General features: G+C 45.8%; 2 protein-coding genes across 5 annotated transcripts; both read right to left on the bottom strand.

Annotated features, from left to right (window-relative positions):
* Positions 1–15,816: 15,816 nt before the first annotated feature.
* Positions 15,817–39,150, bottom strand: CUNHXorf38 (chromosome unknown CXorf38 homolog). 2 transcript variants are annotated; one of them, XM_056131313.1, is made up of 7 exons: positions 38,912–39,150; positions 38,618–38,752; positions 28,132–28,251; positions 24,798–24,947; positions 23,151–23,330; positions 17,065–17,215; positions 15,836–16,048 (listed from the first exon to the last, which is right to left on the bottom strand). In XM_056131313.1, exons 1-7 carry the CDS (start codon positions 39,125–39,127, stop codon positions 15,942–15,944), a joined length of 1,059 nt encoding a protein of 352 aa, XP_055987288.1. In that variant the 5' UTR covers positions 39,128–39,150; the 3' UTR covers positions 15,836–15,941. The 2 variants fall into 2 exon arrangements, with proteins under 2 accessions (XP_055987289.1, XP_055987288.1); XM_056131314.1 differs by lacking the exon at positions 28,132–28,251 and having other exon boundaries at positions 15,817–16,048.
* A 2,575-nt stretch (positions 39,151–41,725) lies between these two features.
* Positions 41,726–112,504, bottom strand: MED14 (mediator complex subunit 14). 3 transcript variants are annotated; one of them, XM_056131310.1, is made up of 31 exons: positions 111,969–112,502; positions 106,072–106,098; positions 103,541–103,646; positions 100,014–100,187; positions 99,283–99,412; positions 98,032–98,160; positions 97,193–97,300; positions 96,188–96,320; positions 94,101–94,251; positions 93,654–93,765; positions 84,075–84,200; positions 83,412–83,490; positions 79,052–79,211; positions 74,352–74,546; positions 73,643–73,777; positions 71,730–71,806; positions 65,739–65,899; positions 65,509–65,655; positions 63,665–63,756; positions 62,145–62,297; positions 61,569–61,838; positions 60,012–60,149; positions 57,651–57,762; positions 55,161–55,292; positions 53,239–53,421; positions 51,463–51,698; positions 49,070–49,249; positions 48,870–48,977; positions 47,103–47,228; positions 46,335–46,527; positions 41,726–43,815 (listed from the first exon to the last, which is right to left on the bottom strand). In XM_056131310.1, the coding sequence occupies exons 1-31, from the start codon at positions 112,181–112,183 to the stop codon at positions 43,742–43,744; spliced, it is 4,362 nt and encodes a 1,453-aa protein (XP_055987285.1). In that variant the 5' UTR covers positions 112,184–112,502; the 3' UTR covers positions 41,726–43,741. The 3 variants fall into 3 exon arrangements, with proteins under 3 accessions (XP_055987285.1, XP_055987287.1, XP_055987286.1); XM_056131312.1 differs by lacking the exon at positions 61,569–61,838 and having other exon boundaries at positions 111,969–112,504; XM_056131311.1 differs by lacking the exon at positions 55,161–55,292.
* Positions 112,505–119,460: the final 6,956 nt, after the last annotated feature.

The raw sequence follows: 119,460 nt of genomic DNA, 5'->3' as shown, positions 1-119,460 counted from the left end.
ACAAATATGGTGCTGGAAATTGATCCAGGGTCAACTGCATGCAAAGCAAGTGCTTATCCCTATATTCTCTCTCCAGCCCTGATTCAGTTTTTAATCTAACGGGGAATGGTAATGCTCCAATTTCATGAAAATTGGCATTCAGTAGGCTCAGCTCCTTGTCCATTTATTCTATCTACTATCGGTAATTGGGGTTTACTTGATAATGGCTCCTGGTGAAAGTCAGGTTATACATTTGGGGAAAGAAGACCACAGAGGTGGCCTGTCCTGTTAACACATCTCTATCGGAAGACAGCTGAGTTTTAACTCATTACAGTAATCTTAAGACATCTCACTATTTTTTTGGCTTTGGGGTCACATCATTGGTGCTCAGCCTTTCCTCATGGTTTTGCATTCAGGAATCACTCCTGGCGGGGTTTGAGGGTGTGAGGCATTGGATATCAGAGATTGAAGCCAGATTGGCCGTGTGCACAGCAAATACCCTACCCAGTGTAGTATCTGTGGTCCCAATATGTCTCACTTTTGGTGACCTTAATTCCTGGTAGGAACTGTCTGCTACGTTTCTCCCCTATACAAGTTACTATTTTTTCCTTTAGACACTTTAAGACTCCCATTTTCCGTCTACTTCCACTCATTCATTTTAGTATCCATTGATAATTCTTGACTGAAATAGTTACTAATGTTGGTGGTTGTCAAATGATGGTCTTTTATTTACATCGTGCATTGTTTCAGTAATTAGAATTCTATAAAGAAAAGCTCTCACTCCACTGTTATATCTGTATGAGCTCATGGATATTTTAGTCTCTATGTGGTAATCCGTTGCTCACATTGATTTTCTTCCATTATCCAAGAGTTGGCCATTGGTGATGCCTTTAGTTGGCTCCTGTGTCCTTGAGACACGTCCCTATCATGTTTTGAACACTCGCTGCCTTGCAAGACCACATGCTGTTTATGGACTATAAAATGTCAAGTTAAACACCAACAAGATTCGGGAGAAAGATCAACCAGAGCAGACTGGAGCAATGCAAGAAAAGGCAGTTTGTTGGTGGAAAGACCCCAACAGAACAAAAGGAGGAAGGGAATTTGGGGTAGATGTGTCCGCGGCTTCTAAAGATGAGGTTAGAGTTGGGGCTTGTGGCCTTGTTGGACTACTGTGCTCCTTTACCTTAAGCTAGTGCCAAAAAACGAAGGAATCTTCCAGTCACTGCCCCGGGGACCAAGCGGGCTGCTTAAAGTGGTCCCTGGTCCAGTGCCAGTCTGTGGGCTGTTCCCAGTGCATTATGGGAGACATACAAAAACTGAGATCACTGCGGACCTTTTTTATAGCAGCTTGACATTCTGGGAGAGCCAGACACGTGCTCAGTCGGGCACATCTCGCTGAGCCCGTGTGGCTGCTGTCGAGCCTGAAGGGTGAGTCAGTCCCAGCTCGAGCAGGCTGCGTCTGTCTGAGACATGGCAGGAGATATTTTTAGGTTGACCAACTGTTACCCAAAAGTATACAAAACTTAGAATTTTTATTTAACTCAACTTTTACATCATAAATGACTGGAACTGGGGTCACAGAGATAGTGCAGCGGGTAAAGCGTTTGCCTTGCACGTGGCCAACCTGGGTTCGATCCTCAGCATCCCACATGGTCCCCCAGCACCGCCAGGAGAGATTCCTGAGTGCATAGCCAGGTGTAACCCCTGAGCATCACCAGGTATGATCCCAAATCAAAAACAAATTGTTATTTATTTCAGGAGATTTGGGGCCACAGCTGGCAGTGTTCAGTGGCTATTCCTGATTCTGGGCTTGGGGCTCACTGTTGGCGGGGCTCAGGACCATACAGCACCAGGAATCAAACCCTGGTTTCCTTCAGGCAAAGCTAGCGCCCATTGAGCTCTCTCCTTGTCCCTAGTTCTAGACTTTCAAGACAGAAACTCTTCAGGGTTACCAGGTGAAGTTTCATGAATGCCATTTGTCTGGCAGCCGACTTCTCAAGGCTAATCCATGGTGTTGCTGGAATGGAAGTGCAGTTTCAAGAACTCCAAGGGTGGGGGGCGCTGGAGTGATAGCACAGTGGGTAGGGCATTTGCCTTGCCCGTGGCCAACCCGGGTTCGATTCCCAGCATCCCATATGGTCCCCTGAGCACCTCCAAGAGTGATTCCTGAGTGCAGAGCCAGTTATAACCCCTGAGAATCACCGGGTGTGACCCCCCCAAAAAAAAGGGAAATCCAAAGGTAGGGGTCCAGGATGATAGCACAGCGGGTAGGACACTTGTCTTGCACGTGGCTGACCTGGGTTCGATCCCTGGCATCCCATAGGTTTCCCCAAGCACCGCCGGGAATAATTCCTGAGTTCAGAGCCTCAGGAATAACCCCAGAGCATTGTCAGGTGTGACCTAAAAACAAAAAGATGAAATTCAAAGGCCAGAGAAGCCAAGAATTTTCTATCTAGTCTGGCTGCCTTTTAAGAAGTATATATATCCAGAAAATGAGTTTTCATTGTAACATACTAAAAGACATTTTTAAAAAATTCAACTTCACAAATTAGAAGACTATTTTTTAGTAGGAGAATGTGTGTGCATCAGTGACTGAATATGCACAAGAAAGAGATGGCTTAAGGAATTGGCTCATGACTGTGGAGGCAGGCTGAGAAGTCAGACAGTGTTTATTTCTTCTTGGAAGAACAATAGCCACAGGGCTGAAGACTCGCCACTACCGCATCATCCTAATGACATCTGCAGTCATGCGCTTCCCAAATCGGGTCATATCCCGCTACACTGGGGTTCAAACATCAGTGGAACTTTTTGGTGGATAGAAGTTACTATACCACAGTGACATTAGCAAAATGTCACTTCTCGCTAATGAGCAAACTAAAGGTGACCCCCGTCAAAAGAAAAGTGCATTTGTGGAGCTAAATTAGTTGATTTTAAAGTGTATAGCTGGAAAATGAAGAAGAGTCGGAAAAGGAAAAATTGCAAGAAATAGCCCTAGCAGATAGGAAAACAAAAAGCCTCCCTTGGGGCCGGAGTGATAGAACAGCGGGTACAGTGATGGTCTTGCGTGAGGCCAACCCAGGTTCTGTCCCTGACACCTTATATGATCCCTTACCAGGTGTGATCCCTGAATGCAGAGCCAGGAGTAAGCCCTGAGAACTGCTGGTGTGGACCCCCCAAAAAACAAAAATAAATGGGTCATGGGGGCATTTGTCTTGCACGCGGCCAACCTAGGTTCAATCCCTGACATTCATTATAGTCAGGAGGAATTCCTGAGTGCAGAGCCAGAAGTAACCCCTGAGCATAGCCAGGTGTGAGAAAAGGGTGAGAGACATAGAGAGAAGGACTGAGCTCAGGTAGGAGGCGCAGGTTCCATCCCTGACACCAAAGGGAGGCGGGCACTGGGAAAATAGTTTAGCAGGTAGGGTGTTTGCCAACCTGGGTTTGATCTCTGGGATCCTATATGGTCTGCTAAGCACCACCATGAGTAATTGCTGAGCTTAGAGTCAGGAGTAATCCCTGAACACTGCTGGATGTGACCCTAAAAGGAAAACAAAAGTTATGTGTATTTGGATCTCCATTATCTACAAGCATTATTCTAAATATATTACTGAGGGACAGACATAGAAAGACTGCACTCATTTGTGGAGTATAAAACAACATAACATGAGGCTGACACCTAAGGATAGTAGATACACGGGACAGACAGTTTGATCCATAGCTGGAAGTCTGCCTCATGAGCAAAGGGGAGAAGGCAGCTGGAATAGAGAAGGGATCACTAAGAAAATGATGGCTGGAGGAATCGGTCGGGATAGGAGATGTGTGCAGAAAGTAGATAAAGGACCAAACATGATGACCTCTCAGTGTCTGTATTGCAAACCATAATGCCCAAAAGTAGAGAGAGATTATGGGGAATCATGTCTGCCATGGAGGCAGGGGGAGGTTGGGAAATGGGGGGTATACCGGGGATATCGGTGGTGGGGAATGTGCACTGGTGGAGGGATGGGTGTTTGATCATTGTGTGATTGTAACCCAAACATGAAAACTTGTAACTATCTCACGGTGATTCAGTAAAATTCAAATAAATAAATAAATTACTAATGACAGCATAGAGATATATCCATCACATCCATACAGGCGCACACATTCACTTACATATCTATAAAAAGTGATAAAACACACGTGGGCAAGTTTCAAATTGTTCACAGAGTTTTGCATTGGTCAGCCTAGGGCAGCTTGCCCATAGGATTCCACCAGGCTAGAGGTTCTTGGACATGAGAGATTTGGCATCTGCAAACCAAAGCTGACCCCAGCGCTGGAGCACTAGGCTGGGGAGACAGCTCAGGGATCAGGGCAAGTGCTTGCCTTGGACACGCGAGAAACCAAGTTTGATCCCCTGTACCACATGGTCCTGGAGCCCTACCAGGGATGACCCTGTAGCCTCCAACACTACCAGATTGCACTCTGCTGGTCTCTGGTGCCAGTGGGTTGTGGATGGGCAGGGAAGAGGGGAAATGTGCCTTGAGTCCTCCAGAAAGGCAAGAGCGAAGAGTGCTGCGGGTGGGAGCGAGGCATTATGTAAGCGTAGAGCCAGGAAATGGTGCCACTGCTGCCGGGTGGCTTCGTAAAGGTGCCCCAGCAGTGTTCCGGTGTGGGTAGGCAGCACTTCCTCCCTCAACCCCAAAGTAGCAACATGTTCTGAGAACGCCATGCACCTGCGTTCAGCCAGTCTGCACAGCTGCACTACAAGTAGTATTTTGGGTTTGGGGTCACACCCACTGGTGCTCACGGTTTACTCCTGAGGGGCTCGGGGGATCATATGGGATGCCGGGGATCGAACCCGGGTTGGTCACATGCAAGGCAAGCACTTTACCCACTAGACTATCCCTCTGGCTACACTGCAAGTTGTATCTTGGAGCCCATGACATCTGGCTTGGTTGACCAAGTCACCAGCAGTGGCCCAGGGCCCCCTTTGACAAGGCCCACTCCCCTGGAATAAGAAAATGCAGCAGAGCACAGATAGAGAAGTGCTGGCAGGTTCTAGTGACTTCTTTCTGGTCCCAGCCAGATTCCTGATGGTTGGGCTTCTGGACCCAAAACCACCCTCATGCCTGGCCCTTAGCCGCCACCTTTGCCAGCCCCTCTCATGTGAATCCTTTTTTTTCCTTTTTGGGTCACACCCGGTGATGCACAGGGGTTACTTTTGGCTCATGCACTCAGGAATTACTCCTGGTGGTGCTCGGGGACCATGTGGGATGCTGGGAATCGAACCTGGGTCAGCCGTGTGCAAGGCAAATGCCCTACCCGCTGTGCTATCGCTCCAGCCCCACTTCATGTGAATCCTAACCCGCCACTTGACTACACTTGGGGCCTGGACAAGACTGCAACACAAGGGATGTTTTTGTTTGTGCTACATCGGCAATGCATGGGGGAGCGTGTGGTGCCAGGGAGCAGACCCAGAGCTCCTCCATGCAAATCTGCACTCACTGCACTTAGCCCATTGAACTCTCTCAGGTCCCTACAAGGGGCATTTTAATTAAGGTGTGCTGTGCACGTGTGCCTCTGTGTGTGTGTGTGTGTGTGTGTGTGTGTGTGTGTGTGTGTGTGGTGCCTGGGCCCTGGGCCCTCAGGTCTTTCTTATTGTGGCATATCCTTTATCCTGTTTTATTTTGGACGGTTCTTGAGGATTGAACCCAGGTCACTATGCATACAAGGTGACTTGTCTATAGCCAAGGTGGCTACCCTCGAAAAACTGAAGCACAATACACTTCAGCTGATGTTTTTGCAGCTCCTGAAAGACCGTGGGAAATTAGATAGACATGTGAGAAAACGAGTAAAATCACAGAGAAACCGAAACTAGCACAAGAAGCCAGAGATGTGGCTCAAGCAATAAAGGACAAGGGGGAGAACCTGAGTTCAGTCCCCGCCACTGCAAGGCTCCCAAGCACCAGTAGATGTGACCACTAGATAAACAAAGAAAGGAGGGGCTGGAGAGAGAACAGCAGGGAGGGTGCTTGCCTTGCATGTGGCTGACCTGGGTTCCATCCCCCGGCATCCCATATGATCCCCAAGCAATGTCAGGAGTGATACTTGAGTGCAGAGTCAGAAGTAAGCCCTGAGTATCGCTGGGTGTGCCATCCCCCCAAAAAAAGAGGCTGGAAAGAAAGTACAGGGGTTAAGGTGCTTACGTTGCATGTGGTGTACTCTGGTTCAAATCTGTCACTGTAGGTGATTCCCCAAGTACCACCAAGAGTGCTTCCCGAGCACGGAGCCAGGAGTAAGCCCTGAACACAGCTGGGTGCAGCCCAAAACAACAAAACAAAACAAAAAACCCAAAAGAGAACCAGAGAGCTAGTACAGTAGAGAATGCAGGTACCTTGCACTCTGCCAACCTGCATTGCATCCAGGCTGGCCCATGCCATCTCAGGTGGTGCCCTGAGCACCTAGGTGCAGACCCAGGAGTAACCCCTGAGAATCTCCGGATCTCAAAGAGGTGCCAGAACGGACTGAGTGCAGGCTTGGCATCCTGGAGACGGAAACTCAATCCCTGGGTCCTCAGACATAGTCAGGTACAATCCCTGAGCACCATCAGGTGTGGCCCAAACACCAACAAACAAGAGAAAGAAAAGAAGAAAACAGCCGAGGAATGCAAAAGATGCCAATCAGAACCCCAGATGGCTTTAAAATTACTTTCGGTAGTTACTGAAAAGAGCTGAGCCATGTATCTGTCGCCTGTTTTATTCATCTCGCTTCTCTTGAGGCACTATGCTATTTATTCTCTTTGGTAGAAGTTATGAACAATATTCCAAGGACACCAGCAGAAGATATGGCATGAAATACCCCCATCTTGAATGTTCAGCTTGCATAGGCCAAGTCAGGAACAGACATGTTTTGTAAATGCTAGCCCACATTCTGGGACAACTTCAGTGACAGAGATTTTTGATTTTTTTATATATATATTTTGGTTTTGTTTTCTTTGGGGGCTAAATGGTTGAATTTAGGGCTTATTTTTGGCTCTGCACTCAGAGATCACTCAGGGGACCATACAGGGTGCTGAGGATCGAACCTGGGTTGGTTGCATATAAGACAAGCACTTTACCTGTTGTCCTATAGCTCAGCCTCTTGCTTTTTTGTTTGAAACCATGAAACAGAAAATCCTTTGACAAATAAGATGTTGCCATCATCAGAGTAATACTCGATCTAGACAAGACTCACCCACGGATGCTAAGACTTGCAGGTAAAATATGTGATGACATGGGATATTTTGAGTGTCTCAAACTTTCTCCCCACAAATGACCAAGGGAGAGTTCTTACTTCCCAGAGGAGAAATTGAGTGAACATGCCTTTGATACCACAAATCGGCAGACAGGCAGAAATCAAGGAGGTTCCAAATGTGATGTCTCATTTCTATGGGGTTTCTGGTCAAAATGGCCTCCCTAAAGGCAGTCATAAAGAAATAGCAAATGGCGGGCAGAGAGATAGGATGCCAAGTAGGGCTCTTGCCTTGCAAGTGGCCGGCCTGGGCTCCATACCAGGCACTCCAGATGGTTCCCTAAGCCCTGCCAGGAGTGATCCCTGAGTGCAGAGCCAGGAGTAAGCCCTGAGCACAGGAAGATATGGCACAAAACAAAACCAAAAACAACAACCAAAAAAATAGCAAATGAATTCAAATTGAGGGACATTCTATTAAATAGCTGTTCACTTCTTTTGAAGTCACATGAGCCATGGGAATTCGGGTCGAACAATCAGACACAGGAAATCTGAGATTGAAACATTAGGGAGTGTTTATTTTGGGGGGGGCCACACCTGGCAGTGCTCAGTGCTTCTCCTGGTCTTGTGCTCATGGACCACAAGTATCTTAAGCTCTGTACTATCTCTCCAGCCTACATTACTGCTGAAGTACGTGTGAGACCTAGTTTATAGATAAACCATGAGATCCTTTCACCTCTAATGGTTTTTGGGGGGTATGCACATCCAGTATTGCTCAGGGCTTACTCCTGGTTCTGTGCTCAAGGATTACTCCTGACAGTGCCCAGGGGACCCTATGGGATGCCAGGGATCAAACCTTAGATGTCCATGTGTAAGACCCTGTCCACTGGACTATCTCTCTGGCCCCTCTATTCCCATTTCTATAGTTTAGTGACCATGTCATAGACATGGTATTTTCCAAAGGTGGCCAAGGTATTTCCCATCTCACATGCTTTCAAACTGTGGCTTTGACATCCCTGCCTTTTTGTTCAAGCCTATCCCACAGGAAGATGCTAGATAATTTATTTTGTATTGCTTGTTATGAATAGTCTAAGAAGTCTCTAAGGGTCTATCTCACAGTGATTCAACAAAAAAGCGAAAATAAAAAAATAGTATGAGATATCACACGGCCACTTGCGTGGCTGCACACTCCTGGAATTCTAAAAATTAAAATTATTGGGGTCTCTCGGGGGCTGGAGCGATAGCAGAGCAGGTAGGGCGTTTGCCTTGCACGCGGCTGACCCGGGTTCGAATTCCAGCATCCCATATGGTCCCCTGAGCACCGCCAGGAGTAATTCCTGAGTGCAGAACCAGGAGTAACCCCTGAGCATCACCAGGAGTGACCCAAAAAGAAAAAAAATTGGGGTCCAGCAGCAGTGAGTTCTGAGATTCATCTGTGAGTCTCTGGAACATGGCCTTTAAGGTGCTTAAGTGGTACCCAGAGGCAGTTTGTGGGTGTGACAGCCAGAACCCATAGGGGTGGGGAAATGTGAAGGAGCAGCCAGTCCCTAATCCCTTGAGGCCTGGAGTTCGCATTTGCTGGTCCCGAGTACCTGGGTTTTTTTATTGGCTTCTGGAAGTTTGCCGCCACCACATTTCTGCCCTTGAGAGGTGGGCCTGTGTCCTTTCATTCCTGTGGGTGAATTTGTACCTGGCAAAAGAAATATCTGGTGTCCTTGGGTGATATCAGAAAGGCCAAATAGACCACTATTACTTTTTCTGGCTACGCGACACCCCAACCAAAGCAGAGGCTTGAGGTTGGGAGCCCAGATTCTGGGCCAAGTGTGGCTGGAGTCTTTGCTTGGGGTTTTGAAGTCGTTGTGATGTAGGGCTGGAGCAATAGCACAGCGGTAGGGCATTTGCCTTGCACACGGTCGGCCCAGCCAACCCGGGTTCTATTCCTCTGCCTCTCTCTCAGAGAGCCCGGCAAGCTACCGAGAGTATCTTGCCCGCACGGCAAAGCCTGCAAAGCCTGGTAAGCTCCCCGTAAGCTCCCCGTAAGCTCCCCATAAGCTCCCCGTGACGTATATTCGATATGCCAAACACAGTCTCACAATGGAGACGTTACTGGGCCCTCTCGAGCAAACAGTGCTACAGTGTGATGTAGGCAGGTAGACAGGGAAGGCCCCCTCCCAAGGCAATGACAAAAGCCAGCCTTGCCGAAAACAGGAATTAAGGCCTGATAAGACCTTCACCTTATCTACAGCAACAGACCCAGAGAAGCTCCTGCGGAGGCAAAAGGCCAGGAAAGGAATTTCAAAGAAGACCATCACCACTCCCTGGTAACATACTTAGCAACGGACTTTTACCTAGGTAGAAGCACACATAGGGGCAGGTTGGAGAAACGCTACATGTGTCACTCGCATCTCCCCTCTTGAGATGTGTACTTTTATACTTAAGTGTCTAATGCTGGGATGTGTGTAGAGGCTCTCTCCGCCCTTGGAGAAGCCCGTGTTCTCTCTTGAATGCATTACTCTCTCTGTGTCTTTCACTCCACCTCCCCCATTTCTTCCACTCCACACCTTCAAAAACCTCCAAATAAAATCTCTTTTACTTCACTGCTTGTCTACTTCTGAAATTCCTTTCTGAGAGCGAGACAAGAACCCAGTAACCCTGGGTCCCGGGTGGCAGAGGTGGATGGGGAGAAAGTGACTGTCTTTCTCCTCCCCACTTCACATGAGCCACCGTGGGGTCCACCGACATCAGTTGAGCCCCCATGGGTGGCTTATGTGAGGTGGGGAGGACAGAGAGATAGTCACTTTCTACCCATCTGCCTCTGCCACCCTGGGACCCAGGGTTTGGGGGTTCTTGTCTCGCCTCGCAGAAAAGAATTTCAGGAGTAGATGAGCAGTGGAGTAAAAAGCAGATTTTATTTGGTGGTTCTTAGGAAAAGGAAGGAGGGAAAGTGAGAGAGAGAACGAGAGAGCGAGCGAGCGTGCGAGAGAGAGAGAGAGAGAGAGAGAGAGAGAGAGAGAGAGAGAGAATAACGCCTCAAGAGAGAAAACGGGCTTCTTCAAAGGCGGAGAGAGCCCTTACACACACACCAGCGTTAGCTATGGAAACATGAAAGTATACTTCTCAAGAGGGGAGATGAGGGCGACACATGTGCTCGGGCACCACATGTATGTGGCCGCATGGGCACAAGCAAAACATGGGCTCGGGCAACATATGCGTGCTTTTTCTTTGTTGTATAGGGTTTTCCCAAGCTGCCCCACACGGGGCTTTCTGGCCAGGTAAAAGTTCATTGCTAGGGTTGTTGTTAAGAGTTGGGAGTGGTCTCCTTTGAAACTCCTTTTCTTGACCTTTGTTCCGGCTGGATCTTCTCTCAGAGGGTGGGTCCAGCCTTCTCTGGTCTGGGCTAGTTGAGGGTTAATCAGATTAAAGGAAGGAATTGAGGGTTCTCGAGTAATTTCCTTCAGGCCCTTTCTGTAGGGAGGGGTTGAGTCTCCTCAGGGTCGGCTGCTGGAGAAGGTCTTATCAGGTCTTGCTTTCTGTATCCCCAAGGTGGTCAGATTTACGATTGGTGGCTTTATTACTTCCCAGAAATTTCATTGCCATGATGTGATGATGTGTGCGTGTGTTGTGTGTGTGTGTGTGTGGGGGGGGATTCCTTCCCTAATCTACTTGCCTACATCACAACTACCATTGTCACAGTGGTCCCATTTCTATCCTATCTTTTCTAAGAGGGCAAGGGTTTGGCTCAGGCAGCAGTGTTCAGGGATTACTCTTGGCTCTGTGCTCAAACTTGGGTTAACTGCATGCCAATCAAACTGCATGCCTTACTCTTTTTCCCCTTAAGTTCTGAAATGAATCATTGTCTTCTATGAAGATTTCTATGAAAACATCGAGGGAGATTTGCCTTCACTATGATTACATGAGTAGAAATGACAATTTTAGACTGGTGTTTGAACATTTTCTTTGCTGTATTTCAGTGAAAGGTGACAAGACACAGCATTGCAGAGCCAGTAGGCTTCTAAATGAACCTGGTAAAGAAATATTTCTTGGAGATTTCTCATCGTTCTAGTGTATTTCAGAGGGCAAAATGATTAGAGAAAATATGGTCACACTGGCCAACTTAGAGATCTTTCCTTGTATACCCACCCCTATATGAAAGCTGACCCTTTGTTGCCTAGGATACCAATGTTTAAAGTCATTTTAGTGATGAATACTTTAATAAAACGAACCTTTCAAATTATGAGGATAACAATCATTTCATAATCTTCCCAAACTCTCAAATGTAATCCTGCTGGCCTGGACAATTTCAACAGTGCGCAGCTCTGCTACTGCTTTATGAAGCCAATAACATTTTCTGAATCATCAGAGCTCTTTTTTTTCCCAGAAGTTTCTTGTACTCACCCACTTTTCTTATTTCCCAGAATTTGTGTTTTATGGTGAGGGTAATGAGTGATGCTTCCTCCAGGAGCTTCTCTGGGCTTCCCAGAAAAGCATAGGCTATAATCTAAGGAAGTACAAATATCTTTGCAACTATATGGCTAAATCCATTTATCTTTTCTTTTTGGTTTTGGGCCATACCCGGTGATCAGCAACTCCTTTGTTTTGTTTTTTTGTTACTTTGGGCCACAGCTCGGGGGTTACTTCTGTCTCTTGCTCAGGGATCCCTCTGGATGGGCTCAGTGGCCCCTACGAGGTGCTGGAGATCAAACCCTGTTCATGCCATTGCAAATGTGCAAGACAAGTGGCTGCCTTACCCACTGTACTGGCTCTCCAGCCTCAGGGGGAGTAACATGAACCTTCTGCATGGAAAGAATGAGCCTCAGCACCTCAGCCTTTTCTTTTTTCTTTTTGGGTCACACCTGGTGATGCACAGGGGTTATTCCTAGCTCTGCACTCAGGAATTACTCCTGGCAGTGCTCAGAAGACAATATGGGATGCTGGGAATCGAACCCAGGTTGGCTGCGCACAGGCAAACACCCTACCCGCTGTGCTATCGCTCCAGCCTTTTGAGCTATCTCCGAGGAAGGTCCATTTTCCTTCTCTAATTCTTTCAAAACAGCGAGTCGCATACTGTGTGAAGGTTGCCAATCCGGGTTCCACTCCTGAACCCATCAGGGATGATTCCTGATTGCAGAGCCCAAAGTGTTATGTATGAAGACCAAATGCTGTGTGGGCTCACCAGCAGACAGGAGTGAAGTCACTTTTAGTTGTTTTGGTGTGGGGGGGAGGGCACACCCAGTGGTGCTCCTGGCTTTGCACTCAGGAATCATTCCTGGCACACCGGGAGGGGGGGGGCGGAAGCAGAATGTGGAGGGTAGTACTCAGGTCTGCTCCGTGCAATGCAAGCGCCCTACCCACTTCACTACTCCAGCCCCTGGAAAGTCACTTTGGTGGTGGGATTAGTGTTCGGAACACTGAAAGCCCATAACAACTGAAAGCCCATGAACAACTTTGCAAACCCCTTTTCTTTCTTTCTTTCTTTCTTTCTTTCTTTCTTTCTTTCTTTCTTTCCTTCCTTCTCTCTCTCTCTCTCTTTCTTTCTTTTTGCTTTCTGGGTCACACCCGGCGATGCACAGGGGTTACTCCTGGCTCATGCACTCAAGAATTACTCCTGGTGGTGCTCAGGGGGCCATATGGGTTGCTGGGAATCGAACCCGGGTGGGTCGCATGCAAGGCAAACAAATGCCCTACCCGCTGTGCTATCACTCCAGCCCCTGGTGTTTATTTTTTTTAAAAGAAAGTAAAAATCATCTTACAGTATATTCAGTGGTTATTTTTGTGTGTCAAGGTGCTGGGATGGAACCCAGAGCCTCAGACTTTTGACGCAGGCACTTTCCAGCTGAGCTCTGTTCAACATTCTGCTAGGTTTTTTTTTGTGTGTGTTTGCTGGGCTGGGCCACAACTTGCAGTGCTCAGGGGCTATTTCAAGTTCTGTGCTCAGATGTGACCTCTGGTGGTATTTGGGTGACCATTCACAAATCTGCATTCAAGGCTATGCCCAGTACTCTCTCTCCAGCCCCATCTTCTTCGTTGGTAGGTTTGAGTTCACTTCCTATTGGCTTCCTCACTCAGGGGCATAGCCTGGTGACTCAGCAGCGGGAGCAGTACGGCCTATTTGGGAGTACTGGGGCCTTCTACAGCGATGTTGAGGGGGGAGGTGACTGGGTGTTCTTTCTTCTCTCACTTTCTTTGTTTGAGGTTACACCCAGCAGTGCTTGGGGCTACTCCTAGTGTGGTGCTTGTCCCTGGAGGGGACCATATGGTGCTGGGGATTGAACCCAGGATCCTGCATGCATGCCATGTGCTCAGTCCCTAGAGCCACCACCCCGGCCCTTATGTTTGATTGAAAGTCCTTTCTCTCTTTCAATTTTGATGTGATTAAGTGTTGCCAGCTTAATGTTTTCTGAACACCAGCCTTCATTTATCAATGTAGATACCAAATAAATCCGGTAAGATGACAGCTCATCTACCATCATCCATACCTTACAAATCCTCATATTTCAGTCCCTGGCACATGGCTGACACTTGATAAATGCTGGTAGGGGTGATAAGGAAAAACTAACTAGATACAAGAGGTACAAAATGAAAATGTTCATTATTCAAACTTCCCGGAGAAACCAGGTCTCACCGTGGTTCGTGAATCAAGATTTAATTTGATCCCAAGTTTCATATGTGATATCTAGAAGCTATCCAATATTAAATTTCTTAGTTGTGGGGAGGGTTTCAAGATGAGTGGGTATTTTCTTTTTTGTTTATTTTGTCTTGGGGCCACAGCTGGTGGTACTCAAGGCTCAATCTTGGCTCTGCCCTAAGGGATCAGTTCTGGCAGGCATGGGGGAGGGGTGGCGGAGGGAAGGGGGGCAGCAGGGACCTTACGTGGTGCTGGGGATGAAACACAGGCCAGCCATGTGCAAGGCAAACACCCTACCCACTGTACTATCTCACCAGGCCCACAAATGAAAATTCTTTAGTACTGGGGTCTTCTCAAGAAATTCCATGGAAAGAAGGGAGGAGCGGGAGACGCACAGATGAGTCTCGGACCCGGGTGGCCTGCTGCGGGGGTAGCTCTGAACTTTGCAATAGGCCATTTCACCGGGCCACTCCAGACAGGAACAGGTTTCATCCTTTTGCCTGCCCTCTAGGATTCCCGGTGGCCCCATCTTCTAGAACTCAGCAAAAAGCTCCAGGTATGAGTGACGGTGGCGGGAAACGTCAGGCCTCACAGGACGGGGAGGAGTAAGTCCTTCCCCCCACCCCGATGGGACTCTGGGAGTGCACCCACACAGCCACCATCTACTTGAGCTCCCACATGGCCATGGTCCAGAGACACACAAAAGAGTCTCGGGCCTGAGCAACTTGCTGCAGCGATCTCTCCAGACCCTAATTATTAGAGTTTTGGAATTCCTGGCATGCGTGGCTGCTCTTGCAGCCTTGCAACATTATATTGTATCCATAGTAAGCAAAACAAAACACATTGTTGGCCTAAGGATAGTAGATACATGGGGCAGGAAGATTGCTCCATAGCTGGAAGCCTGCCTCATGAGCAAAGGGGAGAAGGCAGCTGGAACAGAGAAGGGATCACTAAGAAAATGATGGCTGGAGGAATCGGTCGGGAGGGAGATGTGTGCAGAAAGTAGATAAAGGACCAAACATGATGACCTCTCAGTGTCTGTATTGCAAACCATAACGCCCAAAAGGAGAGAGAGAGAGAGAGTGAGAGAGAGAGAGAGAGAGAGAGAGAGAGAGAGAGAGAGAGAGAGAGAGAATGGAGAATATTGTCTGCCATGGAAGCCGGGGGAGGTTTGGAAAGGGGGGTATACCGGGATATTGGTGATGGGGAATGTGCACTGGTGGAGGGATGGGTGTTTGATCATTGTGTGATTGTAACCCAAACATGAAAGCTTGTAACTATCGCACACCGATTCAATAAAATTAAAAAAAAATTGTCAGAGGAGCGGCGGGGGAAGATAAATTAGGAGGCAAGAGTAAATGTCCAGCTGGATCTGGATGGTCTCCCTTGCACTGCTGGGCCCCAGCAGAGCCCCACTGGGATGCTCGGATCCCACTGGGTCAGCAGCATGCAAGGCCAGTGCCTCACAAACTGGCCTCTGGTGCTGCAAATCACCTTTTTCTAGCCTTGTTATCCAACAGGAAGGATTTCCGTCTCAAGTGACATCATAGGCCACACTAGGGCATGGCTGGGGAAGGCTGGTCCATTCGGGGACCATGTACTTGGGACTGTGGGAGCTGCAGCGTTCAGGGCTGAGGCTGAGGACAGGAAAGAGGCTCCTTTCAGATGATGGTGACAAGCAAATTTTGTTTTTTCTTTTGGGGTCACACCCAGCGATACTCAGAGGTTACCCCTGGCTCTGCCCTCAGGAATTACTCCTGGTGGTGCTTGGGGAACCACATGAGATGCTGGAGATTGAACCCGGATCGGCTGCGTGAAGGCAAATGCCCTACCCGCTGTACTATCGCTCAGGCCCTGTGAGAGCAAGTTTGGGTACGAGTATCAAATTGTCCTGTGGCCACAGAGATCACACAGCACCAAGGTTACGATTATATTTAAAAAATAGACCCAAAGGATCCGAGGAAAGGGAGGGTTTAGGAAAATTCAAGAAAAACTCCGCTGTATTTTTGGTTTGGGTTCAGGGCCAGACCCAGTGGTGCCGGAGGGGGTAGGAAATGCTGAGGTGGTGCAGGTGCCTGGGGCAAAGTCTGCACTTCCAGCCCTTGGAGCCATCACCCAAATTCCTGTTTGCTCAAGTGAGGTACTCTGGCGAGTTTTTCACGGAGCGCAGAAAAGGAGGGCTGAGGTGGTGGGGTGTGGAGTCCTCAGATCCAGGCCTGGCTGCTGCCAAAGGACTCCCTGAAAGAAACAATTTCATGTTCTTTATCAGAGGAAAAACAATTGAACTGGAGGCCGTGACGTATTTGAACAAGTGTATCTGGGTACTTAACAATCTGGTCATGATGACCCATTGAGAGCTGGGTGGGGTGCCACTTTAATCCTCAAATGGCCTTCACCTTTCTTGGCAGGGGTCCTTACTGTGCTTGGGGTCCAGTGGAACTGGGGGTGTGGTGGGCTATGGCACGGGGGCTCAGACTCAAGGCCTGGCACATGCGCGACCTGTATTCTACCATTTGAACTCTCTCGCCAGTCCTAAAACATTTTTCTTTTTCTTTGGGGGTTTGGGGCCATACCCAGTGATGCTCAGGGTTTACTCCTGGCTCTGCCCTCAGGGCCCAGTCCTGGCAGTGCTCAGGGAACCACAGGGGATGCTGGGGATTGAACCCAGGTTGGTTGCATGCAAGGCAAACGTCCTACCCACTGTACTATCGCTCTGGCCTGTTTTTTGTTCTTTTTGGGTCACACCCAGCGATGCACAGGGTTTAACTCCTGGCTCTGCACTCTGGAATTACACCTGGCGGTGCTTGAGGGACCATATGGAATGCTGGGAATCAAACCCGGGTTGGCCACGTGCAAGGCAAACACCCTACCTGCTGTGCTATTGCTCCAGCCCCTGTTTTTTTGTCTTTTTGAAGCTTGGGGGTTGCTCGTGGCAGTGCCCGGGGAGCTAACCAGGGTTGGATGCATGCCAGGCAAGCACCTCTCCTCCCCTGCCCCACTCCCACTCCCAACCCTTGGGCTGTCCCTCTGGCTAAAATGTATTTGCTTGTGGTATCAAGTGGATTCACTCAGCATGAGTTCAGTGGCGGTGGTTTAAGTAAACCTGACTGACAGGAAGGAATCTTTTGATGGGGAGACGTGATGAGGAAAGAGCACGGAGCTGCGGGGTGGGGGTGGGTGGGCAGGGGGCTTTGGTCCAACAGGAAGGTCGCATGCACTTGGCTGAGCGCTGGGGGCTCTAGGCTGCAACTCACCGCAAACTTTCTCCTCATGCGGGGCACCCTGAGGGGCCTCTGAGGCAGGCCCGCACAAGTCAACCAGCTTCTGCAGGTCTTCCTCAAGACCCTGGCTCAGATCCTTGTTGTTTCTCAGAAATTCTCTCACTCCTTCCAGGCGGTGTAAGATCTGGAAAAAGACAGCATAGCGTGTAGAGCTGAGACCCTCTCTGAGCGAATGTGGGAATTCCCAGGGAAAAAAGGAGTGGCAGACGCCTGCTCTTCTGTCCATATCAGGGGGCGTGTGGTTCGCTTGTCCCCTCAGATGAACAATGTCATTGCAGGACAGCTCCTTACACATTGTATGACAGAGCGAATGCTCTAACCTACATGTGTGTATCTATCTGCCCAAACAGTAACCAAGGCATGTGAAACGGAAGTGTGGATTCACATACACACCATATATGTCTCTAGATCTTTTTTTTTTTTTTTTTTTGCTTTTTGGGTCATACCTGGCGATGCACAGGGGTTACTCCTGGCTCTGCACTCAGGAATCACTCCTAGCGGTGCTCAGGGAACCATATGGGATGCTGGGAATTGAACCCGGGTCGGCCGCATGCAAAGCAAATGCCCTACCTGCTGTGCTATCACTCCAGCCCCTCTAGATCTTTCTTTCTTTCTTTCTTTCTTTCTTTCTTTCTTTCTTTCTTTCTTTCTTTCTTCCTCTCTCTCTCTCTCTCTCTCTCTTCTTTTTCTATTTTTTTTTGTTTGTTTTTGGGCCATACCCAGTAGTGCTCAGGACTTACTCCTGGCTCTATGCTCAGGGATCACCTATGGCAGTGCTTTGAGAACCATGTGGGGTGGAGGGGATTGAACCCAGGTTAGCCATGTGCAAGACAAGCGCCCTATCCATTGTACTATCTCTCAGGTCACTGTATTCACATTTATGCAAAGAATACGCATCCTTGAGGCTTGTCCAGTGGACAGAGGAGCATGGAGAGGACCATCTCTCTGCTGCACATGTGTTCCCTGGCACACCCCTACCCTCCAGGACACAATCCACTAAAAGACTCCCATTGGTCATTTTTTTCTCAACTGGACTTTTTCTTTTTTGGGGGGGTCACACTCGGCAATGCACAGGGGTTACTCCTGGCTCTGCACTCAGGAATTACTCTGATGCTGGGATTCTGGGATTCGAACCCAGGTTGGCCGCGTGCAAGGCAAGGCAAATGCCCTACCTGCTGTGCTGTCGCTCCAGCCCCTCAACTGGACTTTTGAAGTGTGTCCACACTATTATCATTGAACACCCTCCCAGCGCCGTTATTCAGTGACTAAAGCATCCTGGGGTCGTAATGGAATGGCACCGGTTCTTGATTCTGGACACACACAGCATTTAACCATCTCCCGTGAGTATCCTCCCACTGAGCATGTTGTTTTATTTGGAGGAACCTCAAGGGGTGCTGAGGATTAAACCCAGGTGGGCCACGTGCAAGGCAAATGCCCGACCCACCGTACTATGGTACCGTCCCTACACTGATAGCGCCTTAAGGCCAACTGCTCTGTGTTGCTTCCGAGAAGCACCTGGCTTCCAGCTGAAGGCATTTTCAATGCGGTCTCCACAATCTGGCATCTCTGATGCTCTGACAGTGGGGAGAGGACCAACCTCAGCAACGACCGAGCACCTGAAGCGCTGCTGAACTTTCCAAGGAGCCCGAGAGGCCCAGCGCCAGGTGCGGAGAAAAGCCCACCTTCATGCACCACAACCTTTACCCTCAGATCCACACAGCCGCAGTGCAGAAACGTTACAGTCCACCGAACAGATGGCAGTGCCAAAAGGAGGATTTATCAAGTCTCTCTAAAAGACTCTGGGACCCAGAGGACAAGCCAATTAACCCCGATTTCCTTTCTATAAAGCAGAGGATAATGAGGGCACACGATTTACCCCGGCAAACTCTTTGGGCCTACAAGATGCACAGTGTGGCATGCGAAGGCACAGGGTTGGGAGCGAGAACCTTTCAGGGCTCATCCTGACACCCCATTGTGACCTCACTTGCTCCTGGCAGAGGGGGTTTGTCTGTGTGGTGGGAGCAAGGAGAGTCCTGCCTTGCATGTAATTGGGGGATGGGGGGGGGGGAGACATGACAGATGACTGCCAGGGTGTCCCTCAGCTTGGGCCTTGAGAGTAGAGCCACAGATACATTTTCCTCTGGGGTACACAAACAGGCAAAGAACCACGGCTCCCCCACGAAGACACAGCTCCTGGTACCTTGAGGACAGGGAGTGCCAGGCCCTGGCTGTCTCCTCTGCTTCCACCAGCTTCTAAAAAGCCACAGTGGCAAGCAAGCTGGGCTGAGCTCTCATAACATTATTTATTATTTATTTATTTTTCTTTTTGGGTCACCCTGGCGATGCACAGGGGTTACTCCTGGCTCTGCACTCAGGAATTACTCCTGGCAGTGCTCGGAGGACCATATTGGATACTGGGAATAGAACCCGGGTCGGCCATGTGCAAGGCAAATGCCCTAACCACTGTGCTATTGCTCCAGCCCCTCTCATGATATTTTCTTTTTTTTTTATTTGGCTTTTTGGGTCACACCCGGTGATGCATAGGGATTACTCCTGGCTCTGCACTCAGGAATTACTCCTGGCGGTGCTCGGAGGACCATATTGGATGCTGGGAATCAAACCCGGGTTGGCCGCGTGCAAGGCAAACGCACTACCCGCTGTGCTATCACTTCAGCCCCTCTCATGATATTTTCTAATACAGCAAGAGATGCAGGGACACTGTGTACCCCAAGCCCACAGAACAGATTTTACACCCAAGCTAAAGAGCTTCCCCAAACTGCAGAGGTGCCCCAATGGGGATCGAATGAAACACACACTCTTCCTTGTGCAATGAGACCACCGGCAAAATGACTCCTTGGACAAGGTGGGTCATGAAGGTGAAATGATTTGCCAAAGATCTCTGAATGACTTGGGATTTTTTTCCTTTTCTTTATTACTTTTGGTTTGGGGACCACACCCAGTGATGTTCAGGGCTCCCTCCTGGCTCTGTGCTCAGAGGTCACTCCTGGTGGTGCTGGGGAGGGTACTTGTGCAGTGCACAGGATAGCACTGGGGTGAGTGGGATGCAAGGCAAGTGCCTTACCCCCATTACTATTTCTTCAGTCCATGCCTTAGAATTCTAAGCTAGCGAGGGCCACAGTGCCTTGCATGTGACTGACTCGGGTTTGACCCCTGGCATCCCATATGGATCGCCGAGAAATGTTAGGAGCTCTGGCTGAATGTAGAGCCAGGAGTAACCCCTGAGCATCACCGAGTGTGACCTAAAGAGAAAAAAAAATTCTAAGCCAGCCAGTCCTGGAAAGGGCTTCTGGTGCCCAGCTAGTTCCTTTGATCCCTGGCATGATGAACACAGGGGACTTGCTTCTCCTGGACTCCCTGTCAGGACTGGAGGACACCATTGGGCCCCAGTGTCCCTGTAGAGGGAATCAGATTGTGGCCCCTGAGCAAATCACTTCAGGTACTGGTACTGGCTTATTCATCATTTGTACCAATGTTGTAAGAACCAGATCGGGCCAGGTTATGAGAAGAGAAACTGAGATGTAAACTGGCTGTAAACCCTGTAACAAGGGCTGGAGTGATATAGTACAGCAGGAAGGGCATTTGCCTTGTACAAGGCCAACCTGGGTTCGATTCCCAGCACCCTATATGGTTCCCCAAGCCTGGCAGGATCCCTGAGCACAGAGCCAGGGCCAGGTGTAAGCCCTGAGCACCACCAGGTGTGGGACAAAACCAACCAACTAACCAACCAAACAAACAAAAACCAACATGGTATTGTCATACAGGGGCTGGAGCGATAGCACAGCGGGTAGGACATTTGCCTTGCACGTGAATGACCTGGGTTCAATGCCCAGCATCCTATATGGTTCCCCCCAAGCACCACCAGGAGTAATTCCTGAGTGTAGAGCCAGGAGTAATCCCTGAGCATCACTGGGTGTGACCCCAAAAGAAAAAGAAAATGTAGTACAGCAGGTAGGGCACTTGCCTTAAATGCAGTTCGACCCCAGAATTCCTTTTGGTCCACCAACCCCACCAGTAGTAACTCCTGAGTGCAGAGCTAGGAATAACCCTTGAGCACCTCTGGGTCTGGCCCCCCAAAACCAAACCTAACCCCAAACCCTGTAACAGACTGTTCCAACCTCAGACTGCCTTAATTGTAGGAACCATCAAGCCAAGAGCACATATATAAACTTGTATGCTCTGGGCTTGACTCTTGAGGACTAGCCCACCTGTGTCAGTAGACGGGGGTGAGGGGTGGGGTGGGGAGTGCCTCCCTCAGCCTTCTGAGTGCCATGTGTTTCTTTTTTGCTTTTTGGGTCACACGTGGCAATGCTCTGGGGTTCCTCCTGGCTCTGTACTCAGGAATCACTCCTGGTGGAGCTCAGGGAACCATATGGGATGTCGGGAATCGAACCCGGGTCGGCCAAGTGCAAGGCCTCCCTGCTGAACTATTGCTCCAGCCCTCCATCTGTTTCTTGGTCAGAGTTCTCAACATCATCAGCTACAAGCCACGCCACTCCTTTAAGCTCGTCCTTCCCTGTTTTCTTCCGGCTCCACACTCGCTTCACTCTAGACTCCACCCAAGCAAAGCCGGGGCCTGCTCCCTTCCACACACCTGGCCAGGCCAGAGCTCACAGCCCCAAAGGCCCAGGTGATCCTAGCGCTCATTCAAGCACACGGACATCGGCGGTGAGTTAAGCTCCACAGCCCTTGGTGTGGCACAGAAAAAACTTCCAAAATGTGGCTGCGACCTGCCGCCGGGCCTGCCCTCACATCTGCCCCTGCTCCCTGGCTGTCTCCTGGCCTTGATGATTCCTTCAGCCTTGTTGCTGCTGGGCTTTCTTCCGAGCACCTGGTTTCTCTAGCTAACTGGCCCGACTCGAAGTTGCTTCTGTTAGTCTCACCAAAGCCTTTTCCATAACCCTCCCCGCCCGTCCCCCACCATACTTCTGGCCTGCACAGAACCCCTGTGCAGCATTTGTGGCTTCCCTGACACTGCCGTGGTGCTTTGCAGCACAGACCAGATGCACAAATATGTGTCAATTCCACATGTTTAAAGGCAGTGGTGAGGCTGGAGGATGCCTTGCATCCTGCCAATCCCAGCACTTATATGGTCCCCTGAGCACAGCCAGAAACAGTTTCTGATCACTGTTGGGTGTGATAATACCGTCTCACAAAAATAAAGAGTAAATAATGGTAATCTGTGCCCAACATATATTCATTTCTTTTCTCCCCCACATACTTTATTTTTGGTTTAAAGCCCACTCCTGGTGGTACTCAGGGGCTATTCCTGACTCTGTGTTTGGGGAACAGAGCTTGGAAAGTGGGTGATATGTGGTGCTGGGGATCAAGCCCAGGGTGTTCTGTGTGCAAAGTCTGTGCTCGGGGCCACTGAGCTATCTCTCTAGCCCCAGACATTCATTTTTGTTGTTGCTTTGGGGCCACAGCTGTGGGTGCTCAGGGCTGGCTTCTAGCTCTGTGCTCAGGGATTCACTCCTGGTGGACTCAGGGCACCATATGGGGTGTCTGGGACTGAACCCAGTCAAACATGTGGAAGGCAAGCACTGTACTACCCACCGTACTGTTCTGGCCCCCTGCATCTCTTTCTCTTTCTTTGTCTTGGTTTTGGGGCCACATCTGTAGATGCTCAAGGGTGACTCCTGGCTCTGCACTCAGGAATCACTCCTGGTGGAGACTGGTAACTGCCTTACTGCTGTTCTATCTCCCTGGCCCCACGGAACATTCATTTCTTAATGCCCTCTCTCACAAGTTTGCTGTAAGTAGTTAAGAAACCAACAGCACTTGTCATGTACAAATTACTTAATAAACATTAATTCCTTCATTAAAAAATATTCATTTCTGAAGGTTATTTGACTTGTAGATTAGAAATGTAACCAGCAACCTGTTCAATCGTGTTCCGCTTCCTCTAGGCAGGTCTCTGCTTATTGACAGAGGAGGCAGAATGCTGTGTGTGTGTGTGTGTGTGTGTGTGTGTGTGTGTGTTGTGTGTGCACGCCTGTGTGCAGGCGCATGCGTCTGTCTCTGTGCATATCTGTTTTTACCTCTTCCGGCAACACCTCTTGTTCTTTGGCTTGAAGATACAGCTCTTGGAGTTTTTCCTGCAGTAATTCCATTTCTATTTCATTCACTTGGCTTGCACTCAGGCAAATTCCAGTTTCACTGGCACACCCATCTCGCTGATCCTCCCCCGGTACGAAAACAGCCCAGTCAGATGTCAACAACTGTTGAACAGCAAACAAGGATGAGAGCGGAATGAAAGGGATAGATAGTCTAAGGGATCACTCAAAAAAAACTTATAATTCAATAGAAAATAAATTATCTAGCATCTGCCTATGGCAGACAGGCTTGAGTCGTGGTGCGAAAATCCAAACTAATGGTGGTGGGAAGGTGTAATGGTGGTGGGATTGGTGTTGAAATGTTAATTGATTAATTAATGATTAATCAATTATTTTAAATAAATAATTGATTAATGTGAACAACCTTATGAAAATGAAATTTAAAAATAAAAAAGACGTATAAACAGTAGTAACTTCCTCTACTAGTGGGGAGGGGGGTGCAGGCAGTACACCCATGGTGTCTTAGGGGCTACTCCTGGTTTGGTGCCAGGGAAACACGAAATGCTGAGCTCAACTGTGGGGCACCTGCATGCAAAGCATCGGCCACCTCCTCAGACCACCAGGCTGTCCCACTCTCCTATTGCCCCGCTGATCTTGTGATGATTGGCATACACACACACACACACACACACACACACACACACACACACACACACTTGGCTGGGGTGATGGCCAGGGATTACATATGTTGATTGCGGTGCTCATGGAGGCTGCCCTCGACCCTCGGCCCAGGTGGGCAGCCTCCAGGACCCAACGCACAGTCTTAAACTGGCCAAGTTGATGCTTTTGTGCCGAGCAAACCATAGGTCCCCTGGGGCTTATTACTGATTGGTTGATTTTGGTTTGGGGCCACCCACACACAGCAGTGCTCAGGGGTTCCTACTAGCTCTGCACTCAGGGATTCTCCTGGCAGTGCTCTGGGGAACATATAAGGTGCCAGAGATTGAATCTGGGTCAGCCACATGCAAGACAAGTGCCTTACCGGCTATACTATTGCCCCGGCTCTCTCAGGACTCATTTAAACACCATCCTGTGAAAACAGAAAAGCCAGGAAACCCAGTACAATTCCTGATTTCCAATTAGCTTTTTAAATTTATTTTTGGTTTTGGGGCCACACCTGGCAGTGTTCAAAGGCTAATCCCAGCCCGGTGCTTGAGTGTCAATCCTGGCACTGCTTAGGGGACTAGGAGTTGTTGGGGATTAAACCCAGGGCTCTGACATGCAATGTGTTCACTCAGTCCTTTGAGCAACCTCCCCGGCCCAATTCCTGATCTTACCCCTCCCACTAATATTCTAAAATTTAGTTTAAGCCCTAGAAATGTTAAATTGTTTTTTTATTTTTGGACCACACCCAGGCTTACTCCTGGTTTTGCACTCAGGGATTACTCCTGGTGGGCTCGGGGACCCTCTGGGATTTTGGGTATTGAACACAGTTGGCTGTGTACCGGTTACCCACTGCACTATTGCTGCAGCCCCAAGAAATGTCAAAAACTAAATGAGTGGCACATTTTTTCCCCCTCCTTAGTTCTTTACAGGAGGTGTTAGCTAGTATTGGGAGGTATGTTTTCCAACCTGTTCGATTCTGGAATATACTGCCACAATCTCTGGGATATTCTTAAATTCATTAAGAAAATTTTGGATCTTCATCTGAAATTCTCGAAGCCACGCAGATGATACTTTCATTTCTGAAGAGTGCATGATCTCATTACGACACCTAATTACCTACAGAAAGACGAGATAAATAAATGAGAGGCTCAAAAAACCAAACATGATGGGCTAAAGTGGTTTTTTGTCATTCCAAAGGAAACTTGCAGAAAGCCTTTGTTAATTATAAAATTCAAGTGTGGCTTGTTAAATTAGCAAGGTTTCAGGGAATACTCAATGCCTGCCAAATGAATAATAAATTAATGGGGCAAGAAATATAAAAGAGAGAGATGCCTCTAGACCCTGCTCCAGGCTGAGTCTCACTGGGGCACTCCAGAGAGGGGTGGGTGAGCCCTCCACCTGCCCAAACAGAGTCTCAGCAGCCAAAAACCTCCAGAACCCAGTCACTGCCGTGCTCACGGCCGATCTCCACAGGCTCAGGATGAGCCTCATCCATGAGTGAATCTGGTCAAAGACTCAGGTATGTGGATTTTGTGACCAAAATCTCCAGTTTCTAATGGAGTCGGGAAAGGGTGACCTCCCCCCATGTTCCCGTTCTTCCAGGAGCCTGGTAGTCATGCCCACGAACTGCTCATATAAGCTCAATAAGGGCCATGATCCAGAGACTCACAAATAAATCTCAGAAGAGATCAACAAGCTTCAGAGATGCCTCTAGACCCCAAAGTCAGCATCCAGTTAAAAGTTTAATTCCAGCTATATTACCCTATTTAAAATTTTAGAATTCCTGGAGCGTGCATCCATGACATCTCATACTCTATACTACTGATGTACCAGGAGTAGCACGCCACATTGGATCGGGTGTAAAGTAGAAGGCAACCAATGTGGATAAAAAAATATTAGCACACAAGGCTTAACCTGTAACAACATGTTAGTAATGTCTTATACAGGGGCTTAATGGCTCCAGGGTGAGATACAATAATCTTCACACACTTTCTTCTAAGGAAACTGTTTTGAATGATATTTAGCAAACTATTCATAACAAACAATACAAAATAAATTATTTAGGGCCTGCTGCTGGGGCAGGCTTGAGTGGTGGTTTGGAAAATTCAAAATAATGGTGATGGGAAGGTGTAATGGTGGTGGGATTGGTGTTAGAATATTGAATGCAATAACTTGTTGTGAACAACTTTATAAAAATAAAACAAAATTTAAAAAATAGTTTTTTTTACAAAAAAGAAATATAAAAGAGAGAGGGGAGATATTGCAAAGGACTGGGGCACAAGCTTTGCATGCAGGAGGTCTAGGTTCTATCTCTGGCACTGCTCTGAGCATCGCTATGTGTGACCCCCAAATCCATTTATCTCTGTATACACAAATATGTACACATTTATAGATACATAAGACTATAACTAAGTTTTGCTTTATTTTCAGGTCACACCTGCAGTGCTTAGGGCTCACTCCTGGCTAGCTCTGCACTCAGGAATTACTCCTGATGGTATTCAGGGGACCAAATGTGGGGCTAAGGATTGGACCTATGTTGACTGTATTCAAAGCAAGTACCCTACCCTCTGTACTATCTCTCCATTCACTGAGCCTAGAACTATTGTTAGCCCTCATGATCTTGCAACTTGGGTCACATCTGGAGCTCAGGGGATTCTCCCACTTGGTGTCCAGGGGATCCTATGGGGCTAGGGATGGAACCCGGGGCTCCTGCATGCAAAGTGCACAGTCCAGCTTATTGAGGCATCTTCCTGACCCCATGCTGTGATGGTGTTTGCTTGATGTCATAAAGGATTCTCAGTCCTTTCAGCTTGGTAGCAAAATATATGTGTGCCAGAGTGTTGTCTAGTGAAACTGAGCAAAATCTCAGCCTATCCGCCAGTCTGCTAAGCACCGAGCTTTCTTCTCATACTGTTCACCCTCTAGGGCCTAGGCTGCCTTCAGGACTCTGGAATCGGGTCTTGGAACTGTTTAGCCAATAAGACTCAGACGGGCACGTTCCATGCTGGTATATGAGGAAAAGAGTGCTAAGTTCTGGGGTGTTTCTTTTTTCTTTTTTCAGTGAAGGTTGGGGTGCACCTGCTGAGCTTGGGTGCTCTTCCTGGCTCTGTGCTCAGATGTGACTCCTAGCAGAGCACTGGGGACTGTACATGGTGGCAAGGCATTGAACCAGGGGCATTGTGACACACGGCATGTACCTTACCCCCGTACTGTCTCTCTGGCCCCTGTGCTTCTCATAGATGCCACACTAGCAGTGCTCAGCGTCCTGGGGTCATTCCCAGCAGAGCTCAGCCACTGAGGCCAGTGGTGCGTGGAGGCCCCCAGGGCCATAGTTTGACTGTACTTGGGGAAGTGGGGGGTGCACTAGGGCCACAACCAGGGGTGCTGGGTGGGTCTGTGGTGTCAGGGATTCAAGTCAATAGTCCTACCCATGCTAGGCAGGGGCTATACCATTTGAGGTAGTTATCTACCTAGTCTACCTGGTCCCTTTTTTGGGTCACACCTGGGGATGCTCAGGGTCTACTCCTGGCTTTGCACTCAGGAATCAATCCTGGCAGGGCTTGGGGGGCCATATGAAGTGCTGGGGGTCGAGCCCAGGTCAGCCGCGTGCAAGGTAAGTGCCCTCCTTGCTGTACCATTGCTCCAGACACTCCATGTTCTTAAATTTTAGACATTTTTTTCTCTAGGGCTGGAGAGATAGCGCAGAGGTTATGGCTATTGATCCATTTATGTCCTGTCCTATTTCCCTATGTATCTGCCATGGCAGGCTCACACGTTGCTTGCAAGGCACATCCCCAGCTGTACTTTGTTTTTTTTTCCTTGCTTTTTGGGTCTGACCTAGCAATGCACAGGGGTTACTCCTGGCCCATGCACTCAGGAATCACTCTTGGCGGTGCTCGAGGAACCATATGGGATGCTGGAAATCAAACCCGGGTTGGCCGCGTGCAAGGCAAATGCCCTACCTGCTGTGCTATCGCTCTAACCCGTGCTTTGCTTTGACTGTGGGAAATCACCTTTGCTGCTGTTTATGGCAGAAGAGGGCTGAGAAATATGTAGTTCATCTACTCTAACAGCAAGCAGCACATTTTGAGCAGCTGAGAAGCTGCCTTTGGGGGTAAACCAAAGAGCCAGTCGGGGCCGTGCTCATAAGTGGCTACAGGACATCCCAGGAGGTGCACGGGAGATGCCCCACTCTGAGTGGAACAGTCCCCCCCTTGCATACCCTGTCTGGGGCAGAGACCGGTGCAGGCTGCTTCACTCATGGTGAGGGGTGTATGGTTTTAGGTTGGGGTACTCTTACCTCGGTGACTTTCTTTCGATCAACCACGAAGTGATCACAGGAGTTGATGAGACTTAAGAGAGCCACCGCGTCACACTCCTCGGGCCCTGTTTTGTCTGTCAGTCCTCGGGGCATGAAGGCCTAGAAGGGGGGTGGGGTGGCAGGAGGGACACCTGAGTCTCCCCAGGGCGAGGAACTGACAGGGCAAATGTTTTGGCCTATTTCCACAACGAGGGCTGGGCCTTCAAGCCAGATGCTCGAAATCCCAATGTGAGGTGGGAAATAGTGGTGAGAGCCAAGGACTCCATGTCTGTCCCACTGCCATTAGAAACACACACACACACACACAGACATACACACACGGGATGGAACTGGTTTTCTGTCTTCTCTGAAGGGTGCATAAGCAGGAAGTGTGGGTAGAAAGCACTTGTTTTCTTTTTCTAACCAAAGCTTCAGAGCTTCGATTGTTAAAGAGAATTTTTAAATAATAGTAGCTCTAACAGGAATACCTTTTGGGGGGGAGGGGGAGTAGAGCGGTTCTGGCTGTGCTCAGGTCTTAACCCTGGCTCTGTGTTCAGGGATCACACCAGGTGGTGCTCATGGGATCACAGGGGGTGCCAGAGATTGAACCCAGGTCAGCTGCGTACAACACAAGTGCCCTACCCAATGAAAAATGGCTCCAACCCCACAAGAAAAATTAAAAACAAGTGTTTTTAATTGAATCGCCATGAGATAGACCCTTACAAAGCTGTTTATGATTGGGTTTCAGTCATAGGGTGTTCCAACACCCATCCCTCCACCAGTGCACACTTCCCACCACCAATGTCCGCAGACTGCCTCTATGGTGGGTGCTTCGCTTCTCTCTCTCCCCCCTCCCCTCCTTTTGGTTATTGTGGTTTGCAATACAGATACTGAAAGGTTATCATGTATGTTCCTTTATGCCCTTTCAAGTGACTTGGGAAAGTGAATCAGGAGTGCTCTCCTCTTTGAGCTCTGGAGAAGCTCAGAGGAGCGTGCAGGACTAAGAATGTGCTTTGCATCCTGGAGGTCCAGGCTTGATCTCTGGCATGGCAGGGTCCTCTGAGCACCACCAGGAGTGACCCCTGAGTACCTCCAGGTGAGGGCTCCAAATTTCAAATCAACCAAGCCATCATAGAATCTCAGTGCTGCATTTGGACAGGACTGGGTTCAAGGGTTCAAATCCCAGCTCTCTGCCACTTGTCAACAGACTTTGGGCAAATAACTTATTCCCTGGGCTGGAGCGATAGCACAGTGGGTAGGGCGTTTGCCTTGCAAACGGCCAACATGGCCGACCTGAGTTCAATTACTCCGCCCCTCTCGGAGAGCCCAGCAAGCTACCGAGAGTATCTTGCCCGCACGGCAAAGCCTGGCAAGCTCCCCGTGACATATTTGATATGCCATACACAGTAACAACTGTCACAATGGGAGACATTACTGGGTCTGCTCGAGCAAATCGATGAACAACGGGAGGACAGTGTGACAGGACAGTGACAACTTATTCCCAGGGTCCTCATCAGTAAACGGTGCGTGTGTGTGTGTGTGTGTGTGTGTGTGTGTGTGTGTGTGTGTGTGTGTGTGTAGAACTCCTTGCCTACCTCCCCTGGAGGGCCACATGTGCATCAGATGATTAATGCAGGCCAAGCCTGTGCGAGGTGCCGGATGTTAATGGGCCGTTGCTGGTGGCAATTACTAAGTTGACGGTGCAAGGTGAGCAGCCAGCAATCACGGGCCCAATCCCGGGGCTGTGATGCCATGATATGCCAGACGCGTCCTGCTCTGGCACCATCTCGCCTTCTGTAGGATTTTAGGGATGACTCGCCCAAAGCATGTTAGAGGAAGATTGGGGCATGCTTTTTTGTGTTTTCCCCTTGAAATATTTTCAAATTTACATCTGAATGCAACAACTTTCCTGAGAGGCTAATGACTACCTTCCTGCCAAGAAAAGATGACATGAAAAATTACTTGCACTGGGCTGCGGAGATAGCTCTAACAGGCTGAAGCGCATCTCTGCGCTTGGAAGCCCCTGCTTGGGTCCTTGGCACTGCAGGGTCTTCTGAACGCTACTGGGAGTGACTCCCCGGAGCCAGGAGTGGCCCCAGCACTGCTGGACATGCAGTCCCTTCCCAAAGAAGAAAAACTATTTGCCTTTGCACTCTAAATAAATAAGGGGCTGGAGATGTGGGTGAGTGCCTGTTTTATCAGTGGGAAGCCCTGCGTTCGATCCCTAGCACTGCCCCCTCCAAAATCCTAACCATAGCAGCTCACAATGCTGCCCGCATGTACTGCTTGTAATGGTGTCCCATGGAGAGTGAGCTTATGTGTCTGATGTGGTGGCTCACACATCTGCACCTTACATAATCAAGAAGAATTCTGTGGGCTAGAGAAGTATAGTACTGGGATTCAGGCACTTGCCTTGCATGTGGCTGACCCCGGCCCAAGTCTCAGCACCATTAATATGGTCCCCTAGCATTGCCAAGAGTGACCTCAAGCAGAGCCAGGAGTAAGCCCTGAGCATGACTAGGTGTGGGCTCCAAACCAAAACATAAATAAAATTAAAGAGAATTTTGTATGCACTCAAAGGTCCCTATTTAAAGAGACACCAGGGGGTGGGGGAGGGCTGGAGCGATAGCACAGCGGGTAGGGCATTTGCCTTGCGTGCGGCCGACCCGGTTTGATTCCCAGCATCCCATATGGTTCCTCAAGCACCGCCAGGAGTAATTCCTCAGTGCATGAGCCAGGAGTAATCGTTGTGTATCGCTGGGTGTGACCCAAAAAGAAAAAAAAAAAGATACACTGGGAACATGGAGAGTAGCATGCTGAGTGGAGTGGGTCAGAGAGAGAGGGTCAGGCATTGAATGATCACACTCATTTGGGGATATTAAAAAATAGCATGAGAATATGACAGAAATGAAGGTCAGGAAGACGGGTTCATGGTAGTAAGCTTGGCACGAGTCAGAGGTGGGGGTGGTGGTGGAGGGCAGTTAGGACAGAGAAGGGACTACGATGACAGTAATAGTTGGAAATGACAAATGGACAAGAACTGACTGCTAAAAGTAGGTAACCTTTCAGTAACAGTATTGCAAACCACAGTGCCCAAAAAGAGAGGGGTGGGGGGAGTGCCAGTCTGGGGGGTTGTATCAGGTGAGAAACAGGTTGTATCAGGACTTTGGTGGTGGGCAAGCACTCCAGTGAAGGGCCAGGTTTGAAACATTGTATGACTACACTCCATCAAGAACAACTTTGTAACTGTGTATCTCAGTGATTCAAAGTTTCAAAAAGAAAAAGATACAACACAGGGAGGCTGGAGAGAGTACAGTTGCATACAGTGACCCTGATTTGACTCCCAGCATTGCTAGGCCCCCTGAGTTGCACAGGGTGAGGTCCTAAGCTGCCCTCCCCCATTAAAATGAAATAAAAGATACAGTGTAACTTTCCATCAGTGTCTGTTACCTAGCTGATGCTCAGCCCGCTAGTGTAGTTGCTACAAATGTTAAAAGAAATTGATTAAATGTATCACAGGCAAACTACTGTAAGGAAGGAAAGAAACTTGAGTTGCTGTAGAGAGAAAGCACTAAGCTCACAGGGGCTGCCTCAAAATCAGGCAGTTTGTCTTATCCGCCAGCTATATCTGTCTGTAGAGAATTCTGTTTTTCTTTTTCCTTGCTTTTGGTGTTTTAGGCCATACCCGGTGGTGCTCGGGCCTTATCCCTGACTTTGCATTCAGGGATCACTCCTGGTGGGCTCAGGTGACTGATAGGATGCCAGGACTGATGCCGGGCTGGGTCAGCTACGTGCAGGGCAAGCGCCCTACCCACTCTGTTTTTTCTTTTTTGCTTTTTTGGGTCACACCCGGCGATGCACAGGGGTTACTCCTGGCTCTACACTCAGGAATCACCCCTGGCGATGCTCAGGGGACCATACGGGATTCTGGGAATCAAACCTGGGTCGGTCAGCCGCTTGCAAGGCAAACGCCCTACCTGCTGTGCTATTGCTCCAGCCTCCCCCACTCTACTATCTTTACCTGCCCCATCTGTGGAGCATTTTCTCCAGTGTCAGCCTGTTTCTTCCATTTTTTTTTTTTTTTGCTTTTTTGGGTCACACCTGTCACTGTCCTCCCGTTGTTCATCGATTTGCTCGAGCAGGCCCAGTAACGTCTCCATTGGAGACTTTGTTGTTACTGTGTCTGGCATATCGAATATGTCACGGGGAGCTTGCCAGGCTCTTGCCAGGCTCTGCCGTGTGGGCGAGATACTCTCGGTAGCTTGCCGGGCTCTCCGAGAGGGGCGGAGGAATCGAACTCGGGTTGGCCATGTTGGCTGCGTGCAAGGCAAACGCCCTACCCGCATGCTATCACTCCAGCCCACACCTGGCGATACACAGTGCACAGGGTTTACTCCTGGCTCATGCACTCAGGAATTACTCCTGGCTGTGCTCGGGGGACCATATGGGATGCTGGGAATCAAACCTGGGTCAGCTGCGTGCAAGGCAAATGCCCTACCCACTGTGCTTTCATTTCAGCCCCCCATGTGAGTTTTGTTCTAATAATTCTTCCCTTTTATCAGTACCTGGAGCCACAGGGAGGCCCTGCCTGGCCATATCAAGCATGATCTTCTATGGGGCAGGGGTTAAGTCATGCTCAGACGTGCTTGGAGGAAACTTCTGGCACAGTGCTCGGGGGACCATGTAGTGTCAAGTATGTATCGAGGCCGGGGACCTCGTGTGCTCCAGCCCTTGAAACCAACTCCCTGAACCCTAAAAGCAGGTTCTTTTCCATCTGGGGGGGCACACCCAGCAGTGCTCAGGGTTTACTCCTCGCTCTGTTCTCAGGGGCACACTGTGCGGTGCTGGGGATCAAACAGGGGTCGTCTGTGTGCAAGGTTACCCACTGTGCTAGCTCGCTGGCCCTGAAAGCAGGTTCTGATGCTGCTGTGTGGTCTGTTAAATGCAGTGTGGTGAGGAACGGCCGTTACAGCTGGTTACTCCACAGTGTTGTCTCTGTCCTGAGCACTGGGAGAAGAGATGGAAGGAACTGAGGCCAGATCGTGTGGGGGCCTCCATGGCTCTGCAGAGGCCCTTACAGCTGGTTCACAGGCCTCCAGGAGGGGCTGGAGAGGTATTACAGGGGTAAAGTGCTTGCTTAGCATGCAGCTGACCCTGGCTTGATCCTTGGCACAACACAGGGATCCCCGAGCCCCTCCAGGAGTGACCTTTGAGCCCAGAACCAGGAATAAAATCTGAGCACCACCAGCTGTGGTCCCAACACACACACACACACATACACACACACACACACACACACACACACACACACTCAAAGGCCATCAGGATGCCATCCAAGGGTTTCTGGCAGGGGAAGGAAATGAACATTTCCACTTGCATTCTTTGTCTATTGACCAGAGGAGGTCAGATTCGGATGTGTCAAGCTGGAGATTGCACAGGAGATTTTTTTTTTGGGGGGGGGGGAGTCATACCTGGCGATGCTCAGGGGTTACTCCTGGCTCTGCACTCAGGAATTATTCCTGGCAATGCTTGGGGGACCATACAGAATGCCAGGGATCAAACCTGGGTTGGCCGCTATGCAAGGCAAATGCCCCACTCACTGTGCTAACTCTCCAGCCCCGTGATAGCACAGGAGGAAACCTAAGCTGTGTGATGGAGCTGGAGAGTAGAGTCGGGGTGTTGGGGTGAGGGTGGTGGCAGGTGCAACTGGCAGTATCATGCAAAGGGACCTGTGAGAAAGGTTGAGTGACAACTGGAATGCTGTAGGTAGCTGGTGAGATCACGGAGGAGGTTGGGGAGTAGAGATCTGGAGTCGGCCTGTGAGCAGTTACAGCAGGCCTGGGGATGGGGTGGAGGCGCCAAGTGTGCCGGGCTAGAGCTACCAATCTGGGAGCCATCAGCAGTAAGGTGGCTCCGATGGTTTAGGCCATGGGCCTGGCCAGTACCACCAGAGGAGGGGAAAGAAGAGCCCTATGGGGGCCAGAGTGATAGTGACAGTGGGATGGGAAGGGCATTTACCTTGCATATGAACCTGGGTTCAATCCCGACATCCTGTATGGTCCCCCGAATACCACCAGGAATGATTCCTGAGTGCAGAGCCAGGATTACCCCTGAGCATAACTGAGCATGGCCTGCCTCTCCAGGGGGAAAAAAAACTGAAAATAAAAGAGGAGGAGGCCCATGGCAGGTCAAGGACAGAGGTGGTGGCTGAGAAGCTGGGAATGGGAGGAGGCCTAGGAGAGAATGTCATTACAGAAGCAGGGGAATTTCAAGAGTGGCTGGTGGCACTGCAGGCAGGAGACGTCTAAAAACGGTGCTGGAGGGCCGCAGCAGAGGCTTTGCATGCAAGAGGCCTGGGTTCAACCCATGACACCCCTCCTCACACAGTACAGGGAGCAACTTGACCCTCAAGCACCAGCTCAGAAGTAGCCTCTGTATACTCAGGGCCTCGAGCAGACCAGTTCCGTCCGAGTTCCATCTCTGGAACCTCGTGGCCCTTGGGCACTGATGAGTGTACCCCTGGTGGTCTGTGAGTACCACCAGGAGGGGAGTAGAATCCTCAAGCACTGCCAGGGTTCATATAATGATGAAGTGTACAGTTCTTGGCAACATGGAACAACCTTGGGGGGGGGGGGCATTATACTATGCAAAAGAAGAGAAAGACAAGCACTGCCCAATCTTTTTTTTTTCGGGGGGGGGTTACACTCGGCGATGCTCAAGGATTACTCCTGGCTCTAAGAGCTCAGGGGACCATGTAGGTGCCGGGGATTGAACTTGGGTCAGCTGCATACAAGGCAAGCGCCCTATCCCTACCTCTCTGGCCTGCACTGCTCTTAGAAGTGGAATCAAAAGAACCAAGCTCAGGGGGGATTCTTTTTGGGGTGTGTGGAGAGACAGTACAGTAGGTCAGGCACTGGCACTGCACGTGGCTAAACTGACCCAAGTTTGATTCTTGGCACCACCACTGGTCCCGAGGCTGCCAGGAGTGATTCCGTGAGTGCAGAGCCAGAAGGAAGCCCTGAGCACCGCCAGGTGTGCCCTCCCCATAACAAAGAACCAAATTCAGAGAATAGACTGGGGGCTGAAAGCCGTTGGTTAAGGGTGTGCACGGGAGGGCCGAAAGGGGTGGAAAAGGTATAAAGTTCTAGGAAGAGCTCATGAAGATAACAATGTTCAGCATACAGCTGGAGATTACAACCTCATATATTGCTAGTGTATCTGAAGGTGGCAAAGAGTAATCTTTGAAGTGAAACAAAGTTTAAACAATGAAAAAAAAAACAATGAAGCAAGACAGTTTTATTGAAAGACATTTTACTTAGAAAGGTGTGAGAGTAGAGAAAAAGAAGAGAAAGCGTTCGAGAGAGAACATGGGCTTCTCCAGAGTGGAAAAAAACCCTGTAAACAGTAAATTTTTTTGGGGGGGGGAGGGAGGCGGGGAGCAAGGGTTGGGGGTTTGAGTTCAGCGGTGTTTAGGGTTTACTCTTGTCTCGATGCTCACTGTTCATCCTGGAAGGTCAGGAGACCATATGCGGTGCTGGGGATTGAAGCCCAGGCACATCCTACCCACTGGATTAATGCTCTGCTCCTCCAGAGAGTGATTTTAATAGTTCAGTTTATCAGCATATAGGGGGGGGGAATCTCTAAGAGCTGAACACAAGCTTTGTATGCTAATTTGATGCCCCTGGGTTTGATTCCCAGCACCACACTGCCAGGAGCCCAGCCCCAGCACTGGATTGAGAGTAACCCCTGAGCACCACCAACAGTAACCCTAGTGGCCCCCAAAACAAAGAGAATTAAATGTCAATTGTCTTCCAAAACAATTCAGTGGTTTTCAGTATAGTCACAGAGTTGTACAAGTATCATCCCACTCAATTACAGAATATTCCCACAACCCCCACCCAAAGCTCTCCAAGTTCTAGCGAGCCACGACCCCCCTCCCCTCTGTGTGTGGAGGGAAATAGAAAAGTTTATTGGAAAGCAGAAGGGAAAGGAAAAGAAACTCCCCAGCTGAGGAAGAACTTAGTATAGGACTCAATTACCTCTCCTGAGCCTACTTTCTGTCTTTGCAGATCTGCCTATTCTGAACATTTCATGCCCACGGAATAATAGACGATGGATTTTTTTTTGCCTGAGCATGATGCTCTCAAGATTCGTCTACTGCTGGAGCACATGTCAGGACCTCATTGCTGTTTTCTTGCTCCAACATAGTCTGTGATACGAACCGAACCGCACCTCTTTAGCTTAGTGTAAATGACCGTTGGTCTTGTTTCCGCCCTCTGGCTATTGCATCTAGAGCCACTAGACCCATTCATTGGGCACAGTCTAGAGGAAGGCTGTTTTCACTTCAGTGTGTAAGAAACAGGCCTGGAACTGCAAGGCATGATGTTACTTTCATCTTTTTTAAAAAAAAAAATAAATAAGGGGGGAGCACAGTGGGTGGAGCATTTGCCTCGCATACAGCTGACCTGGGTTTGATTCCCAGCATCCCCTATGGTCTCCCGAGCACCACCAGGAGTAATTCCTGAGTACAAAGCCAGGAGTAACCCCTGTGCATTGCCGGGTATGACCCCAAGAGCAATAAATAAATAAATAAATAAATAGGGCACTGGAGCTTTAGCGGAACTGGCAGGGCACTTGCTGTGCATACAGTCAAGCTGGGTTCGATCCCCAGCACTGCCTGGAGTGATCCCTGAGTGCAGAGCCCAAAACAAGCCCTGAGCATTGCTGGGTGTGCTCCACTCCACTCTCTGCCCCCCCCCCCAAAAAGAGGACAGGGCCAGGGAGAGAGGTCGCAGGGTTGGAGCACATGTTGTGCATGCTGGAGGCATGGCTGGATGCCCACCACCCCATGGTCCCCTGAACAATGTGCCAAAAATAGACTCTAAGCACCAGGGGTAATCCCTGAGTCACAACTGGATGAGAATACACCAACAGATGAAGGCCATAGTGAAGATGGGATAAACTGGGAGGAAGAATGAAGGTCCATCTTGGGGCAGATGGTACCTACCATTACAGATGTGAGGAGAGAACTGAAAGAGACTGGTATGGCAGGAAAAAGAGGTGCACTGAGAGTAGGCTTGGTAGAAAGACGAGGAAGCATGGGGTTCGTCTAGGGCAGTGGGCTGGGGGAAGTAGAGTTCCCAGAAGCAGGAGCAAGGTCAGCAGTTGGGAGGGAGGTGGAAGGGGTATAGGCACAGGGTGATCCAGCCAGTGAGCTTGTCCTGGAAGAGGAGCTCTCCTAGCGCCTCAGTCAGACTGCGGGCTCTTAAGCCAGACCCAGAAGTGAGAGTAGTCAGCTCCATCGGGGTTCCCTGGGTAGGAAAAGGCCAGTGTCAGCGGACAAGTTCAGGGAAGGGAAAAAAGGGAGACCATGGTTTGGGGGAAGATCAACGTGGGGAGGGAAAAGACTGGCAGGGGATGGCAGTGAAAAGTGGGAAGGGCTTCAAGAGTGTGTGGGAGGGGGCTGGAGCGATAGTCCAGTGGGTAGGGCATTGGCCTCGCACGTGGCTCAACCCAGGTTAGATTCCCAGCATCCCATATGGTCCCCCGAGCACCACCAGGAGTAATTCCTGAGTGCAGAGTCAGGAGTAACCCCTGAGCATCACCGGGTGTGATGCAAAAAAAAAAAAAAAAGTGTGTGTAGGACCAGCAATAAAGGAGGCCATGGTGGATGGGGTGGGGGGGTGTGTGGGGAAGATTGATTTTGGTTTCCACTTGGAGGACGGTGTTATTTAGGCCACAAAGCGGTGTTCGGGACTTACTCCTGGCTGCGCTTGGGGGACCATATGAGGTGTTGGGGGTGTTCACCACAAGGCAAGCACCCAACCACCAAAATGCCCACCCCCTCCAAATGGGTAATGAGGGTCAACTGTGTGATGACAGACAGTAACTTGCCTTCAGGGATGACCACAACATACGGGGTGGTGCTTAGGGCTTACTCTCACGTTTAGGGATCCTCCTTGCTCAGGGCTTGGCTCTGCACTCTTGGTGGGGCTCAGGGAACCGAGTCGAACCTGGGTCAGCTCGATGCAAGGCAGTACTCTAGCCACAGTCGAGGCAAGAGCTCTAGCCACAGTCATATCGCTCTGGCCCTCGGATCTCCAATCGTAACTCCACACACCTGAAACTGACCTGATGCTAGCCACCGTCATACAAATGTATGAGAAACAAAATGATGCGTCCACGTGGCTCACACTGTGCCTGTGCTTCGGAGTGGAGCTTCGCACACCCTCTCATCCGTCCCAGCACCCTGAGCTTTGCGATGTTCTCAGGGCCAGCTAGGCAGAAGGAAGCAGATGGGCTTCACCAGCGGGGTTGGGTGCGGGGCACGGTAATGGTCCCGAGTGGCCCAGCCAGCAGGGCCTTACTCTCCAGGTGTTTAGGAGGCCCAGGCTTGCACGTGTGACTGACAGGTGCTCTAGGCTCCCGGGGAGTGAGTCTTCCCCGCAGGCCACCTGCGTCTCCCCTCCCAACCGCAGGGGCTTACCTTGGCCACCTCCCAGGCGTCGACAGGCCAGCGGCCCGGCCGGCAGTTTCCCCAGTGGACGTCTCCATTTCTGTTGGTGTGATGTTTCAAAATCTCTCGTTTCCACTCGGCGCACACCTGACACTGAGGCTGAAACTACAGTGGGGGCGGTGAGGAGGGGCCCGGCAGGGAGGGGCGAGCCTCAGACCTAGCGGGGAGGGCCCGGGACCCTGGACTGGGGAGGGGGGGGAGGGGAGGGGCGGGGCTCGGACCGGGACAGGGGCGGTGGCTGAGGCCCCGAGCCAGGGGGCTCACCTGGCGGGCGCGCGGGCTGCAGCGCGAGCCGCTGAGGCAGGTGGCGCGGGGTCCCAGGCTGGGGTCAGCGGCGAGCAGGCCCTGGTGGAAGGCGAGCACCTCGCGGCCAACGAAACCTTGCAGGCAGCCGCGCAGCAGTAGCAGGCAGTGGCCCGCTTTCACCCAGTTCTTGTACTCGGCGCAGTTGAGGCGCGCCGCCAGCTCCGGCAGCACCATGACTCACCCCCGCTCCGGAGCTCCGGGGGATGCACGGGGCCGAGGGGCGGGGCGGACGGCAGTGCGCAGGCGCGAGAGCCTGGGAAGCGCCGGCGTCAGCGGCAGCGTCGTAGGCGTGGCCCCACCCACGAACCGCCCCCAAGTGCGGGCGGGGGGAGGCTGAGCGCTTCCGCGGCGGCGGCGGCGGCGGCGGCGGCCGATTCCCGGCCGGGCGTTCCCGGCTTCCAACTACACCACCCCCCCCCCGCCCCGACCTGGCACTGCCTTCTCTGTTCTTCCCCGAACCAACTCCTCGCTTCCGTGCTGCTGTTCTTTGTTTATTAGAGAGACGTACGAAGGGCACACGTCTTGAATTACGTTATGTTGCCTGCGTTATACAGTTCGTGGAGAAGTTTAAACTGGGTCCTAAACTCAGATGGGCGGTAGCCAATATCAGGGCGTTCCTGAAATGTGACTGCCGGCTACTTGACTAGACATCTTATGGGCGCCTGGCAGGTCGAGGTGACATATCCACCATCGGGTCAACCAGCACAGGCGGACAGGAATTCTGGAGGGCGGCCCGGCACAGCGCCAGGAAGGGCCTGCTGCTTGGTCCGGGGGCATGGAGCTTAAGAGGATTATTTAGTACTCTTGATGATGTGATAATTAGTGCTTTCCTGCAGAAGGTACTCTAAGTTCTAAATAAGTGTCATGTGGGTCAAGTCCGAATGACAACGGAAATCCGTTTCAGTTTGCTTTTAGTGGGCACAGGGGCTTGGAAAGCATGTTAAGTGTGTAGTCAGGGCTCGAGGGAAGACAAAGCCTTCCGGACTCGTGAATCACAGCCAAGCTGCAGTTAGGACAGCGAGGTCTGACTCAAACTTCCCCTTATTCTCTTAAGGTTCTTAATTCCATCTCAGCAAATTCATTTATTTGGGCCTCCGTTTACGCACCTATAAAAGGAGGCAATGAATTTTCCACCCCCATTGGGTTCTTCTGAGGATTGAACACACGTTGAAATATTTCCAACAGTGTCCAGCAATAGTATAAACTCGTGGGAATCTAAGCAATTACGTGATACTGCCTAACAGGGCCTGCCATCAGTCAGATCTGTTATTTTCATAAATCACCTGTCATTTGGAAACAAAAATTTATAGAAAAATTGCAAGCAGATCACATGCAGCACAAAGGCTGCACTTTTCTTTTTTCTTTGTTTGGCTTTTTATGTCACACCTTACAATGCTCAAGGGTTATTTCCTACTTTGAACTCAGGAATTACTCCTGGCAGTGTTTGGGGGACTATAAGGGATGCTGGGGATTGAAGCCAGGTCAGCCATGTGCAAGGCAAATGCCCTTTCCGCTGTGCTATCACTCCTGCCCCTACTAACCTTTTCTTTCTGTCCCCAAGTTCCCTGAAGTCCCCCCTCCTTTTGGCTTTTTTTTTTGGGGGGGTCACACTCAGTGATGCTAAGGAGTTACTCCTTGGGGTGCTGTGGTGATGGTGGGGAATGCTATGGGATGCTGAGGATCGAACCCAGGTTGGCCGCATGCAAGGCAGATGTCCTCCCTGCTGTACTTTCGCTCTGGCCCCTATAATTTTTTTTTTTTTTTTTGCTTTTGCATCGTGTGATGCACAGGGGTTACTCCTAGCTCTGCACTCAGGAATCACTCCTGGCGTGCTCAGGGGACCATATGGGATGCTGGGAATCGAACCTGCGTCAGCCACATGCAAGGCAAATGCCCTACCCACTGTGCTATTGCTCCAGGCCCCACTATAGGTTCTTAAAAAAAAATTGGTATACTGATTTTATATCAAAGAACTAGATGATAAATACTAAAGTAGAATGCAATGTGTATTTCTTTAAGGCAAAGTTATACAACGTACTAATAACTTTTATTTTGAAAATTGGGTCCTTATTTGGTTTTCATGTTTGCTGCTGGGGAACAGACCCAATGCCTCACACATGCAAGGGATATGCTTTACTTGCTTGAGGCCCACATCACCAGTTCCTGAATCCAAATTCTGAGTGGCAGGATTGTTTCCTGAAGTAATGGAATGAATCACGGTCCTAAGAATGGCTAACACATCTTTAGTACCCTAGAGTTGAATGTGTTACTACATCAAGGGCAACATCGTGATGTCATTAGTGGGAAATTCAAAATCATATATATTTTAGTTTATGCTTTTTTTTACTTAGCTCACCCAATAGTTATTTTTCAAGCATAAGGCTTGGCTATTTTTAAATAACTTGGTGTATGCTACTGACATTTTCACTTTCTTCTCTGATTCTGAACCTATTTCTATACATTCTAAATGGCATTTCGACAGATGGAAAAAAGAAGTTGGTACATCAGGACCAATTTCTTCTTTCAAGTCTAGGCTAATGCTAAACAAAACTATTATTCAAAACATCTTCATGAAAATTAGAGAGTTGGTAGTTCTCTGAAACGCATATGAATTTTATTTGACTCAATTTACTAAAATCTCATTGAAAATCCTTTAATGTTTGGACCCACCCTCCATTAGGGAAAAATCGCTATGGGCATTTCAGAATTTTGAACCTGGGTAACAAAAGAGGCAAAAGACATGGTTTGGGATGAAATCTAAGACTTGAATACTAGTGTTTTCAAGCTTTAATAAAATATATACCAATTCCAAGTATCAAACATGAAATTAAAATTCAAATCCATGGGTTTACTCTTCATAAGCACCAAAATTAAATCCTGTTCACGGAATCCTATGTAAGTTACTTTTGATTTGGACAATGCATTCAGAGATGAGTTGCAATTAGGAGGACAGTGTTCATTGAATGCATCGTATTTTAAAAAATCAACTAACATTTCAAAACCACACATAAAGAAACCTGAAAAGTTTACTATTACTAAAGTTATTCGGGACAACATTATGCTGCAGATAAAAATACATTTCTTATATGTACATGTAGATTCCTACATGAAAGAAAGGATTCAGTTTCAAATAGAAAAGGACTGCCCATTGAATTCAACGAGGTCTCAGATTGCCAAACTGATGTAATTACCAGGGCAAGGAGAACTGAAAATTGGAAGAACACAAGTTAAAGCGAGGATAAAAGTTCAGTCACCTGCTCCTGAATAGTGGTAGAATTGAGTGAGGAGTAAGCAGGAGACCAAGTAGAAGGAAGACTTAGAAGAAGGGCAAAGAATGCCTCAACTTTGACCAGAAAGGATCGGAGAACCAAGCAAAGCTGAGAGCAGATGATACAGCTGCAGTGAGATGCTTGAAACTAAAATTTGATAGTTGACAGTTACAGAAACTCAGTAAAATCATCTTAAAATGAAATTAGACAAGGCATCGAAAATTGCATCAAGAACCAATATTACATGACCAGATAGCTCAACATGGCATTGTCATTTTAAAAAACCTCCCCAAATAACAATCAAGTCACCAGAAGACCTTGGTTTCGGATCACAGTCTTTGAAGCTTACGAAAGTCCCTGACTGTCTAGGAGAGACAGCACAATGCTCCACAAAGAAGCTCTGCTGAGCTGTGTGAGTACCAGAAACTCCTGGACAGGCCCTGGATCCTGGATTCTTCAAAGTGAGGGAACTGCACCAGGCTTCTTCCAAGCAAAAACACTTGATCATTTTGTTGACAATGAATTAGATTGGGGTTGTTAAAAACAACCCCAACATCGGCGGGGAAGGCAAAGGGCTGAAGTTAAGCAAGATAAAGAAAAATCACAGAAATTTCATGCAAGGGTAGAACATTCAAGTTCTTTGTTTCCTAATTAATACTGTATGTCAAAGTAGCATGTAAACCAAATTTGCCAAACAAAAAAAGTTTTCTCATCCTCAACAGATGAGAATGACTGCAGCACTTGTGATCTTTGATCACCATGAACTACTCACACTAAAAGACTTAGAAATGTTTGAAGAAAATAAATTAACCTTGAAACAAAGAAGCAGATGTTTTGGTCAAACTTCAAACATGAATTATCAGAAATTAATTACTGGCCCCCAACAGGTTAAAGATAAAAGGAGGCCCTAAAGGGTCTCTATAGGAGCTGATATACACACAAGTGAGTGTCACTTTTTTATCCTAGTTTATTAAATATTGCTTCTTTGGGATGTGTTTATAACAACTCCCAGAACATTTTTCATGTAAGGTTTCAAAGCGATTCTATTAAAATACAGCTTCAATATAAAGTTTATCACAGTTTTACAGTATTCAAAAATGACAGACCTGCCTTAAAAAAAAAGAAAACCAAAAAAAAAAAAGGACTGTTACACTCAAAACATAAGAAAACAATTAAATAAACAAGTTTGGCATTTCCATAACTTTATAGTATAAAACAGAATATTAAACCTATTACTGGCAAGCGGACACTGAAGTATTTCCTAGTTTGAAATGGAAATGTGCCGCCATTTCAACACGCTATACAAGTTCACTATACAAAAGATGATATTTTTGATGGAAGAAGTGCACCCTGAATTTTTTTGCCAGCTTGGATTATTTAACTCTTAAAAGTCAAAAAAAGTCCTTTTTCTTTTTAAAATTGAAGGCTGAATTCAATTGTGTTTTTTGTTTTGTTTTGTTTTTTGTTTTTGTTGTTTTGTCACATTTGTCAACCTTCCTGGTTAAAAAAACAATATTGTCTATGGACGCCCACCAGGGGGCAGTGTAAGATTAGCCATTAAATCACGAACAGCTGCAAATATTGTGCATTCACCTGCAACAGAGAAAAATGGTCATTAGCTATTCGCAATACAGGAGAGATGATGTTAATATACTGGCGAGGACGGGGGAAATTAAAATCGGCAAGAACTCTAAAAATCAAATTGAAAGACTAAATTTTAACTGCACAGGTTATAGGGGATTCAAGTTTTGGTGTTGAATATCAAAGAATGTCTGGTTTGGGTTTTGTTTTTCCCTGGTGAGGAAATTTGGGGCCTGTCCCACTTTGGTGTGAGTTTTAAAATATATGCCTAGAGTTTCTCTACAGAAACACTGAAGCGTTGGACAAGCTTTTGAAGTTGGGCTTCAAAGGCCAGAGACAACTTGCGCAGGAGTTTTTAATCTAGAGGAAAGGTCTACTAGTTTATATCTACACATTGGTTAAGGTATCAGTGGTGTCCTTAAAGACTAAATGAAAAGGTCTATTGACAGCACTGTCCAACAGAACTTTCTGGAAAATAGTCTACATGTGCGGGGTGACTACTGAGTTCTTGTAGTCAGTGTGACCAAAAAATCAATTTTCTGATTTTAATTTCAATGACCTAAATTTCTATCACCGTATGTGGCTGGTGGCAGTTCTATTAGACAGTGCAGTACTATGACCTCCACTGGCATATTCTCAGAAATCTCAAGGCCAACTTCTTGAGTTCTATATTAAAATCAATTCATATAAAAAGCTGTGATTTTTCAGCTTAAAAGCACTTCACCGAGTGGGGTGGTGGTGGGGAGGGCTAGTGATGGGTTTGGGTGAAGAAGGGGGGAGGCTGAAGGATGGCACAGACATCCTCCAAAAACAAGACTTATTTGGGGTCGCGGGGGCCGACTAATGAGTCACATCCTCTCAGCTTCCCCTTTGCTCAAAGAAACAAAACATCCTGCCTCTTCCTTCTTCAAATGTCATAAATATTTCAGTATGAGAAACCAAAATGATCACCCCAAATCTGGATCCCGTCCCGAGATCAAGGCCTAATACTATGGTGGCTGCAAGTGAGCTGAAGATCGGGCCAAGGAAATGCCTATTGGCAAAGGGCAGCCGGGGTGGGGGTGGGGGTGGGGGTGGGGGCTGCAGCCTTCTTTCCAACCACTAGGACATTTATTCACAGGAAGGAAATCTAACCCAAGGTTTAATCAGTTTAGAGAGGCATAATCATCATCATAATTAAAAAGTCCACTCCAAATACCCCAACAATCTCTTCAACGTGAGAAATTGTAGCTTTCTTGCCCCATTTTGAAAAATGCATCTGCATTATACTGGGAGGTAGAAAAACCTCCACGAGTCCAATAGGACCAAAACATTCTTTTCTTTTCATTTCAAAGTCCACAATCATATCATGCTAGTCATCTGCGTGTGAAGGACTGCTGTGTGCCCTCCAAGTTCTACGGGAGAGCTACTTTGACAACTCTGATCATTTTCAGCTGATTCCTAAGGACCTATTTGTAGCTGGCAGAAGAGATAAGTCAAAGGATGGAAGGAGAAAACTGTTACGAAGCAGAAGAAAGTATTACAACAAAAGAAGCAACACACCCTTCTCTACTGCCCAGTGCGCTGCTTCTACTCTACCCTGAGGGAGAACTTGCAATGGCGACCGTATCCAGTATGGGGGAGCCAATAGCTAAAAGCAGAATTTCTTCGAATGTCGACACTTTGGTACCTCAGAATGTTTCAGAGAACAACTTTCCCTCATTTAAGAAGGTGATTCTACCGGTGTGCTGTGTTACAGAGAGGACTTCCTTCGCATTCGAAATAAGCAAAGTTGCTATTTAAATTCCATAGTCTTGATATTAGAAATGAGCAAAGTGAAAGACAAGTTCTTGGCTGAGCTTTGTCTTACAACCAAAAATTTAGCACTGCCTGGGGTTATGTGTTAAGCGTAGCCTGCTCCACTGTTGAAGGGATCTTGTTATCTGCCAGAAACAAACAGTCTGGTTTCCTTGAATACATTCAGTTCGAGAGCTTCAAGAAGGTTCACTTGCACCCGCCTGACACTTACATAAGAAGCCCAAAAAGCAGTGATGCCATTGTATCAGCTTTTATTCTTCACAAAACATTTCGAAGATACAGAACTTTGAATGATATTATTCTGTTCATGATTGAACCACGAAATATGAGAAACCAACATGCATTTCCACTGGGTATCGTACAGAGTGGCAGGTTGTCAACGGGAGGGTAGGAATTCACAGCCATGGGAAATTCTACAATCCTAACCTAGGGCTTGGTGGCGATGTGTGCTATAAATACAAGCGTCTGGCATCAGCAACTGGGTCAGTCCACAGTAAATCACTAACAAAAATAAAAGTCCAGGCAGCAGAGACGTGGACAAAAATGAAGAGCCAGTGTGAGAAAGGAAGAAAAGTGACAGGCAGGCACGAAGAGGGCGACAGCCAACCAGAGCTCTATTACTAGGAACGGGGGAACAAAGTGGGGAAGGAGGGAGAAGAGGGAGAAACAGGGCAATCTCTCAAAAGAACTTGGAAAACACATACACGATAGAACACTATCTACTGGTCATGTACCTTGTCGTGGTGGGTTCATCTCTGCAAACCTCTTCAGAATGTTGCTGACCATCATGGGAGCAGCAACGGAAGAGTTCTGCTGTCTGGGAATGTCTGCCTGCTGGGTGGTACCTGAAGCCATGTCATAAATGATTGGAACTATAATACTAACAGGTTCTTGGGGAGGGACCGATGTTTTCTGAGTTAGCTGCAGCTGTAGACACACAAAGAGAATAGAAACAATAAGAACAGGAAAGTGTTGGTCTACATTTATCAAAAGTGCCATTATTTACTCTCAAATTAAGATGCAGCAAGGTGAAAGGAAAGAAACATGACCCAAAAATGTAACCAACGAGGGACTATCAGGATCCAGATACAATGCCACACTCAGTCCTTCCGTCCCTTTGGGAAGCCTCCTCGCATTATCATTGCTTTGCACTATGATGATTCGAGGGACAGGCTCCCGGCCCCGCACTTCTCCATGGGTGTAATACTCACCACTCCAGCCAAGGTTTCAGCGCCACCCCACCACCAAGCGGCCCCCTCCACTCACACATTTCTGTCTCTCTAAAGGGCCAGGGAGTGCCCGGAGTCGAATGTGACAAATCAGGAATGCGGGCCTCTATAACGGGGCACCAAGAGATCATTTCTGCAGCTATCGAAGAGTTGCTCTGGTCTCCTCACGCGGCTGGTTTCTTTGGAAGCTTCTGGGTGTGCGACACGCACAGACACGCACATGCGCATGTACACAGGCACGCACACACATGCACAGCACCGGGTGGTACTTACAAAGAACAACATTTTGGATTTCAGCACCACAGCAGGCGTCCCAGGAGGTGCAATGGGCGGCGCACTGGGAGGGATTGTCAGGCAAAACTGAACATTCCATTTTAGTTGTGTTGCCTGGTCAGGGAACTATTGTGGGGGCAAAACAAACAAACAAACAAAAAAAAAACAAAAAAAAACAAAAAAACACAAAAACCCATGATGAAGTCACACCACCACTTGAAAAGATAATCTAGTTAGTACAGGAGTCTGAAAGATTAGACAGCATTTTAGTACAGAGAATCGACATCCTGCATTTTTTCCCCCAAAGGAAACGTGCAGGTGACGTGGCTAACTGGAAAAGCGCTGCTCATTCCATGCTCCTCTCTCTTCATTCATAAATTCCCACAGCCAAAGGATGCTGCCCCTCAGTATCTCTGACGGCGAGTCTTTCCGCTGCTTTCATGGATGCTGCTGAGCTAAAGGCTTCACCACTTCTCCTGTGGCTTCCTGAGGGTCCTTTCCAGAGGCCATCTCTCCCAGTCAACCAGACAAAGCCAGCTGACAGCTGTTCGGTGACACATGTCGGCCCTCCTCTGCTCCCGCTCCCCCCGTCCCCATCCCACACCCCGGGCCCAACACCTGGTCTTCAAAAGCCTTGGAACAGTGCCTAGCTACACCTCCCAATCCCATTTCCATCTCCTCTAAAACTAACTAGGCAAACGGTGCCAATAACTAAGTTACAGCCACTGGTGCTTTTTTTCAGCCACACTATTTACTCCTTCAGAAGCTTGAATTGGGGTCTTTTTGACATAAATGTTCCCAATGGTCTGCCACAGAGGAAGTCAGGTGTTGAGACTATTAGCCAAGGAAACTGCTCTACCAATATTAGTAGGAAAACACCAACTAAAGAAAGGAATGGTGTGTTTGGAATTACTTCAAAGAACATTAGAAACATGAAAGTGAAAGGACTGTGGGGCCGGAGAGATAGTACAGCAGGTAGGGTGCTTGCTTTGCACACGGCTGACCTCGGTTCAATCCCCAGCACTGCCAGGAGTAATCCCAGAGCACAGAGCCAGGAGTAATCCCTGAGCACAGCCGGGTGTGAATAAAATGTAAGGACTACTGGAAGAGCCAAAAAGTACATTCAGCTGCCAACTGCATCTCATCTAAATGAACTGTAATAGTACACTGCCATAGAAAGGGAGGCTTAAAATAATCTTCCCATGGAATGTCATTTTCTAAAATACATTCTTCAAGGAAAATGGAGGCATCCGAAAAACTTGGATTCACACCTCACAGCCACCACCATGATGCATATTTACAGATTTATATTCATGTTTATCTGTGGTGCTGGAAATCAAACCCAGGGTCAAAATATACATGCAAGGCAAATGCTCCCTACCACTAAGCCACATGCATGGCCCTTCAGGATATATTTTAAATGGATTAATTAAGAAAATGAATTAATAACAGTATTAGAAGAAATCCTGGGTGGATTCATTTTCTAAGAATGGGGAAGTATATGGTATATGATCTGTGTATGCTTTTCTAAGAGCAAGCCACGGGTTAACTCCTGCTGTCGGAGGGTGGAGCAGATGGTTAGACGGGCCATTTCCCACTAAATTCAAAAGGTACAAGGGGACCGTAAAACTTATTCAAAGATAAAGAGAATTTTAGCAAGAAATGGAAATATATCCATCCAGGGGTAAAAATGAGTTGGCACTGCTCTCATCAACTCCAACCTCCTCCAGGAGACCTTTGCCCTAATTTTGTGGCTCTGCAACTTACCAGCTCTAGTTTCATAATATGCACACAGTCCCGGAGGATGTGTGTGGGAGCTCCTAGCAGCTTGGTGAAGGCTATTAACGTATTGGCTTTGAATGGGGGTCCTGCAACCTACAAGGATAAACAAAGTAAGTTATTCTTCACCTATGCTGGCTCTTCTGCTTCCCTGATTATATTAAAATGATGAACTCATCAATACACACCCTTGTTTCAAAGAACTTCTCCAAAACTTGCAGCTCATCCGGTTTCCACTGCCCGGCATTCTCAGGGGTCACTTTGAGCTGAAGCGTTTGGTTGGTTTTGGGACTGAGGGCTACTCTGCATTTCAATGCATCTGTCTTGAACATGATCACTCCAGGTTCGTTGGAATTTATCAGCTGTAGCTGTAAAACAAGAAGGATGCATCAAATCAATAATGTGAGACAATCTGCAAGCCATGAAGAGAAGACAAAATTGTTTCCTAGAGAACAATTTTCGAAGAAAAACAACCAAGTTGGTAACTATTCTAAGTCAAAAGAATCTTAGGCACTGAGCTAACAGCACGGCAGAAGAAAGGCAATTAGAAGTTTTATGTCTCTTGATGGAAGAACCTCACATTGCCTAGGAATAGTCTTGCAAAACAACAACAATCCTGAATCTGTGTTCAGTGCTGAGTCAGAATTAAATAATACTATGCAAACATGGGCGTCCAGGAGCCTGCAGATTCCCCAGGGATGCGATCAGACAATCCAGACTGTAGAAAACAAACGACTTGGTTTATTCAACAAATGGTAAAAGGAAAAGTGGAGAGATAAGCTATTGTGCATAGGAGCCTTAAAACAGTTCTGGTGGGGAAGGCAGCACCTTTCTAAACCCCCAGCACCACTGGATGCAGCCCTCTACGGCCTGGCCAGGCTGATGAACTGTCAGGCTGGCATCACCAGGCTGAGCCAAAGAAAACAAAACAAAACAAGCCCAGGGGGCCAGGGCGTTAGCACAGTGGGTAGGGTGCTGCCCTTGCACATAGCCAACCTGGGTTTCATACCAAGCACCACAAATGGTCTGGAGATGCCAGGCATTATCCCTGAGCACAGCTGGATGTGGTCCCCAAACCAAAGCACTCCTCCCTGCCCCCCACCCCCTAAAATCAAACAGTAGCTGGCCAGGGACTGTGCTCAGTGGGAGAACAAATGCTTTGCACGTAGGAGGCCCTCAGGTTTAATCCCAGGCATCCCTTCCACTTCAAATGAAAAACGCTCATTTGGGTTTTCATTGATTGCAAAAGCTGTGACAAAACCGGTAAATTTCACTCCATATCTGATGATAAAGATAATACAGTGAAAAATGAAAAGCCTCAGATTTGCTGCCAAGCAATCTAAAAAGTAGCTACAAATGAAACAATAGCTGTATGAGTTCCTGATTGAAAGGAGGAGGGGGAGGAGAGTATCTTTTCTACTTCTGTGTATGTTTAAAATTTTCCACAGGAAGTGATTAAAAACGAGAGAGAGAGAGAGAGAGAGAGAGAGAGAGAGAGAGAGAGAGAGAGAGGACAATTATAAACTGCTCCATCTGGACTGAAACCATAGAGCAACCCAGGTACTGGCAAGCTCTCTGTGAAGGAAGAGAGTAGCATTTTAGGCGACATGGTGGTGCCGCTGATGCCACCGGAATGAAAATGGGTGGGGGTGTGGACTGGACCCCTCTGGCCCATTGTTTAATGGACTCTGCTCTAGCCAAATATGCACACAAAATGATGAAGCTGAAAGCCTACACAGCATGTAAGTGGCAAAGGTGAGGCAAGATTATAGGTGTGATGGCTATGACTCTAAATGCTAATTGAGTCTATTTATGCTAAATTCATTTCTTTTCAATCTGGACATAAAAGCTGCCCAAAGGGCTCGATGGAGCAAATATTTTAAATACTCCCTATTCTGATGACCTCATTAGCACACATATGTATCAACAACAACAATAATTATTGACAGTCATGGAACTGAATAGCAAGACGCACTAAGGACTCAATATAAAATATCTCACTGCTCCCCCCACTGTGGATGGAGACAGGTGGTTATTAATTCTTACGAGCATCAAAATAAAGGTGAAGAAATTAGGCCAAGCTGTACTAGTGCTCTCAACAGCAAACTGGCTCCTCAGGATATCACCACAGGGTAGGTCACAGTTCTTTCTGGAAAGGTTTTAAATCAACTCAGTCATCATGGCATTGAAAATCAGCTTTCATCCTTGTGAGAATAAATAATCTCCGCTCAGTGGAGGCACCCATTCCACGGCAGCCGGCCTGCAAGGACACTGTAGAGAGCCAACAGTTCCAGAGGCCATGACTGGCCGCCACAACGGGGCCTCGGGCATTGCAGAGACCCAGCCCCAGGCCCACGTTAGCCACAGCACCACAAGTCAAGCAAAGCTGGATTATGTTCACAGAAGAGTGGAAAAGAAAAGGGTGGAGTCCCTTGTTTTCAATGCTAGACCAGGGGGGAAAGCAGACTTTTAACAACCTGGTTAAAGGAAGTAAGGGAAATTTCACTACCATTCAGATCCTGCTTTGTGGGGCCACCCCCATTGACCATGGCCATTTACATATCTACTAGGTAACTCATACCGTTTCCTGCTGAATAATCCTTTGAAGGTGTCGCCTCATGATGACTGATCCCAGGAATCTCTCAAGTGGAGAACACAGGTAACTGCCAGCCAGGCCAGGCACGAGGCCTGGAGTTGGAGAGGGCAGCAGTAAAATGTTCAAGGCACTGTGAGTGAGGATGGTGGGAATGGAAGCCGCCCAGGAGCGCTGAGGTAGTTTACGAGGCGGAGGCATGTTGGTTGGCATTCCCTGGGAACCTTCGGGGAAGGAACGAACATGTGTTAATTCACTTCCATTTACTGTTATTAGACACCTTTGACAGTCAGGGCAATCTGTGCTGTCTGAGGGACTCCTTGTGGGGGAACAACGACACCAGTTTCCTTTCAGCAAAACAAATGCCAGATGTAAGGGCTGGAGAAATAGTACAGCAGGTAGGATGTTCACCTTGCCCGGAGCCCCTCCCGGGGTGATCCCTGAGCACAGAGCCTGAGGTAAGCCCCAGACACCACTGGGGGTTGCCCCCAAATGAAAAGCAAACAAGAGAAAGAACAGTTGTTCTCTTCCCTGCAGCCAGGCCCCATGCAACGCAACTCTGCAGTGATTCCTTCAAGGAGTGAAGTCTAGGCTACAGTCTGGAACCTTGGCTGGCTGTGTGACTTGCAGCAATATTGAGGAAGGCAGTGGCAGTAGTGCGGTGGCACTCTAAGCCTAGACTTTCATGGTTGGGGAAAACTGTCCCATGACCCAGTATGCAAGCCCCTGACAAGTGTGAGACATACGGAGCCGGGAGAGGGGCCACGCCAGCTGGGGCGAGCACAGAGCAGCCAGGCCCCGGGCAACACAGGAGCGGATGGCAGCAGCATAAGGGCCCGCCAGCCCTGGAAGGACCAGCCGCTGGGGGTTCACCTAGACTGCTAAGATGCAGAAGGGTGGGCTAATGCCTGATTATTGTTTCAAGGCACTAAAAACCACAGAAGTGAGGCTGGGAGACAGCTCAAGTAGCAGAGCACATGCCTGACACGCATGAAGCCCTGAGTCTGACCCCTGGCTCCACACTGCTGAGCACTGCTGGAGGCAGCTGCATGTCCCGCAGCACCCTATACAATATACACACAGGGCTGGGGAGATAGCTCAGGGCCAGACTTGGATCTCCGCGCATGGTCCCCTCAAGAACTACTGAGTGTAGCCAGGGTGGCCGGCCCCCAATACCGCTGGGCCTGAGCAGTGCTACATCTTCGGCTCCTAGCATCAAATCAGTAACTTTAGGAGTGTTCTCTGGGCCCCCCAACAGGGCTTAGGAGGCCCTCCACCACAAAAAAAACAAACAAGCACATATTATATAATAAAGCTAACATGTTTATACAACTTGTTTTCTTCTATTTGCATGACCCTGCTAGTTAACCATTAACTTTATGTAATTTTTGGGGGGGGAGGGGGAGGGAATGCCATACCGGAGGGTTGCTTGGGGGTTCACCAGGTACCAGGGATTAAACCTGGGGCCTTGCACATGCTTGGCATGTACCCTACCACTCAGGCTACACCCCTGGCTCCTTAAATTTAGGTGTCTTTTATGTCAGAAGTCATAGCAGAGACTGGCACTTTGAAGACAATGCTTTCCCCAAATTTGGCCTGCTTTTGCAAATTAACGACTACTACCTGATTTATTAAATGGAGAAAAGGTTAAGTTTAAGTATTCCTGTTCAACAAGTATGCTGTCTATCAAATGTGAGGCTGGAAATAAAAGGGTCTTTTGTTAGTTATTAAACAAATGATCCTAAAACTGTTGATAATACTCACTGGTTCCAGCTCTGGGGGAATGGGAAGCATCTGGAACTGGAGAGTGTAGTGAAGGATTGGCTGGTGACATTCCAGGCATGCGTGTTGCTGGTGATGGGCCAGACACTTGAGGAGATCCTGGCCAGTTCCCTGCTCGTCCACTAGGTGACACCATTGTGTACGGAGAACTGGGGTCCAGGGTTCCTGTAAAGAATAAAATACATGGTTTTCAAAACCTTTATTTTAGGAAACTAAAAAGTATTTGACAGCATTTGCATCCTCAGAGGGATAAAATTTTATTTTTCTCTTATTAAGATCATGCACTGAAGCATGATGCTTCTTACCATCGCACATACAAATCTCTATTTTGTACAGTGTACATGGGCTTTTGTAAACATGCTACAAAAATCTAGAAAACGACTGAGAAAAGATCAAATTTACCTTCACACAGGCTCCAATGTTTGAAATCTATGAAATGTTTGAAAATAAGCAAAGTAATCTCAAGAGCAGAAATCACATTATTTTACAACTAATTCTGACAGACTTCTTTCATTCTACTCAGAGAAAATTGAGGAGAGGACGTTTTCTACTTTCTCTGTTCAGTGAAGGCTACAATGACTAAGAAATGAACCAAGAATTGGGTTTTGAAAGCGGCAACTTCCTGAGGAATTTGCTATTTCAATTTCCTCCTGCACATATATTTTTAAAAAGGATTCCGTTTTACTAATACAAAAGTGCACATTAAACAGTCAGGTGTCATTTTTTTTTTCACTTCTCAAAATGACCAAGATCTTTTTCAAGTCATAATACCCCATGGTGGTAATGATGAAGGAAAACACATTTATTGAATGATGTCAGAGGAAATTGAATTGGCCTTTCAAGGTGAGCAGTTAGAAATGTGAAAGCTTTAAAACTCCTTACGCTTTTGAAACAATCATTCCACTTCAAGGAACTTACCTAAGGAACTAATCATGGACGTGATCAGAGACGACACCATTCATTGTGAGAAAAACAGAAACACTCTAAGCACACAGTAATTGGGGAGCTGTCAAACAATGGTCTGGCCCAGATACGGGAATGCTAAGTCATTTAGTAGAATGGCATAGTGTTACTGACAAAAAAAAAAATGTTTCTGCAAGTATGAATAGGAAATCACAGATGCTGAGCAGCTATAAAAACCATTCTTTCCTCTCCCAAGTCAATGCTGCAAGGCAAGTGCTCTACAGCTGAGCTCCATCCCTGGCCCCAGGAACAGTTTAGATTCTGATCTGGCATGAGCTTTATGAAACATCACAGGAGGTTGGGGGGGGAGGGGGGGGAAGGAAGGCAAGGCACCAAACACCATGTGCAGTATGTTCTGTTTCCATATGCTGTCATGTGTGCAGAGGGGAAAGCACACTTACATGTATTTCTGGGTGTATGTGTCAAACATTTCTGCAAGAACACGAGAAATGAACAGCCTAGATGCCTCTGCTGAGTCACTAGGTGGGTGGTGGCATGAAGGACCCATTTCACTGGCTAATTCTTCTATTATTTAGCTACTGGAACCAACTCAAAATAGGAACTGTGAGTGAAAACAGAAAACTCAAGTCTCCAAACAATGAGAGGGCCATTTTATGGGAGGGTCCCCATCTCTTTTGGAGGAAGTGGGGAGAAGAGTTTGAGCAGGGAAGCCAGTGGACAGGGCAGAGCACAGGAGCAACAGCGATGCAATCAGACAGGCCAGCAGGGGGCGCATAACAGGAAGAGCAAGGCAGAGTGGGGGAAGCAAGCATCCAAAGCAGACAGACAACTCCCTGGCACTCTTGAGTGGGGTGGATGAGAAAAATATTTTCTTTAGCTATTTCCCTTATATCCAAGTGCTCATTTTGCACGGAGAAAATGTTTTGAGAAAAAGTATTTCCATATTTGGATGCTTTCATGAATTCCATGTGTGGACTCACCATGTGGACTAGCAAAACTGGCCCCTGGTCCTATTGAGAGTCCATGCGAGGATGGGGGAGGAGTTGGAACAAATGACGCTGGTGATGGGGCTCTCAAAGCCCCACTGGGGGAGCTGGCGGCATGCAGATTTCCTAATAAAGGAAAATAATTATAGATGACCCTCAGGACACAGACTATGTCCTGAACCCCAAAGGACCCCAAGTTATGACTCTCTACAGACTAACAAAACAAGTTAGTAATGCTCCCATAAATAGCACAAAGAAAAACTGGTACAACTTTATTGCCAAAAAAGAGATCAATTTCATGGAACCCCAATTTTAGCTCTCATAGTAATCTGATTTGGGGGGGGTTGGTTTGGTTTGGGTTTGGACACACTGTGGTGTTCAGGGCTTATTCCTGGCCAGCTCAGGGAAACATAGGTGGTGCCAGGCATTGTACCCATGTAGTGGCACATACTATCTTTCTGGCCGCCGATTTGTTGGTTTTAGGGTCACACCGAATGGTGTTCAGGGGACCACAGGTGGTGGGCCACGGTTAAAACTGGGGACAGTTGTGTGCATCGAAAGCATTTTAATCCCATACTATCTCTCTGCCCTATGGTCTGCATTAAAAAAAAAAATTACCCAGCGATTTTGTTCATTCAACTGCTAGACATAAAATGTTGAACTCATGCCAAGTGCTGGGGATGCAGCAGCTAACAAAAGAGACAAAAATTTCTGTTCTTGGAGGGCTTTTACTCTAGCACAATGAGAGGGACGAACAGATATGTCAATGATCTGGAGAAAAAGAGGGCAAGGGAATGGGTTGGAAATTGTGGAGTGGTGGTGGAGAGTGTGGTTCTTTGTATAAAAGCAATTGAGATGGCCTCTCTGAGAAGGGGGTGTGCAGCTGCAACATGGAGACTCTGAAGGCTAAAGCATTAAGCTATTTCAGGCAAACAGAAGATATTTCCAGGTTAATGTGGGGACCTTGAAGGCTGCAGCAGTAATAGGGTGCAGCTGGGACTACATGAGCAAGGGGTTGATGGGGGGAGTGGGTGATGGGAAGCATGGGAGGCATTGCTAGATCACACAGGACTTAAAGGCCACTCGAAGAACTTAGGGCTTCCCTTGAATGATATTGCAGGGTTTGGAGCGGAGGAGTCAGGACTTGTCTTCTGAAAAAAAGCATCCTAGCTGCTGTGTGATCAACTTCGACTTTACTACTGGGCAGGAGGCACAGACAGTTAGAGGCAGCGGCGATGATCCAGGTGAGAGGTGGCAGTGACCTGGGCAAGGGTAAAGGCCGAGACGGTGGAAAGTGGTTCAATTCTGGATACATTCTGAAGATGGAGCTGAAAATACCAGGTAACTGAATGAACACGGGCGTGAAAGAAGAATCTAGCATGATTTATTCTAACAGTTTTGGTGCAAGTAGCAGGGAGAAAGGGCCATTTACTGCAATGGGGTATTTGTGTGGGAGAAGCAGCAGCCAGGAGGGGAGGTTTGGTTAGGGGAGTTCATACTTTCAGCCATGCGGAGATTCTGATATTGACTAGACAGCTACGTGGATATGCTGAATAGAGAGCTGGAAAATACAGGACTTGAGTTCAGAGAAGAGGCCTAGATGGGAGACATAAAAAACTGAAGACATGAGCTTAAAGCTGGTTATTTAGTCACAGGATATTAGTTTTATCTTATTTTAGGATTCTTGACGAGGAAGCTACGGCCAACAACATTATATATTAAAGGAACATTAAAATACTTGCTATATTACCAGAACTATTTTCTTCAGCATGTTTCATTTAAAATTCTCCACTACCTACTATATAAGAGGATTTAACATTTTTATGTTCTATAATGCATAATGCAGTGCCTTATACTCAATAAATATGTCCAATGACATAACCTTTGAGTGGCATTTTTACTTATTTAGCTATGTGACCTGGACAAGTGATGCAACTTCTCCAGGTTGTAGTTTCTCTGCTATAAAATGGGAATAATAATAAGACCTAAGGCCATGGGATTGATGTGGGAATTAAATAGGTAAAATGCTTAGAACAGGATTTGGCACACTGTCAGCACTTATTCTTATCTGCTAGTACACAAGCTACAATAAATGGTGCGGTTGTGTTCTACGGAAACTTCTCTGCAAAAATAGCTGGTGGGCTGGACTCAACCCACAGTCCTCTGACACAGATCATGTTGTCATTAGCATTTCCTGGAGTTGTCCTTTATTCTTTCTCTAATGCTGAGTGACCACACTGCCACTTGACACAGGCCCTTTAAAGTGCTCCTGAACCATCAGTACCAATTCACAACCCTGCCATAATGAATGAGTGGCAGGTATGGGAACGGCAAGTACCTAGCACCCAGATCAGAAAAGGAATTTCCTCTGAAGTTTAAGGTGTCAGGCATGGTGCTTCTCTGTGCATTGTCTATGCACGTGTGTACACATACTGTTTGGAATCTGACAGCTAAGACCAACCAGAAAAAGAAGCAGTATCTTACCTGGAGACTGAGTGTGCATCATAGAGGGAGACTGGTTAACTGCACTATGATAAGATGTAGGAGGCGAAGTAAGTGGATAAGCGCCTGAAGATCCAGGTTGCTTGGGGTATGGCTGAGAAGAAAATGAAGTGTTGGTAAACACGGCCAACCAAGTGTAGCAGGAGTGTGGCTTTCCGCAATCAAGAGCTGGAGTGCTAACTTTTGTACACTTGCTATTTAGCAAACAGAAAATGTAACATGTAAGAACGGCCGTAACACATGTGCTCAGGGATCATTCCTGGAGAGGCTTGGGGGACTTCGGGTAAGGCAAAACACACAAATTATACAAGTTAGATTTAGAAACTCCTTGATGTCCAGAATGTTTTTAAAATAGCAATCGCCCCGTTCCTGGCCTTTCAGCACCAATGCTTATTATCCCCTCAAGATGTTCTCTGCCCATTTTAGTGACTTTATCTACATCATTTACCTAACACTCCAGTGATTTGAAGACATTTTCTCCCACATATTAACACCTTTAAAAAGACAATGTGTCTTTTTCACTCACTTCATGGCATGTCACAGTTTAACAACAGGAAGCAGAGCTTTGCTTTCTCAGCAGAAGTAAACAATGGTGCGCTCATATTTAGGAGTTTTAGTTGATTAAATATGGCAGTTCAACCTACTCACCTTTCCTACTTTTATCTCCAGTTTTGAAAAACCTATGACAACATTATTCTTTCTAGTCATTTTTATTGGGGAGGGGCTGTGAGGGTGGGGGAGTGCTTTGGGCTATACCTGGCAGTGCTCAGGGCTGATTCCTGGCTCTGTGGTCAGGAATCCCTGGTGGGATTCAGCAGACCCTATGTGCTACGGGGATCAAATTCAGGCAGGCTGCTTGCACCTTACCTGCTATACCAACTCAAATCCACATCTAGTCTTTTTTTTTAAAATCAAGGCACAAATCACAGGGAGTAAAACAAACCTTACACAGTTTAATGAAATTCCACCAAACATAAAGATGCTGAGGAACATTACCAGAGACCTCCCTCACACAACCTCCAAGTCTTGGTCACCTCTACAGATAAGGGCTATCGGGTTTCCATCACTCACTCAAGCTTGGTTTGGCCTGTCTTTGCATTTCATAAAGATACTGACGGTACCATCACCTTTTGTCTAGTTTCTTTACTAAGCTAGTCAAATTGATCACGATGCATCTAACAGTTTTTTTTTTCTTTTTGGGTCACACCTGGCAATGCTTAGGGTAACTCCTGGCTCTGCACTCAGGAATCACGCCCAGAAGTACTCAGGGGACCATATGGGAAGTCAGGGATTGAACCCGGGTCAGCCATGTGCAAGGCAAATGCCCTACCCGCTGTATGATCACTCCAGCAACTAATAGTCTGGTTTTTCATTTATGTCAAGTATTCCATCATACTCATTCTACTGGTGTTACACATTTGAGTTGTTTACAATTTGTGGTCCATATGTTGCCTTGAAAATTCTTGTTGGTTTTGATGGCACTTCTGATGCACTGAGACGTAAGAGTAGTGCTATGATATCTTAGGCACATACATTAGCATTCTGGAACACTGCGAACCACTACCACAAGACCATTTTCCATAACCACCAATAGAAAATGAGAGTCTTTGCTGTTCCTGATAACAAACACCGTCAAAGATTATTCCTTTTTCTCTCTTATAATGGTGCTGGGGATCAAACCCAGAGTCTTGGGAAGCCTGTGCTCTACCAGAGATACATCCTCCACCTTCAATGTTTTCCTTTCAGTTTTGTGGGTTGGTAGAATGCTATCACCGTGGTTTGTTTGTGTTTCTGTGATGTCAAATGATGCTCAAGGCTCTTTCTGTGACTTCTGGTCATCAGCGGCCATCCTCCTTTGTGAGCACATGGATAACTGCCCACCACCACTTTCCTTCCTTCCTTCCTTCCTTCCTTCCTTCCTTCCTTCCTTAGTTCCTTCCTTCCTCTTTTCAGATGGTGGGGAGGGCACACCCAACTGTGCTCAGGGGTTATTTCCTGGCGCTACACTCACAGGTCACTCCTGGCATGGCTTGGGGGACCATATGGGGTGCTGGGAACTGAACCCAGCTTGGCCACATGCCAGGTAAGCTCCTTACCTGCTGTACTATTGCTTTGGCCCCACCAAGAGCACAAGTTTCTTACACATAAGGCCATATTTTTTTCAGTACTACTTACTCACTCTCCATCACTGAAAGCCTCCTCTCTTTGTCACTATTTTTTATAAGGATTCCTGGGGAGCTTCTGTCCAAAGACCTCCTCACCTTTTAATAAAAAAGCCCAGACACCCATAGACTGTTATGTTCCACAAACATGGTACCGCTGGAATCCTTAGCTAGACATCACCTGTTGCTGCGGTGGTTGGAGCTGGGAGATTAAAGAATCCATCATATCCCCTCCGATGGGAGAAGGGGGATTATCGTCTTCATTGACAGACCGTCTTCGAGCATCCTGATTGCTGTCAACAAACATATTCAGGAATGTCTACGAACAGAAACGGATACAACCAAAATGACTTTATCTAGCTTCCAGAAAAGACTCTTAAGCACTTAGAACATTTTAACAGGAAAAAAAAAAAAACCAACACACCGTGTTCATCTCTGAAATAAGAGTTTGATACATGGTTTCTAGTGTTCAGACAACCTGGAAGAGAGCCAGGGAGGCTTGGAAGGAAAAATTCAGGAGAATCGAATAGAAACATTAAAGTTTAAAAATTTGTATCAACCAGATTAGCATGTAACCAAAAACAAAAAGAAACATATTCTGACTTTTAGGTCAAAATGTATATATTTTTTATTTACCTGTGACCTGATTTGGGGTGAGGGGGGAATTACCTTGTAATAGTGTATGTTGGTTATATAAGTAACCAGTGACTTGGAAATTTGCTGATTTAGTGAGAGTTCTATATTTATTTATTTATTTATTTATTTATTGCTGGTGCCTAAAATCAAACCTTTTTGGAATGGTCCAAAAAAGAAAAGGGGGGGGATGTACACAGAAGGAATCATGACTGAACTGAGTCAAACCTTCAATCAATGATAGACTATTTTAAAAGTTTTTTCGGGTTGGGAGATAGTACAGTAGTTATGGTGCATGCCTGATCTGTTTCTTCATCTGGGTTTAAATCCAGACACATGGTCCCCTGGCACTGTTGGATGTGACCCTGAGAAGCATCATATCCTCAGGCTCTTGAGCTGAGCAGACAACATGGTTAGCTGAGAATGACCGGTGGAGTCCCAAGACCTCCTAAGCATTGCTTGAGAGCCAACCACTCCCCCCGCCCCAAAAAAAGCTCCAAATAGCAAACATGACTCTTCAGTATCTTCCACTGTGCTCATCCTAGTGTAAGGAAACAAAAAACCATTTTTTCCATACTATACACATAAGCACAATACTTCTGGTGGAGGTGGGGCAACAACTAGGGATGCTCAGGGCTATGTGCTCCGGAATGTCCCCAGGTGGTACTCAGGGGACCATATGCGGGGCTGGGAGTTAAAAGAGGGTAAGTGGGATATAAAGCAAACACTTTAACCCCTGTACTATCTCTTTAGCCCAGGTACAACACTTCATCATAACTTCCAGCTCTGGGACCAGAGCACTTCCCTTGCATCCCACTGGGTCCAGTTTCAACCCCCAGCACGTAAGGTCCCCTGAGCACTATCAGGGGTCACTGCTAAACACAGAGCCATGAATAGCCCCTAAGAACTACAAACTGGGGCCCCAAAACAGACACCCCACCAAAAAAAGAACTTCTAGCTCCTTCAGAATGAAGCTGCAGGGATGATGCATTAACACAGAAACTTACTGAGCAAAATTTGGTTGCCGTTCCTCATCATTTCCACCTCAAAGGAACTATCATATATATCTTTTTACCCACGGCTTATAACACTAAAGTCTGTTTACCTTTAGTCCTGGTGCAGGATAAAAACCTTCAACTAATTTGCTATTATCAAAAAGACTATAAGCACCGTCCCGTATTGCCACAACTCCTCGACTACGGCAGTAAATATCAATGCAATACATGTTCCTAAAAGCCAGTCTGATGTGGGTGGAGGACTGTGGCAGAATGGAGAAGCACTGGTACGCAGTGTTGGTTCTATGGGTTAAGCCCAACATCGGCACAGTGGGAAGTTTGTTGATGGCATTTAACGGAGCCTGAGTATCAAATAGTACCTGTAAGGAACAAACACAGCGAGAGCAATTGGTGTCTGTACAATGCTTAAACTTCAGAATTTTTGACATCTGTTACATGGAAATTGTCACAAATACATCCTTCTGGCACATCCCCAACAACTTTCCTTTGAAGGGAATACAGAGTAGGGTACACTTGGAAACAAAGAAATTTCTCCAAGAAGAGTGCAAGATAAAAAGAGACAAAGGCATCCAATACATTAAAAACAAGTTAAAATTACATGATGCATGATGCTTTGAGTTTCACATAAGCACCGAGGGTTTTTATTAAGCAGAGAATCAACTTACCTGTAGCAACTGAACCACATTTGGTGTTTTATTGAACATTTCTTGGAGCTGGTGGAGAATGGTATTGTGACAATTACTGCAACCTGAGTTTGGGCCAACAGTTCCCAAAGAAATGTGAAATTTCTGATGAATGGAATTCCACTGGATAGTAATCTAAAGTTTTTAAAAAATGACATTTTTTTCAGAAGCAGAGAAAGGAAAGGCTGAAGTACAGGACAGATAATGTTTACACATTACAACAAAACGCCAAACAGCTATAGGGGATCTGTTCTGAAAGCCGCTCTTAAGACTGGACTCCCTGTGCAGGTGGTCATACCCACTGATATACCCTCTTCACATGTATGACAGATAGTCCACTTCTACAAAAGACAACAGTGAAGGTCCTGACGAAGACATTTTTTTGGTGGTGCCAAGGACTGAACTCTAAGTTATATCCCTGGCTTCCTAATGAAGAATTTTGAAATTAATAATTAGAAAAATCATCATTGGTGTCTATTTTCCATTTTTCTTTAAAGATGAAGAACAGTTGTCTTCTTACTGAACATGGGCATAAAGAGAAAGGTCTCCAGCAGATACCTTTAGTTTATGGATTTAAAAACAAACCGGACTTGAAATCATTCATAATCTTCATTACAGTTATCATGTTTCTAAGACAGGAAATATATGAAATATGAAAAGTTTCTAACTTTGCCCCCAAACTCTTCTAGCCTACATACCCCTTCAAAAAGGGTATACATTTGTTTTCAATTTTAAAGAGCTAAGCATGGGGCTGGAGCAATAGTACCACAGGTAGGTATTTGCCTTGCATGCGGCTGGCCTGGGTTCTATCCCCAGCATCCCATGTCTCCCGAGCACTGCCAGGAGTGATTCCTGAATGCTGAGCCAGGAGTAACCCAAAACATCACCGGGTGTGACCCAAAAAGAAAAGAATTAAAAAGTCAAGCATTATAGCTTATTATACTTTCCAGCAAAGCAGTTATCCTTTACTTTTATTCTTTTAAAAAAAATTTAATTGAATCACTGTGAGATACACAGTTCCAAAGTTGTTCGTGTTTGGGTTTCAATCATACAATGTCCCAACATCCATCCCTTCACCAACGTGCATTTCCTGCCACCAATGCTCCCAGTTTCCCGCCCGCCAACCTTTCCCCAGTGTGCCTCTATGACATACATTTTCTCTCTCTTTTCCTTTTTTTTTTTTGGCTTTTTGGATCACACCCAGTGATGCACAGGGTTTTGCACTCAGGAATTAATCCTAGCGGTGCTCAGGGGACCATATGGGATGCTGGGAATCAAACCCAGGTCGGCCACGTGCAAGTCAAACACCCTACCCGTTATTCTATCACTCCAGCCCCTCTCTCTCTTTCCTTTTGGATCAGCAAAGAATTTAAAATTTACCATACTACCCCTAATTTTACTTGAGCTTTCAATTATTTCAAGGCAACTTTTATAATTTAAATTATTGATATTTTAAATGATTTATGTGAGCAACTTCAACTTCAATTAACTGATAGACTTACTGAGCTTCCCTTGGTGGTTCCATAACACAAGATAAGTTTCCGGTAATTATATATACGAACTTCTGAGAAAATATTCAGATGAGCTGGTATGTCTATACAAATAAATGGAAAAGGAGATAAAGTTTATACATGCAAAATGATAAAATAGATATTCGGAAAAAAGTCATCTTGGTATTACGTGCCTAGATAAAAAGGTAATTTAATTAAAGAAAGAAACGGGTTTGGCACATGGCTCAGGAATGGTAAAGTCTATGACTTGCATGCATGAGATCTGGGTTAATTTTTGGGTACCACTTGGTCCCCTGAACACTACCAAGTGTGGTCCCTGCCCAGATAAAAACAAAGGAAAGCAAAAGCATTCTTAGGCTTCCAGTTCCATTATTTCTATAATCCAAACCAGGGCTAGGGTTACACTGAAGGAGCTCCATTCCCAGCCCTGCCATTTACTAGCTCTATAACCTTCAGAAAATTTCTTGGTCGTTATTTATTTGAAAAATGAGAAAATACCTACTGTATAGGTTGACTGTGATGATTAAATGAGTCAGCACAAACAAACCATTACACCGCATGTCACATAACAAACTCAGTTAAGTATTATTTTTAATATATATGGTATATCTGGGAGCGAGAGATAGTACAGGGGTGAAAATGGTTACCCTGCACCTGACTGACCCAGTTTCAATCCTTGGCATCCCCAAGCACTGCTGCAGAGCCAGGAGTAAGCCCCGAGCACCTCAGGGTATGGTCCAAGTTCCACACCCCCTACCCCAATGCAGCAAAACCGATACATAAGAAATTTAACAGGGCTAACAGAGGTTGGAAACTCTGGAAAAAAGAAACTGAAGCCTAAGGTATAAGGGAAACTTACTTTTCATCACATATATACTTTTAGAGTTCTTATTAATTTATTCATGCATTTATTTTTGGGTTTTGGATCACACCTAGAAGTGTTCAGGGCTTATTCCAGGCTCTGTGCTGAAGGATCACTCCTGGCAGGGTTTGAGGGACATCTGTGGAGCCACAGACTGAACCTGGGTCACTATACTATCTCTCTGGGTTTTATTTCTTTAAGGGGCCTCATCCAGAGCAGCTGGGGGACCCTTGGTCATAGTTAGTGGTGCTACAGAGGAGAGGGCTGTTTTGCTAGGGATAATCCATGTCATGTCTCAGACATGCCAGGCATGTGCTTGAGCTATGTCCTTGTCCCTACTTTGTTTTCTAAGCCATACTCAGCAGTGCTCAGGGCTTACTCTTGGCTCTGTACTCAGGGATCACTCCTTGGTAGGCTCATAGGAACTATATGGGATGCTGGGCATCAAACCGGGGTCAGCTGCATATAAGACAAATGCCCTACCAGCTGTACTATCGCTCTGGTCCCTATTAATATTTTACTTTTTGATCCACACCTGGTCATGTTCAGGGCTTACTCCTGGTTCTGTACTTAGAAATTACTCCTGGCAGGTTCAGGGGACCATGTGGGATATCAGGGATCTAACCCAGGTCAGCTGTGTGCAAGCTAAGGACACTACTCACTGTACTATAACTCCAGCCCCTAGACCCACTTTTGAGTTAATTTTTTTTCTTATTTATTTAATCATTCATTCCTTTTTGGGTCACACCAGGTGATGCTCAGGGGCTCTTCCTAGCACTGCACTCAGGAATTACTCTTGGCAGTGCTTGGGGGAGCAGATGGGGGCAGGGGAAAGAACCCAGGTAGGCTGCATGCAAAGCAAACACCCTATCCACTGTACTACTCACCCACATTTTAAAAAATGTGGTTTTCTTTAGTTGAAAAAAGGGGGAGAGAACTTTTTTTTTTCTAAAAGGAATAGTATCACATATACCTGGTAGAGAACGTGCAAATTCTAACACGCATTCATATAACCGTGCAATGCTACTCCAGTCATTAAGGAACATTTCAACCACTTTTCGACCACCAACTGGTTCAGACAGCAGATTTTCATACGTCAGATAAACATGTCGGGAAGATCCTATGGAATTAAAAGAAAAGATGAATTAGCAAACCACAAAAAGTGCAACAAAACACAGAAAGCCAGTGTGGGAGTCAGCTCACCTTGTTCCCTGGTAGAAGTGCCATTAAGTGGACAGTTTGCAAACACTAACTCTACCACCCAGGTCCGGTTATTCCGACCTTGTAATCGGAAAGTGCAATCGAGCAGAGAGCGGTCCAGAGCCTTCTGGGTTTCCTCACTGACACCTTTACACGCAGGAATTCTGAGGATCAAAAGAAAGCTTATGAAGTGTGCTTCACGGTACAGGAAGTCAAAAAAAAAAAAACCAATACACACAAGGACAGGCAGGGGTATATTAGGAATTCAGTTCAAACTGCACGCCTAGGCACCTTCTGCAAAGGAGTTTGGCATTTCACAGCAAATCGTAACTTCTGACACATTTCCAGTCCCATCAACAGAGATTTGGACTCTTAATAAAGTGGTTTGTTCTCATCTTTAATCCTTTTACTAGAAAAGACTTATAATGACTTGGCTGCTTCCACCCTCAGGACAGCTCACTCCAATGCCTCAGGAGCGTGGACTTCTTTCCTTCCACTTTTCCTATGTGTTCCAATAAGCACACTATTTTCTTCACAAAATTCTGTCACTATGTTGGAAAACAAAAAACCAAGACTACGATTTCTTTAGAACAGAAAGGAGGATTTTCTATGAAATCTACCTAAGGATGTTCTCAGGAAAAGCTACGGGGAACAATTCTTTGAAGGTGAGCTGAAACAATGGCAAGAACAAGAGTTTTGGAAGAGGGGACCTGTATTCTAACTTTGACAAGTAACATTTAACATCTCCAAATTTCAGTTCCCAACTATAAAATGGAAAAGATTACCTTAAGGGTCATTGATTTAAAAGAGATATGACAAAAGACATGTAAAGCACTTAAGGTGGTTGATAAAGCAGGTTGATATGTTAGGTCCCCCGGGCAGTAAAACCAAGTCTTGATCGCTGAATGTCACGACAAGATTCTGGTTCATTATCCCGCCTCCACTGCAGAGGTAATAAATACTCATTATGATGGAACTTAACGTATATCAACTCATGTAACATACACATTATTTCTTATGTTTAACACATACACATGAAGAATGTGTTTATTAGCTTTGATGTCTCAAAACATCATTTAGTCAACCACTGGGCTGCCTGTGACCAGGTGGCAGTCCAAGGTATGAGAGGACTGAAGAAGACTGTCTGAAGATACCGACCCATCTTCCATTTATAGCTATCTGAACTAGCTGATTTGGCACACACAGAATGAGGTGGTATGTTTTAAGCATTGATGAGTTACAGTGGCAATGGATGAAATCATGAGATAAATATTGAATTACATGCCATACTTTTCACAGGGGAGATGGATAGTTCAACTTGATATAATGATTATTAATATCTTGGACCAAACACAAGGACAAATTAGAAACATGGAAATGTGGTTCAGTCCACGTTTTCATTCTCTTACTGACACAACACTGGCTTACAAGACGATATATGCTCAAAGCGTACAATTTCACAAGAATGTAGCACCTAGAACAGGGTTTCTTTCTCTTGACAATACTGACATTTGAGGCTGAAAATTTCTTTGCTGTGGGGCTGTCCTCTTGATACTAGCTGCCAGCAGCACCTCCCAGCCCCATTCTCAGTTAATAATAATCAAAAATATCTTCAAATGTTGGCAAATGTTCCCAGAGGGCAAAATCCTCCTGGGGTTGAGAACCACTAACCTAGAATAAACAACGTTAAGTAAGCAAAAAGGAGGCAGGATTGCAGATGGTAAAAACTAAAATCTGTAGGGAGGGAGGCTACAATAAGGGATAGGTAGAATTAGCACAGTACTGAATTTTTTCAACTAATTAAATATCCCACCACACAGAACACCAACCCTGTACATAGGAGGCCACAAGCTGGATCCCTGCAATCCCCAGACACTGACAGAGAGGGGAGGGGGGAAAATATCCATGCTAGTTCCTCTTAAAGAGTACAGGTTCTTATGGTTTTCAAAGGTTAATTGTTTCTCCTACATATTTCTTTTCACTACCAGCGTCTGGTGGTTAATTAAGAGAAGTAACCCACACTGCAAGCTTGCTTTTCAACATCCTGGCTATACCGAGTCTTACCTGCCCTTACCCCTTAAAACATAATCCTACCCAATGGGAGCTAGAAAGTAGCCAATTAGGCTCGATTTTAAAATTGTGATTTTGAAAATACAAATGCAGTGCTCGCTATCTTCCTTTCACATATAAAAGAGGTGTCTCATGAAATCCGTGCAGTCAGAAAATGAACACACAGCCAGCATGCTTTGAGGAACAAAAGCACCCTTTCCATCCACTCTTCAGTGCCGCTGCACTGCTGTCTTCATCTGCGCCAGCCATACACTGGGCTCTGCTGGGCTCTGCTTCGAGAAATGTATCAAATCTTTACTTGCTTTTATATCTCTAAATGTAGCAGAGAAAAATACTATAGCACTAAGGTTAAATCTCCCCGTGCACCATCGTGGTGGGGGGAGGGGGGGGCAAAAAAAAAAGTTTCCCTAAAGGAAACATGTCATCATTATTACAAACGCAACACTTAGAGTTGCCCCCCATTAAGAACCAAGGAAAGTATATCCCAACGAATGGGGGAAGGTATACTGAAAACTAGCCACTTAGAATGCGCTGTCAATCTGAACAGCCACTCTGGATTGACCGGCCTACTGGCCTGAGAACGGAGTAAACTCTAACTTGGCCTTCAAGGGCTGGTGTGTGTCAGAAGCATTACCAACACCATGCTCCCCGGGGGGCAACAGTGCAGGGAGATCACCCAAGACTGGTAAAAGGACCGCAGCTGTGCCTACAATACAAGTGAAGAGGGTTTCATAAAGGCTCTAAGTACTTACACAGGCAGGACTGACTCACACAACTGAACAAGCCGAGCCACTTAACTTGCGGGCGGGGGGGCGGGGGGGGGTTGGAGGGGAGGAAGTAGTGCTTATGTGTTATTTGTATAAATTATGAGAGTCCAAGAGACACAATGGACAAGATGAAAAAGCACTGTGGGTGTCCTGTGGGGGTGGGAAGAGGAGCGCCTGGCTGCATGCTGTGGGATGGAGACCACTGATTTTGCGCACAGCAACAGGCCCCCCGCTGCCCAGCCATCCAGCGCGTCGCCCCTGATCCTGTCAGGCATGTCGAGAGGATCTGCTCAGCAGATTTTTAAGGAGCTAGGTTGCATAAGAACAGAAGGTATTTTTAGCAGAGAGGAGGAAAATGTGCTCCATTTTATAGCACTTGAAGTCTCAACTCCAATTCCCACTGAATATTAATATATCTAGAACTACAAGATTAAGAGTTCCTGAAGATAACTGCATTAGAGCAATTACATACTAATTAGATCTACACTGGATTTTAATTTAATAAAACTGTGTTTAGACATTTATTGTCTGCTTTTTCCTTCTTCATTTCTTTTCCTTTTTTGGGTTTTTGGGCCACATCCAGCAGTGCTCAGGACTTATCCCTGGCTCTGCACTCAGGGGACCATATGGGGTGCCAGGGAGTCAACCCATGTGGGCTGCATGCAAGGCAAGTAAGTGCCTTACCCGCAGGACCGTCTCTCCAGTCCCTTCTGCTTCACGACATTAACCCTACTTCATAGTGGATGTGTTCCAGGAAAACCTATCTTTAATTTACCATGAATATATCTCTTCCTTCTGAGTTTTAAATAAATGAAACAACAAACAGAATATAGAACTTTGGGTGGGGGAGAATGCAAGGCGGTATGAGGATCAACCCAGGGCCTCACACATGCAGGACATGTGTTCTACTACTGAGTTGCATCTCGAAATGGAAGGAAGGAAGGAAGGAAGGAAGGAAGGAAGGAAGGAAGGAAGGAAGGAAGGAAGGAAGGAAGGAGAGAGAAACGGAAAGAAATATTGTACCACCAAAAAAAAATCTTTGCAGAATGAAGCTAAAAACAAATGCACATCCTTCCTAGGAGAGCTATTCAGAAAGCCCAGAATGATGGCTTACTTAGTGGCTAAAGCTCCTGCCTTACTAAGTGTGATGAGTGTGAGGTGGCTAATTCCATCCACAGTGGCACTGTGCATGTACCAAGTGGGCCTGGCAGCTCTGCTGGCTGTGACCCCCAGCCCTATGAGTGATCCCCAGTGCACCTTGCCAGGTGTATACACAGGAGCGCTGCAACTAAAAGATGTACGAGGGGCCAGAGCAATAGTATAGCAGGGAGGGTATTTGCCTTGCATACAACTGAACTGGGTTCAATCCCTGGCATTCCATTTGGTCCCCTGAGCACTGCCAGGAGTAACTCCTGAGTGTAGAGCCAGGAGTAACCCCTGAGCATTGCCAGGTGTGACGCAAAAAGCAAAACAAACAAACAAACAAACAAAAACCCTACAAGCACAGCAGCCATGAGTGCCCCTGCCCTCACAAGCATCAGAGGTAAAGGAGGCAGAGAGCAACACACCTGGCAAAGCAGCACAACTCAGGACTGAAGAGAGAGCACAGGGAATTAAAGTATTTGCCTTGCACGCAGCCAACTCCGTTCAATCCCTGGCACCACATATGGTCCCCTGAACAGCACCACAAGGGCTCCAAGAGAGACTCCTGAGCACTACTGGATGTGGCCCAACCTACCTCATGGGATCATAGTTGAGTGTGTGACCTCCCCCTCCCCTGTGGTTGCCACAACATCAACTGGGAAGGGTGAGGTGGGAAAGGGGGAGGAAATGCAGAAAGTCAGATATTTCCAAACTCTTGCAAAACTAAGCAAATACAACTAAAAGATTAACAATCAGATGGGAATATTATCAAGTAATCTCAAGCCAAAGTCAAAGAAAAAAAGCCACCTGTACTTCAGGCAGCAATAATTAACAACTTAAGACAATCTGATATTATTACATTCTCCTACTGATTTTCCAATGTTAGACCAGTTCTCCCGTTCCTGAAAACTTCTGTGGAGATGCCATTAAGATAGCTTAGGAAAGCAAGCCTTTCTAGTTCTTCAACTTTTTATCTAAAGCGAGCATCACAATGGTGGAGCACACGCCGTTTGCCAGTCTTCCATCTTCTCCAGAAACAAACTGCTTCCCAAGGAACAATAGCTACATCATGGCTGGTTCAAAATGCAGCACTTCCGTGCCCAGGCAAACAGGGGAAAGGAAATAAAACCAAGTCACCTTTGCAACCTTCTCCTTACCTCCAACCTCAATCTTACCCCAAACCCGTGAAAACACTAAGAACCTGTGGCACTTTCCGTAGTCCAGAACGCTACCTCAGCTGGTGTGAACCACCATGTCTGAAACTGGTTTCTAGACTGCAGTCCTGTTTCCCTCTCATTTATTCTCCATGCTGCCATCAGGGTAAGCTTTCAAAAACACCCACTTAATGATATGCGTTCCTTCTTAAGATCACCCAATGGCTTCTACAGACGATGCAGATAAAGTCTAAATTCCTTAGGAACACTTCCTCCTACCCAGCTCCCCTTTTCTCCTCTAATTCTCATTTTTCCTTCAGCCTAAGTACAACAAGCACTTCCCCCACAGCCTTCTTGGGGGCCAGAACAATCCTACAGCAGGTAAGCTGCTTGCCTTGCACTCAGCTGACAGGAAGTTGATCCCCGATACCACATATGGTCTAAGCCCGCCAGGAGAGATTTTGAGTGCAGAGCCAGGAGTAAGCCCTGATCACCTCTAGGTGCGGCCTCCAAACCAAAAAAACAAACCAAAGGCTAGCCTTCTTGATTTGGGGAAATAGCCTGGACACCCAGGCCTTCTCTCCCCCACTTCTCGTGTGAATTCACAGCATAATGTAAATTCCAACCCAAAGCTAACTGCATACAGCAAACATCTGTTGAATGGAAAATATCAAGAGGAAAGATCCTAAAACCCCACAGTGGTGCTGGATCTCTACTGGGTCCCGATGAAAGACAATCCTGCACTGAAATCACTATAAAGAACTGACCCACGCAGCATCAGCCTCACGAAGCAGAGGGGCAGCTCTGGCCGTGTGGCTGGCTTGTGTGTGACCCAGTGAGATACACGAAAGGGGACTCACTTCAACAAGCGGATTGCGTGGCTGAAGCCATCGCCTTCCATTTGCACGCCTTGATGTGGAATCTCCAAATTGGACAACTGGAAAGAGAAAAGCACAGCAGTGTCAGACTTCCGATTTCACACTGTAGCACCGTCCTCCCGTTGTTCATTGATTTGCTTGAGTGGGCACCAGTAACGTCTCCATTATGAGACTTGTTGTTACTGTTTTTGGCATATCGAATATGCCACGGGGAGCTTGCCAGGCTCTGCGTGCAGGCAGGATACTCCAAAAGGGACGGAGGAATGGAACCTGGGTTGGCCTCGTGCAAGGCAACCGCCCTACCAGCTGTGCTATCACGCCAGCCCCCGATTTCACAAAAGCTACTTTTTCTCGGTAAGAGTAACTCTGTTTGGGGATGGAGAGACATCACAGCAGATAAGGTGCTTGCTTCGCATGCGGCCGAGCCGGGTTCGATTCCCAGTATCCCATATGGTCCCCCGAGCACTGCCAGGAGTGATTCCTGAGTGCAGAGCCAGGAGTAACCCTTGAGCATCACCACATGTGGCCCCAAAGCCAAAACAAATGAACAAAAATACTAGTAACTATTAAGAACAAAAGCCTAGGATGTGTTGAAGCTCAGATCCTGCAGTGCTGGGGGTCCCCAGGGCACCCTGGAGGTGCCGGTAGACTCCAGTCACACCAGACAAGGTGATGTCAGAAATTAAACCTGGATTGGGCTCAAATTAGGCATGCACCCTAGCCACTATACTATCTTCTAATGCCCACTGCCTGTTTTTTTTTTAAATAAATAAAGCTTTATTGGAACATAGCTATGCTCACTTCCTTAAGTATCTACTATGGCTGGTTCATACAACAGCAAATTTGATTCTTCCGAAACTTCTAATAAGAGAGACCCTGTGACTTGCAACATGGACAATACATGCTATCTTTACCAAAAGAAGTTTGCTGATATCCACTCTAAAGCATTAAAGTACTTTTTTCTGTTTGGTTTTGGGTACAAATGAGGTGCTCAGGGGCTACTCCCAGCAGTGCTTGAGAGACCAGGTGGTGCCAAGGATCACACCTGGGCAAAGCACACTCACTATCCCGCTAAACTAGCTCCTGAGCCTCAAAGCATACGTGTTTTTAACAAGTCTTTCCAAAATCATTACCATCAGACCAGTGGAAATAATACAGTGTCAGGTCTCTTTTTCATTCACAGTAATTTACAGAGGGAAGGGTCTCATGACAAAACCTCACACTAGAAGGTAATAAGGTCATGGCGTATCATTTTGAAGCATCAACAATCCATGGTTAATGTCCTCTTGGGAAACATAAAAATACAAGTCCTGGGGCCAGGGAGATGACCCAAACATGCTCTGCATGCAGAAGTTCCAGGTTTGATCCCCAAAACCAGGTGGACCCTGATGTCTTCTGGACCCCACTCCCTGGCCCATAAGCATAGCTCCTATTAGTGCCTGAATGCTCCCATTTGGGTACCATAATATTTTCTTGAAAAAAAGTGATTCTGCCCATTTCTGCTTCATATGCCAAAAGTAAAAATTTAATACTTTCTGGTCTGCTTTGCAGAAAGGAACTCACTTTTATTAGTGTGCAAGGAACATGTATGGTTTCACCAATTCCCAAGCCCGCCACTGCATTAGCAAATAATCATAATACAAGAGTCAAATAATGCTTATCTAAGAGTTAAGTTAACATCATAACAAGGTGTTAATTCTCACAAGCTATTCTGTTCAGCCCACAATTTGTAGGGAGCCAAAATAATTTAAGTCATGATTTTAAAGTATCCACACTGACTTCAATATTTCACTCCCCCAACTGAACAAGATCATAAGCATTCTGGTTCTCTTAATAGAATTCATATTGCTTTAGCAAGGCATTTGAAAGATTACCCCATACTGCCCACCAATTACCTCCAACCGAAGTCCTATAAATGGCATATTTGTATCACACATAGCAACAAAGTGAGCTAGGACTTTATTGAAGGCACTCGTTTCTACTGTTCGTTTGGTTTTCTTGAGTTCTACTGGACAGAGATCATCAGACAACTAGAATTTAAGAAAAGAATACATGTGAATAAAAAAGCACAAGTGATACAACTAGTTAAGGCAGTAAGATCACACACAATAAAGCTTAAGGTTACCCAAGACAACGGCTATCCATTCAAATATTTATGGAGCAAATATTGATATAAACCCTAGAAACTCAGTCGTCAGTAGGATCTATTTTCCAAATACTGTGCACTGCTAGTTAAGAAAACCAGTATAAAATAGTATATAACCAATTACTAACTACAAGGAGCATTTTCAAGAAAATGTAGGTAGTAAAACCTTACTGCCACCCAGTTTGTAGAACTGCACCTAAGGGGCCAGAGAGGTAGTACAGTGGGTAGGGTACATGCATTGCACAAGCTGACCCAGATTCGATCCCAGAGCCTTCCATGAGTGATTACCAAGTATACCTGAGCTCTACTGGGTATGGCCCCAAACCAAAAACAAACCCTCCCCCCACCCAAAAAAAAAAAAAACCTGCACCTGAACCTTTCCCCGTGTTAAGACGGTTAAAGAACAAAACAAAGTGAACACACATAATCTAGGTGCTCTCTTTAATACGGGATCATACCTTGCGTTTGTTACCAGTTTGGGGAGGTTTCCCATTTTTTGTACGGAAGACAAAATCTTGGATGTTTTCTTTGAACTGCTGAAGCAGGAGTGCTGTGACAGGGCTGTCTTCACGATCAGAGGCATTCACAGACATGAAGTAGTACTTATACGTCAGCTGGGTGGGTTTATTAGGGACTTCTAACATTTCCACAACCTAAGAAGGTCCAAACCAAAACTGAAACTTGGAGAAATGTGTTGAGTATTTTCCTTCTTCTACCAAATAGGACTCAAGAGTTAGAAATCTAATGTAGGTATCTTTAAGAGCAAGGAAAAATCATGATACCAAAAATGGTATCCCAATTGGGTCACATGGCAAATGTACATTTCACTTTCTAAGAAATTAAGCTTTTCCAAAGACACTGGATCATTTTGCATTGCATTGCTGCCTGTAATATGCAAGAGTTCTAGTCCCTCCACCTTCTAGCATTTGGTATTTTTTTTCTCCCCCTTCTCTTCATTGCTGATGATGCTGCAATGACTGGGGATCATTGCAATAAAAGATTAGATTTATTAGATTTCCCAATTTATTAGATTTAGATTTCCCAATAAAAGATAAAGTTTTCTTTTAAAAATTCAGATTAAAATAGAGCAATCATTATCTATAGCAAATGGAGCAGATGATCAACATTAGGTGATGTTGATAGTATTTGTATCTTAGCTTGTGAGTTGAAAAAAAGTTTATGCTAAGGCTATCAGATATGCTAGGTTTTCTAGAATAGTGCTAATGTTATCATTTGGGAGGGGACACTGGTGGTGCTCAAGGCTCACTCCTGGCTCTGTACTAAGGGATCGCTCCTTGAGGACTCAGTGGACCATATGTGGTGGCAGGGGATTGAATCTGGGGTGGCGGAGTACAAGGTAAGCACCCTAGCCACTTGACTATCAGTCCAGCCCCAAATAGCGCTCATTTTAAATCACTTAGCTGGGACAGGTCAGAGATAGAACAGGGATTAAGGTGTTTACCTTACACAATCTGAACCCCACCTGGTGTGATCCCTGAGCAATACCAAGTGTGGTTCAAGCCCCTCACAAAAAGAAAGATATTCAATGCCACTGATGATAGAGGGAAGCATAAATTAAGACTGGGAGAAGATACCACACTTATCATGGCCAAAAATTTTGAAATTCAGTACCAGCTAAGGATCCCAGGTTAAGTGGTGTGAGAGCTACAAAGAGATGTGTGGCCCCTCATGAACAACACAAAGTGTATGAACACCACAAACACGCATGTGTGATCCCCAGTCATTGCAACATCGCCAGCAATGAAGGAAGAGAAGGGGAAGGAAAAAAAAAAAACGAAAAACAATAGCAAATACTAGAAGGTAGAGGGACTAGAACTCTTGCATATTACAGGCAGCGATGCAAAATGATCCAGCATCTTTGGAAAAGCTAAACTTCTTAGAAAGTGAAACGTACACTTACCATGTGACCTAAGAATCCCACTCCTAGAAAATTACTCAAAACAAATGCAAACTCTCTTTACAATAGCCAAAATCTGGAAAAAACTGGAGTGCCTGAGAACAGATGACTGGTTAAAGAAACTTTGGTACATCTACACAATGGAGTACTATGTAGCTGTTAGAAAAGATGAAGTCATGAAATTTACATACAAGTGGTACTACACGGAAAGTATCATGCTAAGCGAAATGAGTCAGAAAGAGAGGGATAGACATAGAAAGACTGCATTCATCTGGGGAATATAAAGTAACAAAATGGGAGACCAACACCCAAGAATAATCGAGACAAGTACAGGAGGTTCACTCCAGGGCTTGGAGGCCAGCCGCACATTCTGGGGGAGAAGGCAGTTCAGATAGAGAGGGGAACACCAAGTAAAGGGTGTTGGGAGGATCCTCCCAAGATGAGAGATGCATGCTGAAAGTAGACTATAGACCAAACATGATTGCCACTCAATGCCTCTTTTGCAAACCACAACACCCAAAAGGAGAGAGAGAACAAAAGAGAATGTCCTGCCACAGAGGCAGGGTGGGATGGGGGGATGGGGGGATGGGGGGTGGGAGGGATACTGGGACCTGTGGTGGAAAATGGGCACTGGTGGAGGGATGGGTGTTTGATCCTTGTATAATTGATCCCAAGCACAAAAATTTATAAATCTACAACTGTACCTCATGGTGTTTCACTAATAAAAAAAAATTTTTTTAAATGCAAACTTAAATTCATCAAGAAAGAAAATTTTAAAAACCCATACACAAATGCTTACAGCAGCTTTTTTCATTACCACCACAACCTGGAAATTACCGAGATGTCCTTCAGTACAACTAGCTAAATAAACCATTATACATTCATGCCACGGAATATTCATCACCAATAAAGGCAACGATACGGGTGAATTTCTAAGGTATTAATGCTGAGTGAAAGAAACTAGAGACAGATATTAAGCCAACCATCACTACTGAGAGTGCAAGGAGTGCACAGTCCTTGAAATGAAGTCAATGGTCACTACTGAGAGTGCAAGTGTATAAGCAAAGTGATTATACAGGGGCAGCATGAGGGAACTGTGAAAGGTAATGGATCTGTTCTGCCTTGACCAAAAAGGAAGGTTTCACAAAACCGTACACCTATCAAAAACTATATATCAGAAAGTCTAAATCTTCACTACACAAAAATGATGTCTTAACAAAGCTCACAAAGAGAAAATGCTGTTTATTTATTTCTTCGTAGTTATAAGGTTGTTCATGACTGGGTTTCAGTCATATAATGTTCCAACACCCATCCCTCTACCAGTGTACATTTCCCACCACCAATGTCCCCAGTTTCCCTTCACCTACTGATGCCTCAAGGCAGGCACTTTTCTTCTTTCTCTCTCCCTCCCTCCCTCTCACACTCCTCTTTCCTTTTGGGTATTATGGTTTGCAATACAGATACTGAAAGGTTATCATGTATATCCCTTTAACTACTTTCAACACTCAGTTCTTATCCAGAGTGATCAATTCCAACCTTATTTTGGGGGGCGGGGAGGCTCTTTGGGTTACACCCGGTGATGCTGAAGATTATTCCTGGCTCTACACTCATTCCTGGCAGTGCTCAGAGGGCCATATGGGATTCCAGGGATCGAACCGGGTCTGCTGTGTGCAAGGCAAACACCTTCCCTGCAGTACTATCTCTCCAATCCCCATTTCTAACTATTAATTGTCACACTTATTCCTACTCTATCCTAACTGCGTTTCATACCCCACACTCTTGTGGCAAGCTTCCAAACACTGACAAGTCTTCCTGCCCCGTTAAGCGGTATTTAAATGGAGATGGAGATGAACTATAGCAAGCTTTTCCAATGTCCTTAAATGCTAGGGTAGAAGTTCTTCCCCCTCCTGTGAATGTCTCATCCATTCCTAAGTGAGAAATATGGAGGAAGAAGAGTAACATATGTTCATCTCTGGTCTAAGCCACTGAAACAAACTGTTTTATATTAATCACTCATCACTGATACTAAATCTTAACTTTATGCTGATACGAATTAAGGTCAGAAAATAACATAACCATTTTACTTTATCTCATGTGGCTGAGTAAGAGATCCTTCTGTGTTCGGAGGTTCAATTATTAGCTGTCTATTGTTCAAATCATTTCACATCTAGGCCAGGCAGCTCACCAAGAACTGAAACAACCATCTTTTGTTACCTGTCAAATGTAGTTCCACAGCTGATGCTTTGAAAATTCAGAAAAGTGAAATTCACATAAATGACAGAGATTTGTGAGTCTACACTAAGTGCCTTTCAAAGACTAGCTTCTGAAAGCACAGCTCAGAACCTTAAAAATATCATTCCCAATAGCACTAACCAAACATCCTGAATGAGGTTTTTCAAGTGATTTAAATTCTAAGCTAAAAGTATCTACATGGTGTACAAAGAAATTTGTGCCAAACAGGGAATTGTATTTAGGGCAAGTTCTTTTTTCAAATTCTTAAAAATTTTAAACAGTTCAAGGATGTCAAAAAGACTAAACAGTAAATAGGGGCCCGAGCGATAGTACGGAGGGCAGGGTGTTTGCCTTGCATGTGGCTGACCCAGGTTTGATCCCTGGCATCCCAAAGCAGCGCCAAGAGTAATTCCTGCGTGAAGAGCCAGGAGCATTACCGGGTGTGATTCCCTCCTGCAAAAAGACTAAACAGAAAACATCTGAAATAGCTTCTAAAAAGTTATTCCTAATAACAGAAATATAAAATAAAAAATATCATTTTTTTAAAAAAATCTTACTGTTCACTGAAAGGAATATGCACCAACAAGGTGGATATATATGTTTCCAACCAATTAAGAATTAGAAAACAAAGCTACTTTACCTAGCCTGTATTTAAAAAGGTTGCACTACATTAGTTAACAATCCTTTACAACCAAGCTTATTTGACGCTACGATATCTCCAAACCTTGATAGTAGTCCTCTCATATTTTCCTTCTTAAACAGAAGACATACCGTCTTTCAAACAGAATCTAGGCCTCACCTTGAAATACCTTATATTCCCCAGGCCTACCTGATAAATGATTTCTTGGAGCCATCACTTCACTCTCACCTCCATTCCTACCATTCTGAACTGAAAATCACTATTCAAAAGTCAAATAGTCAATAAAAGGTATTTGCAAATGAAGCAATGTATCATTCGAGATATAATTATGGGACGTGATCACCCAAATCACCCCTTTGCATACTTACAATGTAGTACTGTGGAAGACGGGTGAGTTTAATGTAGAGCTTATTCTTAGAAAGACTTCCAATAGGATGGGTTGCATAATTGGACAGCTGCAACGTTTCAGTGGTTATTGTAGGCAGATGTTTTATAGATTGTTTGCAGCGCTGTTGTCCAAGCCAAAACCTTGATTTAAAAGACAATAATATAATAAAACCACAGACCTTCCCGATTAACTGTGTGCTACTGATTTATAGATTATTAGAGGTTACTAAAAAAAAAAAAAACTAATTAGAAATTGAACTAAAAGGATATACAATCATGGTTATGATGATGAATTATTCCTCTAATTCTATATTGGATTGTTCTAGTTCCAGTTTAGGAGTCTAAACTGCAATGTCAGTGATTTTCATTAGTTATAAGGCCTAATTAACTAGTATCAAGATTGAAACATCAGTTTCTTACACGAAGTATCAGTTTATCAGAGGCAATGTCACATTTCCTAAGTTTATAAGCCAGCGCAAGCTAATTTTAACATACTTTATAAAATGCCTGAAATGCTTATAAAACAAAATAAAGACGGGAGAGATAGTAAAGCGGATAAGGTGCATGCCATGCACACGGCTGACCCAGGTTTGATCCCTGGCACACCATATGGTTACCCGAGCCCACCAGGAGTAATCTCTGAGCACAGAACCAAACCTAAACAAATCATACCAAAATAAAGGAGGGGCCAGAGAAATAGCACAGTGGGTAGGACATTTGCCTTGCATGCAGCTGACCCAAGTTTGATCCCTGGCACCAATGAGTCCCCCAAGTTCCACCAGGAGTGATCCCTTGAGCACTGAGCCAGGAATAAGCCCTGAGCAGTGTCAGGTGTGGCCAAAAAGCAAAGGAAAAAAATAAAATTATTACTCAACTTTCCTGTTTTCACTGGTGATACACAGCACCAATTTTTATACAAGAAAGTTACAGTATGTCTCACAAATGGCATCCTCTCTTTTAGCTAAGCCATCAGGCTCACTCGTATGCCTGTACTATATAGTACTTTCATCCTTTTTATCAAACTATCCTTGAGGTAGGGTACCATATAATAAATAAAATAAAAGAGCAAATGACTGGCTCACATATTTTCATTGATCGACAGTGAGATAATTACAGAAAATACCACAGCAGAACGTCCAGTTCATGGTCAGTTAGTCTGATTTAGCGAAGTGGGGTGTGAAGCAATTCAGATGCCACTGCATTCGTGTGGCATGCAGCATGTGGTAGAAACCAGATTAGTCATGCACAGCAGAACCATGTTGTAATATGTATTTTCAAGGTAGCAATCCAGCTATTATCCTCAAATGAACACAATCTAAAAAACACTTTTTTCATGGAAAAAATGTTTTTATGGGTGTTTCTGGCCACACCCAGCTGTACTCAGGGTTTTTTCCTGGCTCTGTACTTAGGGTTCACTCCTCGTAGGGTCTGGGGGACCATATGTGGTGCAGGGGTCCAACTCTGGTTGACTGTGTCCAAGGTATGCACCTTCCCTGCTAGATTATCTGTCAAGCCCAATGGAAAAAACTAAGTTTAGATGCAACTCCATGGAATCAATGGCTCAAATTGGCTATTAAGAAGATAAGATTTTTGTTTGTTGTTTGGGGGCTACACCTAGCAGTGCTCAGAGCTACTCCTGCCATAATTTTAATACTGGGGTCCATGAGATACTGGTGCCGGGGATGAAAACCCAGGCCTCCGAAACTAAAGCATGATGAGCACAGAACTTTGAGCTATCCCCCGAGTACCGAAAGATATATTTTGAAAATACAACATTATTTGCTTCATTTTAGGTCAGAATATCCTAAACTATAGAGAGTTAAGGTCTGCTGCAAATAGAATCACCATTAACTTCAATTATAATTAGTTAAGTTACAACAAGTATGAAGCAAGCCTATTTGACATATTAAAAATTCTAACCATCAATACAGAAAATATTCTCAAAGTGAACGTCAACTGTTCGTTTTACTTTTTGTTTTGTTATGATTTTGTAAAACAAAAATTTAAGCCTAAGACTGATTTTCTTTAGCGCAATTGTCTGTACACTAAAACAGGCTTTGAATGTTCTTTTTTCCCCATGTTTGTTCCTGCTGTAATTACTGAAACATAATCTTATGTCTGTTAACTGATAATAAGGTTGAGGATTCAATTTTGTATGTTTTTTTCATTTACTTTTTCTAGAACAGGTCTTTATTGTGTAGTACCCAAAGTAATTGCATGAACAGATGCTCCACATCATTCATTAACAGGAAAGTGGAAGTTCAAAACACAATGCAGGATCTCATTAGACTCACTACGATGGCTCTAGTCAAAGACAAGTGCTGGATGTAGAGAAATGGAAACCCTCAAAAATTGCTGATGAGATCATGATATGGCACAGCCACTTTGGAGACAAAAGGAGTTTGCAACTCCTTTTTAAAAAAGGTAAGCACAGGGCATGGCCCTGCTGCCCCCAATACTCCTAAGCCTGAATACCGCTCAGCTCCAGCAGTGCTGGGCCAAGTATCCACGTACCCACAGAGTAGCCCACGTTTCTGGGCTCAGCAGGAAGGCTACTCTGGCCCCCCCTCACCTCCCCAAAAGAGAAAAAAACAGTTAAAAATGGAAATTTATTGTATGGCCCAACAATTATACCCTGGGTATATCAACCTGAAAGAAATGAAAATGTAGGGCCGGAGAGAAAGAGACAGGAGTACAGCGCGTCGAGTGCTTGCCTTGCACGTGGCCCACCTGGGTTCAATCCCTGGCACCCCATATGGTTCTGAGCCCCACCAGGACTGATCCCTGAGTACAGAGCCAGGAGTAAGCCCTGAACATCGCCGGGTGTGGCCCCAAAACCAAAACCAAAACCAACAAAAACAAACAAAAAAGAAATGAAAATGTAAATTCACAGACTTGCAAATGCACATTCAAATGGAAACACATCATGTATCTGCCAATTAATGAACAGACAAAGAAAATGTGGCATCATCATTCATACAATGTGGCAAATTCATAAAATGCTTAGTCATAAAAATGAAGTACAGAGGGTACAAAGGGATTGCTCAGGAGTCAAGGAGCCTTTTATAACCACAAGGACCCAAGTTTGTTCCCTGCCACCACATGCTCCCTCCCCCCTACACCTTAGGGGTGGCCCTGGTGGCTTCCAGCTTGCCAGGCTGAACCGCCCAGTATTGCGCCCAGTGTTGCGGGGGAGGGGGGGAGGGACCACCCCAATCCTTACAAAAAAAAAAGAAGCACCAAAACATGGGCAAATGCTGAAACACTATGCTAATAAATCAAACAATTCACACACACCCTCCCCCACCCAAGATAAAAACACTCATTTTATGATCCTGTGTATCTGAAATGTACAGAAAAGAAAAATCTGCAAACACAAAAAGTAGATTCATAGTTGCCCGGGTCTGGAGCTGGAATGGGGTTAAGTAAAAATGAGCACCTTTCTGAGGTTACAGAAATGTTCTAAAGCTGGACTGCGGTTATTATGATTGCAAAACTTAGCAGATTTACTGTGAGTCACTGGGAACTCACAGTTAACATTTCAAAAAAAAAATCATCATCAGTTTGCCCAGAGATCATCTGTCAAGGACTATTGTAAGAGACATTTAAGGGATCTGTGAAAGACACATGTGATGAGTTTAAGGCTTTGGGGGCAGAGCTTTGTGGCTTTTGGTTATATTTGTGCTAGCTGACACTGTCGAATAAACAAGCTTTCAGGTTTTCTTGCTTGCACTACATATCGCCCATTTTTCAGTTTGAATTTTACTGTCTGAAATTTATTTTTATCCCCTGAAATTTTGTTTAATTTGAAAAGACAGTTTGTTGGATCAGTTATAAATGGTATCTGTGTATGGGGTGGTAATAAAATCTCACAGCTCTACTAATCTCTAGCTCCATTTTCAACTTTATTTAGTTCAACAGTATAAAGCATTCAAAGAATTTTGAGACAAAATGAATGACAGCATTAGAGAAGCAGAAACGACTATTCTGAAAGTGTCAGCTGGTAAATTCATACCAGGAAGATGATCCTGCATAGGAACAAAAAAAGATTCTCTTGCAGAGAATACGAAATACAAGTAGCCAAGTAAATGGTACTTGCTGTGTACTTGGACAGGAGAAAATGTAGCAAGGGCTACTGTATTTGCTCTATAGGGGATTTGGATAAAAGCTCTGCCATTTGGAACCCATTCCAAGAATATTTAGATTCTAAGTACTAGAGGGGGCTCAAGTTTCATCTCCTGAACTATGTTCAGGACAGTAATTGATCAAGAGTAATGACAGGAGAGAAAATATATCTTGTCAAAATAAGTTTCCATTTTTAGTCGAGCTAAATAAGCTTACTTAAGTTGTTGAATCCAAGGAATGATACGTTTCATATCGTCGTTCACAGATTTTTCCATGTCATCCAGTGTGGACTGGTCTATAGAATAGAGTGCTCATTCATTAACTGCTCATATAGGACACAATATTTTTTAACAAGGTAGCACAAAACATACATGAAAACTGCATTAGGTAGAAAGTAGTATCCTGAAGTCAGAGAAACACTGAAGAAAGACATCATCAGATATTAACATCATTTGTTTTCCCTCTATTAACATTTAGGAAGAGTAGTTAAAACTATTAATAGCAAATGTAGAATAGCAGAACAAGTAACAAGTATATGAGCTAATTTTTGCCTATATTTTAATTCCCAAAACTTTGTCTAGTTCATTTTTTTTAACCAGAGTATGACTAGTTGATCTAAAAAACACCAGCTACCTATTGATTTCACTTTTTAACATAGGAGAAGCTACATAAATGCACTTCCCTGTGGGAAGTTTAATACCTGGTATAAGAAAAGCAAAAGTTAAAATGGGGCCCCAAGGAATAGACACCAGTAAGAATTATTCATTTCTTCCATATCTCTTTTCTACCACTCCTTCCAATACTTTATGGCAGAAAAAGCTTATTTTGTTTGTTAAAAGATACTTTTCTTACCAGTGACTATATACTTTAGTAACTTACCAAGTCCATAAAGCATCAATTGGAACATTCCAGAATGCAAATCTACAAAAATGTGTAGACACTCCGAATTACCACAGGGCTCCAAGATAGGAACAACAAGAGCTGGAAGTGTAGTCTGTATGGAAGCTGAATAATTGAGAATTAAATATTATATTTCTATCTGGATTTTAAAAAATTTCCCAGTGAGTATAAATAAATCAACTACCGAACTATTCTGAATGTTAAAGAAAAAAAACATGATTCTGAAAAAAATTGAATAGATGTCAATTAGCTCCAAAGAATGAATCTTCAAGGTGATTTGAAACAAACGCATCTGTCTCAAATAAAGCCCCCAAAAACCCTTTCGAAAGGGTAAAATAACTAGCAAAAACAACCTCAACAAGTGAGCAGGTTCTAAGTTTTTAAAAAAATTTCACTTAGTAATTACCAATAAGCTAATTTTTAAGGCATCATGTAAGAAAATGGGGAAATACAAGTTTTTTTTTTTTTTTTATAAATTCCATGTATGGCCTAAGTGCTATTCTTCAAAAGGTGAGAGGTTTTTTGGCAGGTAGGATCCATTGTCCTCTACCCTCCAAAACTCTTCTAAAGTATTAAAGTCATTGATTACATGGGGGGGGGAATGTTTTCCCAGTCATTTGTGTATTTCACTTTCAACTCAAAAATAATGTAGGCAACTGCTAAATACCCAAAGCTGCCAATATACTTCCTCAAGTTTCATACTATTTCCACCAGGCCCAATTAACTTTTCTCTTAATCCCCAAAGCAGGCATAACAAAATCCAGTCAGGGAGCGAAGCACTGAAAGCATGCCTCGTGCTGATCAACCAAAGAGCTGTAAAAGGAAGTTGCTGCTTTAGTTACAGGTTTTGCTAAGCTAAGCACAGAAAGGCAGGCTGAGGAGACAGCAGTAATGAGTCACCAGGTGTGACTTCTCTGAGCTCCTGTGTTCAACCAGAATAACACGTTCCCATCTTTGCCAGGGGTCATTAGGAGGAAAAAGTGGTAAGTTTGTAAAGGTGCTTTTAAAAGGTCAAGTGCTCCAAAACGTAGGTTATCTGCATTCCTTTCTTTTTTAAATGACTCAAAGAACAAAACCTTATTAGGAACTTGTAAAAATGAAAATGAGTAATGCTTCTATTAGAACTGTCTATACAATTATCAAAAATTTAATAAAACATAAAAGATTACAGGAAACAGGGGTCGAAGCAATAGTACAGTTGTTAAGGCACTTTTCTTGCACAGAGACAACCTGCAATTCCCAGCATCACACATGGTCCCCCGGCTTTGCCCAGGAGTGATCCCTGAATGCAGAGCCAGGAATCAGCCCTGAGCACTGCTGGGGGTGGCCCCCAAACAATGCAAAAACAAAAACAGATTACAGGAAACATTGATGATAGCGAATTGCTTTCAGCAAATCTATTTGCATACAAATGTTTAACATGAAGACCCAGCAGAAATCTCATCTAAAACCAAAAAGAGCACAATTATTTCCTTTACAATAACTATTTTACAATACAGACCAGTATAACAAACGAGCTACATCAATATAATTTTTTCTTAAAGTGCCCTTGGGACATTGGTGGAGGGAAACAAACACTCAGGTGAAGGGTGTGGTGTTGGAACATTGTACAATGAAACTCTATCATGACAGCATTATACATCACAGTACCTCGACAAAACTGGAGGAGAAAGAATTTTTAAGAAGTGCTTACAGATTGCAAGATCGCAATTTTAAAACATCTGGCTACATAGTCTCTCCTGGCCCCCAGCCCCCAGCCCCCTTCAGAGATCAAACCAATGTTTTACCACTGAGCTACTTCCCTAGCCCTGATGTTTTTCTTTCTTGGCAGTGGCAGAAACAGAACCCAGTACCTTACCCATGCAAGGTAAGAGCTCCACCAATGAGTTACATCCCCAGCTCTTAAGACATCTTGGGGCAGGGGAGACAGATCAAAGGGCGGCAGCACATGCTTTCCTCGTGGGAATCCTGACTTAATCCCTGGTGCCACAAGCTCCCACAGCACCTCAGGCACCGGACTTCCAAGAACCTAGCCAGTGTGGTCCCAAAACAAATATGTAAAATATACCTGTACTATTTTATTAGTATTCCTAATGGAGGAGCAATGGATTCTTTTGGGGGATACAACAGGGGTACGCAGACTCTAGACTCAGGGATCATTCCCAGAGGCGTTCAGGGGGTGCTGGAGATTCAAACCGGGTCAGTGTATGTAATGCAAGCGCCTTAACCTCCACACTACCTCTCTGGTCCAAGACCATGGGTTTCCAGGCACCCCCCCCCCCAACAAGAAGAAACAATATAAAAGGGAGAAATACAGGTAGTGGAAGTGGAAGATGACAAACCTCTACGTTATGTTCTCCTGCGGTAGCAATATACATTTTACCTCTTCTCTTATTTCTCAATGGGTTTGATTTGGGCCTTGGGGTCGCACCCCGTGAGTGTGACTTACTCCTGGCTCTGTGCTGGGGGAGAGGGAAGCGTTGCTCAGCCAGGTGGTCCTGGGGATTGAAGCCAGGCTCCCTCCTGCCCCGCAGAGCCCAGCTCAGCCTGCTGAACTCGCTCTCCAGCCCTCCATTTACTGAGGTCCCGATGAAAAGTCAATAGTCAGCTGGGTGATGTGACATTGGAGGAGCAACTAAAGCCCAAATAGGAATGACTGTGTAGGTCACAATTTTCCCAACTGACCGCACCACCCTGCTCCTGGGGCTGGCACAGTCAAGCCCAAGGGAGGGTGTCCTGGCTGTCCAGAGTCCAACAAGCTGCGCGAAAGCAGGACAAATGTCAAGTTCCTACTGGCGCCCTGCACTACCTCCTGCGAATTTCTCAACAGAGTTCTGCCTCTAGTCCCCTTAACCGCTTCCATCCCCACCACCCACCCTCAAGAACACCACTCACACGGGGCAGAGGCTGAGCTCAGTGGCAGGGCTCTCAGCTGTTTTACCTGTGTGCGGCTCCAGACTGGGGAAGGAGAAGAAAGAACTCACCTGGCTGGCTCCAAACAGTGGTGGTGCAATGCCCCTAGCCCGACCCTGCTCAACCCTTTTCTGACTGGGGCCCCCTCCCAACCTTGCTTTCCTCCTGTGGCTCCCGTCTTATAGGTGGCCCCCCTAACCTGGTGCCAGTGGAATATCCTGAGGGCTCACAAGGGGTCATGTTGCCCCCAACTGAGAAATGCTGCCCTTGTCCTCCTGTGAAAACCTCCATTCTCTGAGCTCTTCATTTCCTTGTGCTATTCCAGTGAGGAGTTGGGAGCTAAGCTAGCTAGTTCGCAGTGATGAGGCCAGGAAGGGATTCCAAGAAGAAGCAATTGTCCCTGCTTCGATAACCAGATGTGTCTGAAGCCCGCTTATTTCAGTTTGTTTTGGGTCCATACCCAGCCATGAGCAGGGCTCGCTTCTGGCAGTGCTTGGGGGACCTTACATGGTGCCAGTGATTGAATCCAAGATGGGTGGAGGCCTCTGAAGCAGGCTTTTCTATCACAAAAGCCATCAAGTAAGACTTCATGAAGAATATACATGCACGCACATGAAGAGAAAAAGTGAAAGTAAGAGTCCATTGGGTACAGTGCTTGTCTTGCATCCAGCCGACCTGGGTTAAATTCCCAGCACTCCCCATGAGTTTCCCAAGCATTGCCAGGAGTAAGCCTTGAGCACAGCAGGATGTGGTCCGAAAAAGAATAAAGAGTAAAAGAAATGAAAAAAGAAGTGGAAGCATCCTCTCTAGCATGGGGTGTCAGCAGATGCTTCCCAACAGCAGCCCTCATTTCCAGTTCTCAGTGAAGCAGGATGGAGGAAACCCACCCCACACGCAGGTGTGTTGTCTTCTCCAAAAGAACAGGCTCCGGAGCACCTTCTTCAAACCGCACCCCCCCCCCAAGTTCGGCTCCACTGCAGTTAGCCATCCAGGAGAGCTCGCGCCAAGATCAGTTATAGATGCCATCAGGACCCAGCGTGGGAATGAGTTGATCCGAAGCAAGCAGGTGAGCCCACTTTCTGGTGACACAGGTAGAGCCATAGCTAGGAAATGCTGCTGAAGAGAAATCTCAGCATCTCCCATGGACAGCATACAAACCACTCCTATGTAAACACATGCTCAGGAGTCTATTTTTCACGGCGATTGAAATATCCCCAAAGCAAGCTGGGGTTCTTCGCTGACTAAGCTTTATTGACAGATGATACTAAAGTAAACCAGAGGACGGGCAGTGCAGCTTAAGCTGTTGGAGCACAAGGTCCCTCTGAGCACAGCCTGGTGTGCCCCCACCACCACCCCCAACAACCAAATACCTGAACCAGAGACAGTCTAGCAAACTTAACTCCTATTTCCTGCAATTCCAACCAATGAATGTGCAGCATTTTCATATTTTGAAAAAGTTAGAAATGAGAAAACTTAAGAGACCAGGAGTACAGCTCAGTGATAGAACACAGCCTTCACATGCTGAAGGCCCAAGGTTCAACCACCAGCAATCCCCTAAAAAGAAAGAAGAGAGAAACTATGATTGCAAGCATACTTCAAAACAAAGGGACAGGGCAAGAGATAGATATAGTACAGCGGCTAGGGCGCTTGCCTTGCATTTGGCCAACCCAGGTTCAATCCCCGGCATCCCATACACTCCCCTGAGCCCCACCAGGAGTGATCCCAGAATGCGGAGCCAGGAGTAACCCTTGAGCATCACTGGGGGGGCCCAAACGCTGACAAATTAAAAACAGAGAGGCATTTCAGCAAGGGTGCAAAATCATAAACTGGGGAAAAGTCATCTTTTCAACAAATGTTACTGGCAGAACTGCGTATCTTCCTACAAGATACAGGCACAGCTGAGGCAATAGTGTTCTCATTTCAGAAGCTGTCTGCCAAGAAAAGAAAAGAAAATAACAAGGCCGGAGCAATGGTACAGAGGGTAGGGCATCTGCCTTGCACATGGTCGATGTGGGTTTGATCCCTGGTACCCCGTATGGTCCCCCGAGCCCCACCAGAAGTGATCCTAGAGCCAGGAATTACCCCTGAGCACTGTCAGTGCGACCCAAAAACAAAAAAGAAAATAAGTAATCTAAATGCAAGGGCTCAAACTATACATAAGTCTTGAACAAAGACACCCATGTTTGTGACTTTGGGTTAAGGAAATGAATTTTTAGCTATGACATTAAAAGTGAAGGCAAGAAAAGGGCAACTTGAACATGATGAAAATGTATATAACTTTTGTACTGTACACAAGTGAAAAGGCAACTCATAGAATGAGAAGAAATTCTTACAGATCATTAATGTATGACAGTGGACTTGTACTAAAACATATGAAGAAGTGTTATAACTCAAAAACAAAGACAAATGATTGAATTACAAAAAGGGCAAAGGACCTCCAAAGAAGTGACATGGAAAGATGCTTGATGATTTTACTAGGGAAATGCAAACCAAAACAGACACTGAGCTGGCGCTTCATATCCATGACAATGGCTAGAAACAGACAATAACTAACACAAGTTGGTGAGGAAGTGAACAGAAACCCTACACACTATGGGTGAGATTAAAGCATTGGCAAACACATCAAAATGCTAAAGATGTGGTTGCCACGGACCCAGTCATTCCATATACGGAGATAAAAGAAACATGAAACCATGTGCCCACATGGAAACCTGTATGAGAATGTTCAGAACAGCATTATTCATGGTAAGGGGGGGAAAAAAACCCAAAGCTAAAAAACCCCCAAAACCAAGAAAATCCTAACCAGTAATAAAAGCAATCTTGAGTAGATGACTAAAATGTGGTATACAATCCATACAATGGATTAGCTGACAAATGAAATGAAGTATCGGAGCTGGAGAGAGTGACCGTTAGGCCGAGGGCATTGTCTGCATTTGGGGAGCGCAGGTCGGATCCCCAGCACCAGCACCAGCACTAAAGCACATCCCAGAGCCAGCCCCTAGCACTGAGCCAGGAGTACTACTGGTACGACCCCCAAACCAAAACCACAAAGTGTCAAGACATGCTGTAACATGGACAAACATAAAAAGCGTTACGCAAAACAACATGCTAAAAACAATATGCAAACACACACATTATATAGCTTCGGTTTTCTAAAGCACTCAGAATCGGTACAATGTACAGAGAAAATAGGAGACGGCTCAAATGGCTAGAGTGCATGCGTAGCCTGCGAAGGGGCCAGGCGCTCAATACCCAGCACTGGGAGGTGCTCCTAACACCCACCAGCCAGGAGTAGCCCACAAGCAGAAGAGACAGAGGGGGGGGAGGAGGGAGAACGGGAGGAAGAGATTGAGGGAGAGAGGTGGGAGGGGAAGGGGGAGAGGGCAAGAGAGTCAGAAGTTATCACTGGGTACCCTGGGTGTGTGGGGAGAAGGAAGGAATGGAAGGAGGGAGGGAGAGAGGGTAGACAGGAGGTTGGTAAAGGTTGTGGGGAAGACTGAACCCGGGATATTGACTGTTAGTACAAAGTTTCTTTCACGTTCTAAAAATCAAGAGTCTCATAGCAGAGTACTACTGAAAATCACTGAACTGGCTGGCTGAATATGAATTATAATTTAATAAAGATATTAAATAAAGGGGCTGGAGCGATAGCACAGCGGTAGGGCGTTTGCCTTGCACGCAGCCAACATGGCCGACCCGAGTTCGATTCCTCCGCCCCTCTCGGAGAGCCCGGCAAGCTACCGAGAGTATCTCGCCCGCATGGCAGAGCCTGGCAAGCTACCTGTGATGTATTTGATATGCCAAACACAGTAACAACAAAGTCTCCAATGGAGACGTTACTGAGCCCGCTCGAGCAAATCGATGAACAACGGGAGGACTGTGACCGTGACCATTAAATAAAGAAATGGAGATATGCCTATAGGCTTTTGGAACCTAATGAGAGTTTCTGTACTTACCAATCACTCAGGTCATTATTTGACATCTTTACTTGAGCAATTAAAAGAGGGAGGGGTTGATTTCATCATTGAAAGAGGGTTGATTTCAAACATCTCTTTTGTTTGCTTTAGGGACACACCCAGCAGTGTTTAAGGGCTGACCTCTGGCACAGTGCTCAAAGATCACTCCTGACAGGCTCAAGGGACCATGAAGAGATGCCAGGAATCAAACCTGGGTTGGTCACATGCAAGGCCAATCGTTCTACCCTCTGTACTATCTCTCCGGTCCCTACTGATGCCATTTCATCTTCACAGTAAGTCTTGTTCAACTCTAACAGGGCTCATGGACCAGGCCAATCCAAGAGCTACTATATTCACCTAATTTCTAGTATAGCAGTTAAGGGCTGAAGCAATAGCACAGCAGGTACGGCGTTTGCTTGCACGCGGCTGACCCGGGTTGATTCTTCCGTCCCTCTCGGAGAGCCTGGCAAGCTACCCAGAGTGTCCTGCCCGCACGGCAAAGCCTGGCAAGCTCCCCGTGGCGTATTCGATATGCCAAACACAGTAACAAGTCTCACAATGGAGACATTACTGGTGCCCACTTGAGCAAATCGATGAACAACGGGACAGTGCTATGGTGCTACAGCAGTTAAGGTGCTATAAGGAGTAAGCCCTGAGCACTGCCAGCTATAGCTCCCAAGCCAAAAATAATTGTTTTAATAATACTAATATTGTCCATGACTACATTGTTTTCTTAAATTAAGCTGCCTTCCCCTTAGTCTTTGGCTTGTATCAGATCCTCTCTCCTTGTTACCTCTATCTGTTTTCTTTCCTTAAATAAATGCTGTATTCTAAATACCAATTAATTTTTCTGGCTTCCTGTGGTGGGTTTTTTCCAGCAATATTTTATCTTACTCAAAATGGCTTCAATTCAATGTTACCAGCCTGTACCTAAGAAGTTGCTGCTTTTATCTTTTTCTTCTCTTAGCAGCGCCAGGGCTCAGACCAAGGGACTCACAAACAGGAGGCGTGAGTTCTACCAGAGCCACGTCCTCAGGCTGGAAGCTGCTTTATGAAGTACAACAGACAGGGCTAGGCTCTGTGATGATGAAAGGTAGTATTTGTGCAACTAAGGCTTCATACCTATATGGCATTTTGCCCACGTCATTTCACTTAATTAAAAGACTGTTGACTTTGGGCAGCAGATAATCACAGTCCCAAATAAATGTGTCAGGAGTAGTAAATAAGACACTAAGACATTAAGATACTACAAAACTTTATTCCTAGAATCACTGCATTTCCTTTCCAAATGACTGAATACCCTCCAAATATACTTACAAGCTAATTAAATTAGCAAAAGTATTCACCATGTATGTCCTAATAGTCTTTATTTTGTATCCTATTAATATCCTAACAACTCAAAAGCTTTTTTTTTTGAGGGGGGGATTTGGCTTTTGGGCCAGACCATCAATGCTCAGAGCTTATTCCTGGCTCTGCATTCAGGGACCACTCCTGGCAGGGCTCAGAGGATCATACAGGGTGCTGAGGATTGAATCAAGTTTGACTGTGTGTAAGGCAAGTGCCTTACCCACTAAATCATTACTCCAGCCCCTCAAAAGCTTTTTAGGTGATCAATTATAGGGTAGGAATTTGGCACAGGTGGTAGGATACATGCCTTGCATGTATAAGGCCTGAATTTGGTCCCTGGCACCACATGACTTCCTCCTAAAACACTGCCAGGTGTGTCCTCTGAGAATGGCTGGGCCCAAGCACCGCCAGTATGCCCCCTAAAATAAAAGTAAATACACGAAAGGGATAAATTCTGCTTCACTGAATTATAAGTATTTGCCAAATTATCTTGTTCTTTGAAGAAAAATTAAATTTTCATGTTCACGCAGCTTCCGTTTCTATTCTATAGGGGAAAAAATATTAAGGAGTGTCAATATGCACACATTTCAAAACAGAGCCAACCCCCTGGATTACAGAAATGGGGGGGGGGGGAGATGTATGAAGGAGTAGACAGGCTTAAAATAACCTAAGGGCACTGGACAAGGTTGGACACTTTGGTGGTGTAGAGGTAGTTATGAACATCAAAACCATAGAAATCAACACTAGTGTAAGCATATAACCCAAACTATAGTAAAAAAAGATTTTGGGGGGGCCTAGAGCGATAGCACAGCAGGTAAGGCATTTGCCTTGCACGCGGCCGACCCGGGTTCAATTCCCAGCATCCCATATGGTCCCCTGAGCACCGCCAGGAATAATTCCTGAGCACATGAGCCTGTGCATCACTGGGTGTGACCCAAAAAGGAAAAAAGAAAGAAAAAAAAAGATTTTTTAAAAAATGTGTTTGCTAAGGGGGGGGGGGGAGGATGTGAGGGAAGGATTGGGTCATAAGCTGACACTGCTAATGGGTTTGGAGCTAGAACACTGAATGCCAGAAACTTACTAACTTTGGAAATCACAGCATCTAAAAAAAATAAAATAAAAACAACAAATAAAGCCAAGCTAAGTCAGGGGGAAATCAGCAATAAAGCAAGACAAAAACGGTAGCTCATAAGATCAATTGCAGAAATGCCCAACCTCTACGATAAAACTGGCATAGCGGGGGGAAAGGGGGGAATCATATTAAGAAAGGATGCCCCCCACCACCCATTAAAAAAGTGGATACTTATTTAAAGAGACAGAAATGCTATTTAAAAGAACCTACAGTTCTCGTTGGCATTGAAGCCTTTGAGAATGGTTTTAAGTTCCTGGAGCTTCTGATGGGCTCTCGCATGTACGCTGTCAATCAGGAGTTTCTCTATCGATAAGTGATCAATCTGCACAGAGAAGAACAGATGGTATGTGCAATTTAAACATTTTTACTCACAAGTCAGAGTAAATTATTGTGCTTCAAGATATTTCCTTTTAGAATTACACTTAGTATAAACCAATAAAAAACAAATATAAAGTTAATTAAATGAGCACATAAGATATTAGTAGCTTAAAGATCACAATTAATATTCTGGCAAACACAGATCGAGATATCTCTATCAGCCATCATACTGGTCAAATACCAGAACTGTGAAAAATGGTGATTTGATCTGAATGACAAAATTTGAAAGAACACGTTAAAAATTATACCGTCAGATGGAAATCTTTGGAAATCTTTTACCTTCATGGCTCTTTCTACTAATTTAGAATCAGAACTTGGCAGAGGAGGATCATGAAAAATTTGTAAAGGCTTGGAAACATCGGTCTCATCGATTTTAATTGTAACTTTATGAACAGATGCTGGTCCTATTTTTCTTCCAAGAACTTGTTGACTAAAAAGAAAAGAGAACTATTAAATTTTTTATTAACATGACCTGTCAACTTTTTTAATTAAAAAAAAGTCTACTGTGTACCTTGAACAGAATCAGGAACATGGAACACTGTGCAGAGACTAAATTAATATTGGTAAGATAGCTATTCTGTGATCCGACACAATATTAAATTTACTGCATTTTGAACATTTATACAGGGTTTGGCAGACAGCTTGAAGGGTCATGCTCGTGACTCAGGTTCAATCCCTGGCACCACATGCCACCTTAATCCCGCAACACCAGTCTTGAGCACAGAGCCAGAAAGAGCTCCTGGGCACTACCAGGTATGGCCCCAAATCAGAACAAAAGAATAAGTCATAGTACAAACAGATCAATGTCTACATATTTAAAACACGTCATGTTCTAAGAAAGGAGTCGATTATGGGCTTTTTTTTTTTTGCTTTTTGGGCCACACCCAGCGATGCACAGGGGTTACTCCTGGTTCATGCACTCAGGAATTACTCCTGGCGGTGCTTGGGGGACCATAGGGGATGCTAGGGTGTAGAATAACACTGTTTTGTCCTTCCTGCATAGCCTCAGGTGGTTTAGGTTTATTGGGTTGCTTCCATCACAGTGCTCCCATTCCTCTGTGTTTATTTGTAACTTCTTTTTTTGTACTCTATTAATTTGTAAATATTATTTTTCTCTTCTCCTTTAGTCCTTTGCATAGTTAGTTCAGAGCAATGTCCTTTTGTATGGACACAAGAAGATGGTAAATGCTATGCTTTTGTAGCGTGGGAGTTCATTGGCTCTCAGTGATATTTTCCTCCTGGGCATCTGTTCTCTTGACCTCAGCTCAGCTGCCCTTACTTCCTATTGCCCCCAAAAGCAGGATCCCGATGAGGGACTGGATGGAACCAGGGAAAGTGGTAAGATATGTGCTACCTTGGCATTGAAATGGGCCTGGCCAAAGCACCATTAATACTTAACTATAAGAGCTTGGTCAAGGACAAATGCTGTCATGATCCAAAAAGTAATAGCTAGATTCAGACCCTGCTAGACCCTGAGCACTGTAGTCTGAGTCTGTGGCAAGATATTCCAGGAGAGCTGCCCTACAAGCCTCAATGTATCTCTTACTGTGTCCATACAAAAATAACTAGTATTAAGATGTTGACAGAGTTATCTGACTGAAGAAAAGAGAAAAACACCTTAAGAGGTATTTTGCCCTTGGGCAGTCAGGAAGAGCTTTAGAATACCCCAGGTGGTGTTTCCACCCTTGAGAGTGGCATTCAGGAAGGGCTTTCTTATGTTGATTTTGCTACCAGACTGGATGCAGTGTCAGCCAAGAATGCTGGGGAGTTGGATAGACAAGAGACCTGGAGAGAGGGAGAGAGTGGGAGAGATGAGAGAGGCAGGGCTGCGAGATGGAGTGCAGAGAGACTAGCAAGGGGGACAGAGGGAGAAGAATGTAGAATACAGGAGCAGGCACGTGCAGTGAGAGCCCAAGCTGCAAGATGGAGTGCGAAGAGATGAACGGGAGAGACAGGAGGAGACAGGAATAAGGAGCAGTGGGAGACTAGAATGGGGAGCTCAGAGAGACTGGGGCCGGCTTGGGGATCAGCCTGGGGCCCACAGGACCCACCTGAACACAGGTGGCTAGGGGAAGAGCCATCAGGCCTCTCACTGGCTGCCCCCGGTGGAGGTATTATAGACTAGGGATAAAAGCCAGGTGGAAAAAAACCCAGGTCGGCCGTGTGCAAGGCCCTAAATGCTCTGCTATCCCTCCAGCCCCAATTATGGACATCTTATGTGGCTTTTATGATACTATAGGACCTAACCATGCAAAATCATATCACTAGACAGATGGCTATTGCTCTAGAGTAAAACAAGGAGGTGGGGGGGGAAACGGTGGAGCATTTGAGTCAGAGCACAAACCCACAGAAGGAACTGTACTTACTTCCAAACTGAGAGCGTGAGGCACTTTCCAGCATGATACCTTTCCACCTGCACCAGGTCTCCCCACCGCTCTCGGATTAACAACAGGGTTTGGGAATGCAGCACTTCTAACTGAAGTGATAAGCAGAATGAATCTGATGGATATTGTTAAGTGACTCTAAGGGATTACCACAACAGTCAGTAAAATCATTCAAACTCCATTTTAACGAAAGCTCTATTCCCCCAAAAGCTGGCAAGTGAGGGAAATGCCTGGAATTCAATTTCTCCAGTGACACTCTGAAAAGGGTTTAAATGGGTGGCAAATTTTAGCAAAAAGTTTTCTACTTCATCTTGAACCATTAGAAACAAAATCCAGGTTGTCCCTTAATTTGTCAAGCTTAGAAACTGGGTACACACAATAGTACTTGCTCTAATTCATGTTTTTTTTTTTGGGGGGGGGGTCTCTTGGGCCATACCAGCAGTGCTCAGGGGTTACTCCTGCTCTGTGCTCAGGGATCATTCCTGGCAGGTTTGGGGTACCATATGGAGTACCAGGGATCGAATCCAGGTTGGCCACATGTCACAGCAAATGCCCTGCCCACATGTTATATTATCACTCCAGCCCCTCTATCACTTTTTGTTTCTACCTCCAATGTCAACAGTAAGTTTAAAACTTAAGTGTATAGGCTGGTTACAATAGTACAGTGGGTAGGGCATTTGCACTGCACGCGGCAAACCCGAGTTCAATCCCCGGCATCCCATATGGTTGCCCAAGCACTGCCAGGAGTGATTCCTGAGTGCAGAGCCAGGAGTAACCCCTGAGCAGCGATGGGTGTGACCCAAAAAGCAAAAAAAGAAAAAAAAAAACACAACACCACCCTTAAGTTTATTATACCAACATGTATTACCAGTGGATAGCAAAGCCCATTTCCAACCGAAAGGAGAAGGGGAAAGCAAAAGAACATATGGCAGGGAAAGGGAGATACAAACTTCTTACAAATACAATGCTCAAGTTTCAGAAGGATACGGAGGCAATTGTACATGTCCTGAAGAGGTTTCTCATCAGCAAAAAGTCTAGACTGCACCAGTTGATGGATAAAGTTGATTTGCATACTATGAACTAGTGCTCGTCCATCTTCCATTGGCAGGAGAAAAAGAAGTGGTTAATCAGTTAAGTACACAAACTGTCACATTACTACCTAAGAGCATACTGACAATGAATTATTTTAAAAAATTGAGATGATCTATGGAAACTAGAGAGTATTACTTTGAGGATCAAGGCAACATCTATGGTTAAGAGGTAGTTATAACTATCAAAGATTTGCTTCAAATTCAGAACAAATTAAAACACATGAATTAACCTGCAAGAATGCTGCAGTATTACAATAACAACAAACATGCGAATTAATCCTTTAGCTAATTCTTATCTGTGCATTTCACATCCGGATTCAACTACTGACTGTAACTGCACCTGTAGTAAGTATGTACAAACTTCTTACAGTCATTACACCCCAAACCAGAGTTTTCCGCCATGGCCTCCTTCTGACCTTTTTTCCTACCTTTAGTTCCCCCACCCCTCCATTCCTAAAAGTTGACCCCTGGTTGCATGCCATGGTCACTCCCTTCTGCAATTTTCACTTGTGCCAACCTAAACAATGCAACACAACAACTAATACCTTACATTCACATTAAAGGCAATCCAGAGACGGTTTAAAGCATACTAGAAGATGTAAGTGGGTTACATTTAGACACTAGGGTCTTGAACACTTGCAGAACTTGGCATCACTGGGGGTCCTGGAACCAAATCTCCAGTGGAGAGCAAGGGATGACTGTCCTTGCAACTTAAAATCAGTGGTTATGATTTACCTCCTGTTTCCTTATCCTCCACCAGAATTTCTAGCTTGAGGAGACGCCATGGAACATCAGGGTCATCTCCCATCACGGTCAAAGTGGCTTCAAACTCTCCTTCAACTCGAAACTTCACCCGGCCATTTGCTTTTAGAAAAAGAAGAATGAGTCATCTACTTTGAGAAAAAGCAATCAGCTTCCTGATAACTTTCAGCCATGCTTATAAGAAATTCATCTGGGGAACATAAAGTAACAAAATAGGAGACTAACACCCAAGAATGGCCAAGATTGGTACCAGGAATTTTGCTCCATGGCTTGGAGGCCAGCCATACATGCTAGGGGAAAAGGGAGCTCAGATGGAGCACCAAATAAAGGGTGTTGGGAGGATTCTCCCAGGATGGGAGAAGCCTGCTAAAAGTAGACTGTAGACCAAGCATGATTGCCACTCATTGCCTCTTTTGCAAACCACAACACCCAAAAGGCGAGAGAGAACAAAAGGGAATGCCCTGCCACAGAGGTAGGGTGGGATGGAGGGGATGGGGGGTGGGAGGGATACTGGGATCCGTGGTGGTGGGAAATGGGCACTGGTGGAGGGATGGGTACTCGATCATTGTATAATTGAAACCCAAGCACAAAAATTTGTAAGTCTACAACTGTACCTCATGGTGTCTCACTAATACAAATTAAAAAAAAAAAAGAAATTTTAAACAAATTGCTTTCAGTATAGTCATTCCTATGTAAGTAGCAACCAGTTTCCAGGTTATTAAGAAACCAAAGGGGCAGGGGAACATTTCAAAGGGCTGAACACATACTTTGAGCTATCGAAGGGGCCAGGTACTACATGGTTCCCTGAACACTGCCAAGAGTAGCCCTCAAGCACCACTGAGTGTGGTCCCCAAACCAAACACTAAGCAAGATACTATTCTAACAAGTCAATTCTTCTTCTTGTAATGCTATGAATAGAAGCCAAGGGTCCACACATGCAAGGCAAGTGCTCCTACTGCTAAGCTACATCCCCAGACCACACAAGTCAATTCTTTTTTTTTTTTTTTTTGCTTTTTGGTTCACACCCAGAGATGCACAGGGATTACTCCTGGCTCATGCACTCAGGAATTACTCCTGGCGGTGCTCAGGGGACCATATGGGATGCTAGGAATTGAACCCGGGCTGGCCAGGTACAAGGCTAATGCCATACCCGCTATGCTATCACTCCAACCCCACATGTCAATTCTCTTTAAAACAACAACAAAAACAATTTTAGGTACATACCAACTGTAAGATTTGCCAGCTGAGGAGGAAGATCTGTAGTTACCAGTCGATGTCTAAGAATCTGGTTCAGTTGGTGAAGTGTGGCTTGTTTCTCAAATTTGGTAATTGGATCTGGAGGAATAATTTTATCCTACAAAATAGTGTAAGTTATTTTTAGATAATGTCAATGTGGCATTATTTTTATCTGTGCCTTTCTTAACACAGGATTCTCTTACTTCACACAAGGGACACACCCCACTCATTTCTTCAGTGTACAGCCAGTAATACTGACCATTACTACTATGCATTAGAACGCATCAGTCACCCAACTAAGACAGTAATGCAACATGATCTGTACGCTCTATTTATAAAACCAACTTAATGTCACCAAAGTCTTCTCCCACTTGAAAGTATAAAATCCAACAGCATCAAGTTAACAACTACCAGAACAATACACACACACACACTTCAAAACAACCAACTGCATACAGTCTTTTCAGAACCAAGTTATATGTGCATGTCTGTCCACTTTTCCCAAAAAGAAGGGGACTGATCTACCAATTAGTCACATTCTGACTTACATTCATCTCAAAAATCCCATTTGAGTTACAGAGAAGAAACATCAACTCCACAAAAATCTTCGCTTAAAAAAATACAGTGCAGTTTCCCATTGGGCTACTTAATGACAGTAGAATCCAATTACCAAAGCCTTCAACTGTTAAAGGGTGGGGACAGGGATTGAACACACTTACCCTAATACAGGTGGGCAGTCGTGGATAGGACCCAGTAGTCAGTACATCAATAGCATATGGGATGGCAAAACTGGGCAAGCGAGCATGGACCAGGGCATCTCTAGCTAACGAGGCCAGGCGATCGGCAGTGTCCACAAACAGGATGGCTTGCTGATCTAAAAAGCTTGATATCATCTTTAAAGCAAAGGGCAAACGGATTAAATGACATTACAAACACGAATTTTCTACCACTTTAAAAGGTTATGTAATTTGCTTCTCCATCCTTAACATCTGGAGTAAGGAAAAACATGGAATAAAAGGATTTTGACTCACACAGACTCTGAGAAAAGCTAATTAGTAAAGAAGAAGTTAAAAGCCGGGACTCCTGGACCCAGACTGCATTAGCATGCAGCTCAACTAGCCTTGTTTGACCAAGTTAAACTCTATGCCTCAGTTTTTAGAGGACTAAATGTTGATGCACATAAACCCCTTAGAAGATGGCCTAGAACACTTAAAACAGTCAATAAGCTTTGTTCATTCTGAGATCTACTTAGGTCCTCCAACATAATCCTTCCTTCCCATCGACTTCTCTACCCAATGCATTTCATAAAAGTATCACCATGCAACTGACAACTGCTTCCTTGACACTTTTTCTTCTGGTTCTGGTTCTATTCAAGAGCAATAAAAATCTCCAAGTCCTTAAACAACTACCCTCGCTCTATTATTATCATCATTGTCTGGGTTTTGTTTGGGGGCAGGGCACAATCTGTGGTGCTCTGGGGACCATACACAGTGCCAGGGAGCAAAGCTGGGCCTCCTGTGTGCAAAGCATGCACTCTAGGCCCTATTATCCCCCAACCTAAAAATCCCACTTCATTTTCACATCACCCAATTCCTGACTCACCATCCTGTTCCACTGCCTAGAAATGCTCCACTTATCAGTCGCTAACTTGAAACACAATATCCAGAATGTGCCCATATTGAGTACACATTCGCTACATTTTGTTATTCCCACGCTCGATTTTTGACCTCATTTCCGCAACTCTTGGAACTAGCCAGATAGTTTCTATCACCATAGAGATGAGGAAAAGTAAGGCTTAGGTTAAGACAATTATTCAAAGAAAGGCTGTCAACAAAAAGAGCAGCTGATCTAAAAAAGCTTGATATCATCTTTAAAGCATCTTTAAATGTTAGAATCAAAAACATTTCTTTTAGCTCTTAGACTGAGACAGCCCAGTAAAAATGCTACTTTCTTTTTTCATTTGTATGCTTGTTTTTGTTTTTGGGCACACCCGATGGTGCTCAGTGCTTACTCCTGAATCTACACTCAGGAATTACTCCTGGAGGTGTTTAGGGATGGAATGGGATGCTGGGGATGGAACCTGGGTCGGCCATGTGCAAGGCAAGCGCCTACCTTCTGTAGTGTTGCTCCAATAGCTCCAGCTCCAGGGCCGCTTTCTATGATTAGTAAAATGGATTTCTTCCAATGTCACCAAGCTAACTTATTAGTAGCTGTATATCACTGACATACTGCAAGCTGGACATCAACAAAAGACTTGAATCTTTTGTATATGAATCTCTATCAAGCCCTCTCCCATACTGAACCACAGAACTACAATCTGATTTTGACACATTAAAACCCTTTCAAGGGGCTGGAGTGATAGCACAGTGGGTAGGGCATTTGCCTTGCACACAGCCAACCCAGGTTCGGTTCCCAGCATCCCATATGGTTCCCCGAGCACTGCCAGGAGTAATTCCTGAGTGCATGAGCCAGGAGTAACCCCTGTGCATCGCCGGGTGTGGCCCAACAAGCAAAAGAAAAAGAAAAACCTTTCAAGAGGCCGGTTTTCTCAGATTTTTTTTTTAAACCTCAGATTTAGATCAATCCAAGTCTCTCTTCACTCAGGACTCTGTAAAAATGATTATTAGACCAAAACCAAGACAAAAACTCCCATTGACCTCCTCCAGGAAAACATGCATCAGTCAACCCTAGTGGGTTTTCCAGTGCACATTACTCTACCTTAAACATGGGTAAGGAGACTCTCTAAACAGCCTTTCTTGACCCAAAATACCCTAGCATCAGCTATATTCCCCTGACTTCAAAATCTCATAAAGGTAAAATTCAGTTCTGGGTTACTTATTAATGAATCAAGGTAGATCGTTAATAATCATCATGGGTTTTAAGTGTGCACAAAACAGCTTTAACATGGTCAGTAATAATTCTTTGTAGAGGCCAGAGCGATCATAAAGCAGGTAGGATGCTTGCCTTGCTCATGGTCGACCTGAGTTCGATCCCTGGCACCCCTTATGGTCCCCTGAGGTCCCCCCAGGAGTGATGCCTCAGTGCAGAGCCAGGAGTAAGCCCTGAGCATCACCAGGTGTGGCCCAAGACCAAATAACAAAATAAAAAATAACATTTAGCTGAGCACTACTTTAGATACACAAATGGCCAGAAGTACATGAAAAGATATTGAACATTAGTCAGCAAGGAAATGCAAATCAAAAACCACAATGACAGAGCACTTCATAGGATGGCTAGAATCAGAATGTCTGAGAACAAATGTCCACAGAGACGGAGAGGCTTCCCGCCCCTCCTCCCCCGTGTTGCTAGCAGGAAAGTAAAATGATGCAGGCATACTGGAAAACAGTCTGGCATGTCCTTAAATGATTAAACTTAGAGCTGATTTCCAGTCAGTCCACTCCTAAGTATATACTCACGAATGAAAACATAAAAACATGCCTACACAGAAACTTGAATAAACTGAAGGCGTGAGCAACACGGCCAGTGTGCACTCCCTTCACTGAAACATCAACAGAGAGGGGGCGGGGGCCAGAGGGGAGTTATTTAAAGCAACATTATTCATAATAGCCCCAAACTAAAAGCAACTTAAATGCCCATTAACTGATAAATGCATACACAAAACGTATTCTATTCGTACAATTTTCAACTGTAAGACGGAGCTGCATGCCAATACATGTTACAACATGGATAACCTTTGGCAAAGGACACGCAGAGTGATAGAAGCCAGACCCGAAGATCACAGGTTATGATTCCAATCGCATAAAATGTTGAGAACAAGCAAACCTCGGAGATAAAAGGCTGCTTAGGACAAAGGCCAGGAGATTTCAGGGATGTCACTAAAAGGTACAGATTTTTCTTGTTGAGTTGATAAAAATGCTCTACAATTGGCTGTGGTGATGGGAAAACATATCTGAAATACTAAAAGCCATTGACTCATACACTTTAAAGGGAAAGTACACTTCTAAGGAACCATACACAAGCTAACCACTTGCACAAAGCCGACCAGATTCGATCCTTAGCACCACATAAGGTCCCCGGAGCCCACCAGGAGTGATCCTTGAGCACAGAGCCAGAAATAAGGCCTGAGCACAGCCAGGTGTGGCCCTAAAACATACACACACATAGAAGATTACTCACACAATTAAAATGCTTCCCAAAACAAACCAGCAGATAAGTTAAAGCAAAAATTAGAAACTATGTCTAGTGTAAGTTATTTCATACATTAAAAAAAAAAGGTTTAACTCACCGCACATTTTTCCACTTTGCCAGCATTATTGGCCCATTTTACTAAAGCTAATAATCGAACAAAGAGTTGACGTGTCCGGCTAGCAAACTGCACTATCTCTATTTTCCTAGAAACAGAAATAATTCTTAATGAGCCAACAATTCTTAATAAACCAACATATTTACAAGAGTACTTCAAAACTTATCTTATTTGAGCTAAAATATCACAATCTGTTTACAAACATAAAATAAACCACCTAAAGTATTTATCTAAATATGGATATTGTCTCATTTTGTACACTACCTGTATGTTTTGTTTTCACCTCTGAGTAACAATAGAATGTCCTAGCAATAAATCACATTCCAAAACTGTTTAATTGTGAGGCCTGAGCACTGATACAGCAGGTAGAGTGCTTGTCTCGCATACATTCTACCCATGGAAATCCCATAGGGTCTTTCAAGACCCACCAGGAGTGATCCCTGAATGCAGAGAGGAGTAATCCCTGAGCACTGAAGGTGTGAGTCCTCCCACCAAAAAAAATCCCAACCAAACAAAAAACATGCTTAATTGTAATAAAAACTGTTTACTAAAATTACTAGATTCAAGGATATATGGCAGAAATTAACTGGGTCACAGAGGAGACCAAAATAGGAATTTTAAATGATGAATTTCATAGTTAAAATGTCAAGTTATGAATTAGTAATGTTTTGGTAAGGGAAAGGAGCTGAAATCTTAACCAAAGCTTGAAGCCATGTTCCTTCAGCAAAAGGACTGCAATCATGCATCCGGGAAGAGCATGATTTAAAAAGCTGAACCACTGAATATTATGCAATTCCTTACCAAACTTTCAATGACAAGCTCCGATATTAAATTAAACAAGCAAAGTTAAAGGATGCTGAATACTAAAAATAAAAGCCAGAAGGTCTGTCCATATCTATTTTCACACTATGCCCGAATGTTTTTTCTCCCCAAACTCAGCAATATTTTTATCATCACATAAAGCTCTAAAACCTTTACTAAGAGCCTGGTTGCCAAGCCATGTGTTAGCTAGACCTGTCAACTTCACATCAGCTACAAAACCGATCATCATCCTTTTAATGGTTTACCATATGATACTGGGAAAAAAATTCAATAAGCCAGGACTAATGATGGGACCCAGCAGGACACCAGCCTTCCTCCAAATGGACTCTGACCTATAAATCTTGGAGCTGTTCTTCAGTGTCCAACAATTTCCACCCATTATCTCCACATCTCGTCCATAGCAACACCATGATGCAATGCACCAAAAGCTTCTGCTGAAATATAATCCTGACTGAAGACGACAAAGTCTAGTTGCAACTGAAAGCACACACACCGCTCACAAATAACCTGAAAGGCTTTTGTAAGTATCAGCCAGCAATACAATTATTGAAAGCAGAAAGGATATGAAGCAGGATAGATAAGTGTCTATGAAGGATCTTAAGAAATAAAACAAGCAGAATATCAGAGAGAAGACTGGGACACAGCAGAAATGTAAAATGTACAGTAAGATGTGGCAACCACTTCTTTGGGTCTAAAAGTCCTAGTCCTATAATGTGATAATAGAAGATGCTAGGCCTTTGCTCCTCTCCCCAGTAAATACATTTGTCGATTATTAATTTGGTTTCCCAGATGAGCACCTCTACTAGGAAGACAATATCCCCCTTTGGAATCTATTTTTACATGGCTCTGACACCACATGGACCCGAGAGAGATGGCAGCATGTGTTGCTTTGCCAAAGCCCAATCTGCCTCCAAGCTGAGACGCCAGAACAAATCCTGGCTTTCATGCCCCTTCTTAAAACAAAACTGACCAGGCACTCCATGACACAGGTATGCCTCAATTGTTCCTTCCTCTTCAGGGCAATGGAGGTGAAATGTAGTCACTAACAAGTGCTAAAATTCTCCTGAGTAGCGGCTTGGTGTAAAACACATCCACCAAGAAGACAAGATATAGACAAGTAGCCTATACTAGAGCCACAACTTAAATTTGCATATCAGTTCTTTGAAGCCTTCTTCCTTTGACCTATGGATAGTGGCATCTTACATCCCAAACTCCAACTGAATCAAAGTGCTCTCCAGTACAAAACAGCAACAGCAGTAGGCAAATGTCAATTCTCCAAGATATCCAATAGCACTCTTACTGTTACACCAAGCGACAAATTAGTAGCCCATTTTCTAAAGCCAGTCTGCTCTGTAGCTTCTTCCATGAAGAGCTGACCTGGCCAATAAAGGTTTTTGGAACATCCAAGGATCAGAGCTCATCTCACATTAAGTATTACTGAGAATGAGAAAATTATATTTTCCAGGGTTCCCCAAATATGCAGAGGGGGATTCTTATGCTCTCTGATCCTAGCTTTCCAATCCACAGCCCTACCACCCCATGTCCATATGTATGTATTGTATGTCTCTCTCTCTCTCTCTCTCTCTCTCTCTCTCTCACACACACACACACACACACACATAGACATACACACACTATTACCTCCACACACAGATATAGCAATATTGATATTAAATGTTTTTCATACTCACCTTTCCACATCAGATTTCCTTGGTAGGCTAAACGGGAAGGGGGAAAAAAGAAAGAAGTTGACTAAAAATACACATACCTTCATCAAAATGACAAATGCTCTGTATTTTGACTGTATTAAGTACATTTAATGTTTCAGTAAAACTGGATAAATACCTATGACAAGGCTTACGCAGCTGCCTATTCATTTTTACTTTTATGGGTTTCCAGCAATATGGCTGTAAAGGAAAAACAAAGGAACGTTTCTCACCATTTAAAATGCTTCATAAGAGCCAGGGAGATAGCTCAAAAGGCTAATGTGCGTAGTTTTGCCTGCTGGAGGCCCAGGTTCAATCCCCAAGCACCCCCAGGTGTGGCCGAAAAGCCAAAAATGAAATAAAACGCTTCAAAAGGAGAGAGGGAGGAGGGGCGGAGACAACTCAGTGGTAAAGCATCTGCCTTGCAAGCAGGAGGCTGAGGGTTTGATCACTGGTGCCACCCACGTGTTCCAGGTGAAGTCCCAGTGACTGTGCTGCCAGGGCCCCCCTGGGGCCACAACAACGGGCAGTCAGCAGCCCACTGCAGCCAGGTTTGTGCGGATATCACAAGCAAAGATGTTCAAGCACCACAGCCAGGCATAGTACGTGACCCCCTGTCACTGCAACAAGAAAGAAGATCAACAGCAAAGGATGCAATGGGGTGGGGGTGGGGGCAGCACTGAGACCCTGGGTTCAATATCCGCACCATAAATAAGCAAATAAAATTAGTCAAAAGCGTTTGCCTGAATCTCAAACATATAAAAAACCCCAGTCTTAAATGAGCACTCCCGTATCACAATCAGCAAACACTCTGGGGAGAGCAGAACTGTCACAGATGCATGGACTATTTAGTTGCCAGTCTCCAAGCACACAACACCAGCCCTTTTTGTTAGTGGGGAAAATGGATGCTAAGCACACAAAAGGGCCAGTGTCAGCTTAGGGTTGTACAGGAATTGCGCTGTTGCATGGCATCCAGATGTAAATGATTTCTACTACTTTTAAACAATTCAAGTGAGGTCCTGATTTCTCTTTAGCCAGTTCTTCAGCTAGCAACCAATGTCACCAGTTTCCCTCGTAAAATATACCACTTAAAAAAACTCTTATTGAGGTTGGAGTGATAGTACAGAGAGTAGGGTGCTTGCCTTGGAAGTGGCCAACATGGGTTCAGTCCCTGGCACAGCATGTGGTCCCCTGAGCCCTGACAAGAGTGATCCCTGATCACTGCCAGGTGTGGCCCCAGAAAGCAAGCAAAAAACTCTTAATGGGATTGGAAATAAGGCTCAGTAGTAAAGGGACCACCTTGCATGTGTGACTCCCTGGGTTTAACCCCCAGCACCACGAAACAAAACAAAACCTTGCAAGATTCAATTGCCTGAACAACCAACCCTAAAGCCTCCCCTAGAGCTAATAACTTTTGAACAATAAACACTGAACTTAGATCCTCTTCTCCCATCCTTATGGCACAGGAGAAAAACTTCCACGAATTCAAGGTACAAGGAGGGGAAACTTAAAATAAGGGGCTTGCTTGTGGCAATTCTTAGGCTAGGCAGTGGGTAGAAGCTAAAGATCTGAGTGCTAAAATAAATTAGCTACGAGCTGAAAGGACAATCAGAGAATGAAGCAGAAATCAAGGCCTTATTCCAAAGGACTGCAAGTAACAGCAGATACTGCTAAGTTCCTCTACAAGCAAAAGTTCCTGAGAACACTCCATGAATAGCCACAATGCCGTCAAGAGAGGGAGAGAAGGAACGCCAAGGTTTTGTGTGTACAAAAGAGAGAAAAAACACCAGGGCAGAGACTTTTCAGGCAGAAAGAATCATTGTTCCAGCTCTTGCCACCAGCCCAAGAAATACTTAAAAAAAAAAAAAGCATCTCATGTAGGAGGGGTGCCATTTCAGGGACAAAGGATAGACTTTGCTGCCAGCAAATCCACCCCCTTTTCAATCGCTATAAATCGATTTAAAATGCCTTCGTTAACAACAAAGCTGGTATTTGGGGTAAGAGCACTAAAATTCAAGAACCGAACAAGAAAGAATTAAGTCACCAAAGCACAATAAAACAACTTTATATAACTGTGAGATCCTGGCATTTTCTTATTTTAATTCGAAGAAGTTTAAAAATCAAAAAAAGCAGAACCACAGTTCCTAAAAAGTCAAGGCAGGAGCTACGGATATGGTTCAAATGATTGGCGTGCAAGTTCTGGGTTGTTTTGTTTTTTGTTCTTTCTGGTTTCTTAGACTATAATCAGCTGTGCTCAGGGCTTACTCCGAACTCTGTGCTCAAAGATCACTCCTGGCGGTGCTGGGGGACCATATGGGGTGCTAGGGATTGAACCCAGGTCAGGTGCATATAATACAAGCATCTTAACTTCTATACTATCTCTCTAGCCCCGGGAATGCATGTTCTGCAGGCAGGAGCCCCAGGTTCAATCCTCGGCTCCACATAATTCCTGAGGAGTGCTGTGAGTATCCCCAGAGCACTACTGGGTGCTTCCCTGGCCCCTAACTTTTGTTTTAAGTCAAAGCACCGAGAAGATAAAAGGGTGGAGTATATCCCTTGTATATGCAAGGCCCTGAGTTTAATCCCTGGCACCATATGGCATGGTCCTGACTATAGCACTTCTGGGTATGGCCCCCAGCACCACCAGGCCTGAGCACTGAAGCACTCTGAACCCTCAGGCCCATACAGCAGGGGCAGAAATGCCAGGAATGGCCCATGGACTCTGGTGAGCTGCTGGCAAAGCCCAAAAGAATGTGGATGTTAGATGTGAGGGAGAGGAGGAAGTTGATGAGCAGAAGTATAAAGCACCGGAAATCTAAAGCCCAAACAAATCAAATTGTTAAAGATACCCTTTTTACCCTTCAATAGTTCACAGAAAAACATCAAACGTAGCAGAAATAAGACTCTCTATGAGTACCCAGGGCCAGAGAATTAGCATAGCAGGTAGGGTGCTCGTCCTGCATGCAGCTGACAGGGTTGGATCCTTGGCACTGCAGAGGGTCCCCCCAGCCCTGCCAGGAGTGATCCCTGAGCACCAAGCCAGGAGTAAGCCCTGAGCACCACCAAATGCGCCCCCCCCCCAACAGAAAAAGAGTACTCAGAATACTGGATTTACATTAATTCTGATGATTTCCACAAGGAAAAATGTACAATGTTCCCCAGATAAACTAGTTTTGGTTATGACAATCAAAAGAGAAGCCTTTTATATAACTATGAAGAACAACAGTGAATTTTCCCATTAAGTCTTCCATGGTCTGCACAATTTTAGAAATCCATTCATTTATGAGTTAAATAAGTAAGGATTTAAGCCCTTTCTGCATGCCAGGCATTTATTCTAGGCCCCAGGGAAAGTGGCAAACAAAAATCCCTGTCCTCACCGAGCTGAGCTTCTAGTGGCGGTGGTGGGTGAGGCAGAGAGAAAAGAGAAAGAAAGTAATCATGTCTGGTGGTGACAGTGTTGCAAAAACCGGAAGAAAAAAAAAGCAACAAAGGCAACCGCAAAGGATAGAAGGATAGAATGTAGGCACAAATGACTTATGGGGTGATCAGAGAAAGGCTTTCTGATCAGTTTTATGTAACCAAAGACCTAAAGGAAATCTGGGGGAAAAGCAAATGTTCTAGGGTAGGAGTATGCCTGGCACTACTGAAATAAAGGAGGAGAATATCAGGAAACTAAGCTTCAGAGAGAAGGCAGGGAGCCAAGGAGCCAGTGACAGACTAATGTGCACAAATTCCATGCAGAGGCCTGAGTTTGATCCCAGGCACTGCGTGAGCATTGCCAGGAGCAAAGGAACGCGGCATTAGGAGTAGCCCGGGAACACAGGCCGGGTGTGGCTCCAAAACCCAAAACCAAACCAAACAAAAAGCAGGGGATAAGAGACAGCCCAGACTATGGGTAAGACGACTGGCCATATGTTCTGGTTTTGCCCAAAATAGTCCCTATTTATACCTGTGGCCCAACATTATTACTATTAACACCACCTTTCATCTCAAAAGTATCCTAATTTGGACCATAAATTTTATGGTCACCCATATAGGTGACTATTACAACCTTTTACTCGAAGTGAGACGGGGAACCCTGAAGGGCTGTGAGGAAGGAAGTTTTAAAATGAGCATCCTGGCTCTTTTATGGAGAAAAAACTGCAGCGAAGCAAGGGCTGCAGCAGAGATACCAGTTGGACAAGTGCTGCAGTAACCAGGGTGAATGGGTACCACCAGAAAGCAAGGTTAAAGAGGGGCAGATTCGGAAATAAGAGGTGACGAGGCTGGCTAGGGTGTGGGACTGGAAGACAGAGGGGCCCAAGTGGCAAGAGGAAGGCTGGAGCTCTATTTAGTGGAGAGAGAAAAAGGTCAGGGTGATGGAGGAGAATCAGGAGTTTGCTTCAGGACATTTTAAGACCCAATGGGTGTTTAAATGGAAGCATCTGGACAGAACGTGAAATTCAGCTGAGAGTTCTGTACTGGAGATTTAAGTCTGGGAACTACCATCTCATAAAGGGTGTGAAATTCAAACTCTGTAGTAATAAAATAGTTTCTCTTTTCATAACTGAGTCCCAAAAAATAGTACAAACACCACAATATAATTCAAGGAACTTCTTACAAAACCCCTATGGCAAACCAAATTACACAAATTATACAACCACTCATAGCAGCAGTTTCAAATTGTTTCCATAGCTAAATTCCAAAAATTTTTTCACATAGAACAGGTGGCACCACGTACATGAAATTTCTTGGGGATCTACACTGGGCTATTATGAAATCCAACAGCAAATGGCACAGAAGTATATTACAGTAACGCCTACAAAAATCATGACAGCTATGGAAGTTTTTCGTTAGACAGGGGTAGCTTCCTTTTGTCCTCTTTCATAAAGTACATTTTACCAGAACTGAGACTGTTTTACAGAAGTGGAACTTATCGTAATTCCTTTAGCCATCTGCAAATATTCTGAGTGTCTAGTAACAAATTTCGGTGACACTTTACAGCTTAAAGTTACATACTCATGTACTTGTACTCCAAATTGAAAACACTGATCTGGAGTCTAGTAAGAGAAAAATGAATTCCTCGTTTCTACATTTGAAAACGTTCAAACAAAATAGTCAAGGTGCCCTCCAAAGTTTACAGCGCCGCCCCCCCCCCCCGCCGCGCCCTCCCCCGCCCCCACCCCGCAAATCGGGGGTGTATTCTAACCATATTCTAAAGGGATTAACACGCTAATCATGTCCCAAGGCATTTCATGGGTAACTTGGTGATTTACAAAGTCTCTTCGGACTCCAAGAAACAAATAACAGCTGGTCAGTAACACAGTCGCAAAACTTTGAACTTATAGTAACTGCGTGAAGACTTCAAACGCTCAAACATTTCAAACCACCACTCTGAGATTCAAAAATTCGCCTTCTTTTCCATCAAATACGGCCCGTAAGTTCAAACTTAGGAGCAGTTACAAGCAAACTGCATTCACGCACCGTCGGGAGACTGTAGAACCCGACTTTTGGTTTTGTTTTAATTTTCTCTTTTAAGTTCGAATACTAGATCTTCCGAAACACACTTCGGGGCTTTCTGAGCTAAAGAGCTTCCAATCAAGAAAGCAGTGGGGTTTCTGTTTGGCAACTCGGGCAGAAACCCTACAGATGGGGTTTTCTTTTTTCCGGGAAAATCTAAACCCATGCATAATTAAGTCTCGGCAGCTTCACTTCCAGAAAGACCCCCCAAAGGCAGAGCGTCTCCACCTTCGCTAAGCCCCATTAGTTGCGAAACGCCAGACAAGGCAGTTGAGCCGAGAGGAGAAAACAGCAGCCCTGGGGAGAGAAGGGAGGCGCACACGTCCCCGCCGCTTAGGCGGGAAAGGAAGCCGGGGAGTGGGCATGGGTTTCGCGGCACTTACAGGTCGGTCAGAACCATGAGCTCCGAGTAGGCCCGGTGCAGCAGAAATTCGATCAGAGTGCTCAGCCGGTAACCGGGGCTGGCCGCCGCCGCCGCCGCCGCCGCCACCGCGGCTCCAGCGGGTGGTGGCGCCGGGGCTGATGCGGAGCCACCGCCGCCGCCACCGCCGCCTCCCGGCGGGACCAGCTGGTGGTTCTCCAGCTGCACTGGGGCCATGGCGGCGCAGAGCCAGGTCTGGTGCAGCGGCACCCGGTGCGGCCCTCGGTCCTCCGGAGCGCTCGGTCACCGCGCCGGAGCGGGCGCGGACTGAGACACCGCCGCCGCCTAGCGCTGGGCCGGCCCAGAACAGGAAGCCTTGCGCCCGCCGCGGAGGCCCGCCCCCATGAAGGGACGAGCCCGCGGGCCGCGGGGACGCGAGCAAGGGGCGGGGAAGGAGCGAGGAGGGCGGGGAGCTGGGCGGTCGCCTCAGAGAAGCTGCGCCTCCGCCGCCGGTCACTGGCCACTTGGCCAGGCGGGTCCAGCCTCCATGTTGGTAGCCCTGAACGGAAGTCGTTAAACAGAACGGAAGGGGAACTCGTAAGGGGACGTCCTATGCCAACCGGTGCCTTTTCTCCCCGCTGTCCCACGCCGGAGCGCATGGGGGCGCGTGGGAGGGAGGCGGGACGGGTGGGGAACTTGGGGGAAAAGAGCGGAAACTGAGGGCGCGCGACCGAGCCGCGCGCGGCCGGAAACGGGCGTAAGGGCGGGGCGTGGGCTGGCATCCGTAGTGGCCCCGCCCCTGCGCTCGCGGGCCGGCGGAGGATTTAAAGGCTCCAGTTTGCCCGGGAGCTGCTTGCTGAGTTCCCCAGAGGGCTGCGAGTGCGGCTCGGACCACCTCTCCGGCAGCTGCTCGCGGGTCGGGCTCTTGAATGGCTAAAAGGCGGTGGCGGCTGCGCATTGGTGACTTCTCAGCACTTGGCACCGCCCTCGCTCTGCCCATGCGCTTTTCGTGGGATAGGGAACGTTTCCGTCATTGTTGGCTTTTTCTTTCTTTCTCCTCTTTAACTGTGGGGAAGAAACGAGAGGAAAGACGGTCGGGAGTAGGAGCAGAGGTGCTGGCAGAGTGATTTCAATTTAGTACGGTTGGCTATATACTGAACTCCTTTCTGCCCCTTAAGATCCCAGCACTTTGGTGGCAGGAGGAACAGCCTCTAGCTCTCTCTTCTTGTCTGTTCTTGCAGCAGCCAGCCTGCCCTCCAAGGACCTTCAGACCATATTGTCTGTTCTGCCGCCAAGTTTCTCCTTTAAAAGCCACAGTTAGGGGGCTGGCGAGATAGCAGGGCAAGACAAGGCGAGGTAGTCCAGCGGGTGGAGCGCTGGCTTTATGCTTTTGCACGTGGCGGACCCGGGTTCGGTCCCCAATATGCCAAACGGTCCCCCGAGCACTGCCAGGAGTGATTTCCGAATGCACAGTCATGGGTTATCCCTGAACAATCGCCGGGTGTGGCCCAAGAACCAAAAATTCAAAAATAAAATCCACGTTTAGTGTTTGGTTTCCTGCTTTTCTTAAATGGCGATCGTCGGCTGGCTGCACGTTGCAGTTGGGGTGCGGGGAGGCTTTAAAGCTGACACTTAAGCCTGTGAGTGCTTATGCCGCTCCGATCGATTTGACTTTGAGTGACCTGATGTGAGAGCTGGGCTTCAGGATTTAAAAAAAAAAATGAGTCGTAGGTTCTAGTGTGCTGCTGAGGTAAAAATCATCTGCTGAAAAGTGTTCATGGCTCCAACCCTTCACAAAAAAATTTTTTTTTGCAGATTCAGATCTTAACACTTAGGTTAAAGTGCTTATTCTTGTCTCTCTCCCCGCGCCCCCCCCCCCCTTTATGGGGAGCGGGGTTGTGTTTGCTGGCTACACTCGGCGATGCTCGGGGCTTATTTCTGGCTCTGCACTTAGTAAATTATTTCTGACGGGCTCGGGGGAATTGTACGTGGTGCGGGAACCTGAATCCCAGTTAGCTGTGCGGTAAGTGAGCACTTTACCCTCGGTACTCTCTGGCCTGCTTTCATATTTTGGCGGGGCCTGGGGGAGGAAGCCACACCCTACAGTGCTCCGGCCGCTGCTGGTTCTTTGCCCAAGAATGACCCCTAGCGGTGGTAAGGAGCAAACTGGGATTCGTGGCATGCAAGGCAAGCGTCTTAGCGATCTCTCTGGGGAGCAGTGGGGGGCCTTAGTCACCTGTCTTCTGTAACCTTGCGGTGTAATTATTTGTGCACTTTGTAACTCTAAATAGTACACTCTGTATCACGATGGCACTTAGCACAAAGGTATTAGGATTGTATCACATCTACTGGTGTGATTCTTGGAAAGAAAGTAACCTTCATCCCGGTGCTAGTTACCTGGGAAGCAAAAAAAAAGGTTAAAAATACGGCTAAAAAAAGGTTAAGCAAAAAAGCAAAAAAAAAAAAAAAAAAAAGGTTAAGCAAAAAAGCAAAAAAAAAGGTTAAAAATCTTACGGCTTTGAAGTTGTTTTGATAAATTTTATTGAAGTTGTTTACCTCTCAGTTGAAAACAATATCAACTTAAATTACCAAAAAGACCCTAGAGATACCATATAAGCAGGGATAGGTGATTGTGCAAGATGATTTTAAGGCTTTTTGTAGGGGCCAGAGACTTAGAACAGCAGGTAAGGTGCTTGCCTTGCTCACTGTCCACCTGGTTCAATTCCGGGCACCCCATATGGTTCCCCAGGAGCAATGCCTGCCTGGACTAACCCCTGAGCACTACTAGGTGTGGTCCCCAAACAAAACAAAAGTATTTTCCAATACTCTGATTCTGCTTCATGTTAAAAACATTTTAGCTCTGCCTTTTTGCAAATGTTAAACACAGTTGTATATCATACAACTTTTCTAGTCATTTTGTCTGGAAGTCAGGATCTACTTAGGTTTAGAACAGCTTGAAGATAAATAAGAGGAAAAATTAATTGCTGAAAGAGCTGGGTGGAGAAAATTTTACCCAGATCTGTCAGTTTAGATTTTACTGGTTGAGCGATAGCACAGCGAGTAGGGCGTTTGCCTTGCATGCATACGGCCAACACAGCCGACCTGAGTTTGATTCCTCCGCCCCTCTGGGAGAGCCCAACAAGCTACCCAGAGTATCTCACCCACACGGCAAAGCCTGGCAAGCTACCCGTGATATGTTCGATATGCCAAACACAGTAACAAGTCTCACAATGTTACTGGGCCCGCTCTAGCAAATCCATGAACAACGGGAGGACAGTGACAGTGACAGCAACGGTTAAGTTTAGCTTTAGAAATGGAAATAAACAGTTGGGGGTGGGGGCAGAGGGTGGAAACAAGGGTGGACCTTTCCTACCCCCAAAATTTGGGGGGAGCTGGAGAGACAGTTCAGTGGGTAGGGCGGCATTTGCCTGATCTGGGTTCCACTCCTGGCATCCCATATTGTCCCTCCACCACCACCAGGGCTGGAGCGATAGCACAGCTGTAGGGCATTTGCCTTACGTGCAGCCAGCCCGGCTGAGCCGGGTTCAATTCCTCCACCCCTCTCGGAGAGCCCGGCAAGCTACCGAGAGTATCTCGCCCGGACGGCAAAGCCTGGCAAGCATCCCGTGACATATTCAGTATGCCAAACAGAGTAACAACAAGTCTCACAATGGAGACATTACTGGGCCCGCTCGAGCAAATTGATGAACAATGGGAGGACAGTGACAGTGACAGTGGCCACCACCAGGAGTAATTCCTGCACACAGTGCTAGGAGTAACCTCTATTGGCCAGTCCCCAGGTTGGCCTGTAACTGGCAAAGGGACTCCAGCACCTTCTGAGTACAGCTTAGGACCCCCCCCCCCCCCCGCTGCCACCAGCCATGAATGAGGAAGGAGAGAAAATGTTAGGGTGTTTGTCTTAGGGACCAAATGAATGACTCACATTCCAGCCCTTTGGGGAAATAGTTTTCATTACTTTGAAGCATGTGGTAAGGTGTTCGGCATATAGGGACCTAGTTTTTTTGGTGTTATTGCTATTATTATACCTGATTACCCCTTGTCATTTATTTAGAGTGCCAAAGCCCCCATTTTCAGGGTGGGAATTGGAACAAAAGGCTTTCCAAACCCTTTCCCAACACACAGAAAACCGAGCCAATTCTTTTAAATCCTAAGGGTTACTTCACCCCAGCTTGCAAAAAGATACCAAACTGAGACCCCGTGTCACCACCTGGGCCTGCCCATCAAGGCAGGAATTTATCAAGGTCACAGTAGGAGCACCCTTTTGAGAATCCTGCCCTGGTTTCTCCCACTGCAGTGCTTATGCTCCCCTTGGCTTGGAAAACATGACAGGCTTTTTTCTAAGTCTAGCTCTGCCCTGCTTCTTATCTTTTATTTGGTCAGGTTGTTGGGGAGTTTACACAACAACCCACCAGTTACCCCTGGTGATGCTCAGGGGTAACTCCTCTGTTCTGCACGCAGGAATTACTGGTGGCTTGGGAGTATGGTACTTGGGGCCTGGGTGCTGGGGATCGAACCTGGGTCAGTCACATGGAAGGGAAGCTGCCCAATCTGCTGAACTCTCTCTCCAGCCCCCTCCCTGTTATGTTTTTCATGTTGCAGAGCAAGAAGCTGCCAGCCCCAGGAATTTCCCCGCTAACACATTCATTCACATTTTTCAATTGTTCCCCAATTCAGTCATCCCCTGCATCTGTCACGCCTCATATAATTTTAGAACTTGCAGTATGCTAGTTCCTCAACTCCTAAATTGAGCAAAACACTTAGGGGCTTTCCTGACATCAACTGATTTTAATAAAAAGGAACAAATGGCCAAAATACCGAGTAGCAAAGCACATTTCCTTTGAAGCCCGCGGGACGAGATCAATGAAATCATGATGCCTAGGGCTTCATTTTGAAATATACAGCTGTCCCCTCCGACACCAGGATGGGAAAGGAATGAAAAATACTGTGTTCTTTTTACAAGATTATTACAATCAATACCTCCAAAATGGAGACCCAAAGCATGACAACAGTCATTCGACATGTCATCCATTTGGCTTTCCTCGTAGAAGTTGAGGGGAGGAATTCACAGTACTATGAGTATGGTCTGACCAACCTGGGGGTGAGGCGGAGAAAAAGAAATGTTGGTGGTGAGTTTTTTTTTTTCCAGTGCTCAGTGACCATTCCTGGTGGTGCTGGGATTGAATCAGGAGTGCAAGGGAAGTATGTTACCACTATACCATCTCTCCTGCTCCCCAAGACTTTTTTTTTTAAGCAGTTCATTTTATTTGGAGGCGGGATTTGGTCCACACCCAGCTGTGCTCCAGGCGTACTCCTGACTGTATTCAGGGACCACTACTCTTGGTGCTCAGGGGACCATGTGTAGTGCCAAAAGTGGTGCCAAAAATCAAACCTGGGTCAGCCTTGTGCCAGGCAAGCACACTGACAGCTATGCCTATTCCTCTAGCCCCAAGTTGAAAGTGTTTCTATTTGTATAACTTAAAATGGCTGCCATAACAACCAAATCCCCAATTCTCAGTGACTTACCAAGGTAAGTTTTATTTCTTATGGTCACGAAGTACAGCAAAGACTTTCCCCGTAGGGAGGCTGTCCTCTGAGTCAGAGATCCAGGCCCAAGCTCCATTCGTCTCAGAAGCAGCACTGTGACTGAGAGATTCTTTTTAATAGCCATGTCCATTGCCTTTTCCAGAATTAGTCACATGACCCATTTAAAGGCAGGGAGCCAGGAAATTGTCTTTCTGGGTGTAGGAAGGAAAGGAAATGCTTTGGTGAATAACGCATTGTTTGTTCCACAATATTCAAGTTATCTTCTGTCTATTGTTATGTTTTGGAGGTTTTTTTTGGGGGGGTGGGGGCCATACCTCGTGTTTCTCAGGACTTACTCCTGGCTCTATGCTCAGTGATCACTCCTGGTGGGGCTCCGGGAACCATATGGTATGCTGGGGATTAAACCCGAGTCAGGATTAAACCTTGCTGCTTGCAAGGGCCTGTTGTGTTTTTTTTTTCTTTTCTTAGCACACAGCTTCTGAAATGAAACCACTTAAAAGCCACTGCTAACTTCACCACTAAATGAAGTGGGTGTTCTCCAGCAAATTTCTTTGTCTGGCCGTCAGTTTCCTCATCTGTGATACTCCTATTTACCTCAGAGAACTATTGTGATAAATGAATGAATTCATATTTGCCAAAGATAAGCTACAGGAACTGGAGAGATAGGACAGAGGGCAGGGCTTATGCCTTGTACCCAGCTAGGAGTTGAAGCCTGAGCACTGCAGAGTATAGCCCCCAAACAAAACAACAACCAAAAAACAAACAAAACCAACCCAAAAAAATCAATCTAGAAATGAGTCCCCTAGCCATATTGACTATTATCAGCATCATCCCTTTGGAGAAGTAATTCTTGGACTTTTTTTTTTACACAGGGTTATCAATTTTAATATAAAATAAAGGAGCCCACTGAAAGACCTCTATTTTTATTTATTTATTTATTTATTTATTTTGCTTTTTGGGTCACACCCGGCATTGCACAGGGATTACTCCTGGCCCTGCACTCAGGAACTACTCCTGGTGGTGCTCAGGGGACCATATGGGATGCTGGGGATTGAACCCAGGTCGGCCACGTATGAGGCAAATGCCCTACCCACTGTGCTATCGCTCCAGCCCGAAAGACCTCTATTGAGAGGCACTATTTGGGAGGATCTGTGAGGCTGGAAATTTTTTTTTTCTTTTTGGGTCACACCCAGCGATGTACAGGGGTTACTCCTGGCTCTGCACTCAGGAATTACTCCTGGTGGTGCTCGAGGTACCACATGGGATGCTGGGAATCAAACTGGGGTTGGCCTCCTGCAAGGCAAACGCCCTACCCACCCTACCTGCTGTGCTATCACTCCAGCCCTGAGGCAATGTTCTTTGTTGTTGTTGTTGTTGTTGTTGTTGTTTGCCTTTGGGATCACACCCTGCGATGCTCAGGGGTTACTCCTGGCTTTGCACTCAGGAATTACTCCTGGTGGTGCTCAGGGGACCATATGGGGTGCTAGGAATTGAACCTGGGTCGGCCATGTGCAAGGCAAACGCCCTGCCCTACCGCTGTGCTATCACTCCAGCCCCATGGCAATATTTTTTTAAAGTTTCATTTCATCTTTCTTTTTTTTTTTTGCTCCTCCATCCTTTCTCTTTGTTGTAATTATGGGTGTAAAAACTGGAGTTTGTCCAGGCACTTGGCTGTTAGACTCTCAGGGGTTCTTTTGTGTTCCAGTGGGTGGCTGAACTGAAAACAAACAAACAAACACCCAGACCCTTTTCCCAGGTATTCAGAGGCAGCAAACTAGGTCCACGTGCTACCTAACCTCCACCTCCAGCTCAGAAAGAGGCTTTTCATGTCCCAGTGGAAAGCTAGAAAGGAAAATCACCCAGGGTCCTCCATCTGGTTGTGGAGCTTGAAACACATCTCTGATTGTGGGCCAGAAAGTTCCCAATTAGGAGTTCCAGACAGCAGAGTC

The sequence above is a fragment of the Sorex fumeus genome, unplaced genomic scaffold (assembly GCF_029834395.1).
Source record: "Sorex fumeus unplaced genomic scaffold, SorFum_2.1 ptg000086l, whole genome shotgun sequence".
NCBI lineage: Eukaryota > Metazoa > Chordata > Mammalia > Eulipotyphla > Soricidae > Sorex > Sorex fumeus.
The sequence above is the reverse complement of the archived record's forward strand: the minus strand, read 5'-3'. Positions and strand labels throughout refer to the sequence as shown.

Coding starts and splice junctions, on each gene's coding strand:
- MED14 (XM_056131310.1), bottom strand. CDS start 112,183: ATGGCCCCAGTGCAGCTGGAGAACCACCAGCTGGTCCCGCCGGGAGGC. Junction 73,778..74,351: donor AAACTGGTAACAAACGCAAG/GTATGATCCCGT, acceptor CTTAAATTCTAG/TTGTCTGATGATCTCTGTCC. Junction 55,293..57,650: donor GATGCACACTCAGTCTCCAG/GTAAGATACTGC, acceptor TTCCTTTATTAG/GAAATCTGCATGCCGCCAGC.
- CUNHXorf38 (XM_056131313.1), bottom strand. CDS start 39,127: ATGGTGCTGCCGGAGCTGGCGGCGCGCCTCAACTGCGCCGAGTACAAG. Junction 38,753..38,911: donor GCAGCCCGCGCGCCCGCCAG/GTGAGCCCCCTG, acceptor CCCCCACTGTAG/TTTCAGCCTCAGTGTCAGGT. Junction 28,252..38,617: donor ACGCCTGGGAGGTGGCCAAG/GTAAGCCCCTGC, acceptor CCCCCCTTCTAG/GCCTTCATGCCCCGAGGACT.